Source organism: Oncorhynchus clarkii, chromosome 16 (assembly GCF_045791955.1).
Source record: "Oncorhynchus clarkii lewisi isolate Uvic-CL-2024 chromosome 16, UVic_Ocla_1.0, whole genome shotgun sequence".
Taxonomy (NCBI): domain Eukaryota; kingdom Metazoa; phylum Chordata; class Actinopteri; order Salmoniformes; family Salmonidae; genus Oncorhynchus; species Oncorhynchus clarkii.
In genome coordinates, this window is record NC_092162.1 from 8,492,767 (window position 1) to 8,636,945 (window position 144,179).

Below are 144,179 nucleotides of genomic sequence, written 5' to 3' on the forward strand. Positions count from 1 at the left end.
TCCTTCGTTGCCCGGGCGGTGTGTTTTGGATCATTGTCATGCTGAAAGACCCAGCCACGTTTCAACTTCAATGCCCTTGCTGATAGAAGGAGGTTTTCACTCAAAATCTCACGATATAAGGCCCCATTCATTCTTTCCTTTACACGGATCAGTCGTCCTGGTCCCTTAGCAGAAAAACAGCCCAAAAGCATGATGTTTCCACCCCCATGCTTCACAGTAGGTATGGTGTTCTTTGGATGCAACTCAGCCTTCTTTGTCCTCCAAACACGACGAGTTGAGTTTTTACCAAAAAGTTATATTTTTTATATTATATTTTTTACAAGTTATAAGTTTCATCTGACCATATGACATTCTCCCAATCTTCTTCTATATTATCCAAATGCTCTCTAGCAAACTTCAGATGGGCCTGGAAATGTACTGGCTTAAGCAGGGGGACACGCCTGGCACTGCAGGATTTGAGTCCCTGGCGGCGTAGTGTGTTACTGATGGTAGGCTTTGTTTCTTTGGTCCCAGCTCTCTGCAGGTCATTCACTAGATCCCTCCGTGTGGTTCTGGGATTTTTGCTCATCGTTCTTGTGATCATTTTGACCCCACGGGGTGAGATCTTGCGTGGAGCCCCAGATCGAGGGAGATTATCAGTGGTCTTGTATGTCTTCCATTTCCTAATAATTACTCCCACAGTTGATTTCTTCAAACCAAGCTGCTTACCTATTGCAGATTCAGTCTTCCCAGCCTGGTGCAGGCCTACAATTTTGTTTCTGTTGTCCTTTGACAGCTCTTTGGTCTTGGCCATAGTGGAGTTTGGAGTGTGACTGTTTGAGGTTGTGGACAGGTGTCTTTTATACTGATAACAAGTTCAAACAGTTGCCATTAATACAAGTAACGAGTGGAGGACAGAGGAGCCTCTTAAAGAAGAAGTTACAGGTCTGTGAAAGCCAGAAATCTTGCTTGTTTGTAGGTGACCAAATACTTATTTTCCACCATAATTTGCAAATAAATTCATTAAAAATCCTACAATGTGATTTTCTGATTTTTTTTTCTCATTTTGTCTGTCATAGTTGAAGTGTACCTATGATGAAAATTAGAGGCCTCTCTCATCTTTTTAAGTGGGAGAACTTGCACAATTGGTGGCTGACTAAATACTTTTTTGCCCCACTGTACATATGAATGTGAATGTACACATTTGTCATTGTATGTACAGTATATTAACACGTTTATCATCATGTAAAATGTACTGGAACAATGCTATGATATTATGCTGCATGTTCATTCCTTGATATAGTTTGATACCCAATATTATCCATTGATATCCTTTCATTTTTATTTATTTTTTTTATTTTACCTTTATTTAACCAGGCAAGTCAGTTAAGAACAAATTCTTATTTTCAATGACGGCCTGGGAACAGTGGGTTAACTGCCTGTTCAGGGGCAGAACGACAGATTTGTACCTTGTCAGCTCGGGGGTTTGAACTCGCAACCTTCCGGTTACTAGTCCAACGCTCTAGGCTACCCTGCCGCCCTCATTGACATTCGATATTATGTTGCTTGTTGATTAATTCATGTCCTTGTTTGTTTTTCCAGGGGTTAATGTAACGTGTGAAAATCAATCGGTTGTAGCAGGACAGAACCACAACCTGACATGTAGAGTGGAATACAGTGATGTAGGTCAGAATAATCTGGGATGTAAAACTACAAATTATTTCTGGAAACATAAATCAAAATCTCCAATACAAAATTGTGATTGTACAAAAGATTGTAACACTCCGATAACAACCAACACCTACTTTTGTGAGATCAAAAATGTTACCAACGCTGATGAAGGAAACTACACTTTTACCATTAACACAGACTGTGGCAACGGACATGGCACATTGACTGTTTCATGTAAGTTACATGTAGGTACAATGCTAATATACAGTGACCAGTGTTACACAGGTTACATGGGTTCATGTGATATGACCAGGAAAAGGTCCAGTAATTCAAATGAAATGTGATAATACAGTATTCATATACACTGAGTTAACAAAACATTAGGAACACCTGCTCTTTCCATGACATAGACTGACCAGGTGAATCCAGGTGAACGCTATGATCCCTTGTTGATGTCACTTGTTAAATCCACTTCAATCAGTGATGATGAAGGGGAGGAGACAGGTTAAAGAAGGATTTAATTTATTTAGCATTGAGATAAATGAGACATAGCTTGTGTATGTATACCATTCAGAGGGTGAACGGATAGACAAGATTTAACTGCATTTGAATGAGGTATGGTAGCAGGCGTCAGGAGCACCGGTTTGAGTGTGTCAAGAACTGCAACGCTGCTGGGTTTTTCACGCTCAAAAGTTTCCTGTGTGTATCAAGAATGGTCCACCACGCAAAGGACATCCAGCCAACTTGACACAACTGTGGGAAACCTTGGAGTCAAGATGGGCCATTATCCCTGACACCTTGTAGGATCCATGCCCCGATGAATTGAGGCAGTTTTCAGGGCAAAGGGGGGTGCAACTCAATATTCAGAAGGTGTTCCGAATGTGTTGTACACTCAGTGTATATTTTCCATATGGGGCTTGATACTGCAACATTTGTGAGTATTCAGAGTGCTAACCTCTCTTTATTTTCTCAGTGAGAAATGAAAAACAAGCGTTTCTGGGATCGTCAGGTCACCTATCGTCAGTATCATCACTGTTCTGGGTGTTCTACTGTTTCTCATCTTAAGACTTAATAGTTCCTTGAGAAACAATGGCAAAGCTACCAGAGAGGCCCTAAACCAGAAGCCTGCATAACTTTCAGTCTGGAGGAGCTGTGTGTGTTGGTTCTACTATCCTTGTGGGGACAGAAAAATCTCATTTACACAAGTAGTCAAACTCCTAAGTCAATAAATACTTTGTGGAAGCTCCTTTTGCATTGATTACAGCTGTGAGTCTGTCTGGGTACGTCTCTAAGTCAATACTTTGTAGAAGCTCCTTTTGCATTGATTACAGCTGTGAGTCTGTCTGGGTACGTCTCTAAGTCAATACTTTGTGGAAGCTCCTTTGGCATTGAATACAGCTGTGAGTCTGTCTGGGTACGTCTCTAAGAGATTCCCACATCTGGATTGTTCAACATTTCCTCATTATTCTTTTCAAAATTCTTCAAGCTCTACCAAATTGGCTGTTGATCATAGCTAGAGAACCATTTTCAGATCTTGCCATAGATTGACTGTCTTCTTGGCAACTCTAGTGTAGATTTGGCCATGGGTTATTGTCCAGTTGAAAGGTGAATTCATCTCCCAGCGTCTAGTGTATTGGATTTACATAAAAAATAACACTTTGTATTCAGGACAAAAACTGAATTACTTTGCCATGTTTTTTGCAGTACTACAATAGTGCCTTGTTTCAAACATGATGCTTGTTTTGGAATATTTTTATTCTGTACAGGCTTCATTTTCACTCTGTCAATTATTATTATTTATTTACCTTTATTTAACTAGACAGGTCAGTGATGAACAAATTCTTATTTACAATGACAGTCTACCGGGGAACACTGGGTTAACTGCCTTGTTCAGGTGCAGAACAACAGGTTTTTACCTTGTCAGCTCGGGGATTCGATCCAGGAACCTATTGGTTAATGGCACAACACTCTAACCACTAGGCTACCTGCCGCCACACCAAACTAGTCAACTAGTATTGTGGAGTAACTACAATGTGTTTGATCCATCCTCAGTGTTCTCCTATCACAGCCATTAAACTCTGTAACTGTTTTAAAGTCACCATTGGCCTCATGATGAAATTCGTGAGCGGCTTCCTTCCTGTCTGACAACTGAGTTAGGAAGGACACCTGTATCTTTGTAGTGACTGGATGTATGGATACACCACCCTAAGTCAAGTTAGTAACTCCACCAAACTCAAAGGACTATTCAATGTCTGCTTTTTGTTTTACCCATCTACCAATAGGTTCCCTTTACAAGGCATTTGGAAAACCTCCCTGGTCTTTGTGCTTGAATCTGTGTTTGAAATTCCCTGCTCGTCCGAGAGACCTTACAGATAATTGTATGTGTGGGGTACAGAGAGGAGGTAGTCATTAAAAAATCATGTTAAAACACTATTATTGCACACAGAGTGAGTCCATGCAATGTATTATGTGATTTGTTAAGCAAATGTTTACTCATGAACTTATTTAGACTTGTCATAACAAAGGGGTTGAACACTTTTTTACTCAAGACATTTAAGATTTTTATTTTTTTCATTATTTGTAAAACCTTTGAAAACCTAATTCCACTTTGACATTATGGGCTATTGTGTGTGGACCAGTGACCCAAACATCTCAGCTGAATCTATTTTCAATTCAGGCTTTAACACAACAAAGTGTGAACAAAGTCAAGGGGTGTGAATACTTTCTGAAGGCACTGTGTCATTTTATGTGTTGTATTATTCTGTAAAACTCACAAGCAGTGATTTACCACTAAGCTTGGTTTGTATAATTGATGTGATATTCTAAATGGGAATTTTGTTATGAATATCGTTATTAATTTATGTACAAATACACTTTTGGAAATAACCAGTCGTTATAATGTTACTTCTATCATATAGAGCTTGTTGTCTTGTATTTAATTATTATCTACACCAATCATGTATATTTCAGACATCACAGTACCTACCGTAGCTCGCAGGTTGACATTTATTTGGACTCATGTATGTGGAGGCAGCTCTGCAGAGTGGTCACTAGCTGGCACAACAACAAAGTCATAACACCTAACCTTAACTTTAACCCTAGATAGCATTATTCAGATCAACATTTTTACATCTACAGTGTTAAATGTAACACTGAAAGTGTATATGTGACCCATCAGAATAGCGTTATTAAACTAACACAGTTCAAAGTGTTGACAAACTAACACTCCTAGAGCGTTGGTTCCCTAACACCATGGGTTATTCAGACTTTAAAACTATTAGAGATGATGCTGCTACACTTTTTAGTTTTATTCCATAACACAGTATTTTGGTGTTGTTGTTTTGGTGTTGTTTTAACACTGTAAGACCAACTGCATTTTTAACTCAAATACTTAGTAAGTTCAATGAAAAGTAATTATTACTTAAACGGACTCCAAACTAAATGAGACGTCAAATCAACAACATTATGCATGCTCTACTGCATGTCCATTTTTGTGAATTGTTTCTAAAATCTGTGTTTTTGCCAGAACATCAAGTGATTTATTGATTAATCTTATGCTGCACAAAGATCAATAAAAAATGTCTAAACTAATCATTTAGTTTTTTTGCACCCTTACTGAAATGGTTATTCTAGTTGAAATGGATTAGGTAGTCTCCTCACATTGTTCTGAACCGTGGCAGTCATTATGAATGCAGGGGCAGCAGGGTAGCCTAGTGGTTAAGAGCGTTGGACTTCAAACCCCCGAGCTGATGAGGTACAAATCTGTTGTTCTGCCCACTGTTCCTAGGCCGTCATTGTAAATAAGAATTTGTTCTTAACTGACTTGCGTGAGATGAGTAATGTAGGGTATAAAGTGACTAGGGATACATTTATTACATCCAATTAATAATAAAGTGGCTAGAGATTTCTTGTCATGCTAGTTATCCTAACCTACAATGTAAACAAATAATCTGTTTCGAGACCATAAAAAATAAAAAATAAAATAATAATAATAATAAAAAAGGTTGCAACTAAACTAAACCTGCAAAAAAAAACCTTGCAAATTCTTGACATGTTTTCCAGAAATCCCTTTTGGAAGATTCCTGGAAACTCTACAAACAGTTTTCTTTTTTTTACTCAGGGAATTTTGCAACCCTATTTACAGGCCTGCCGTGGCCTGTAAATCATTACCAATAGTAATGTTAAGTTTCATACGCTCTGAGGCGTGCGTCAAAAATGCTAAGTATCCATCTTCGAAGCAGTTTGGCGATACGTGTTTCACTTTATCAGAAGCTTCGTTTGATCACATGCTTTTTCAAACTGTGTGTTACAAAATGCGATATCTCACATAAAACTGGGCTTCACTGAGTTCTATTAATGCATGAATACCATTTTATGACAATGTTTCGCACGCACGCACGCACGCACGCACGCACGCACACACACACACACACACACACACACACACACACACACACACACACACACACACACACACACACACACACACACACACACACACACACACACACACACACACACCACGTATCCTATTTAAACCTTTACAGTACAAATCCTTTATTTTAATCTCCTCATCTTTACAGTCAGGCCCAGTATATGGATTCATAGTGACAGAGAAAGGACAATGTGGAGGCAGCAACAGAACAGAAGCTATGGCCCTGAGGTCATTTCCTATCTGTGGGAACAAATCATCAGTGTCCTAACACTCCTGCATCTGTATTGGTTTAATAAGTAACACATTGTGGGAAAACTTGTGGGAAATCCCACACTGGACCAGAACATTCCAATATGCTGTAATTGTAGATCACAATTCTTGATGATTCCTTGATATTAGGAAACGCCCGTTGGTGCCAGTCATTGATCAGTCCATTGATACCAGCTATGGTCAGTTCCAGTTTTATGAGATTTATGGTCTCGAAACAGATTATTTCTTTACATTGTAGGTTAGGATAACTAACATGACAAGAAATCTCTAGCCACTTTATTATTAATTGGATGTAATAAATGTATCCCTAGTCACTTTAAACAATGACACTTAATATAATGTTAACATATCTGTTACGGATACAGGTATCCTGTGTCTGTGTGTATCCTGTGTGTGTTTCTTTTCTCTCCTTCTCCCCTCACAGGTGAAAATCATTACTCCCCAATCAGTCAACAATCAACCCATCAATCAGAAGACACACCTCCTCCTGTTTCCTACCCTATCACAGTTCCTTCCCCATGGTTTAAAAACCCCATCATTTGGTAGATTTCAGGAGAGCTCAATCTTTGTAATGCCATGTTGGTAGATAGCTGTTCTTGGTAGATTTCAGGAGAGCTCAATCTTTGTAATGCCATGTTGGTAGATAGCTGTTCTTGATAGATTTCAGGAGCTCAATCTTTGTAATGCCATGTTGGTAGATAGCTGTTCTTGATAGATTTCAGTAGCTCAATCTTTGTAAATGCCATGTTTGTAGATCTCGGTTCTTCACTCGCTCTCTGTGTATTAATTAACCTCTCTTTTGTTTGAGCACCTCCATAGCACTTTGTCATCACCTGTGAGTATTGTTTTGGGTATGGTGTTTGCTGGTGGGAAAAGGGGGAAACCAAGACAAGTCGCCCATGGGCATACACTACCCGTAGGTAAACTTTGTTAACACACACTAGTTAGAACTGGGTGGACCACCCACTGTATTTTTGGTTAGTTAGTTAGCTGTTGTTGAAATAGGCTAGTCTAGCTTAGGGGTGTTTTTGCATATTTGTTTCTTTCCTTGGGTCCAGCTCAGCCCCTTTTCCTGCTCCCCCCCATTACCGTGTGTTTTATAAATAAACCCTGAGTTTGACGGTATTATTTCAGTTGTCGTGGTTATTTCGTTCACTTATACTTTGTCACTATTATAATTTACATGAGTTATGTTACGGGTCTCACTACCATCCCCCCTAGACTGTTGGGCCAAAAGGGATTCGTAACAATATCCTACATTACTCATCTCACGTGTGTATATACTGTACTCTATACCATCTACTGCATCTTGCCTATGCTGCACAGCCATCACTCATCCATATACAGTGGGGAGAACAAGTATTTGATACACTGCCGATTTTGCTGGTTTTCCTACTTACAAAGCATGTAGAGGTCTGTCATTTTTATCGTAGGTACACTTCAACTGAGAGAGAGACGGAATCTAAAACAAAAATCCAGAAAATCACATTGTATGATTTTTAAGTGATTAATTTGCATTTTATTGCATGACATAAGTATTTGATACATCAGAAAAGCAGAACTTAATATTTGGTACAGAAACCTTTGTTTGTAATTACAGAGATCATGTTTCCTGTAGTTCTTGACCAGGTTTGCATACACTGCAGCAGGGATTTTGGCCCACTCCTCCATACAGACCTTCTCCAGATCCTTCAGGTTTCGGGGCTGTCGCTGGACAATACGGACTTTCAGCTCCCTCCAAAGATTTTCTATTGGGTTCAGGTCTGGAGACTGGCTAGGCCACTCCAGGACCTTGAGAAGCTTCTTACGGAGCCACTCCTTAGTTGCCCTGGCTGTGTTTTTCGGGTCGTTGTCATGCTGAAAGACCCAGCCACGACCCATCTTCAATGCTCTTACTGAGAGAAGGAGGTTGTTGGCCAAGATCTCGCGATACATGGCCCCATCTATCCTCCACTCAATACGGTGCAGTCGCCCTGTCCCCATTGCAGAAAAGGATCCCCAAAGAATGATGTTTCCACCTCCATGCTTCACGGTTGGATGGTGTTCTTGGGGTTGTACTCATCCTTCTTCTTCCTCCAAACACAGCGAGTGGAGTTTAGACGAAGGGTGCGTCACTTGAGTCGGTTGAGTCACTGATGTGATCTTCCTGTCTGGGTTGGCGCCCCCCCCCTTGGGTTGTGCCGTGGCGGAGATCTTCGTGGGTTATACTCGGCCTTGTTTCAGGATGTTAAGTTGGTGGTTGAAGATATCCCTCTAGTGGTGTGGGGGCTGTGCTTTGGCAAAGTGGGTGGGGTTATACCCTTCCTGTTTGGCCCTGTCTGGGGGTATCATCGGATGGGGCCACAGTGTCTCCTGACACCTCCTGTCTCAGCTTCCAGTATTTATGCTGCAGTAGTTTGTGTCGGGGGGCTAGGGTCAGTTTGTCATATCTGGAGTACTTCTCCTGTCTTATCTGCTGTTCTGTGTGAATTTAAGTATGCTCTCTCTAATTCTCTCTTTCTCTCTTTCTTTCTCTCTCTCGGAGGACCTGAGCCCTAGGACCATGCCTCAGGACTACCTGGCATGATGACTCCTTGCTGTCCCCAGTCCACCTGGCGGTGCTGCTGCTCCAGTTTCAACTGTTCTGCCTGTGATTATTATTATTATTATTATTATTATTAAAGCAAACTGACATTTACTCCTGAGGTGCTGACTTGTTGCACCCTTGACAACTACTGTGATTATTATTATTTGACCATGCTGGTCATTTATGAACATTTGAACGTCTTGGCCATGTTCTGTTATAATCTCCACCCGGCACAGCCAGAATAGGACTGGCAACCCCTCATAGCCTGGTTCCTCTCTAGGTTTCTTCCTAGGTTTCGGCCTTTCTAGGGAGTTTTTCCTAGCCACCGTGCTTCTACACCTGCATTGCTTGCTGATTGGCGGTTTAGGCTGGGTTTCTGTACAGCACTTTGAGATATCAGCTGATGTACTATATAAGGGCTATATAAATACATTTGATTTGATTTGATTTAGACCAAAAGCTCTATTTTTTTCTCATCAGACCACATGACCTTCTCCCATTCCTCCTCTGGATCATCCAGATGGTCATTGGCACTCCTCACTTAAAAGGCACATGACAGCCCGCTTGGAGTTTGCCAAAAGGCACCAGAAGGACTCTCAGACCATGAGAAACAAGATTCTCTGTTCTGATGAAACCAAGATTGAACTCCTTGGCCTGAACGCCAAGCATCACGTCTGGAGGAAACCTGGCACCATGCCTATGGTGAAGCATGGTGGTGGCAGCATCATGCTCTGGGGATGTTTTTCAGTAGCAGGGACTGGGAGAGTATGCAGGATTGAGGGAAAGATGAACGGAGCAAAGTACAGAGAGATCCTTGATGAAAACCTGCTCCAGAGCAGTCAGGACCTCAGACTGGAGAGAAGGTTCACCTTCCAACAGGACAACGACCCTACGCACACAGCCAAGACAACGCAGAAGTGGCTTTGGGTCAAGTCTCTAAATGTGGACTAGCCAGAGCCCGAACTTGAACCTGATTGAACATCTCTGGAGAGACCTAAAAATAGCTGTGCAACAACACTCCCCATCCAACCTGACAGAGCTTGAGATGACCTGCAGAGAAGAATGGGAGAAACTCCCTGAATACAGGTGTGCCAAGCTTGTTCATAAACCCAATTCAATTAACTACTCAGTCTGAAACCCAGAATTTGTAAGAAACTGGTTGAAATGAATCAGACGGAGGCCCAGCTACGATAGTCAGAAAGTTTATTTACGAGAGCGCTAGTTAGTTGTACAAAACCATTCATTTTATACAAGCTTCTTACGCACATACTTTCACACACAAACAGACTCCTTGCGCACATACTTACACACACAAACAGTAGGTGTCCCACGCACACACTGTCCCACTACCCAGTCGACAAAGATTAGGGGAGTCCGTGAGAATCACTCCCCGTCCTCCCTCAAGATAGGGAGACCCTGGGAAGTACTTTCAGTGGCCCCCAGCCAAGGTCGGCACCGGTCAGACAGTCTGTTTTTAAGATACTATAATAGACATACTGTTATATTGTTTTACCCTAATTCTGACTAACACTACACACATCATTAACAACAATTTGATGATTCTAATGTATTTCATTGGTGATTCTAATCAATTACACAGAATCATATAGTTTCAGGGTGGAATATTCTAATCATTCATTTAAACATATAATTTCCATCCACACACACCCAAGAAGATTTATGGCTGTAATTGCTGCCAAAGATGCTTCAACAAAGTACTGAGTAAAGGGTCTGAATACTTATGTAAATGTCATATTTCCATCTTTTATGTTTAATACATTTGCAAAAAAAATCTAAAATATGTTTTTGCTGTGTCATTATGGGATATTGTGTGTAGATTGATGAGGGAAAATATTATTTAATCAATTTTTAAATAAGGAAGAAACGTAACAAAATGGGTACTGTATATAGATTTGCTTTTAAAACCTCTCCTGGATTGGACCCCCCCTGCGGTATGGTGGAGGTAACTTGCGCTAATATGATTATTATTATTTTTTTAACTAGGCAAGTCAGTTAAGAACAAATTCTTATTTTCAATGACGGCCTAGAACAACAGATTTGAACCTTGTCAGCTCGGGGATTTGAACTCGCAACCTTTCGCTTACTAGTCCAACGCTCTAACCACTAGGCTACCCTGCCGCATGAAGTTAACGTCATACCCAAGAAGATGGGACGGCAGTGTAGCCTAGTAGTTAGAGCGTTGGCCTAGTAACCAGAAGGTTGCAAGATCGAATCCTCGAGCTGACATGGTACAAATCTGCCATTCTGCCCCTGAACAAGGAAGTGAACACACTGTTCCTTGGCTGTCATTGTACATTTATTCTTAATTAACTGACTTGCCTAGTGAAATAAAGGTAAAATAAAAATCTATTTAAAAAATAAATAATTCCCAGGACATAGACAGATCTGATATGGCCAGAAAGCTTAAATTACTGTTCATTTGACTGATACAATGTTTTGAACAGTAATGCAATGGTTCATTTGATCAGTCTAAAACTTTGCACATACACTGCTGCCATCTAGTGGTCAAAATCTAACTTATGCCTAAACTGCAATAATACATCGTTGCCTTTCTCTTGAATTTCAAAGATGTTGGGATACAACAAATGTATGTTTTTTTCTTTGTATTATATTTTACCAAATCTAATGTGCTATATTCCCCTGCATACATTTCACATGTCCACACACTTCAAAGTTTCCTTTTCAATGATATCAAGAATATCCTTGCTTCAAGTCCTGACCTACAGGAAGTTTGATTTGGACATGTCATTTTAGGCAAAAATTGCAGACTGTTCAGGGGAGCCCCTCCTCCAGACATCTGCAGATCCTCTGAGCTGGTGGAAGAACAAGGCCTCTGTCTACCCACGGCTTACTAAAGTCATGACAGAGAGACTCTGCAGTGGCCACATACGTTCCCACTGAGAGGGTCTTCTCGTAAATAGGGGCAAGTAATAACTGAAAGAAACCGCATCAGCCCCTTGAAAGTGAGGCAGCTTGCATTTCTGAATGGAAATCTCTCATAAAAGCAAATATTGTAATGTTTTTAAAATTGTATAACTGCCTTCATTTTGCTGTACCCCTGGAAGAGTAGCCTGGGCCTGGCCAGCAGCTAATAGGGATCCATAATATATACAAATACAAAACACAATCTGGGAACCATTCCTATCCTACATTTCCCCCAGACAACCCTCCAAAAAGTAGCCAAGGCAGGAAGACAAACAGTCAGTAGGCACCTAGCTCTGTCCCCATATCCTAGTGTTTTAACACTGTCCCTTCAAATAAAAACAATGAAAGGGCAACTCGCTCTGTCACAAGAGGGTGCTCCGGCACCACTGGTGAGTGAGCACAAACCAAACTATGGACTACTCACCACAAGAGCAGGGAACTGGTGCACATGCGTCAAATAAAGGTGACCTCCGCATGTCCCTCGGCTCTCCATCCCTGGAAGAGCCCCTTGATCTTCGTTCCTGGCACTCCCCTAGGGATTGTGGCAACAAGGAAAGTGATGACGACAGAAGCTGGGGCGCAGTTTCACGAGGAGAATGCAATAAACAGAGTTTGGACCCCACAAGTCTGCAATGCTCACATAAATTACCTTGAATTCCTGACTGTGTTTCAAACACACCAAGACAGTCGTGAATAGGACACGACAACACCTTTTCCCCCTCAGGAGACTGAAGTACGGCCCAGTACATCACTGGGGCCAAGATTCTTGCCATCCAGGACTAGGCGGTGTCAGAGGAAAGCCCAAAAAATTATCAAAGACTCCAGTCACCCAAGGCCTAGACTGTTTTCTCTGCTTCCGCACGGCAAGCGGTACCGGAGGGCCAAGTCTAGAACCAAGAGGCTCCCACAACAGCTTCTATCCCCCAAGCCTTAAGACGGCTGAACAATTAATCAAATGGTCACCAGACTATTTACATTGACACCCCCACCCATTTGTTTTTATACTGCTGTTACTCACTGTTTATGATCTATGCAGAGTCACTTTATCCCTACCTACATGTACAAATTTTCTCAGCTAACCTGTAAACCCGCACACTGACTCGGTACCGATACCCTCTGTATATAGACTCATTATTGTTATTTTATTGTGTTACTTTTTATTATTTTTTACTTTAGTTTATTTGGTAAATATTTTCTTAACTCTTTCTTGAACTGCATTGTTGGTTAAGGGCTTGTAAGTAATCATTTCAAGGTAAGGTCTTCAACCAGTTATATTCGGCTCATGTGACAAATTGTTTGATTTGATTTGATTTGCTTCCTTTGTAAATGGTGTCCGAGTGATGGAGAAGCCCCTGGCAATCCGTAAATAAATAAAAACTAGAAAATGGTGCTGTCTGGTTTGCTTAATATATGGAATTTGAAACTATTTATTATTTTACTTAAAAAATATATTTTAGCAATAAAATGTACTTTTGATACTTAAGTATATTTTAAACCAAATACTTTTAGACTTTTACTCAAGTAGAATTTTACTGGGTGACTTTCACTTTTATTTGAGTCATTTTCTATTAAGATATCATTACTTTTACTCAAGTATGACAATTGGGTACTTTATCCACCCCTGCTTTCTTCTACCTTCGGAAAATACCTAATATTTTGTGACAGCTGATGCATCCTCTCCTTCAGTGTCAAGTAAGCATGTAACTGCGTTGACAGTCATTGATCTGCAAGTCATTTTTCGTGCCGAACAATCCCAGGCAATATCAGTAGCCTAGTGATACTCTGTGCACAGTGCTGCGACGGATGCTGACCAACCAGAGGCAAGCCTATTCCTGATCCTGATCACCTTCAGCATTCAAAATGCTCGTACAAATGGCTTGCGCATAATTAGGCTTCATTAGTAGAGTGACAACCAATGTAACTTGCTATGTTATTGTTATCAAATCAGCTGTTGAAAATGCTGTTTTACCAGAATATAAGTAGCGTAAGCTACCGGTTCGGAGGCACAACTCTGGTTACCTGCTGATCAAGGCTTAGCCTACATTCAGTATAGTTTTTATTTTGATTGTTCAGGTTCACCATCAGCAGTAGTTTTGATAGTTCTGCTATAAAAAAAAATCGGAATACTTTTTAGATATACAGGGTAATGTCGATAATTTCATAACGAGGACATCAATCATTTTGTAAGTGGGTGATGGGGATTTCAGATCAAAGGTGAGGGGACAAAAAGCATAAATTGCTTCCACTATGATTCAGTTCAGGTGCCTACCGGGGTTGTGCTCAATTCAGAATTTTGGAATTTAATTCAATTTAACTCATGAGTTGAAATTCGAATTGAATTGGCCACACAGGATGTAGAATTTGAGTTTGAGTGACAGGAAGTTGAATTTAATAAAAATAAATTCCACTCAGTCACAGAATATGAGAGTTTCATTGAATCTATCAAGTCACACTTCCAGATAGATAATAACACATACCCTTTCTCTGGAAACAATGCTCATATACTCTTTTAACCTTAGTGCCTAGAATAGCCAATTACATTTCCACCAACCATTTCATTTGTTTGGCCTCTTTGTGAAAGCTTCAGGGTCAACTTGAGGGTTAAACAAATTCTGGGAAATGTAGCATATTGAACAAAATTGAAGTGATTAATGAAATATAATAACTTAGAATATTTGTACACAGGGTTAGTTTTCCCTGATCATTCATTTTAAGGGTTAGTCCTGAAAATCAATTGTTGCAAAAATATTCATGTACAAGATCTTTATGTACAAGATGTATATCTGTAGACTACACCTAATATAGAATAGTAGAAGCATTTGACTTTCATTGAATTTCACTGAATTCAATTCTATTTTCTTTTTTCAAATTTGAATTGCAAATCTGTATCCTGTTTACTACTTCAATACAAATAATTGAATAGGAATTTAGAAGGTCTTCTCAATTCAGTTCTGAATTTAGCACAACTCTGGTGCCTACATACACTATAGAAGTATCCGTCATTTATATATGTACACTCAGTTTACAAAACATTAAGAATACCTTTCTAATTTTGAGTTGCATCAACACCTGCAACCTCGTTTATGTTTTACCTTGAAGGACAATGTTACCCTCCAGTGGTATAAGTGCAGGACTATAGCAGAGAGAAAGACAGTCACCCTTACTCAAAACATCGCTTTCAAATAATCATTCAACTTTCAGAAAGGAGTAGACATGACTGTGTTTTACACATTTTATTCCCTTGTTAATTTAAAACAAATCAGCTGAATACTACCACGACAGATAGCAGGATCAACCAACTGCAAATGGGAATTGCAGATGCCCTGCTCAAGTCACAGCTGCAGTCTTTTCCCCTTGGATGAGGATTGGCTGGAAGGTGGGGTGTAGGTGTGGGTACATGTGGACACCTGAGCCAATCCACCGCAATGGATTTTGGAGTGACATTATCTTGGTCCAGTCCTCCTCTCTGCATGACCCAATAGAGGTTGTCCTTAAAGAAGTAAGCATCTCCTAGAAGGTAACATAATCAAACAATTGGTTTAAAATGCTTTGAAACGCAGGTGGGCTGTTTAATGATTGTGCATGACATTGCAAGCTAAGATGCAGACTTAGATAATTTATTTGGTTGGACTTTAAGCAGAGTTGAGGTCTAGAAAGTATTTTGCTCACTAGTTTCAACCAACTGAATAATAACTAACTATAGTTTTAGAGCTCAACGGTGGTTACATGTGAGCAAGGTGTCCAAGCAGAGACTTTCCCTGACACGTCACATGGCCCAGAAAATCAACTGGCCCTAGCTATGTAGAACAACACTGAACTATCACTTTCTCTACATTAACACTGCAGCCCACCTTCATCTCATCAAGGCTCAAGTCTTTTTCAAGGCCTCACCTTCTCCCCAGCTGATGATGTCATCGGGGTCCGCTGGCACCCCTCTCCAGAGGGCTGCGTCTTTGGGGTAGCCCCCCTCCGGCTTCCTCCCCTCCTCCTTTCGGCCCTCGTCGAACTTCCAGAACTCACCCATGCTGAATAAATAGGTCTTCCCGTTGTGGGCCCACACGAAGGCAGCCTCCACTCTTTCCACTTTTTCGCCGTCCTTGGTCCTCATCCCCCACTCTGCCAGAGGCCTGGGGTAGCCGGGGCGGGCCACATTGTCTTTGAACACCCAGTACTGAGCCCCTGCACAGGAGGAGGAAATCACCTTTGTTTTACATCACAACAACAATGACATTCATAAGGATATTAGCCACTGTAGCATAGTTCTTATGTTTTCAATTCTAACTAGGGACATGTTCATTAGGCACCAAACAGAAGAAAACTGACTGAAACAGGGAGGGAGTACCTCCAATAAGAAATGCTTATTTTAATTTTCCTTTGCAAAATGTTTCCGTTGCGTCCCATAATGAACATGACATAAGGCTACAACAGTGCTGTTGTCTTTCCCACCAATGAAGAAGACGATGATGCCATCGCTCTTCCTCTCGTAAACGGCATCGATCTTGTTGGTTTCAGGGGGGAGCCCCATCCAGAAGTTTCTAATCAGGGCTGGGTTGAGGGAGACAAGATTACCTGTCCTCTGCATCCTCCAGAAATGTGGACCTGACACAAACGACATAATAATTAAAGAGGCTGTGTGGAAAATGAAATTCTATTTGTTTACGTCAAATTTGGGCTTGAGTGTTGCCTGTATGGTTCATATACAGGTCGTTCTTGAATTGCGGTGGCATTTGGGCAAGGCAACAACAACAAAAAGGACTTCCAGATGCTGTATTTTATTTACATGTATTTGGGTACATTTCGCCATTCTAAATCAACTAATATGGCAGCTTAATGACTTACAATATTGTTTAACCATCATGATAACATTGTGCCACCAGAAAGAGTAGTAACAGCAATGATGGTCACACCAATGACACATTTTTGGTAATTCACGATTTTCTGAAAGCTTAAATCTATGGTCATTAATAACCCTTTTAAATGCATTTACTAAATTGATATGGTTAATCATTTCGATCACAATGTAATTTCCCATTTAAATTGAGTAAGACCAATTACACTCATGAAATAGACACACCAAAAATATCAATGGAATCCTCAAATGTATGACAAACTAAAAGGGTGTGATTAGCTAATCATTTTTCTAATATTGAAACCCTTCCCCCAATAACACTTTGACACGGGAGATAGAATGCTCAAGGTCCTTGTATATCTTTGTAATTGGTGATTTTCAAGACAGTAACGCCAATTACATGAAACTTGGAGACACATTTAATAAAAAAAGGTATTTTAATAGTCTTTTTTTTTATTGATCTAAACAACAAAAACAAATTGCTTTACTTTAAAGCATTCAAAATAATATGTATACAAAAAAATATATATGCATGTATATGTGTGTGTATACCTATATATATATATATATATATATATATATATATATTATATATATATATATGTATATATATATGCATATATATATATATATATATATATATGCATATATATATTTTTTTGTATACATATTATTTAAATGCTTTAAAGTAAAGCAATTTTTTTTTTTAAAGCTATTTGTATTTAATTTTTTATATATATAGTACCAGTAAAAAGTTTGGACACACCTAGCCATTCAAGGGTTTTTCATAATGTTTACTATTTTCAACATTGTAGAATAATAGTGAAGACATACTACATATGATTTCGTGTAGTAACCCAAAAAAGTGTTAAACAAATCAAAATATATTTTATATTTGATATTCTTCAGAGTAGCCACTGCCTTGATGACAGCTTTGCACACTCGTATCATTCTCTCAACCAGCTTCATGAGGTAGTCACCTGGAATGCATTGCAATTAACTAGTGTGCTTTATTAAACGTTCATTTGTGGAATGTCTTTCCATAATGCGTTTGAGCGAATAAGTTGTGTTGTGACAAGGTAGGGGTGCTTTACAGAAGATAGCCATATTTGGAAAAAAAAAGGCCATATTATGGCAAGAACAGCTCAAATAAGCAAAGAGAAACAACAGTCCATCATTACTTTAAGTCAGTCAATCTGGAAAATTTCAAGAACTTTAAAAGTTTCTTCAGGTGTAGTCCAAAAACAATCAAGCTCTATGATGAAATGGGTTCTCATGAGGAACGCCAAAGGAAAGGAAGACCCAGAGATACCTCTGCTGCAGAAGATACATTCATTACAGTTAACTGCATCTCAGGTTGCAGCCCAAATAAATGCTTCACAGGGTTCAAGTAACAGACACATCTCATCATCAACTCTTCAGAGGAGACTGTGTGAATCAGCTCTTCATGGTCAAATTGCTGCAGAGAATCCATTACTAAAGGACACCAATAAAGAGAGACTTGCTTGGGCCAAGAAACACGAGCAATGCACATTAGACCGGTGGAAATCTGATGAGTCCAAATTTGAGATTTTTGGTCCCAACCGCCGTGTCAAATGTATTGCCAATTGAGATATCATGTGACTAAACTGAATAAAAAGAAGAAGAAACTATGAAACAAATATACATTACAAAATGAATGATAATAAAAAGCTTTGGAGTATCTTAAATGAAATGTTGGGGAAAAGAGCTAACTCAGCTCCATCATTCATTGAATCAGATGGCTCATTCATTACAAAACTAACTGATATTGCCAACTACTTTAATGATTTTTTTCATTTGGGGTGGCAGGTAGTCTAGTGGTTAGAGCATTGGGCCAGTAACTAAAAGGCTGCTGGATTGAATCCCCAAGCTGACAAGTTCAAACCTGTCATTCTGCCCCTGAACAAGGCAGTTAACCCAGTGTTTCCTGGTAGGCTGTCATTTTAAATATGGATTTGTTCTTAATTAACTGACTTGCCTAGTTAAATAAAGGTTAAATAAAAATTGGCATGATTTGCAAACAGGCATGACATGCCAGTAACAAACATTGACACTACACATCCAAGTATATCTGACCAAATTATGAAAGACAGGCATTGTAATTTTGAATTTCATAAGTGAGTGTGGAAGAGGTGAAAAAATTATTGTTGTCTATCGACAATGACAAACCACGGGAGCCTGACAACCTGGATGGAAAATTACTGAGGATAATAGAGGACGATATTTCCACTCCTATTTGACATGTTTTCAGTTTAAGCCTACTAGAAAGATTGTTCCCCCAGGCTTGGAGGGAAGCAAAAGTCATTCCGCTACCTAAGAATAGTAAAGCCTCCTTTACTGGCTCAAATAGCCGACCGATCAGCCTGTTACCAACATTCAGTAAACCGTTGGAAATTATTTTTTTTACCAGATGCAATGCTTTTTCATAGTAAACAAATTGACAACAAACTTTCAGCACCCATATAGGGAAGGACATTCAACAATTTATAATAATACGATTGTAGGGGCTGTTTTGTTAGAATTCAGTGCTGCTTTTGACATTATCGATCATAGTCTGCTGCTGGAAAAACGTATGTGTTATGGCTTACAAGCCCTGCTATATTGTGGATAAAGTGTTACCTGTCTAACAGAACACAGAGGGTGTTCTTTAATGAAAGTGTTGGGGTTCGTTCCTTGTTCCATGTCAATCATAGGCTCATTGGTGAAATCAGCAATTAGACAATATCTTTACGTAAATCAATCAAACCTTTATTAATGCAATTGCAGACAGAAGTTGCCAACGGGAACATAGCACACATGTTTCTGAGTAAGTTCTGCAAAATAGCAAATGGTCCAGTTGTTTTATTATTCTTGCAGTCAACCTCTAGTGATGTCACTGCCTATGTCATTACCTTCTACTCATGAGACCAAGCACATGCATACACAGTTAAACAAACACTAGTTCCAGTGTTATCTAAAGGCTCAACAGTAATTGTCCACTCCCCATGTTGATTTATAGTGGTATGTCAGACTAGTCTATTATTTCTTTCACTCCCCTGCAGGGTTCTGTGTCTTATGAATCTCTTTTATCTTTGAGGCGCTTTCTCACAGACACCCTGTTTTGACTGCAATAACTCACACATATTAAAGCTGATAATGATTATATATTGTTAATCTGTAGTCTAGGACCCTATAAATGTAAGGGGGAGGGTTCTTATAACCCTTCCCCTTATAATTAATACAACATAAGCATAATCAATTATTATAATTCATCAAAAATGTGGTAATAGCCCCTATCATGACCCCAAGGTGAACCCATCAGAAGCCTCTCCAACATAATCCAAGTAGAATCAGGAATTCCTCAGGGCAGCTGTCTAGGCCCTTTACTTTTTTCAATCTTTACTAATGACATGGCTTTGAGTAAAGGCAGTGTCTATGTATGCGGATGACTCAACACTATACATGTCAGCTACTACAGCGACTGAAGTGACTGCAACACTTTACAAAGTGTTGCAGTTAGTTTCAGAGTGGATGGCAAAGAATAAATTAGTTGTAAATATTTCTACAACTAAAAGTATTTTATTTGGGACAAATCATTCACTAAACCCTAAGTCTCAAATAAATATTTTAATAAACGATGTGGAAATTGAAACAAGTTGAGGTGACTAAACTGCTTGCAGTAATCCTGGATTGTAAACTCTCATGGTCGAAAATTATTGATACAACAGTTGCTAAAATGGGGAGAAGTCTGTCCATAATAAATAATGTCCCCAAAGTAAACGGCTATTTTGTCAGGACAAGATGCTAGAATATGCATATAGGATAGAAAACACTCTAAAGTTTCTAAACTGTCAAAATATTGTCTGTGAGTATAACAGAACTGATATTGCAGGTGAAAGCCTGAGAAAAATCCAATCAAGAAGGGACTCTTATTTAGAAATCTCTGCGTTCCTATGCGTCCCTATTGAGCAGTGAATGAGATATCAACCAGATTCCTTTTTCCATGGCTTCCCTAATGTGTCTAGTGTCACAATACATAGTTTCAGGCGTTTATTTTGAAAAATGAGCCTGAACGTCAACATTGCGTCAGTGGTCAGCTGAAGTCTCTCAGAGTGTTTTGTGCGTAAAGGACAAATGCGGCCATTGTTTCTCTCTATCCTACTAAGAAGCCACCAGTCCCGGTTGATATATTATCGAATAGATATTTGAAAAACACCTTGAGGATTGATTATAAACAACGTTTGCCATGTTTCTGTCGATATTATGGAGCTAATTTGGAATATTTTTCGGCATTGTAGTGACCGCAATTTCCGGTCGATTTCTCAGCCAAACGTGAAGAAGAAACGGAAGTTTGCTATCTAACTGGGAGTCTCGTGAGTGAAAACATCCGAAGCTCATCAAAGGTAAACGATTTAATTTGATTGTTTTTCTGACTTTTGTCACCAGGTTGCCTGCTGCTAGCTAGTCATAATGCTATGCTAGGCTATCGATAAACTTACACAAATGCTTGTCTTGCTTTGGCTGTGAAGCATATTTTCAAAATCTGAGATGACAGGGTGATTAACAAAAGGCTAAGCTGTGTTTCAATACATTTCACTTGTGATTTCATGAATAGGAATATTTTCTAGTAATATTTATGTCCGTTGCGTTATGCTAATTAGTGTCAGTTGATGATTACGCTCCCGGACCCGGGATGGGTAGTATCATTAATTAAGTGAAAGTTAAATTACTGACTTAGAAAAATTATCTAAAAAGTACAAGCACTCAAAAAATATCTCAATTACAGTAACGAGAGTATTTGCAGTTTGTTACTTCCACCCCTGGTAACTATTTTTTCATTTTAAAGTGTTTATCATGGATGTAAAGGTGAGAGGTGCAAATGCCACCGCAAGAATGTCCCATACACATAAGATATAACATTTATCAATGTTTTAAATCATGAAACCACACAATCCTTAGTTTTTAGGCTAGTTATCATGGCCGTGGGTATGTGTGCCCCTTTATGTTCAAGTAAGTCATTTCCGGGCAATATTTCTGTCACTGTAGGGGATCCCTTTTAGCTGAAGAGCACTTCCGTTTAAAAACTCTTTACTGTTAAGAAAAACCCTCCCCTCTGAAGATTTATTTTGTGACGACGGTAACTCTGCAGACAAAATAGGCCGTTCGACAAAGCATTTATGTTTGTGTAATTGTGTAAACACATTGTCACTGCTGTTGTCACTGGTGTATTTCTCTTACCCTTAAAAAAGAAGACCTCTCCTCTGATATTTGCCACAGCATCAAAGCCGCCCTCACAACGACTTTGGAAAGAGCGGTCCGAACTGGTCATGGAAGAAAGGCAGAGAAGAGTAAAGACACTGGACTTCAGTGGCAACCTGACACTCAATACTGTGAGTGATTTGAGTGATTGATTAAGGACACAGTTACTGTATACCCTGAGTATACAAAACATGAAGAACAGCTGCTCTTTCCATGACATTGACTGACCAGGTGAATCCAGGTGAAGGCTAGGATCCCTTATTGATGCCACTTGTTAAATACACTTCTATCAGAGTTGATGAAGGGGAGGAGACAGGCTATTAATAACAAAGATTTTTTAAGCTTTGAGACAAATGAGACATGGATTGTGTATGTGCTCCATTTAGAGGGTGAATGGGCAAGACAAAAGATTGAAGTGCCTTTGAACGGGGTATGGTAGTAGGTGCCAGGTGCATCGGTTTGTGTCAAGCACTGCAACGCGGCTGGGTTTTTCATGCTCAACCTTTCTCTGTGTGTATCGGGACTGGACTACCACACAAAGGACCAATACAACTGTGGGAAGCATTGGAATCAACATGGGTCAGCATCCCTGTGGACTGCCCTGTGGACTGCCACCTTGTAGAGTCCATGCCCCAATGAACTGAAGCTGTTCTGAGGGCAAAGGGAATGACAACATCAGCTACACTTATGAAATATCTAATAACGATTTTCTTATCAGGTTAAATCTCAGCAGCTACAGTATAATTTATGTATCTAGCTAGGTAACATTTTGAATTTAAGATGGACGTGAAAAATGATGGACAAAAATGTTTGATGTCTGTCCTTCGTGTCTGTCACACATCTGCGTCTGAGAACCATGGAGAGACAATTAGCTTAATCCTGTTTGGACAGATAAGAAATATTGTACCCATTTCACACTACTCAGTCAAACCGAGCTGAGCCAAGCCAAGCTGTACTGGGATGGCCTGGTTAACATAGTTGCTGGAACCGACCATGTGAAAAGAGACCATTCCGGCCAGCACAGTACGGTTCCAGTCTGGTCTATAGTGTGAATCAGGCATAGACATGTCTGAGACCTGACTCTCTCTGGCTCCACTCACTGTTTTGTTGGCCTTGGAGGTGGAGGACTGGGCAGGCGAGGGTGACTGGGAGTTGAACCACTGCCACCAGGGTGCACTGTAGGCTTGCTCTCCTTCCTCCCTGGGGAGAGAGAAAGGGTGAATCGTACTCTTTTTTATTTTTTATTTTACCTTTATTTTACTAGGCAAGTCAGTTAAGAACAAATTCTTATTTTCAATGACGGCCTAGGAACAGTGGGTTAACTGCCTGTTCAGGGGCAGAACGACAGATTTTGTACCTTGTCAGCTCTGGGATTTGAACTTGCAACCTTTCGGTTACAAGTCCAATGCTCTAACCACTAGGCTACCCTGCCGCCCCGCCTCTCTCCTCGCCTCCTTCTCAAAACGAAATTGGCGGAAAAGGTCAAAAGGCAGGAACCTTGGATCTTCTCCAACGCGTTATGACTTAACCCTTTACACTCATATCAAATCAAATCAAATGTTATTTGTCACATGCGCCGAATACAACAGCTGTAGACCTTACAGTGAAATGCTTACTTACAAGCCCTTAACCAACAATGCTTTAAGTAGTTAAGAAAAAAGTAAAACATTGAAAATAAAAGTAACAAATAATTAAACAGCAGCAGTAAAATAACAAGCAGGACTATATACAGGGGGTACCGGTACAGAGTCAATGTGGACGCTATATTCAGGGGGTACCGGTACAGAGTCAATGTGGAGGCTATATACAGGGTGTTACGGTACAGAGTCAATGTGGAGGCTATATACAGGGGGTCCCGGTACAGAGTCAATGTAGAGGCTATATACAGGGGGTACCGGTACATAGTCAATGTGGAGGCTATATACAGGGGGTACCGGTACAGAGTCAATGTGGAGGCTATATACAGGGGGTACCGGTACATAGTCAATGTGGAGGCTATATACAGGGGGTACCGGTACATAGTCAATGTGGAGGCTATATACAGGGGGTACCGGTACATAGTCAATGTGGAGGCTATATACAGGGGGTACCGGTACATAGTCAATGTGGAGGCTATATACAGGGGGTACAGGTACAGAGTCAATGTGGAAGCTATATACAGGGGGTACCGGTACAGAGTCAATGTGGAGGCTATATACAGGGGGTACCGGGACAGAGTCAATGTGGACGCTATATTCAGGGGGTACCGGTACAGAGTCAATGTGGAGGCTATATACAGGGTGTACCGGGACAGAGTCAATGTAGAGGCTATATACAGGGTGTACCGGGACAGAGTCAATGTGGACGCTATATACAGGGGGTACCGGGACAGAGTCAATGTAGAGGCTATATACAGGGTGTACCGGGACAGAGTCAATGTGGACGCTATATTCAGGGGGTTCCGGTACAGAGTCAATGTGGACGCTATATTCAGGGGGTACCGGTACATAGTCAATGTGGAGGCTATATACAGGGGGTACCGGTACAGAGTCAATGTGGAGGCTATATACAGGGGGTACCGGTACAGAGTCAATGTGGAGGCTATATACAGGGGGTACCGGTACAGAGTCAATGTGGAGGCTATATACAGGGGGTACCGGTACAGAGTCAATGTGGAGGCTATATACAGGGGGTACCGGTACAGAGTCAATGTGGAGGCTATATACAGGGGGTACCGGTACAGAGTCAATGTGGAGGCTATATACAGGGGGTACCGGTACAGAGTCAATGTGGAGGCTATATACAGGGGGTACCGGTACAGAGTCAATGTGGAGGCTATATACAGGGGGTACCGGTACAGAGTCAATGTGGAGGCTATATACAGGGGGTACCGGTACAGAGTCAATGTGGAGGCTATATACAGGGGGTACCGGTACAGAGTCAATGTGGAGGCTATATTCAGGGGGTACCGGTACAGAGTCAATGTGGAGGCTATATACAGGGGGTACCGGTACAAAGTCAATGTGGAGGCTATATTCAGGGGGTACCGGTACATAGTCAATGTGGAGGCTATATACAGGGGGTACCGGTACAGAGTCAATGTGGACGCTATATTCAGGGTGTACCGGTACATAGTCAATGTGGAGGCTATATACAGGGTGTTACGGTACAGAGTCAATGTGGAGGCTATATACAGGGGGTACCGGTACAGAGTCAATGTGGAGGCTATATACAGGGGGTACCGGTACAGAGTCAATGTGGACGCTATATTCAGGGGGTACCGGTACAGAGTCAATGTGGAAGCTATATACAGGGGGCACTGGTACAGAGTCAATGTGGAGGCTATATACAGGGTGTTACGGTACAAAAAGAATGTGGAGGCTATATACAGGGGGTACCGGTACAGAATCAATGTGGAGGCTATATACAGGGTGTTACGGTACAGAGTCAATGTGGAGGCTATATACAGGGGGTACCGGTACAGAGTCAATGTGGAGGCTGTATACAGGGGGTACCGGGACAGAGTCAATGTGGAGGCTAAATACAGGGGGTACCGGTACATAGTCAATGTGGAGGCTATATACAGGGGGTACCGGTACATAGTCAATGTGGAGGCTATATACAGGGGGTACCGGTACATAGTCAATGTGGAGGCTATATACAGGGGGTACCGGTACATAGTCAATGTGGAGGCTATATACAGGGGGTACAGGTACAGAGTCAATGTGGAAGCTATATACAGGGGGTACCGGTACAGAGTCAATGTGGAGGCTATATACAGGGGGTACCGGGACAGAGTCAATGTGGAGGCTATATACAGGGGGTACCGGTACATAGTCAATGTGGAGGCTATATACAGGGGGTACAGGTACAGAGTCAATGTGGACGCTATATTCAGGGGGTACCGGTACAGAGTCAATGTGGAGGCTATATACAGGGTGTACCGGGACAGAGTCAATGTAGAGGCTATATACAGGGTGTACAGGGACAGAGTCAATGTGGACGCTATATACAGGGGGTACCGGGACAGAGTCAATGTAGAGGCTATATACAGGGTGTACCGGGACAGAGTCAATGTGGACGCTATATTCAGGGGGTTCCGGTACAGAGTCAATGTGGACGCTATATTCAGGGGGTACCGGTACATAGTCAATGTGGAGGCTATATACAGGGGGTACCGGTACAGAGTCAATGTGGAGGCTATATACAGGGGGTACCGGTACAGAGTCAATGTGGAGGCTATATACAGGGGGTACCGGTACAGAGTCAATGTGGAGGCTATATACAGGGGGTACCGGTACAGAGTCAATGTGGAGGCTATATACAGGGGGTACCGGTACAGAGTCAATGTGGAGGCTATATACAGGGGGTACCGGTACAGAGTCAATGTGGAGGCTATATACAGGGGGTACCGGTACAGAGTCAATGTGGAGGCTATATACAGGGGGTACCGGTACAGAGTCAATGTGGAGGCTATATACAGGGGGTACCGGTACAGAGTCAATGTGGAGGCTATATACAGGGGGTACCGGTACAGAGTCAATGTGGAGGCTATATACAGGGGGTACCGGTACAGAGTCAATGTGGAGGCTATATACAGGGGGTACCGGTACAGAGTCAATGTGGACGCTATATTCAGGGGGTACCGGTACAGAGTCAATGTGGAAGCTATATACAGGGGGCACTGGTACAGAGTCAATGTGGAGGCTATATACAGGGTGTTACGGTACAAAGTGAATGTGGAGGCTATATACAGGGGGTACCGGTACAGAATCAATGTGGAGGCTATATACAGGGTGTTACGGTACAGAGTCAATGTGGAGGCTATATACAGGGGGTACCGGTACAGAGTCAATGTGGAGGCTGTATACAGGGGGTACCGGGACAGAGTCAATGTGGAGGCTAAATACAGGGGGTACCGGGACAGAGTCAATGTGGAGGCTATATACAGGGGGTACCGGTACAGAGTCAATGTGGAGGCTATATACAGGGGGTACCGGGACAGAGTCAATGTGGAGGCTATATACAGGGGGTACTGGTACAGAGTCAATGTGCGGGGGCACCGGTTAGTTGAGGTAACTGAGGTAATATGTACATGTAGGTAGAGTTAAAGTGACTATGCATAGATTACAAACAGAGAGTAGCAGCAGCTTAAAAGATGGGTCTGGGTGGCCATTTGATTAGCTGTCCAGGAGTCTTATGGCTTGGGGGTAGAATCTGTTAAGAAGCCTTTTGGACCTAGACTTGGCGCTTCTGTACCGCTTGCCGTGCAGTAGCCGAGAGAACAGTCTATGACTAGGGTGGCTGGAGTCTTTGACAATTTGTAGGGCCTTCCTCTGACACCACCTGGTATAGAGGTCCTGGATGACAGGAAGCTTGGCCCAGTGATGTACTGGGCTATACCCACTAGCCTCTGTTTGGGCCTTGTGTTTGGAGGCTGTGCAGTTGCCATACCATTCAGTGATGCAAGCAGTCAGTATGCTCTCAATGGTGCAGCTGTAAAACCTTTTGAGGATCTGAGGACCCATGCCAAATCTCTTCAGTCTCCTGAGGGGGAAAAGGCTTTGTTGTGCCCTCTTCACGACTGTCTTGGTGTGTTTGAACCATGATAGTTTGTTGGTGATGTGGACACCAAGGAACTTGAAGCTCTCAACCTGTTCCACTGCAGCCCCATCGATGAGAATGGGGGCGTGCTCGGTCCTCCTTTTCCTGCAGTCCATAATCATCTCCTTTGTCTTGATCACATTGAGGGAGAGGTTGTTGTCCTGGCACCACACCATCAGGTCTCTGACCTTCTCCCTATAGGCTGTCTCATTGTTGTCGATGATCAGGCATACCACTGTTGTGTCATCGGCAAACTTGATGATGGTGTTGGAGTCGTGCCTGGTCATGCAGTCATGAGGGAACAGGGAGTACAGGAGAACTCTGACCTGGCACCCCTGAGGGGCTCCCATTTTGAGGATCAGCGTGGCGGTTGTTTTGTTACCTACCCTCACCACCTAGGGGAGGCCAGTCGGGATGTCCAGGATCCATTTTCAGAGGGAGCTGTTTAGTCCCAGGGTCCTTAGCTTAGTGATGAGTTTCGAGGGCACTATGGTGTTGAACACTGAGCTGCAGTCAGTGAATAGCATTCTCACATAGGTGTTCCTTTTGTCCAGGTGTGAAAGGGCAGTGTTGAGTGCAATAGAGATTGCATCATCTACGGATCTGTTGGGCTGGTATGCAAATTGGAGTGGGTCTAGGAATTCTGGGATAATGGTGTTGATTTGAGCCAACCTTTCAAAGAACTTCAGGGCTACAGACGTGAGTGCTACGGGTCAGTAGTCCTTTAGGCAGGTTACCTTGGTGTTCTTGGGTACAGGGACTATTGAGGTCTGCTTGAAACATGTTGGTATAACAGACTCAGTCAGGGACAGGTTGAAAATGTCAGTGAAGACACATACCCGTATATGGGTTGAAAATGGCAGATTTGGACACAGATAAATGGCTAAATTGGAACGCAGTGGGTGTACAGTAACATGATCTATATGACTTCAGAGCTCTGGCTCAAACGTTCCAAATATGCACTTCACATTTTCATATCATAAAACTCATGTCAAATGAAATAACATTTTATTTGTCACATGTGCCAAATACAACAGGTGTAGTAGACCTTACCGTGAAATGCTTACTTACAGTCAGGTGTTGCTTGTATGACATCAAAGCGGTGTTTCTTATAATACTCAACGTCTCATCTTTCAAACTGCATAGAGTCGTCTTAATTTACAGCATTTCCCTCAATGTCAACGTTTACGATCACTATGTTTGATGTACAGTTACAAGATAACATGGCATCATACTTTGGATTTTTCTGAACATAATGAGCCTATGTTTTGTCTATTTTGAAGAACATCTGTTGCGGCACACACACCTGAATGCACTCAGGACTCCTTTCTATGTGCACCAAAATTAGGATCTGTTTCCCTGAATTGCATTGTGAAATCCTAACACTGTAATATCGTATTTTATAACTAAAGCGAGTGCGTAAACAACAACAGTAGCGTAAGGGCAGGAAATAACCCCACCACTGTTAAGCCAGAAAGAGGAAGGAAAAGGGTTGAGGAAAGAGGGAGGTTTGGGTTATGCAAATAGAGGTGGCGTAAAAGACAAGGACAGATGTGGCACCAAGGGGAAAAACTAAGTGACATGACTGACCAAGAAACCTACATTGCATTTCCCATTTAGTTATGGTTAGCTTATGTTGGTTTATGGTTAGTGTTAAGGTTCTGGGGTTAGGGTTAGAGTTATGGGTTGGTGTGGCCTGGGTGGTCTAGCGGTTAGTGCCACTGCATACTCCACACACGTTCGTCGGATTCCGGCGTGGGTTTTGAATCCAGCCCACTGCCTTTGTGACACATTTTCTGTCTATCTTTCCCACAACTCTCAACATAATATAGAATCCTTAAAGAATCTATTTAAAAAAAACAGTCCATTAAATAAGACACCCTACCGTAGAGCTCTTGAATGGCCATCCTGTCATCCAGAGGAAGGTTGTAGGAGGAGATGTCTTTCACAGCTCCCTGGTAGTAGGGCCTCATAATGGAGGGATCCGAGGAGGAGTGGGACAGACCCAGGGCGTGGCCAAACTCATGCACCGCCACTGTGAAGAGGTCTGTGCTACTGCTGTCCCCTGAGAAACCAGCAGGTGCTGTGTTAATCAGTCGGTCAATAGCATCTCTCTCTCTGTCTGTATTTATTGTGGTAATTGAAGATCCATCCTTCCACCCATCCATCCATCCATGCATCCATCCATCCATCCACCCACCCATCCATCCATCCATCCACCCATCCATCCATCCATGCATCCATCCATCCATCCATCCATCCATCCATCCATCCATCCATCCATCCACCCACCCACCCACCCATCCACCCATCCATCCATCCATCCATCCATCCATCCATCCATCCACCCACCCATGCATCCATCCACCCATCCATCCATCCATCCATCCATCCATCCATCCATCCATCCATCCATCCATCCGACTATCTTTAAATACCTCCATAGCTCCAGTACTCATCGTCATCGAAGTGCGTGTCCCCGGCGACGTCATCCCTCCCCGGGAAGAAGGCGTGGGCAAGGGTGCCCCCTCTACCGTCGAAAGGGTACCCGTCGTCATGGAGCGAGCGGGTAAAAGACACTCGGATGTCCCCTCCGGGCCCCATATCTTCTCTGTCGCTCCCAGAGAGCTGTCGGAAGCTGAGGGGGGCCACGTCACTCCAGGCCTTGAAGGCCAGAGTCAGGATCGCCTCCACCGTGTCCGGGCGGAAGACAGAGGTCGAACGGGAGGGGTTTGGGTAACTGTGGACACTGGATACAGGAAGGACATCAGTAGTACAAACAAATAAATAAAACACACTATTATACTACTTACCAGGTATGGCACAGTACCTGGTGCAAAGGAACCAATGACACCCATTTGACACTCCAGGCAGGCTAAATCAAATGCTCAAAGCATTTGAAAGATGACAAATACTATTTGAACCCAGGTCTGCTCAGTACTACACTACACAGAAGAATACTCAAATGTGTGAAACTGTTTGTCCCAGCGACAAATTTTTCACACCTCCATGTCAGGTCGGTCCTATCCCAGCGAAGGCCTGACAGGGCGTATCTCTTCCTCCTCCTCTTCCTTTTCAACATGTCCTCTGATCCCACAATGTCAGGGAGAGAGCATCTAGGCGTCTGCATGAGATTGAGAGTGTCTTTATCTGAAAATACAGAGGCAAGACAGTCACACATGACACCCGGGGACTTAAAGCATCCAGGTATAATGCATTATAATACTGTTATAACGCATTGTAAGACTCATCGTGAGCATGTATGACCCATTTATAATGTTTTATAAGCATCTTATAATGATCCAAACAGTCAATTTGAGACGGTGGAACACTTTATGCGTAGAGACACAACATTTATGAGCCTTGTTATAAGACATTGTAAAATATCATACATGCTTACCTCTGCTTAAAAATTGTTAAAGTGTTACCAATGGTTTCAAGCATCTTAATGTTAATTGAAAACCCTTTTTTGTGTCTTCAAGGCCCCTCACAGAATATCACCGGTGTTTGTGCACACACAAGTTGCAATGAAAGACTTTACAGTTGGGTAAAGGGTTAAGTGACAAAGCTTTACTGTAAGTTGACAGTGGCTAACCCAGTCTGCCCGTTTCCTCGAGCCCTCCGAATCTCTGCATCTCGCGGATCGCCTGCTCGACCCCATCCTTCGTCTGCAGCTTGCTCGTGCGAGGATCAGGAGGAGGGAGGTACCCATACCGGCTCAACCAATCCTAACAGAGAGCAGATGAGGAGAAGCAGACTTTGATGTCAGTTGTTGTGATACTAAGGAGCATCCCAGCTGATGAAAGCCACCCCCTGCACACGGTGCTCCAGGGACAAACCACCTCAGGGACTTTTCCTTCCCAGTGTTATACACCTTTTTAACCAGAGACATTCCCGGTATCACCTAAAACAGACAATATGACTTGAGACAATATCTCAATCATAAACTGCACTTTGATATTTGAAGGACTTTTATATTTGATGTATTTTTTGTGTTTTTTTTAGTTCCTGTCTTAAATTCCTGTCATTTCATGTTTTTAAATGTGACTAATAAAAACACTTGAACCTTTGTCAAGGTCATGTGGTATGTGTTCATCCCCGAGATGTTCTAGTACCACACAATTACCATCAACATGGTGTTTCTCTCTTCAGGTCTTGCTGTAATTCAGTGAATCCTGAGTGAAACCAGACTGTGAATCCCTGATCACTGATCACGCTCAGGATAGCCAACTAGCTAGCTGATCGCTCACAAGATAGCCAACTAGCTAGCTGATCGCGCTCAGGATAGCCAACTAGCAAGCTGATTGCGCTCAGGATAGCCAACTAGCTAGCTGATTGCGCTCAGGATAGCCAAGTAGCTAGCTGATTGCGCTCAAGATAGCCAACTAGCTAGCTGATTGCGCTCAGGATAGCCAGCTAGCTAGCTGATTGCGCTCAGGATAGCCAAGTAGCTAGCTGATCGCGTTCAGGATAGCCAACTAGCTACCAGATCAAGCTCAGGATAGCCAACTAGCTAGGCCTAGCCCTGAAAGCTTACACACATAACTGATTCAACACATTAGACACAACGGCGGTGATACAATGGGTATTTTCATTGTTTTGTGTGGCTTTTATGTGATGAAGAATCTGTTCATTGTTTAACTATAAATATTTCATAACCTGGTGTCAGATAGAGGGTTAATGAGGTTTGCAGGGTTAATGCTAGCTCTGATCCAGGGCGTTACATTGCATGTTCCATTCCTCTAGCCCAGGTATTCCCAGGTACTACTGCGCAATGCCTTCGGGGGTACGCCAAATAAAAATGTGATTCACATTTTCTAAATAAATTATTTTTACTTTTACTTTTTTTTTCTCACATTTTCAAACAGTCCATTTATATTTTCCAACGGGCTATTGTTCGGCGGGGCAGAGCAGGTGAACCCAACAGGGATAAGATAACTAAGGTATTTACAGAGAAACTAAGGTTTATAAAATGACTGCCTCGCCTGGCTCACCATCTACTTTTTCGAAAGAATTCAGTGTGTCAAATCTGAAGGCCTGTTGTCCGGACCTCTGGCAGTCTCTATGGGGGTGCCACAGGGTTCAATTCTTGTGCCAACTCTCTTCTCTGTATACATCAATGATGTCGCTCTTGCTGTTGGTGAGTCTCTGATCCACCTCTATGCAGACGACACCATTCTGTATACTTCTGGCCCTTCTTTGGACACTGTGTTAACTAACCTCCAGACAAGCTTCAATGCCATACAACTCTCCTTCTGTAGCCTCCAACTGCTCTTAAATACAAGTAAAACTAAATGCATGCTCTTCAACCGATCGCTGCCTACACGCTGCCTACACACTATTCATTGACCTTGGCGATGTCATTTACAAAACAGTCTCCAACACCCTACTCAACAAATTGGATGCAGTCTATCACAGTGCCATTCGTTTGGTCACCAAAGCCCCATATACTACCCACCAATGCGAGCTGTACACTCTCATTGGCTGGCCCTCGCTTCATACTCTTCGCCAAACCCACTGAATCCAGGTCATCTACAAGACCCTGCTATGTAAAGTCCCGCCTTATCTCAACTTGCTGGTCACCGCTGGTCACCATAGCAGCGCCCACCCATGCGCTCCAGCAAGTGTATTTCACTGGTCACCCCAGGGCCAATTCCTCCTTTGGCCGCCTCTCCTTCCAGTTCTCTGCTGGCTCCTTGCTACCAGCTTGGCCAGGTAGCAAGGAGCCAGGAACTGAGGCTAAGGCTGGGGCAAGGGGAGTAGGAGCCAGGTAAGCAGGTCAGGAGCGGAATTTAAAGAAGCAGTATAATTGGGGTCCAGGGCAGGGAAACAGGACTGACGAGACGAGGGAGACAGGGACCAGAGTCAGAACGGACGGTACTGTAGCAGAGAGAAAAGCAGCGTCTACCTAGGGAAGACATGCACAACGGGATAACAAGATCAATGCAGGAACAAATGGCTTGAAATGCAGACTGACTGAGCAGAGGCTACGATCTGGCAGCGTGGAGGTGGCAGTGTTGATTATTTGTAGATGTCTTGATTATGGAACAGGTTGCAGATGGTGGGGATCTGCTCTGCCTCCAGCACACATGTCTCTACTCACACAATCACATACACCCACATAGAGACAGAGAGCGAGAGACCACTGGGGGAGTGGCGGCAGGTTTAGGGAGACACTGGATGAGGAGTTGGCGGCGTGGCAGAGGTAGATGTGACAGCTATACATTTGGGTGAGGATTTTTTTCTTGCTTGACTAGCCTCGTTTCACTGCCAAAAATAAAATTAAAGCATCTAGTGTTCAGCGAAATAACAACACAATGTCAAATACAGGTAGCCTAGTCAAACCATTATAATCCAATCACATTAACCGTTACTCTCTTGCGGGAATTCCACCTATGGAAACCTATGTAGCCAAACGTAGCTGCTGCTCATGTTGGTATCGGTACTGATGGCGCAAAACCCATGACAGGGAGACATAATGGAGTGGTAACGCACGTGCAAGCAGTTGCTCCTGACGCCACTTGGGTACACTGCAGCATCCACTGAGAGGCTCTTGCTGCCAAGGGAATGCCTGACAGCTTGAAAGACATTTTGGACACTACAGTGAACATGTTTAACTTTGCTAAAGCAAGGCCTCTGAACTCTCTTGCATTTTCTGCACTTTGCAATGATATGGGCAGCGACCATGTAATGCTTTTACAACATACAGAAGGGCTCTGGTTATCAAGGGGCAAAGTATTGACACGTTTTTTTTTTTAATTGAGAGACGAGCTTAAAGTTTTCTTCACTGACCATAATGTAAACTTGTCTGACCGTTTGCATGATGACAAGTTTCTCACACGACTGGCCTATCTGGGTGATGTTTTTTCTCGCCTGAATGATCTGAATCTAGGATTACAGGGACTCTCCGCAACTATATTCAATGTGCGGGACAAATTTGATCTCCTCTTTGTCTGCATTAACAAGGACAACACACAGGTCTTTCCATCATTGTATGATTGACAATGTCAAATGTGATATAGCGAAGCACCTGAGTCAGTTGGGTGCACAATTACGCAGGTAGTTTCCCAAAACGGATGACACAAACAACTGGATTCATTATCCCTTTCATGCCCTGTCTCCAGTCCACTTACCGATATCTGAACAAGAGAGCCTCATCGAAATTGCAACAAGAGGTTCTGTGAAAATTGAATTTAATCAGAAGCCACTGCCAGATTTCTGGATTGGGCTGCATTCAGAGTTTCCTGCCTTGGCACATCGTGCTGTTAAGACACTGATGCCCTTTGCAACCACGTACCTATGTGAGAGTGGATTCTCGGCCCACACTAGCATGAAAACTAAATACAGGCACAGACTGTTTGTAGAAAATGATTTAAGACTGAGACTCTCTCCAATACAACCCAACATTGCAGAGTTATGTGCATCCTTTCAAGCACAATTTTCGATTAACCAATAAGGTTTTATATGTAAGATGGCTAAATAAAGAGCAAAATTATTGATTATTATTATATTATTATTTGTGCCTTGGTCCTATCAGAGCTCTTTGTCACTTCCCACAAACCGGGTTGTGACAAAAACTCACACTCATTCTTATGTTTAATAAATGTATTGTATAGTGTGTGTGTGGCAAGCTTACAATGATGGCAAAAAAACAACATTTGAGAGTGCGCTGACCCCGTTGCTAGAGGACGCAGCTGGAGGTTGAATGTTTGAAGGGGTAGAGGACTACAACAAATTTGGGAAACACTGCTCTAATCTATGTGCACTAACTCGCTGGAGCAGAGTGAGTTAATGCAGAGGCCTACTGTGTATTGTTGCACTACAGCACTGAGGGAGTTAAATCTCAGGACTGTTCATCAGTCATATGAAATTTTGATTTGTCAACTGTCAAAAGAGGGTGTGCCCCATAGTGGTTTACCACACATTGTTCCGAAAGTCAATAACGTTTAACGGTTGGTTCCATTTTAGATTTCAAGCACCATGGGTGGTATTAATATATGTTTATTCCCCCCCCCAAAAAAAAAATGTAGGCTAAACATTTTCTAAATATCGTTGTGGCTACGTCTGAAATTCCAAACAATGATTTACATACATAGGCTATAAGCGAAACAAAAAAAAAGTCTATAAACAAAAATATACGAATGGTTTTGATGGAGCACATTTATTTTATACTAAGTAAAGCGGTTTTGACAAGGTAAAAAATGAAGACAACATAGAACAACTCACCAGTCCTCTGGCATACTGGTCAGGCATCGGTGTGGGCGAGGGATGTCCCGTTGAGATGAACAAGCTCACGGTAACGGCCATCCATATCAGTCCACACACAGTGCCAAACATTTTCCCGTGAATATCAACCCTGCATCACACATTTACCATTAGAAATCTGTCCAAACATTTCCAAACTTTTTTTCCAAATTTTCAGCACAGGTTGGCATCCTATAGAAACTTAAAACAACCATGCCTTTTCACTTTACTGTTATGTTGCTTCTGAAGATATTTTGTGAATCGCTGTACTATACCGTTTCTTTATCTCCTGCTGTGTTAGTTTCTTCTAAGGACTAGGCAGGGCAAAAAGGAATTGATCAATGTGGTTAGTGGTTCTCCACCCTCACTTCCTCTGTGTCATTGCACACACACACACACACACAATAAAACTGCCAAAAACATCTACGTTTGTTCAAAGTATTTCATACCACATTCTGTAGAAAGTCAGTTAAACATGCTTAAAGAATGTATTTGCATGAGATAAAGTTACAATATGATCAGTCGTTTTTGTTTTGGTATCATAATCATTAAGAACTAGATACTGTGTATCTAGACATCAGACAGAAATGCCAATGTTTTAGGATGTTTTAAAGATCTTGTATCTGTATCATCACAATCTGGCAAAAAAATGTGCCTTTTTGCATTGTTTTGAAGAGAAGCACTTGCATGTCTATTGCTGCTCAACAGGATTCTGAAGTGAGAGATTGCATCATAAGCGAAAGAAGCAATAAATCACATTTGCCTTTTCCGCATTGTGAAACTTTGATACTTACACCATTGTGATGTTGTCAATCGTACAATGGGAGAATGTTGTATCCCATAAGTAATGCTGCATGGATGATAATAGCTAGAAATGAGCAATTAGCTAACTCCAGTTCAACCTGAGAAGATGTTCACCATAAGGGAATACACTGTATTAGAATAACATCTATCTAATCAAAGTCACAGGTTCTCGAGGCCCATTTAGGGAAACAGTCTGAGACAGATATAACAAACAAGCAAAGTTGATTAAATAATTCAGGTTTGCTTGTTTAAAAACGGATGTACAATGAAACACACCGATACGATTACACAAATGTCTTTTCAGTTCTTAGTGACTTTCTGTATGGCTCTATCGCTCCCTATAGTAGGCCTACCCAGTGTTTCACAGAGACAAGTTCACAAAACCCATCAAAACCCACAAAAAACATCAATGCAGAAAGAATAGAAAGGACCTTTTTTTCTCTCACAGCATTACAAATAAACATATTCATTGAAATAGACATGCACAATATAAAAAACATCACCTTAAGGGAGTGCACGTTCAATAAACCTCTTGGACCTAAAAGCCAGCAAAGCCCCTCCAAACACATGACAACAACTGAAAACCAAAAGGGCATTATTGCAATTGTAACGGTTGTCGTCGGGAGAAAGAGAGGACCAAGGTGCAGCGTGGTAAGTATTCATTGTAATTTAATAAAGAATGAATACTGAAACAAAAACAATACACGACATAGAAACAGTCCTGAATGGTGCAACAAAACACAAAACAGAAAATAAACACCCACAAAACACAGGTGGAAAAAGGCTACCTAAGTATGATTCTCAATCAGATACAACTAACGACACCTGCCTCTGATTGAGAACCATACTAGGCCGAACACAGAAACAAACATAGACTGCCCACCCCAACTCACGCCCTGACCACACTAAAACAAAGACAAAACAAAGGAACTAAGGTCAGAACGTGACAGCAATGGTATAAATGTACAGTGCCTTGCGAAAGTATTCGGCCCCTTGAACTTTGCGACCTTTTGCCACATTTCAGGCTTCAAACATAAAGATATAAAACTGTATTTTTTTGTGAAGAATCAACAACAAGTGGGACACAATCATGAAGTGGAACGACATTTATTGGATATTTCAAACTTTTTTAACAAATCAAAAACTGAAAAATTGGGCGTGCAAAATTATTCAGCCCCCTTAAGTTAATACTTTGTAGCGCCACCTTTTGCTGCGATTACAGCTGTAAGTCGCTTGGGGTATGTCTCTATCAGTTTTGCACATCGAGAGACTGAAATGTTTTCCCATTCCTCCTTGCAAAACAGCTCGAGCTCAGTGAGGTTGGATGGAGAGCATTTGTGAACAGCAATTTTCAGTTCTTTCCACAGATTCTCGATTGGATTCAGGTCTGGACTTTGACTTGGCCATTCTAACACCTGGATATGTTTATTTTTGAACCATTTTTAGATTTTGCGTTATGTTTTGGATCATTGTCTTGTTGGAAGACAAATCTCCGTCCCAGTCTCAGGTCTTTTGCAGACTCCATCAGGTTTTCTTCCAGAATGGTCCTGTATTTGGCTCCATCCATCTTCCCATCAATTTTAACCATCTTCCCTGTCCCTGCTGAAGAAAAGCAGGCCCAAACCATGATGCTGCCACCACCATGTTTGACAGTGGGGATGGTGTGTTCAGCTGTGTTGCTTTTACGCCAAACGTAACGTTTTACATTGTTGCCAAAAAGTTACATTTTGGTTTCATCTGACCAGAGCACCTTCTTCCACATGTTTGGTGTGTCTCCCTGGTGGCTTGTGGCAAACTTTAAACAACACTTTTTATGGATATCTTTAAGAAATGACTTTCTTCTTGCCACTCTTCCATAAAGGCCAGATTTGTGCAATATACGACTAATTGTTGTCCTATGGACAGAGTCTCCCACCTCAGCTGTAGATCTCTGCAGTTCATCCAGAGTGATCATGGGCCTCTTGGCTGCATCTCTGATCAGTCTTCTCCTTGTATGAGCTGAAAGTTTAGAGGGACGGCCAGGTCTTGGTAGATTTGCAGTGGTCTGATACTCCTTCCATTTCAATATTATCGCTTGCACAGTGCTCCTTGGGATGTTTAAAGCTTGGGAAATCTTTTTGTATCCAAATCCGGCTTTAAACTTCTTCACAACAGTATCTCGGACCTGCCTGGTGTGTTCCTTGTTCTTCATGATGCTCTCTGCGCTTTTAACGGACCTCTGAGACTATCACAGTGCAGGTGCATTTATACGAAGACTTGATTACACACAGGTGGATTGTATTTATCATCATTAGTCATTTAGGTCAACATTGGATCATTCAGAGATCCTCATTGAACTTCTGGAGAGAGTTTGCTGCACTGAAAGTAAAGGGGCTGAATAATTTTGCACGCCCAATTTTTCAGTTTTTGATTTGTTAAAAAAGTTTGAAATATCCAATAAATGTCGTTCCACTTCATGATTGTGTCCCACTTGTTGTTGATTCTTCACAAAAAAATACAGTTTTATATCTTTATGTTTGAAGCCTGAAATGTGGCAAAAGGTCGCAAAGTTCAAGGGGGCCGAATACTTTCGCAAGGCACTGTATCTATTCTGCCCTGCCTTTCTAAGGTCTTTGAAAGCCAAGTTAACAAACAGATTACCAAACATTTCGAATCTCACCGTACCTTCTCCGCTATGCAATCTGGTTTCAGAGCTGGTCATGGGTGCACCTCAGCCACGCTCAAGGTCCTAAATGATATCATATCCGCCATCGATAAGAGACATTTCTGTGCAGCCGTATTCATTGACCTGGCTAAGGCTTTCGACTCTGTCAATCACAACAGTCTTATTGGCAGGCTCAACAGCCTTGGTTCATCAAATGATTGCCTCGCTTGGTTCACCAACTATTTCTCCGATAGAGTTCAGTATGTCAAATCGGAGGGCCTGTTGTCCGGACCTCTGGCTGTCTCTATGGGGGTAAATACCAGATGAGCTTCAATGCCATACAACTCTCCTTCCGTGGCCTCCAACTGCTCTTAAATACAAGTAAAACTAAATGCATGCTCTTCAACCGATCGCTGCGTGCACCTGCCCGCCCGCCCGTCAAGTATCACTACTCTGGACGGTTCTGACTTAGAATATGTGGACAACTACAAATACCTAGGTGTCTGGTTAGACTGTAAACTCTCCTTCCAGACTCACATTAAACATCTCCAATCCAAAATGAAATCTAGAATCGGCTTCTTATTTCTCAACAAAGCATCCTTCACTCATGCTGCCAAACATACCCTCGTAAAACTGACCATCCTACCGATCCTCGACTTCGGCGATGTCATTTACAAAATAGCCCCCAACACTCTACTCAACAAATTGGATGCAGTCTATCACAGTGCCATCCGTTTTGTCACCAAGTCCCATATACTGTACTGTACTGTACTGCTGTAACGATTTTCGTTGGTGGAAGAAGGAGTAGACCAAAGCGCAGCGTGGTACGTGTTCATGATGCCTTTAATAAACTGAACACTGAATACAAACGAACAAGAGAATAAAGGAAAACCGAAACAGTCCCGTATGAAAACACTGAAACGGAAAATAATCACCCACAAACAAAAGTGGGTAAGTATGGTTCTCAATCAGAGACAACGATTGACAGCTGCCTCTGATTGGGAACCATACCAGGCCTAAACATAGAAAACAACACCTAGACATACAACATAGAATACCCACCCACATCACACCCTGACCAAACAAAAAAAATAGAAACGTACAATCTACGCAATCTACGGTCAGGGCGTGACAACTGCGACCTGTATGCTCTCGTTGGCTGGCCCTCGCTTCATACTCGTCGCCAAATCCACTGGCTCCAGGTCATCTACAAATCTCTGCTAGTTAAAGCCCCACCTTATCTCAGCTCACTGGTCACCATAGCAGCACCCACCCGTAGCACGCTCTCCAGCAAGTATATCTCACTGGTCATCCCCCAAAGCCAATTCTTCCTTTGGCCGCCTCTCCTTCCAGTTCTCTGCTGCCAATGACTGGAACGAAGTGCAAAAAATCTCTGAAGCTGGAGACTCTTACTTCCCTCACTAGCTTTAAGCACCAGCTGTCAGAGCAACTCACATATCATTGCACCTGTACATAGCTCATTTGTAAATAGCCCATCCAATCTACCTCATCGCCATACTGTATTTATTTATTTATCTTGCTCCTTTGCACCCCAGTATCTCAACTTGCACATTCATCCTCTGCACATCCTACCATTCCAGTGTTTAATTGCTATATTGTAATGACTTTGCCACCATGGCTTTATATTGCCTTACCTCTCTTATCCTACCTCATTTGCACGTGCTGTATATAGATTTTCTTACTGTATTATTGATTGTACATTTGTTTATTCCATGTGTAACTCTGTGTTGTTGTATGTGTCGAATTGCTATGCTTTATCTTGGCCAGGTCGCAGTTGCAAATGAGAACTCGTTCTCAACTAGCCTACCTGGTTAAATAAAGGTGAAATAAAACAATTCTGACATGCTGCAGGTGGCCCGGGCCTAGAGACATACCTGGTCCCACCTGACACACACACAGGGCATAGGGACCAGAGGACTCGACAACCAAGAAGTGAAGAAGATCCACTGACCACACACACACAACTCTGGTCCAACCCCATTAGTTAAGCTGGACACAGGCCACCAACTTGTCTGTCCTCGGTACATACACACACACAATCAGTTTGTGCGTGGAAAACCAGTCAAATAATACCCATGATCCAAGTTGACTTAAAGGGTTTGAATACTTATGTAAATGTGATATGTCCGTTTCTTTTAATTAGGAAAAGATGTGGAACAATTTCAAAAACCTGTTTTCGCTTTGTAATTATGTGTAGATTGATGAGAGGGGAAAATGATTGAATCAAATTTTAGAATAAGGCTGTAACATCTGTAAAGTATAAGGCTGTAAAGTCAAGGGGTCTGAATACTTTCCGAATGCACCTTGTGTGTTTTGATTACGTTGTTTACTCCATAATTAGTTTATAGGCCTTGACACCGTAATATATATATAGGCTTAAGGCCAAAACAATCAGAAGACACAGTGGTAGAATAAATTCAACCACACATTTGTTTCATTATAAAACCGGAGAGCAACATCTGTCTGGTGAAATCCACAAAACGGATCGAACGTAACAGAGAGTTACATGATTTAAAGCATGGGCAAGCAAGGTTCTTCAAAATATTATTGAACTTTTTTTTGTTAAACCTTTATTTAATTAACAAATCAGTTTTGTTTATTTATTGCAGCTAAACCTTTTACTTAACCTTAACTTAATTATCCTAACCTGCCCTGTTAATTATCCCGTACAATCAAATTGTATTGGTCACATACATATGGTTAGCAGATGTCAGGCCTGTAATTAGGGTTGCAAAATTCCCAGATAAAAAAATGAATTCTGTTTGTAGGGGTTTCAGGAATCTTCCGAATGTGATTTCTGGAAAACTTGGAAAGTGTATCAAGATTTTGCAACCCTACTTCAAGTTAAAAAAAATATTTGCCACATGCATCGAATACAAGAGATGTGGACCTTACAGTGAAATGCTTACTTACATACCTGCAAGTCACATTATGCAGGCTTGCAAAGTGATGTGTTATTCCTATTGGAATCCAGCCAGAAATAGGATATACAACAGTTGGAAATTCTATTCACCTGCAACCTGCATTCATAATGACTGCCACGGTTCAGAACAGTGTGAGGAGACTACCTAATCCATTTCAACTAGAATAACCATTTTAGTAAGGGTGCAAAAAAACTAAATGATTAGTTTAGACATTTTTTATTGATCTTTGTGCAGCATAAGATTAATCAATAAATCACTTGATGTTCTGGCAAAAACACAGATTTTAAAAACAATTCACAAACATCAACATGCAGTAGAGCATGCATAATGTTGTTGATTTGACTTCTCATTTAGTTTGGAGTCCGTTTAAGTAATAATTACTTTTCATTAAACTTACTAAGTATTTGAGTTAAAAACAACACTCTCCCCAAAAGACTGTGTTATGGAATAAAACTAAAAAGTGTAGCAGCATCATCTCTAATAGTTTTAAAGTCTGAATAACCCATGGTGTTAGGGAACCAACGCTCTAGGAGTGTTAGTTTGTCAACACTTTGAACAGTGTTAGTTTAGTAACACTATTCTGATGGGTCACATATACACTTTCAGTGTTACATTTAACACTGTAGATGTAAAAATGTTGATCTGAATAATGCTATCTAGGGTTAAAGTTATGGTTAGGTTTTATGACTTTATGACAGCTAGTGACCACTCTGCAGAGCTGCCTCCACATACATGAGTCATCCAAATAAATGTCAACCTGCGAGCTACGGTAGGTACTGTGATGTCTGAAATATACATTATTGGTGTAGATAATAATTAAATACAAGACAACAAGCTCTATATGATAGAAGTAACATTATAACGACTGGTTATTTCCAAAAGTGTATTTGTACATAAATCAATAACGATATTCATAACAAAATTCCCATTTAGAATATTACATCAATTATACAAACCAAACTTAGTGGTAAATCACTGCTTGTGAGTTTTACAGAATAATACAACACATCACATGACACAGTGCCTTCAGAAAGTATTCACACCCCTTGACTTTGTCCACATTTTGTTGTGTTAAAGCCTGAATTGAAAATAGATTCAGCTGAGATGTTTGGGTCACTGGTCCACACACAATAGCCCATAATGTCAAAGTGGAATTATGTTTTTCAAAGGTTTTACAAATAATGAAAAAAATAAAAATCTTAAATGTCTTGAGTAAAAAAGTGTTCAACCCCTTTGTTATGACAAGTCTAAATAAGTTCATGAGTAAACATTTGCTTAACAAATCACATAATAAATTGCATGGACTCACTCTGTGTGCAATAATAGTGTTTTAACATGATTTTTTAATGACTACCTCCTCTCTGTACCCCACACATACAATTATCTGTAAGGTCTCTCGGACGAGCAGGGAATTTCAAACACAGATCCAAGGACAAAGACCAGGGAGGTTTTCCAAATGCCTTGTAAAGGGAACCTATTGGTAGATGGGTAAAACAAAAAGCAGACATTGAATATTCCTTTGAGCTTGGTGGAGTTACTAACTTGACTTTGGGTGGTGTATCAATACATCCTGTCACTACAAAGATACAGGTGTCCTTCCTAACTCAGTTGTCAGACAGGAAGGAAGCCGCTCATGAATTTCACCATGAGGCCAATGGTGACTTTAAAACAGTTACAGAGTTTAATGGCTGTGATAGGAGAACACTGAGGATGGATCAAACACATTGTAGTTACTCCACAACACTAACCTTGACTAGTTTGGTGGGGCGGCAGGTAGCCTAGTGGTTAGAGTGTTGTGCCATTAACCAATAGGTTCCTGGATTGAATCCCTGAACTGACAAGGTAAAAACCTGTTGTTCTGCACCTGAACAAGGCAGTTAACCCAGTGTTCCCCGGTAGACTGTCATTGTAAATAAGAATTTGTTCATAACTGACCTGTCTAGTTAAATAAAGGTAAATAAATAATAATAATTGACAGAGTGAAAATGAAGCCTGTACAGAATAAAAATATTCCAAAACAAGCATCATGTTTGAAACAAGGCACTATTGTAGTACTGCAAAAAACATGGCAAAGTAATTCAGTTTTTGTCCTGAATACAGTGTTATTTTTTAGGCAAATCCAATACACTAGACGCTGGGAGATGAATTCACCTTTCAACTGGACAATAACCCATGGCCAAATCTACACTAGAGTTGCCAAGAAGACAGTCAATCTATGGCAAGATCTGAAAATGGTTCTCTAGCTATGATCAACAGCCAATTTGGTAGAGCTTGAAGAATTTAGAAAAGAATAATGGGGAAATGTTGCACAATCCAGATGTGGAAATCTCTTAGAGACGTACCCAGACAGACTCACAGCTGTAATCAATGCCAAAAGAGCTTCTACAAAGTATTGACTTAGAGACGTACCCAGACAGATTCACAGCTGTAATCAATGCCAAAGCAGCTTCTACAAAGTATTCACTTAGAGACGTACACAGACAGATTCACAGCTGTAATCAATGCAAAAGAGCTTCCACAAAGTATTTATTGACTTAGGAGTTTGACTACTTGTGTAAATGAGATTTTTCTGTCCCCACAAGGATAGTAGAACCAACACACACAGCTCCTCCAGACTGAAAGTTATGCAGGCTTCTGGTTTAGGGCCTCTCTGGTAGCTTTGTCATTGTTTCTCAAGGAACTATTAAGTCTTAAGATGAGAAACAGTAGAACACCCAGAACAGTGATGATACTGACGATAGGTGACCTGACGATCCCAGAAACGCTAGTTTTTCATTTCTCACTGAGAAAATAAAGAGAGGTTAGCACTCAGAATACTCACAAATGTTGCAGTATCAAGCCCCATATGGAATATATACACTGAGTGTACAACACATTCGGAACACCTTCCGAATATTGAGTTGCACCCCCCTTTGCCCTGAAAACTGCCTCAATTCATCGGGGCATGGATCCTATAAGGTGTCGAAAGCATTCCACAGGGATAATGGCACATCTTGACTACAATGTTTCCCACAGTTGTGTCAAGTTGGCTGGATGTCCTTTGCGTGGTGGACCATTCTTGATACACACAGGAAACTTTTGAGCGTGAAAAACCCAGCAGCGTTGCAGTTCTTGACACACTCAAACCGGTGCTCCTGGCGCCTGCTACCATACCTCATTCAAATGCAGTTAAATCTTGTCTTGCCCGTTCACCCTCTGAATGGTACACATACACAAGCCATGTCTCATTTATCTCAATGCTAAATAAATTAAATCCTTCTTTAACCTGTCTCCTCCCCTTCATCATCACTGATTGAAGTGGATTTAACAAGTGACATCAACAAGGGATCATAGCGTTCACCTGGATTCACCTGGTCAGTCTATGTCATGGAAAGAGCAGGTGTTCCTAATGTTTTGTTAACTCAGTGTATATGAATACTGTATTATCACATTTCATTTGAATTACTGGACCTTTTCCTGGTCATATCACATGAACCCATTTACCCTGTGTAACACTGGTCACTGTATATTAGCATTGTACTCACATGTAACTTACATGAAACAGTCAATGTGCCATGTCCGTTGCCACAGTCTGTGTTCATGGTAAAAGTGTTGTTTCCTTCATCAGCTTTGGTAACATTTTTTATCTCACAAAAGTAGGTGTTGGTTGTTATCGGAGTGTTACAATCTTTTGTACAATCACAATTTCGTATTGGAGATTTTGATTTATGTTTCCAGAAATAATTTGTAGTTTTACATCCCAGATTATTCTGACCTACATCACTGTATTCCACTCTACATGTCAGGTTGTGGTTCTGTCCTGCTACAACCGATTGATTTTCACACGTGACATCAACCCCTGGAAAAACAAACAAGGACATGAATTAATGGACAAGCAACATAATATCGGATGTCAATGAATGAAAGGATATCAATGGATAATATTGGGTATCAAACTATATCAAGGAATGAACATGCAACAGAATATCATAGCATTGTTCCAGTACATTTTACATTATGATAAACGTGTTCATATACTGTACATACAAACGTGTACATTCACATTCATATGTACATTATCATTCAGTGGTGTCCTGAAATGATTAAGACCCTTCATAAAGATCAGCAATAATGACTGTACACTCTTAGAAGTAGAGCTGCCTGGAAGAACCTTTTGATTTGCCCCCCCCTGAAAAGGACTGGAAACTTTTGGTAATGTGAGGGGTTAAAATGTGAACCTTTTTATTAACATATTGTAGAGGTGACAGACTGTCAGATTAGAGGCATGGCTTATTGGAGGCGTGGCTTTTAGCTAGTTCTTTATGGCCACCCGTTAGCGTAAATGTCATTCTGGTTCATCATTTTCATAATATTGAGTGTTTATCGATATTAGAGCAGTGGTACTGGGTTACCTTCAGACAAGTGTTGTAAGTCTTGTGGGCATACTAGAGTAAACAATTATCATGTACAGTGCCTTCAGAAATGTTTAATATCCCTTGACTTATTTCACATTTTGTTGTTTTACTAATTTTATTAAATATATTTTTTTACACATAATACCTCACAATGAGAAAGTGAATGCATTTTATTAGACATTTCAGTAAATGTATTGAACATTATATACTGAAATATTGAATTTACGACAGTGTCCTAAACCGCAAATGTTAGCAGCCGTGTCTCAGATGTAGAGCACGTGGTCTAACAGGGACATAATCAAGAGTTATGCAGTTACTTCCCTTGCTGTTTACAGAAGTGTCAGCAGCAATACAGGACTCATTCCTTATGGTGGCTGGGATAGAAGCCATTTCGGTTTTGGAAAGTCTGTGTGAAATGCAGTGAAAACTAACAAGTAATGTAAGTATAGTTTGGATAGTCTGTGTGAAATGCAGTGAAAACTAACAAGTAATGTAAGTATAGTTTGGATAGTCTGTGTGAAATGCCAGGGAAGGGATTCTAAAAGGTAACAAGTTAAAGCTGTTAAGATCAAACTCAGAAAGAAAAAAATGGGGTTTTCAATTTCGTGGGACACTTTATTCCATCTCATTCTGAAGAGCCTTACAGAATTGACAAAGTCTACCACAGTGCCATCCGTTTTGTCACCAAAGCCCCATATACTACCTACATCTGCAACCTGTATGCTCTCGTTGGTTGGTCCTCGCTACATATTCATCGCCAAACACACTGGCTCCAGGTCATCTATAAGTCTTTGCTAGGCAAAGCTCCGCTTTATCTCAGCTCACTGGTCACCATAGCAACACCCACCCGTAGCACGTGCTCCAGCAGGTATATTTCACTGGTCATCCCCAAAGCCAACACCTCCTTTGGCCGCCTTTCTTTCTAGTTCTCTGCTGCCAATGACTGGAACAAATTGCAAAAATAATTGAAGTTGGAGACTTAATTAATAACTTAATTTTAGAATAAGGTTGGAAAGTAACAAAATGTGGAATGGGGTCTGAAAACTTTCCGACTGCACTGTAGCTGTAGAACCCCCCCCCCCCCCCTTGTTTAATGCACAAAAATGTAAGAGGGCAATTCTACCCAATGCAAACGCTGAGTGTTGGAGTGTGCCCCTGGCTAGCAGTAAAAAAATACATAATACAAAATTTTGTCGTCTAGATTGCTTAAATAAGGAATGTGAAATTATTTTAACTTTTACTTTTGATACTGAAGTATATCTTTTAATCAAGTAATATTTTACTGGGTGACATTCACTTTACTTCAGTCGTTTTCTATTGAAAGGTGTCTTTTCTAGTATGGTAATTGGGTACTTTTTCCACCACTGGAATTTATACACCTCTGTCAGCATCAATGAAGCTACAAAACTGTCTGTGTTCAATCTGAACATGACAATACAATGACATTTAATCGAATGTCTTTTTTTCTCTCAACATGGCAGGGTTCATAATTATTTACACCAATGAAGATTCTTATTAATAAAGTATTGAAAGGTTTAGTATTTGGTCCCATATTCCTAGCATGCAATTTGACTTTTCAAACTTGTTGGATGCATTTGTTGTTTGTTTTGGTTGTGTTTCAGTTATTTTCTGCTCAATAGAAATGAATGGTAAATAATGTATTGTGTCATTTTGGAGTCACTTTTATTATAAATAAGAACAGCATATGTTTCTAAACACTTCTACAATAATGTGTTTGCTACCACGATGATGAATACTCCTGATTGAATTGTGAATAATGATGAGAGGGTCAAAGATCTTACCCCCAAGACATGCTAACCCCTCACCAATACAATAACAGGGGAGGTTAGTATGTCTTGGGGCTATGATCTTTGAACCTATAACTTTCTCACTCATAACAACCATAATAATGTATAAAGTGTGCAGTTTACCTTGTTTTTCTGACTGGACATTAGAAGTGAGCAAACCGAGACTCAGAAACAGCAGAAGCATATTGCCATGTGTCCTAAAGCACAAAGAACAAAAACCACAAAACATGAATAGCTTATACATTAACCTACATTAACCTACATCAGATTGGACATAGACTGTATGCTTCAAGCAGTAGTTCTATGTCTTGAAGGACTGGAATTAACCACAGCCCTGATCTGTAGTTGTGGCAACTGTGGAGCTGTAGTGATATTTAATTAAGAACAGGTCAGGAGAAATTCTGGGTGAATCTGAATAGTTTTCAAGTCCCACTCAAGCAGTTTTTAAAATTACTTTTCCTCATGAAAGACCATATCCAAAGTATAAATACAGTAGTAGTAGTATACACACTTAAGCTTCAAAATAGACATTGAGAAAAATAGAGCTTTTTAGATTTATCTGCAAAAGTCAATGAGTTAAAAAATACTTTGGCGTTGTAAAATGGGTATGAGAGGTTCTGCTTTGCAACCTGGGGCTCCCCCCGCACCAAAACTTCTCCCCCCTGCATGCAATCTGCAAAGCCTGAGCTTTTCCACATTTATGCATTTTCCTCTCTCCACAGCCTTAGTAGGCCTACCAAAGAAACACCCAGAGTTCAGCTGAATTCACCATCTAACACAGACTGTCGTTAGCGCTGAGGAAAACAAAAGAACCTTCTGAGATTGAGACCCTGAGAGTAATCATGAGATGTCCGTCGAGGTGACGTGACCAGCAAATCCTCACTCACTCACTCACTCACTCACTCACTCACTCACTCCCTCACGCGTGTTTTAAGGGCAAGCAGGCAGGCAGGCAGGCGGTCAGGCAGGCAGGCACGCACACAATGATCTAAGTAGGTACGGATACTGTACTTACAAGCTTACAGCCTCTGATTGTTCTGCCGTCAAATAAAGTTGTATAGTGCTGTGTCCCAGAAAATAACTGGGGAAGAAGAGATTCGGTGAAGACAGTGGATACCCCCTTTCACAATCTCTACCCTACCTGAAGACTGTTGAGAAGGCATGCAACACATTCTCTCTCTCTCCATCTCTCTCTCTTTCTCTTCTCTCTCTCTGACATATCCCCGACAGTCCTAATATGGGAGCTGAGGGAGGACAAAGCTACAGTCATTTCACTTTCACCAAGGTTTTTTTCTTAGACAGGAAAGAACCCCAGACTAACTGGAGTTTCCAGACTACACTACTAAAATGCTATGTTTACATCACTTTACTTTTGTCAGAGCAGAGGTGTATGATTTGATGTGGATGATTTTCCATACATTTTCTCAATTCTAGGATCTAGATTCTATAGCATTCGAGAGAGAGAGATAATCCCCGTCTAATTTCAGAATGAATTCAAATCAGACTGATTTCAGTCTGAATTGTATTAATGCTCAACATGTGACAATGACACCATAGGTACACGTTGAAATAAAAAGCATTCTGCAATTGGTACCTCTGTTATTGGCCTTGTAAATTATTGAAATCTAACCAATATTTATTGAAGAGTATAACATATAGATGCCGCATGAGCTTAGTTCAACTGTCACATCAGAACCCCAAATGTAAGGTTGTTTTATTTGTTTGTTAACAAAGCAAACGTTAAAAAAACTCTTTATTGCCTCAAAACATGATTAAAACTATAATTGTTATATCATGAGTGGTCAGTCCTTGTATCCATAGTTGATCTAGCAATTGGAGAGTGGTTCAATTACTCCATCCCCATTCCTCAGCTGTTTACCAAATCAACCTTTGTTATTGTCCGAACTGCAGATTACCCCTTTTAAAAAACCTGACTTGGTCTTCCTCTGTTTGAACATGAACATAACACAACTTAAACGTGTTTTGTACCGCTTTGAAGAGCTAGCTACACTAAATAGCCTGAAACAGGAGTTGTTCCTGTACAGGTATAACTCATGGCCCTGATTATACATTCACCAGACAGTTTATTAGGTACACCCATCTAGTACCGGATCGGACACCCCTTTGTCTCCAGAACAGCCTGAAATCTTTGGGGCATGGATTCTTCAAGTCAAAAACGTTCCTCATGGATGTTGGTTCATGAAGGTAGGTGGGCTGTGAGCTACTGGTAGGTGGGCTGTGAGCTACTGGTAGGTGGACTGCGAGCTACTGGTAGGTGGACTGCGAGCTACTGGTAGGTGGGCTGTGAGGTACTGGTAGGTGGGCTGTGAGCTACTGGTAGGTGGACTGCGAGCTACTCGTAGGTGGACTGCGAGCTACTGGTAGGTGGACTGCGAGCTACTGGTAGTCCGCGATCGACCTGTTGCAGAGCTTTGCCCTAGACACTATGGTGCAGGAAAATCCCAGGAGGGCGGCCATTTCTGAGATACTGAATCCGGTGTGCCTGGAAACAGCGATCGTACCACGCTCAAAGTCGTTTAGGTCACTCATTTTGCCCATCCTAACGTTCAATCAAACAGTAACTGAAATCCTCGATGCCTGTCTGCCTGCTTTATATAGCAAAAGTGAACCATTTTTGTGAACAGGGTGTACCTAATAAACTGTCCGGTGAGTGGATCTCATATGGACATCATATAGCTAAGATAATTCCAGTGCTCATGACATGGATGAACTCGTGCATTGCAAATGGCCGCCACACTTCCAGCATTATTAGTGAGAAGAGCTACTAGCACTTTCAATCGCTTGATTGATCATTCAGCATGTTGGAATCACAGGAGACAAAACAACGTGTCCATTTGCCAGTTGAAACAAGTACAACTGGTTTTATTTCAACTGTTTGGATCACTTCTAAGAATGCTTTTAGTCCTACTTACAGGTTTCACATTCACTACATGTTAACAGGACACAGTTTGTTTGATAGTTGTCCTGCTTCATCCCCTTGGATCAGATACAATTGTTTTCCCAATGTCACAAATGTGTCTGTCACATCATGAATTCCCTCTGGAACAAAGCACAAATATTTGCTGTTTCCCCTCCATGGTGAAAGCAGTGGATCAGCCTCCACAGCACTCGAGAGCAGTACATCGGATGGAATAACAGCACCACCTTCTGGTCGAGTAAGGAAGTTCAGAATCAAGTCTTGGACATATGGGTGTTTTCCAGAGATGATTCTTTAGGCAGGGAGCAAAGGAACACAAACACAGCATCCAGGCCCTCTGCCCATCCACGCCTATACAATGGTACCTATGGAAACCACTGCAGTGGGTCCTTAGAAGACAGAGGGTCAGTGATTGATTGGGCTTTTGGATGTTGAGGTGTGTTTGGGTTTCTGTGTGTGTGTGTCTCACCACTGTATGTGTGTCTGTGTCTGGCTGGGGGTCTGCTGTGTGTACTGTGTGTGTAGGAGTGTGTTGGCGTGCGTTGAGTCCTGTCCCTCCAGCCAATCCTGGTAGAGTATGAGTAGGTCAGGGTTTGTGTCAGGCAGCCTGACTGTTAGACTGCTGTAGGCGTCCTCCATCTGCTGAACCAAGGCCTTATCCACGCGACCCCCTGTCTCTCCCTCCGCCTGCCCACGACCACTCACACAGCCTGGGGAGAGAGAGGGGGGAGAGAGAGGGGGGAGAACGGCGGTCAAACAAAGTATAAGATACAAAAATAAAGATTACACTAAATCCCTTTTCTAGTTTCTATATCCAGTTCAGTTCAACACAAACAGGTTGACAGCTGCCTCGTCACATTAACCCAAAACCAAACCAGGACCAGGAAGTAGATGTGACCTACCGCCGGGGCATGACAGCACCTCCACCAGTTGGTAGGGGATGTGTCCTGTCCTCATGCGGTGGACCAGAGTCTGGATGTTCCTGAAGCCGTAGACGGATGCAAACTGCAGCAGCACCTCCCCATCCCGCTCCAGACACACCTCCTGGAAGTCACGGTTCCTAGAGGAGGGAGGCAAGGGGGAGAGAGGAAGGGAGGCAGGGGGAGAGAGAGAGAGGGAGAGAGGAAGGGAGGCGGGGGGGGGGAGGAGAGGAAGGGAGGCGGGGGGAGAGAGGGAGGGAGGCGGGGGGAGAGAGGGAGGGAGGCGGGGGGAGAGAGGGAGGGAGGAGGGGGGAGAGAGGGAGGAGAGAGGGAGGGAGGAGGGGGGAGAGAGGGAGGGAGGAGAGAGGGAGAGGAAGGGAGGCGGGGGGAGAGGAAGGGAGGCGGGGGGAGAGGAAGGGAGGCGGGGGGAGATAGGGAGGGAGGAGAGAGGGAGAGAGGGGGTGCGGGAAAGGGTTGAGATGGAGGGAGGCAGGGAGGTCAGAGAGAGGGAGATGGGACACTTTTTTAAAAATTCACTCCCTCTTTTACAGCCTGCTTCCTTTACCCTCTTTTCTACTCCTCTCCGCTCTCATCCTTCCATCTCCTGAGTTCAAATACTATTTAGGGCATTTCAATTACTTTCAAAGACATTTGCATAACCTTTTTTGATAATACAAATTTTGAACGTTGTTAAAAGCAGAATTTTATAATATTACCATTGTCAACACACTCGTCGTCACTCCCGTTTAACGACTCTAAATCGCTTTGGCACAGTAGGCATCAAGTCACTTGCCGATAATGTTGCATATAACGCTGCAACTTTTTAAAAGAGCTGTCATTTTCATCTAACACTATCAAAGTTAACACTATAGATGCCTTCAATTCCCAATTTATAGGATTTTCACAATTTAGAGATATTTTAAACAACGTGATGTTATGTTCCAAATGGATAACTTGAAATAACATGAAGTAGGTCATTAAATAACCAAAAGAAAAACATGTTTATTTATTAGCCTGGTGGTTCTAAGTATTTAGGCATGTCATGTGAAAGAGTCTAGATTATTTATGGTTGATGAAATATCATTTTAGCAACTCAAAAGCAATTGCATGTGATGCAGGAATCACTGACTCACTGCAATGTTCTGTTACCAAGACACCTGCTGGTAACTCTTAACTGGTTAGGGCAGCTCATGAGGTCTCCTAAATATCTGTTGACTTGGAGTGACTCTTATGACTAAAGAGGCTTCATGCATAGCTGGTTTTTATTTGACCCAGAAGAGTAAAATGTCTCTATTCTCAGCGCTTGGGGACAATGTTCTCTTCTGAGATGCTTTGTGGATGCAGGCCCAGATCTGTTTTGCTGGTTTAAATAATGTATTTGAAAATACTTTGAATAGATGTAATTGATTCAAGCCACATTATCTAAAAAATAAAATAAAAAAACACACAGAAAATAAGTATTTAAATAAACAAAAGTCAAATCCACGCGTATTTGAACCCAGGTCAGCGCTCTTCCCTCTCCAACGGTCGCAGTTCAAGGTCTTCCATCTCTCCCCCCTCCTCACCTGAGAGTCTTGTATGTGATCTCGTCTACATCCAGACCAAACAGTTCCTTCGCTGCGTATTTGAAGACGTGTTCCAGGAAGCCCTCGGATCCTTTGCCCTCATGTCTCACCAAGGCTTGGCCCCCTGCCTCACTCAGCCTAACATGAAGATAAAGAGAAGAACGTTACACACTCGGAGTAGCTGAACCTAACAGACAGAAATACACTCACAGACACACATCACCACCTCACTGAGCAATGAGCCTGACATTGAGCACTGACAAACACTTCCTGGTTAAGAGCCCAGTGAACATTGAAACACTCACACGTGGTCTAGAGGGACAGAGTCCAGGTCTGCTACGGACACCTTCATCTGTTCCATCATGAGGAACACCTCCCCTGGAACACACACACATTCAGTCATTAAAACAACAGACAACTTATATGGAATGCAGTGTTTGATTTTTATCAGACATAAAATGGGACCCATCACGTCCCAAAAATTGACGACTCGAGTTTGCCGAAAAGCCCCTGGAAGCACCTGGATGATCATCAAGACTCTTGGAAGAATGTTCTGTGAACAAATGAGTCAAAAGTATAAAGGTTTTGAATGACATGGGTCCCGTTATGCCTGGCGAACACCAAACACTGCATTTCACAGTAAGAACCTCGTACCAACGGTGAAGCATGGTGGTGGTAGTGTGATGGTTTGGGGATGCTTTGCTGCCTCAGGACCTGGACAACTTGCCTTAATAGAAGGAACCATGAATTCTGCTCAGTATCAGAGTTCTACAGGAGAATGTCAGGCCATCCATCAGGGAGCTGAAGCTGAAGTGCAGCTGGGTCATGCAGCAAGACAATGATCCAAAACACACAATTAAGTCTACATGAAAATGGCTAAAAAGCAACAAATGTGAAGGTTTGGAATGGCCTAGTCAAAATCCAGGCCTAATCCCAATTGAGATGACAGGACTTGAAACGAGCAGCTCAGGCTTGAAAACCCACAAAATGTCGCTGAGTTACTGCAGCTCTGCATGGAAGAATGAGCTGAAAGACTGATCAACAGCTACAGGAAGCATTTGGTTGGATTCATTGCAGCTAAAGGTGGTACAACCATGTATTGAGTGTAAGGGGGCAATTACTTTCTCACACAGGGGCATTGGGTGTTGCATAACTTTGTGTATGAAGAAAGTATGCAATTGTTGTGTTATTTTTTCACTCAGGTTCCCTTTATCTAATATTAGGTTTTGGCTGAAGATCTGATAAAATTCAGTATCAAAAATATGCAAAAACAGAAAATCAGAAAGGGAGCAAATATTTTACAGCTAGAGAGGATAAATATAGAGGTATAGAGGATAAATATAGAGGTATAGAGGATAGATATAGAGGCAGAGAGGATAAATATAGAGGTAGAGAGGATAAATATAGAGGTAGAGAGGATGGATAGAGGTAGAGAGGATGGATAGAGGTAGAGAAGATAGATATAGAGGTAGAGAGGATAAATATAGAGGTAGAGAGGATAGATAGAGGTAGAGAGGATAAATATAGAGGTAGAGAGGATAAATATAGAGAGGATAAATATAGAGGTAAAAGAGGATAAATATAGAGGTAGAGAGGATAAATATAGAGGTAGAGAGGATATATATAGAGGTAGAGAGGATAAATATAGAGGTAGAGAGGATAGATATAGAGGTAGAGAGGATAGATATAGAGGTAGAGAGGATAGATATAGAGGTAGAGAGGATAGATATAGAGGTAGAGATGATAGATATAGAGGTAGAGAGGATAGATATAGAGGTAGAGAGGATAGATATAGATGTAGAGATGATAAATATAGAGGTGGAGAGGATAAATATAGAGGTAGAGAGGATAAATATAGAGGTAGAGGATAGATATAGAGGTAGAGAGGATAGATATAGAGGTAGAGAGGATAGATATAGAGAGGATAAATATAGAGGTAGAGAGGATAAATATAGAGGTAGAGAGGATAGATATATAGGTAGAGAGGATAAACATAGAGGTAGAGAGGATAAATATAGAGGTAGAGAGGATAGATATAGAGGTAGAGAGGATAAATATAGAGGTAGAGAGGATAAATATAGAGGTAGAGAGGATAAATATAGAGGTAGAGGATAGATATAGAGGTAGAGAGGATAGATATAGAGGTAGAGAGGATAGATATAGAGAGGATAAATATAGAGGTAGAGAGGATAAATATAGAGGTAGAGAGGATAAATATAGAGGTAGAGGATAGATATAGAGGTAGAGAGGATAGATATAGAGGTAGAGAGGATAGATATAGAGAGGATAAATATAGAGGTAGAGAGGATAAATATAGAGGTAGAGAGGATAGATATATAGGTAGAGAGGATAAACATAGAGGTAGAGAGGATAAATATAGAGGTAGAGAGGATAGATATAGAGGTAGAGAGGATAAATATAGAGGTAGAGGATAAATATAGAGGTAGAGGATAAATATAGAGGTAGAGAGGATAGATATAGAGGTAGAGAGGATAAATATAGAGGTAGAGGATAAATATAGAGGTAGAGGATAAATATAGAGGTAGAGAGGATAGATATTAGAGGAGAGGACAGATAGAGAGGTAGATAGGATAGATATTAGTAGAGAGGATAGATAGAGGTAGAGAGGATAGATATTAGTAGAGAGGATAGATAGAGGGGTAGAGAGGATGGAGCAGCAGTACCTGATGTGAGGACACAGTCCACGTCTCTGCTGTCCAGTAGACTGTTGTAGAACTCCTCTCGGACTGCCTCCAGTTTCTTATCGAAGCACGGGGCCACCACTATGTGGTACAGCTTGTCTGGGCTCAGCTTCTACAAGCACACAGAGAAAACACGGTTGACCTGTTGTGTGAGGTGATATAACACTTATAACACATGAGTAGTGTGGGCTCAATCAGTATTCACCTGTTGTGTGAGGTGATATAACACTGTTATAACACATGAGTAGTGTGGGCTCAATCAGTATTCATTCACCTGTTGTGCGAGGTGATATAACACTGTTATAATAGATGAGTAGTGTGGGCTCAATCAGTATTCACCTGTTGTGTGAGGTGATATAACACTGTTATAATAGATGAGTAGTGTGGGCTCAATCAGTATTCACCTGTTGTGTGAGGTGATATAACACTTATAACACATGAGTAGTGTGGGCTCAATCAGTATTCACCTGTTGTGTGAGGTGATATAACACTGTTATAACAGATGAGTAGTGTGGGCTCAATCAGTATTCACCTGTTGAAATGAGTTTCATTGAATCATATTGGATGGGTTGTTATAACAGATGAGTAGTGTGGGCTCAATCAGTATTCACCTGTTGTGTGAGGTGATATAACACTGTTATAACAGATGAGTAGTGTGGGCTCAATCAGTATTCACCTGTTGTGTGAGGTGATATAACACTGTTATAACAGATGAGTAGTGTGGGCTCAATCAGTATTCACCTGTTGTGTGAGGTGATATAACACTGTTATAACAGATGAGTAGTGTGGGCTCAATCAGTATTCACCTGTTGAAATGAGTTTCATTGAATCATATTGGATGGGTTGTTATAACAGATGAGTAGTATTGACCTTTTGTTTGGTAAAGTAGTCTTTAACCAGACAGCCCATAATCTGTTGAGGAGACCTGGCCGTACAGATGTGAGGAGTGACCAGACTACCCAGGACACGCTCAGCGTACCGGATCCACCCTGGAAGAAACAGAACACATGATAAAGCCTTCTGAAATTCCTTTGAGTCCTAAAGCTTATGTTTTTCTAAAGGGTTAATTAAGGTCAGAGAAAAATGTAGAGCAAGACTAAAACAGACGTGAAACTGAGGATGAGCGCAAGAGTGAGCGAATGAGAGAGCAGGAAAGGAAGAGCGACTCCCTTCCTGCAGGTCCTATCTCTAGGGAAGGGAGCGGTGTCAGGCTGACTGTCTCTCCCTCCTGTCCCCCTCCCTCCCTGCTCTGTCTCTCTCTCTCCCTCCATCCATCCATCCCTCACAGCTCCGTCTCTCCCTCACAGCTCTGTCTCTCTCTCTCCCTCCATCCATCCATCCCTCACAGCTCTGTCTCTCCCTTCCAGCTCTCGCTCTCCCTCCATCCCTCCCAGCTCGCTCCCCCCCTCCAAGCTCAATCTCTCTCTCTCGCTCCCTCCCTCCTCCCAGCCCAGTCTCTCTCGCTCCCTCCCTCCTCCCAGCCCAGTCTCTCTCGCTCCCTTCCTCCCAGCCCAATCTCTCTCTCGCTCCCTCCCTCCCCCTTCCAGCCCAAACTCTCTCCCGCTCCCTCCCTCCCTCCTAGCCCAGTTTCTCTCGCTCCCTCCCTCCCTCCGAGCCCAATCTACCTCTCTCGCTCCCTCCCCCCTCCCAGCCCCTCTCGCTCCCTCCCTCCCTACCAGCACAATCTCTCTCTCTCGCTCCCTCACCCCCCCCAGCCCAATCTCTCTCTCGCTCCCTCCCTCCCTCCTTCCCAGCCCAGTCTCCCTTGCTTCCTCCCTCCCAGCCAAATCTCTCTTGCTCCCTCCCTCCCTCCCTCCCTCCCTCCCTCCCTCCCTCCCAGCCCAATCTACCTCCCTCCCAGCCAAATCTCTCTCGCTCCCTACCAGCCCAATCTCTCCCTCCCTCCCTCCCTCTCAGCCCAATCTCCATCCTAGCCAAACCTCCCTCCCTCCCTCATATTAAATTTCCCATTACTCAACAACTAATGTATATGAAACGCTTCAGTCTGCTTTTAGACCCCATCATAGCACTGATACATTTACTTTTAATGGCGTCAGACCGAGGCTCTGTCCTCGTGCTCCTAGACCTTAGAGCTGTTTTTGACGTCATCGATCACCAGTCTTTTGGAGAGACTGGAAACCCTAATCGGTCGACACGGACAAGTTCTGGCCTGGTTTAGATCTTATCTGTCGGGAAAAATATCAGTTTGTCTCCTGTGGCTGGCTTACTAGTGCTCTTCCATGCCGTCCCTAGGAGTGGGTTGAGTCACTGACGTGATCTTCATGTCCGTTTTTTGCGCCCAATCGGGTTTGAGCGGTGGAGATCTTCGTGGGCTATACTCAGCCTTGTCTCAGCGTAGTAAGTGGGTGGTCTGTTGATATCCCTCTAGTGGTGTGGAGGCTGTGCTTTGGCAAAGTGGGTGGGGCTAAATCCTGCCTGGTTGTCCCTGTTCGGGCGTATCGTCGGACGGGGCCACAGTGTCGTCGTCTCCCCCCCACACCTGTCTCAGTCTCCAGTATCTATGCTGCAATAGTCTATGTGCCGGGGGGTTAGGGTCAGTCTGTAATATCTGGTGTACTTCTCCCATCTTATCTGGTGTCCTATGTGAATTTAAGAATGCTTCCTCTAATTCTCTCCTCCAGGAGGACCTGAGCCCTAGGACCATGCCTCAGGACTACCTGGCCTGATGACTCCTGGCTGTCCCCAACCCACCTGGTTATGCTGCTGCTCCAGTTTCAACTGTTCTGCCCGCGGCTATGGAACCCTGACCTGTTCACCGGACGTGCTACCTTGTCCCGGACCTGCTGTTTTGGACTCTCTCTCTACCGCACCTGCTGTTTCTAACTCTGAATGATCGGCTATGAAAAGCCAACTGACATTTACTCCTGACGTGCTGACCTGTTGCATCCTCTACAACCACAGTGATTATTATTTGACCCTGCTGGTCATCTATGAACGTTTGAACATCTTGAAGAACAATCTGGCCTGAAATGGCCATGTACTCTTACAATCTCCACCCTGCACAGCCAAAATAACACTGAACAAACTCTCATAGCCTGGTTCCTCTCTAGGTTTCTTCCTAGGTTCCTGGCCTTTCTAAGGTTTTTTTCCTAGCCACCGTGCTTCTACACCTGCATTGCTTGCAGTGTGGGGTTTGAGGCTGTGTTTCTGTACAGCACTTTGAGATATCAGCTGATGTAAGAAAGGGCTTTATAAATACATTTGATTTGATGAATTCGTAGCTTAAAGCTGCAATGTGTCCCTTTTTGAGTGAGCTGATCATTTCCACATAGACATGTGAGTTATAGGTCTGACATTCTCATTGAAAGCAAGTCTAAGAAGCGATAGATCTGTTCTATGCGCACTATTACTATGCTTCCTGTTATTAAGTTTCATTTTTGCATTTTTCTTTTAGTTTCAGGTTTTGTACACCAGCTTCAAACAGCTGAAAACACTTTGTTGTTATGGAAATTACATTTCACAGCGGTTTAGATGGTTCAATGACTTCCTACACTGTAAATATGTAAAGGTGTACATATTACCTGGACAGGAGGAGGTGAACATGGGTAGGGCCTGGTTGTCATGGTTCCTCTTGCGGTACCTCTGGACAAATTCTCTCTGGCTCTCCAGAATACTGAAGCCTGCAGCTAGAGTGGTATCAAACACATACTGCACCCCTACAGAGGGAGACAGGGGGGGGGGGAGACAAGGATTAATCTGGTAGATGCCTGTGAATGTACCGCACACATATACTTCACACACACACACACACACACGCTACGTTGTACTAAGTCAGACGCACACAGAATCTCTCTTACGACACACACACACACATTTGTTTTACTATACTTGTGAGGATTTTTGGGGACCAACAATTGATACCCATTCAAAATGCTATTTTCCCTAACCCCTAATGTCTAGTCCTAAAATGTGGGCTTTGGTAATAATGCCTAACTTGCGCTAGTGGGAATTTATCGCCCTCCCTCTGCCTTAACAGGTTCTCTTAGTCAATTATCTGACTTCCTATCAAACTACTCTAAATCTGAATTCTAAATCTGAATTCTAAATCTAAATCTGAATTCTAAATCTGAATTCTAAATCTAAATCTGAATTCTAAATCTGAATTCTAAATCTGAATTCTAAATCAAAATCTGAATTCTAAATCTAAATCTGAATTCTTTGTGATCTAAATCTGAATTCTAAATCTTAATCTGAATTCTAAGTCTAAATCTGAATTCTAAATCTGAATTCTAAATCTAAATCTGAATTCTAAATCTGAATTCTTTGTGATCTAAATCTGAATTGGTTGATGCCAGCTTCTGATAGATATCTGCATTGAGCTAAATCTGTCAGTCTAACTCAACCAACCCGTCCCAACTTTAAAAACACCCTGAAAAATACCCGTAGCTTAAAGCTGCTTTAAATATTATTTTGAGAAACGACCCTCATGAGTATACAGCCAATGGAATTTTTGCTAATGAGTTCAGTGACCACTTATCCGTTTCCTGCATAAGAGATGCAAAGCTAAATCTCACCCTCGCATTATTACAAAGAGACATTTCAATGAGCAACAATTCCTGTCTGAGAATTGGGGGGTGTCAGATATCTGACTCGGATCAGGCCCTAAATTGTTTAACTTCCTTGCTCAACTCTATTGCAGATAAGCACGCACCGTTCAAGACGGTGATAGAGGTACTTCCTGGTTCACACATGAAACTGCCAGAGGAACTTCAGAAGAAGCATTTAGCTTGGGCTCAGGCTGACTGATTCCACGTTTGACTGGCAGTCCTTCAGATGCTTGAGACATACTGAGGTCTATCCCTGGTTAGTAAAGCAACATTGGCATACTTCTTCAACTGTGTATCTGAGAATGGTGGGAATCCAGCTGCCTTCTAGAAGGTAGTCAAATCTCTGAAACAAAACTCCACGCCCTCATTAACCCAGCAGGTTATGACAGACTCTGGTCCCGTAACAGATAAGATGAACATTTGTGGTGCTTTTAATAACCACTCTGACTCTTCAGGCCACCTATTTGATGAAATATATTTGGAAAACTCTGATTCCAGTAGAGGGAGCCCTTTACTCACCTCGAGCTAGGTTGCAGAGAACGATACATTCCCAGATACACATTGCTCATTTGATGCCTATGATGTACTAAGTGCCTTATTGAAGATCGATGTAAAACATTCCACTGGGGCTGACTCACATGATGCCTTTTTGCTGTAGCTTTCTTCCCCAGTTATTGCATTAACACATCACACACACACACACACACACACACACACACACACACACAGTACCAGTCAAAAGTTGTCACACCTACTCATTCAATGGTTTTTCTTTATTTTCTACATTGTAGAATAATAGTGAAGACATCAACACTATGAAATAACACATACAGTATGGAGTGTTAAACAAATCAAAATATATTTAATATTTTAGATTCTTCAAAGTGGCCCCCCTTTGAACACTCTTGGCATTCTCTCAACCACCTTCATTAGGTTTTGGTTTTGTTGTTGTTTTTATTTCACCTTTATTTATCAATACTCTTTTAAAATGCATATTGATGAACTTTGTAATCGGCTAAAAAAATCAAGCTAGGCTTCCTCTATAGAAACAGGACATGTTTGTCCTCTATACAAATAGAAGACAAATTGTGCAAGCTACTTTTATGTCTGTTATAGATTATGGGGATATTATTTACATGCTATGGCATCAAAACTTAAAAATCGCTGGATGCTACTTATCATTGTTCACTTTATCACGGGTTTTAGCTACAGAACTCACCACTGTGTTTTATATCAAAATGTGGGTTGGACTTCGATGTCCGTGAGACGAGAACAACATGCTCTCGTGTTTGTCTATAAAACACTTCTGAATAAACTACCTTCTTATTTATCATCACTCATCAATATTATTATTCCTAAAACCAGGTCTCAAACATGGATTACACTTGAGGCCCATGCGATTTCCACAGAGCTGGGTATGGCTGCCTTTTCCTGTTACACTCCTTGCCTATGGAATAAGCCTGCAGACTAAACTTAAACTAGAGACTCTTGTCTCCTTGTCGCCCATTTTAAACATTTATTGGAGCATTTTTATTTTTGTATTGGTTGTAACTGTTTCTGGTAATGCAAGTTCTGCTGTTAGGGGAATAACGTGTTAGGGGAATAACCTGTTAGGGGAATAACCTGTTAGGGGAATAACCTGTTAGGGGAATAACCTGTTAGGGGAATAAACTGTGTGTAAATGTAATCTGTTGCTGTATGTTTTTGTGTTATCTGTGATGGTTTTGTTTGTCTTGTGTAGTTTCATTGTACCTAAACTGTATGTGTAAACATGTATACGCAGGGCCCAGCTGTAAAAGAGACCCTGGTCTCAGTCTGTGTTCCTTGTTGAAATAAAGGTGTAATAATAATTTAACTTGGTAAGTCAGTTAAGAACAAATTCTTATTTACAATGACGGCCTACACCGGCCAAACCCGGACGACGCTGGGCCAATTGTGCGCCGCCTTATGGGACTCCCAATCACGGCCGGTTGTGATACAGCCAGGATTCGAACCAGGGTGTCTGTAGTGACGCCTCTAGTACTGAGATGCAGTGCCTTAGGCCACTGCGCCACTCGGTAGCCACCTGGGATGCATTTAATTTAACAGGTGTGCCTTGTTAAAAGTTAATTTGTGGAATTTCTTTCCTTCTTAACGCATTTGAGCCAATCAGTTGTGTTGTAACAAGGTAGGATTGCTATACAGAAGATAGCCCTATTTGGTAAAATACCAAGTCAATATTATGGAAAGAACAGCTCAAATAAGCAAAGCGAAACGATAGTCCATCATTACTTTAAGACATGAAGGTCATTCAATCAGGATCATTTCAAAGTTTCTTCTAGTGCAGTAACAAAAACCATCAAGTGCTATGATGAAACTGGCTCTATGAGGACAGCCACAGGAAAGGAAGACCCAGTTGCAGCCCAAATAATTGCTTCACAGATTTCAAGTCACAGACATCTCAACATCTCACCGATCACATCTCAACGATTATGATTATTGGAGGACCAAAAAAAGCCGATACCGATTAAATCGGCAATTTTTTAAAATGTATTTGTAATAATGACAATTACAACAAAACAATGAAAAGTTAAAATAAGTTAATATAATACATCAATAAAATCAATTTAGCCTAAAATAAATAATGAAACATGTTCAATTTGGTTTAAATAATGCAAAAACAAAGTGTTGGAGAAGAAAGTAAAAGTGCAATATGTGCCATGTTAGAAAGCTAACGTTTAAGTTCCTCAGAACATGAGAACATATGAAAGCTGGTGGCTCCTTTTGACATGAGTCTTCAATATTCCCAGGTAAGAAGTTTTCGCTTGTAGTTATTATAGGACTTATAGGACTATTTCTCTCTATACCATTTGTATTTCATATACCTTTGACTATTGGATGCTCTTATAGGCACTTTAGTATTGCCAGTGTAACAGAATAGCTTCCGTCCCTCTCCTCGCCCCTACCTGGGCTCGAACCTGGGCTCCTCGCCCCTACCCGGGCTCGACAACAGCCACCCTCGAAGCAGCGAAACCAATGCAGAGCAAGGGGAACAACTACAAGTCTCAGAGCGAGTGACGTTTGAAATGCTATTAGCGCGCACCCTGCTAACTAGCTAGCCATTTCACATCGGTTACACCAGCCTAATCTCGGGAGTTGATAGGCTTGAATTCATAAACAGCTCAATGCTTGGTCACTACATGATTCCATATGTGTTATTTCATAGTTTTGATGTCTTCACTATTATTCTACAATGTAAAAAATAGTAAAAATAAAGAAAAACCCTTGAATGAGTAGGTGTGTCCAAACTTTTGACTGGTACTGTATACTTCCGTAACTGTTTTCAACTGGTACCGCGGGACTTGAGTCTTGTGACTCGTCTGAAGGTTCGAACGCTACAGACGATTTGATGAGAAGACCGGTTTTCAGGATGTCTCATCTTCTGACAAACACCGCTTGAGTGCAGTCATCTTTCACAGCGGAAGTGAAAGGATGAGGAAGTGCGACATGGGCGGATGAGGAAGTGCGACATGGGCGGATGAGGAAGTGCGACATGGGCGGATGAGGAAGTGCGAAATAGGCGGATGAGGAAGTGCGACATGGGCGGATGAGGAAGTGCGACATGGGCGGATGAGGAAGTGCGAAATAGGCGGATGAGGAAGTGCGACATGGGCGGATGAGGAAGTGCGAAATAGGCGGATGCGGTGGATTGAGACGCATCCAATGAAAATAATACATATCTCTAGTTTAAACTGACAGATTTTTAGTGGAGACGTTTGTATTACGCCAATTGGATTTCCGCGGGGGGCGCGGACATCGACTTTAGAGTTAAGGCCACCTTGAAATTAGACTTGCTGTTTTCCATTGGCCAGTTCAGATCAGGTATAAGGGAGGGGATGTGTGAGAGTTGTGTTTGTTTTGATGAATAATGTGGTATTCATTGCATTGGTATTATCTTACATGATGTGTATTAAATTGTCTATGTTCATGTTCACAAGGCTCCCTTGTAAATGACACGCTGGTGATCCACCCTATAAAAATAAAAAGTTAAATACAAAAAATAACAACCCCTAACCCTAACCCCTAATCCTAACCCAACCCCTAAACCTAACCCCTAATCCTAAACCTAACCCTAAAACTGTCAGCCTTCTCCTTGGATTACTATTCAGATGGGGACTTCTGGTCAGAATTATAGTAAAACGGACGGAAAGACACACACACACACACACACTCCAATGCAACTACAGGGTTTGTCTCTGGAAAAGCCAATTGAAATCTACCACAGAGACATAGATACACACTCCCTTACCGAGGCTCTTGAGGAAGCCACAGAGTTTGCGTGTGGCCTCAGGAATGTCCAGACCGAACTTGACAGCAAAGAAAGGCAGAGACTGGGAACACACTGACACCACCAGGACCTGGTGTTTGGTGACGTCACACTTCTGTAATAGTACATAGAAGGAGAGAGACATGTCACACTTCTCTAATAGTACATAGAGAGAGAGAGAGACACGTCACACTTCTGTAATAGTAGATAGAGGGAGGGAGAGACACGTCACACTTCTGTAATAGTACATAGAGAGAGAGAGAGACACGTCACACTTCTGTAATAGTAGATAGAGGGAGAGACACGTCACACTTCTGTAATAGTACATAGAGAGAGAGACACGTCACACTTCTGTAATAGTACACATAGAGAGAGAGACACGTCACACTTCTGTAATAGTACATAGAGAGAGACACGTCACACTTCTGTAATAGTACATAGAGAGAGAGACACGTGACACTTCTGTAATAGTACATAGAGAGAGAGACACGTCACACTTCTGTAATAGTACATAGAGAGAGAGACACGTCACACTTCTGTAATAGTACATAGAGAGAGAGACACGTCACACTTCTGTAATAGTACATAGAGAGAGAGAGAGATATGTCACACTTCTGTAATAGTACATAGAGAGAGAGACACGTCACACTTCTGTAATAGTACATAGAGAGAGAGAGAGAGACTCGTCACACTTCTGTAATAGTAGATGGAGGGAGAGAGACACGTCACACTTCTGTAATAGCAGAGAGAGAGAGAGAGACACGTCACACTTCTGTAATAGTAGATGGAGGGAGAGAGAGAGACACGTCACACTTCTGTAATAGTAGAGAGAGAGAGAGAGACACGTCACACTTCTGTAATAGTACATAGAGAGAGAGACACGTCACACTTCTGTAATAGTACATAGAGGGCGAGAGAGACACGTCACACTTCTGTAATAGTACATAGAGGGCGAGAGAGACACGTCACACTTCTGTAATAGTAGATAGAGGGAGAGAGAGACACGTCACACTTCTGTAATAGTAGATAGAGGGAGAGAGACACGTCACACTTCTGTAATAGTACATAGAGAGAGATAGAGAGAGGTCACACTTCATCCAGGAAGAGAGAGACACGTCACACTTCTGTAATAGTAGAGAGAGAGACACGTCACACTTCTGTAATAGTAGAGAGAGAGAGAGACACGTCACACTTCTGTAATAGTAGAGAGAGAGAGAGAGAGAGACACACGTCACACTTCTGTAATAGTAGAGAGAGAGAGAGACACGTCACACTTCTGTAATAGTAGATGGAGGGAGAGAGATACACGTCACACTTCTGTAATAGTACATAGAGAGAGATAGAGAGAGGTCACACTTCATCCAGGAAGAGAGAGACCATTTGCCTGACATCCACATTAAATGCCCCATACATTTCAGTGAAGTGAAACAAAGTTTAACCAAACAATCAGTAGGCAAGGCAGGCAAAAAGACCAGTATTAGCAACACACATCACGAGGTGATCTGGAAAGTACAGTAAAGATAACCAAACCATTCCTCTTTCCTCCCAGACAGCGTTAGCCCTTGTCTCTTTAGTTACATCACAAAGCTACTCAGATCTCCACAAGCGCTTGGCTTCCACTAGATAGCATAGCCACAATGCCATTCTCATTGAAAGCAAGTCTAAAAATCAGTAGATCTGTTCTATGCTTCCTGTTTCTATGCTTCCTGTTTCTTTTTTGCATCTTTTACTTTCGGTTTTCTACACCAGCTTAAACCAGATGAAAATAATATATTTTGGGGTTTAAAAAATATATTTCACAGCATTTTAGATGGTACAATAATTATGTACACATAAACTGAAATTAGGCGAAGAATTATAATTTTAGCAATCAGGAAATGGCAGAGTGATTTCCGCATATTGCACTTTTAAGGTTATATTATTAAAATTACATGTTATTAAGAGAAGAGAAATTGCTGAGGTTTATGACTTTTTGGCTGTGGTAACTAATGATAATCCAAGTGCTAATCATGTGAGGAGTCCAGGGTTGAATTCCTTAGGGACCATCTCAGCAACACATTTAGTCCAAAAAAAGAAGAGGGGAACAAAGTGGCTCTTATTGCATAAGTCCAGGTAGTTCAAAATTCAAAAGGCACTCGCACATCTAAGCAATCTAATTTGCAGGTTCACGGCAACAGTTGAACAAGATGAAGGAGAAAGGAAACCGCACACTGTTGTTGATAGTATCACTGATATTTAATAAGCTTTACGTATCGGCCTCACGGCCTTCGTCAGAGCTTTTGTGAATTTAAAAAGAATGTGCACCCTTATGTGGACCTCGCCCCTCCCACAGCTGTTCCACACATCGAAAGGGGTTGGAGGTGAAGGAAAAGCAAATATAACAACATGCATTTCATAAATATTACAAAAGTGTATAAATAAAACGTCTTAAACACGTCTGTAAAACCACAATGAGGACATGGCAAGTTTTCACTAATCATTGGGTACATTGTACGAAAAACAGAGTAATCTTAAATAGGCACATTATTCATGTTCAAATTCACAACATAACATACACAGGCATTTCATCATTAAGTCCTTTAGGAAATAATGTCTGGAGGGTGAAAATCCAAAAACATTCTCTTTTACTCAGAGTATTATTAATATCACCTCCCCTGTCTGATATCTTAACTTTCTCTACGCCACAAAATCTACCTATTTGGTAGCACATATTTGTTTTCCTTCACCTCCAACCCCTTTCGATGTGTGGAACGGCTGTGGGAGGGGCGAGGTCCACATAAGGGTGCTCATTTTTTTATCACAAAAGCTCTGACGAAGGCCATGAGGCCGATATGTAAGCTTATTAAATATCAGTGATACTATCAAGAGCAGTGTGCAGTTTCCTTTTTCCTTCATAAGTCCAGGTAGTCCCTCCCTGTTTCCGCAAGTTTTCTTCCGTTTGGTGCCTATTGAATATGACCCAGGTAGCCTGGTCAGTGATCCAGTAGTACCTTGTTCTGGCCCAGGACCCGGGCCACCTCCTCCAGGTTCTGTTGAGAGATCTTTAGGCTCTCCTCCTCTGACACACAGCCCTCACAGGACAGACAGGCACTCAGCAACACCTGCTGCTGGAGGGGAGGCGAGGAGGCGGGGACCTCTCTGTTGGCTACATCTGCCTCCGGAACGCCTGCACCACTCTGCTTCTTGTTGCACTGGAAATGATCAATCAATACATCAATCAAGGTTAGAATTGGCCACGATATAAAATGTTTGACTATCATATGCTAAAAGTAACACACTCAAACAACTGGGACAGATACTCAGCAACACCAGATATGATTGGAATGACAATTTCTGTTGCAGAGAGCCACTTCCACACTGCACAGTGAAACCACAAACATTACATGGGCTCTTACCTGTTTAGTGCAATTCTCACACTTCTCCTTGCGTCTTCTCATGTTCACTTCTGACATTTTTAAATGATATGGCTGTTGGATTTCACACAAACACAAGAGCAAGGTCAGTGAGCCATCCAACTCAACAGTAGACCTAATTCTGCATTATCCATCCAACTCAACAGTAGACCTAACCCTGCATTATCCATCCAACTCAACAGTAGACCTAACTCTGCATTATCCATCCAACTCAACAGTAGACCTAACTCTGCATTATCCATCCAACTCAACAGTAGACCTAATTCTGCATTATCCATCCAACTCAACAGTAGACCTAACCCTGCATTATCCATCCAACTCAACAGTAGACCTAACTCTGCATTATCCATCCAACTCAACAGTAGACCTTGAATCTTCACAACACCTCTACACATTCTCCTTGGACAACTGCCCACTACTAAGATCCAAACTAAATTGCTAGTGTTTGTTTTTGTGTGTGTGTGACTCAACTCCACCCAACTTCTACATTGTTAACCCTGTCCTAACCAATTAGGATAATTCTTCTTATCTCAACAGCAGCAGATTATAATGATTTTAAACTGCCTGTTGCGACATAACAGCGTCCTGTCATCACGAAATAGCACACATAATTGCACCAAATGTGTGAATAGGCAGGCGATAGAGCCTGATTCTTTTATATGCTATTACATAGGTACATTATGATAACTATGTTGATGAAGACCCAAAGCATCTGTGCTCTTGGTAGGTTACTAAACCAACAACAACAACAACAACAACAACAAATGAGTAGCTCGCGCCACATGTTTCATTTATTTATAAAGTATCTCTCGTGCTAGAAAAGGACGGAGAACCCTGGGCTACCGTATTCAATATTGGCTTACATATCATACAGTAACCATAGACACAAATAACATAACGATATATAATAATAATCTACTATTATAATTGTCTGATATATTATGCAATAAATGGTAAATAACGGTTGATGCATCTGTGAGAACATATCGGCCTATTATCAGGAACACATTTAAACAGCAATTGTGGCGGAAATTAGTATTCATATCCTGGTAATATGGTTAAAGGATCTATTATTATGCTTTCTGGTAAGTTTTAAATCCCTAACTAAACACTAATTGGAGGCAGGAGAAAAAAATATTCCTTTCTTATCATCAAATGTGTAATGTCTTGCTTGCCTAAAAGACAACCTTGCTCTCCAGAACCCGAGCGTCTATGAAGGCGACACAAGCTACATCTATGACGTCTATACCAGGGTCCATCGTCAGCCACGTATTAGTAAAATTGTATATTTCAATAAATAGGTGAATATTCTATCAGTGCACTCACCGGTTGGACGTTTTCTACTGTTCTGCTTTTAAACAAAATAGTTCAAAAAACATTTCAAGAAGAAAGGGGGAGTTAGAGCAGGGTTCTCGGTTGCAGGTGATCTCATAGAGCTTGCTCAGCAATATCTGGAGCGATTACGGTACAGCTGGAAGGCAACAACGGTCAACATGAGACTCGGCCACGGTTTCGGTCACAAGACCTGCTAATGTTGAAATGAGTCCGGGGTTCCAGACAAGTTTTCACGACGACTTGACTTCAGAATACGTGACTCCATTGTGTTCACCGGTCATTGAAGAGCGCATGCGTAAAACCTTCCCCGCCTCGACAGATATCGTCATTGCTTTTTGGTACACCAAAAATTCCAATGGGACGCTGCTTTGCAGCATTTGCGTTGCAGAAGCAGTTGTAGCGTGTTCTGTGTGTTGCACGTTGGATTTCCAACGTATGCATCAAATTGTATGCGTAGACTTGACATAAATAGTATATGATCAAATAAACCGAAAATAAAAGAGACGGTGCGTTTTTTTCTTCTACGTTTTTGTGTGATTTTTAAAATATCAGAGACACAAGATGTTAGAAATATTGGGCGGATTCGATTATGTTACTGTGAGACGGTCTATGGCGCGTGACGTCACGAGCAAAAGCGGCGAGGGAGGAGCGCCACAGTTTCAAACCCAGAGGTGCAATATTGCGAGACTTCCGAGAACGCTTGTGAAACAAACAAAACGCTTGGTTTTTAGCCTTTGACAAATCAATGAGAGAAAAAAAATATTCCTTAGTTAATTTTCTCAAAATCTAAAGGCACGACCTAGATTCGAGCCAATGTCTTAAATAGTTGAACATGTTATTACTCGGGTCTCGTGAAAGTAATACACTTACACGTTTTCATTTTTTTTGTCGAAAACAACATTTTATAAAAGAGTGCCTTTGAGTTGGAAGGCCTGCACATGCGCACTTTGGCCTGAGACGACTGTTAAACGTGTAGATGACCGACGCAAGAGTTCAGTTTACCAACGTCCCCTACAAGTGTGATTGGAGAAGCAGTTTTAGCCTATCTTCATACTGTACTGTCTTTGGGAGCGCCCGTCTCAAATGGAACAGTAATCTCCCCTGCTCAGTCATGTTGTCAACACGACAGCATGGTGCACTGTTCGGGAAGATACGTATATTTTCCATAAAATATATGTTAGAATTTTCAAACTAGTTTCACTGAGATGGCAGTCAAATAGTTTTTTTTATCATAAGCAATACATTTTGCACCAGAAAACACATAATCCTACTCATTACTCCACGTGATTAATTACGTACATTTTGTTATGGGTTTATTTCCCCTTCACTTTGAACGGGGCACCTGGCTCACGCCCGGGAGGCAGCTCAGCTCCAAAACGAATACAATCATCTTTCACCCGGTGCCAGACACGCCTACCCGGGCACCCGCGAAACACTAATCGAATCCCCTCATTGCAACAACGTTAAACTGCTCATGTCATCATCCAATCAGTGAAGACTTACCCCGGAAGGAAGCAACACCCCACCCACCGTGTGTTGTTGCTGTAAAATGAAATGAATTGAAACTTCTCTAAAAATTGTAAATGTAAATTTCACTATCATCAATCCGATTTGTTACATTGTTTCCCGTGCGTATCATTTTCGGGAATTTCGTTGAAGAGTGTAAGGTAAGACAACAATTAATAGGTATGGATACACATTATTTAATTCAAAGTATCATATAGGCGAGATTATGAGTGATCGTAAATAGTCTACCATACGGTTCTTTGATGCTCTGGGGTAGGATTGTCTTTTAGGGGCTTTGGCACAACAACAACAAAAAAACACACCCGCTGGAGATGTAGGTTTAATATTAATAATAAGGTATGGTTACGGATGAATGCAATGCCGGATGTTTGAACCGGGAAATAGTTAGAGATGAGGGAATGTGGAAGCAGATCTGAAGTACAAAAAGCCCTGCTCCTGACAGACATCCTCCCTTCTCCCTGTTTCCTTGAAGTAACCACTGACCTATCATAGATATTCAAGTGTAAGCAACGGTTCTTCTATATTACATAGCTTTTGCCTATCCTTCTTGTATACAACTGTAATGTCTGTCTGGCAGATGGGGTATATGCAGGTAGAGGAGCACAATTCCAACATGTTACATCTGAAAAGGTCACCTGGCATCCGCTCCTGGTCACTGCTTGTAGGTAGGTAGATAGTGTGTGTGTGTGTGTGTGTGTGTGTGTGTGTGTGTGTGTGTGTGTGTGTGTGTGTGTGTGTGTGTGTGTACATTCTGTGTAAATATTTATTTATTTATTTGTTTGAATGCAATGTATTGAAATAAAGTGACCCAGCATTTGGTCATTTTTCTGATACCAGGTATTGCGTCCATTGGCCTGGCTGCTGCGTACTACACTTCAGGTACAACCCAATTTACAGGCATCACCATACTACAGCTCAGGTATAACCCAATTTACAGGCATCACCATACTACAGCTCAGGTATAACCCAATTTACAGGCATCACCATACTACAGCTCAGGTATAACCCAATTTACAGGCATCACCATACTACAGCTCAGATATAACCCAATTTACAGGCATCACCATACTCCAGCTCAGATATAACCCAATTTACAGGCATCACCATACTACAGCTCAGATATAACCCAATTTACAGGCATCACCATACTACAGCTCAGGTATAACCCAATTTACAGGCATCACCATACTACAGCTCAGATATAACCCAATTTACAGGCATCACCATACTACAGCTCAGATATAACCCAATTTACAGGCATCACCATACTACAGATCAGATATAACCCAATTTACAGGCATCACCATACTACAGCTCAGATATAACCCAATTTACAGGCATCACCATACTACAGCTCAGATATAACCCAATTTACAGGCATCACAATACTACAGCTCAGATATAACCCAATTTACAGGCATCACCATACTACAGCTCAGATATAACCCAATTTACAGGCATCACCATACTACAGATCAGATATAACCCAATTTACAGGCATCACCATACTACAGCTCAGATATAACCCAATTTACAGGCATCACCATACTACAGCTCAGATATAACCCAATTTACAGGCATCACCATACTACAGCTCAGATATAACCCAATTTACAGGCATCACCATACTACAGCTCAGATATAACCCAATTTACAGGCATCACCATACTACAGCTCAGGTATAACCCAATTTACAGGCATCACCATACTACAGCTCAGATATAACCCAATTTACAGGCATCACCATACTACAGATCAGATATAACCCAATTTACAGGCATCACCATACTACAGCTCAGGTATAACCCAATTTACAGGCATCACCATACTACAGCTCAGGTATAACCCAATTTACATGCATCACCATACTACAGCTCAGGTATAACCCAATTTACAGGCATCACCATACTACAGCTCAGATATAACCCAATTTACAGGCATCACCATACTCCAGCTCAGATATAACCCAATTTACAGGCATCACCATACTACAGCTCAGATATAACCCAATTTACAGGCATCACCATACTACAGCTCAGGTATAACCCAATTTACAGGCATCACCATACTACAGCTCAGATATAACCCAATTTACAGGCATCACCATACTACAGCTCAGATATAACCCAATTTACAGGCATCACCATACTACAGATCAGATATAACCCAATTTACAGGCATCACCATACTACAGCTCAGATATAACCCAATTTACAGGCATCACCATACTACAGCTCAGATATAACCCAATTTACAGGCATCACAATACTACAGCTCAGATATAACCCAATTTACAGGCATCACCATACTACAGCTCAGATATAACCCAATTTACAGGCATCACCATACTACAGATCAGATATAACCCAATTTACAGGCATCACCATACTACAGCTCAGATATAACCCAATTTACAGGCATCACCATACTACAGCTCAGATATAACCCAATTTACAGGCATCACCATACTACAGCTCAGATATAACCCAATTTACAGGCATCACCATACTACAGCTCAGATATAACCCAATTTACAGGCATCACCATACTACAGCTCAGGTATAACCCAATTTACAGGCATCACCATACTACAGCTCAGATATAACCCAATTTACAGGCATCACCATACTACAGATCAGATATAACCCAATTTACAGGCATCACCATACTACAGATAAGATATAACCCAATTTACAGGCATCACCATACTACAGCTCAGGTATAACCCAATTTACAGGCATCACCATACTACAGCTCAGATATAACCCAATTTACAGGCATCACCATACTACAGCTCAGATATAACCCAATTTACAGGCATCACCATACTACAGCTCAGATATAACCCAATTTACAGGCATCACCATACTACAGATCAGATATAACCCAATTTACAGGCATCACCATACTACAGATAAGATATAACCCAATTTACAGGCATCACCATACTACAGCTCAGGTATAACCCAATTTACAGGCATCACCATACTACAGCTCAGATATAACCCAATTTACAGGCATCACCATACTACAGCTCAGATATAACCCAATTTACAGGCATCACCATACTACAGCTCAGATATAACACAATTTACAGTGTCAGCCTGTCACTGCTTTAGTTGAATACAGAAACAGTCTTTTACCTAGGCCAGTCATCATTGACACAATTAAGACAGATTTCCTGCCTGTCTCTCACCCCTCTGTTTTCTTGTCTTTCCAGACAGTGTCCTGTGGAAGCTGTTCTACGTGACGGGCTGTCTGTTCGTGGCCATGCAGAACATGGAGGAGTGGGAGGAGGCAGTGTTTGATAAAACCAAGAATGTGATAGAGCTGAAGACCTTCAGTCTCTACACTCTGATTCTCACCATGTGGAGGAGAGGCCAGGAGAAAGGTGAGGAACATCATCACGTAATGTGTCCTGTACTATCACTCTCCTTTAACAATATGTGTAGGATGATGGGATGAGTTTTCAGATCTGGTAAACCCAGAGGTCTTCAACCCTGGTCTTGGAGAGCAATAGGAATTTTGCTTCACAAACTCGCCCTCTCTCTTCCCGTCTCCCTCCCATCCCCCTTCCACTCTTCCCGTCTCCCTCCCAACCCCTCCTCCCATCTCCATCCCCTCCCCCTACTCCCATTTCTGTCCCATCCCCTCCTCCCATCTCCATCTCTTCCCCCTGCTTCCGCCTCCATCCCATCCCCTCCCCCCCCCTCCCATCTCCATCCCCTCCTCCCGTCCTGTCTCCGTCCCGTCTCTGTTCCATCCACTCCGGTCTCCCTCCCATTCCCTTCTGTCTCTCCCACTTCCTCCCGACTCCCTCCTGTCTACCTCCCATACCCTCCTGTCTCCCTCCTGCTTCTGTCTCTTCCCATCCCCTCCCCCTCCTCCCATCTTCCTCCCGTCTTCCTCCCATCCCCTCCTCCCATCTGTCACATCCCCTCCTCCCGTCTCCGTCCCCTCCTTCCCTCTCCTCCCGTCTCTGTCCCCTCCCCCTCCTCCTGTCTCCATCTCCATCTCTTCCCCCTCCTCCCGCCTCCGCCCCCTCCGCCTCCTCCTGTCTCCATCTCCATCTCTTCCCCCTCCTCCCGTCTCCATCCCCTCCCCCTCCTCCTGTCTCCATCTCTTCCCCCTCCTCCCGTCTCCATCCCCTCCTCCTCCTCCTGTCTCCATCTCCATCTCTTCCCCCTCCTCCCGTCTCCATCCCCTCCCCCTCCTCCCGTCTCTGTCCCCTCCTTCCCTCTCCTCCCGCCTCCGCCTCCTCCTTTCTCCATCTCCATCTCTTCCCCCTCCTCCCGTCTCCATCCCCTCCCCCTCCTCCTGTCTCCATCTCCATCTCTTCCCCCTCCTCCCGTCTCTATCCCCTCCCCCTCCTCCTGTCTCCATCTCTTCCCCCTCCTCCCGTTTCCGTCCCCTCCCCCCCTCCTGTCTCCGTGCCCTCCTCCCTTCTCCATCTCTTACCCCTCCTCCTGTCTCCGTCCCATCCCCTTCCGTCTCTCCCGCTTCCTCCCATCCCCTCCTGTCTCCCTACCGTCTTCCTCCCATTCCCTCTGCCACCTCCGTCCGATCCCCTCCGCCTCCTCCTGCCTCCGTCCCCTCCCCCTCCTTCCATCTCCATCCCATCCCCCTTCCTCCCGTCTTCATCTCTTCCCCTTCATCCCGTCTCCATCCCATCCCCTCCCCCTCTTCCCGTCTCCCTCCCATCCCCTCCTCCCGTTTCCTCCCAACCCCTCCCCCATCTCCTTCCGTCTCTTTCCATCCCCTCCTCCTGTCTCCTTCCATCCCCTCCCCATCCCCTCTGCCGCTGTCCCATCCCCTCCACTTCCTCCCGCCTCTTCCCATTCCCCTCCTCCCATCTCCCTCCTCCCATCTCCCTCCTCCCTTTTCCCTCCCTGCCTCTTCCCATCTCCTCCGCCTCCTCCCGCCACTGTCCCTTCCCCTGCCCTTCTCTCCCTCCCATCCCCTCATCCTGTCTCTATCTTTCAGTGGTGCTGGACATGAGGCACCTGCGTGCCGTGTGTGTTCAGGAGGAGAAGGTGCGCTACCTGGGAAAGGGTTACCTGCTGGTGCTGCGGCTGACAACCGGTTTCTCCTACCCCCTCACACAGAGCGCCACCATGGGGGGACGCAGGTACAACTGGGTTCTGGAGGGGGAAGTGATAGGGTCTTGTAATAGATCTAACATGGAAGATGCTGTGTTAAATGATCAGAACACAGGTTTCCCAGGATAGGAGAATATTGTAGAATATTCCAAGAAGGGTATGGAGCAGAAGTATAATCAGCCGCACTGTCTATTCTTGATCACAACTCGTTGTTTGATTATTTTATTTCTCCCTCTTTGTCAGTGATGTGGAGGCGGTGGCTTCGTTGCTCAAGCGTTTCCTGGGTCTGGAGGAGCTCCAGTGTCGCTGGGAGCAGGAGGAAGAGGAAGATGAGGAAGATGAGGAAGATGACCTGGACCCCAGCACTGACTCAGAAGAAGAGGGGGACTTTGAACCCTCAGTGCAGTAGTGATGAGGAGAGGAAGCCACTGTGGACTTGAAATGCACACAAACATATTTTACAGCATTTCGTAGTATTATCCCTGATACTGTAAATGGCCTGAAATACTCTCTTGAGTGGTCATTTTCCACAGAAGATTTAAACTAAATCATAGTTTGGTGTCTGGCCTGTTCTTAAAAAAAAACAATTATCATTACTGTATAGTATCTGCGTTACACACCTATCCTTATAGTTACAGTGCCTTTTTATTTCAATGTAATCAGTATTTGTGTGGAAAAACTCAAAACTTCCAACATGCCAACAGGATAGGCAACACATTGGTGTGTTTGAGACCACCCAAGAGCATGACTCTGCTCACTACAACCATCCATCTGAATGCATGTGACCGTAAACTATAATCAAGCATGAAGAATTTCCAGGGATCAGTTAAGAATATTTATGAATGTCAATACTTGCATGTTCATGTGTCTGTCAGCATTCATAGGTCTTATTGCTAGGGCCGAACAGAATCCGGGAAGGACGAAACATCTTGAAAACAAAACATCTTAATCTAATCTACCATGGTTTAATATTCATAGAGAACGCTACAGATTGTCTCAGGTAACATTCCTGTCCATAGACTGTAATGTGTTAGTAATAATGTGTATATTTGACAGGAATTCTGTATTACATTGCATATGGACGGTAATAACTACTGTGTCTGTTTATGAGAGGAAGGTGAGTGATGATGCCTTGTGTTGCTTGAAAGAAAGACGATGAATGAGAGATTTGTAAGTTTAAACATTTTTTTGTGTGTCCAGTTCCTGCTGGATGACTGCAGGTACTGATTTACCTTTTTTAAAAAAAAACTTTCATACATTTATTTGTGCATTTTTTTTGTAAAAAAAATCTAATTAAAGGGAATTAAATGAGCTTTTTGATAATCATGAAATAATTTGTGTTCTATAAATGATTCGCTGGTCAACCATGGAAGAAGCCTTTATCCGTTATCAAGTTTGCTACTAACACATTTGAAAGTTGATACTAGGACTAGCTATGAACTCACCACCCCCCCCCCCCCCCCCTTAGACTTAGATAAAGATTTGATCAAATTTGATGACCAATTTCTGCAGAAATCCAGGTAATTCCAAAGGGTTCACATACTTCTTATTGCCACTGTAACTGCTCTGCCATTCCTGTGCATTGGCTTCCCTCTAGTGGTGATTTGAACAAAGATGAACAGGCAGGCGGAAGTTTCTACTGGGATGTTGCAGCTGATGTAAGATACTCTTTTTTTCCACACAGGATGCACTCCTCATACAGACAACTCAGTGACCAGGGAGGAGGCCATGGCCCTCAGTTCAGAATCCCTCACCTCCTACCCCCCACCCCCCCACCCCTCTCTCTCTATCTCTCTGTCACGTATCTATCTACTCTTTTAGGTTGGCAGAGAGGGGGCTGGTTCAGATGGAGGGTGAGTATCTACTTTTAGTAAGAAATATTTGAACTGAAACAGGACCAGGGAAGAGCTAGGATGAAGACTGTTGCTCAGACTCCAGTTGTACCATTCCTCTGTCTCCACTAGAGGTCAGGGTGGTTCAACTATAGTTCTCTGAGCTCAATATCCAAAGTTCAGTTCCGATGGGCTGATGTAGTTACTGTGTAATCCTATCGTTCATGGCTACTTGGTTGACCCCTCTCCGTCCTTTCTCCCCTCCACCCTATGTAGACCTGTTGTTCATGGCCTGTTAAGATACTGTTGTGAGGGGAGTGGAAGCAGCAGGGCACATTTATTATTATTATTATTTTTTTTACTGATTAGTGAGAGAGAGCAGAGTATCCCTGGGTAGCTGACAGAACAACAATAACAAGTAAAGGACAGAGAGGTAGACTGAAATAAGTCCTAATAGTTTGTTTTCTCATTCTCTTTTTGGCCTCGCCAGGCTTCCGTCCTGGACCTGCACTCTGGGGCTCTGTCGATGGGGAAGCAGGTCTCAGGTCTCTACAGGTCTCTCGCTCTCTCCGTCCCCTAACTAACCTAGCTATTAATGATGTCTCTCGCTCTCTCCGTCCCCTAACTAACCTAGCTATTAATGATGTCTCTCGCTCTCTCCGTCCCCTAACTAACCTAGCTATTAATGATGTCTCTCGCTCTCTCCGTCCCCTAACTAACCTAGCTATTAATGATGTCTCTCGCTCTCTCCGTCCCCTAACTAACCTAACTATTAATGATGTCTCTCGATCTCTCCGTCCCCTAACTAACCTAACTATTAATGATGTCTCTCGCTCTCTCCGTCCCCTAACTAACCTAGCTATTAATGATGTCTCTCGCTCTCTCCGTCCCCTAACTAACCTAGCTATTAATGATGTCTCTCGCTCTCTCTGTCCCCTAACTAACCTAGCTATTAATGATGTCACTCGCTCCATCTGGCTTCCACAACATCTACAGGTCTCTCGCTCTCTCCGTACCCTAACTAACCTAGCTATTAATGATGTCTCTCGCTCTCTCCGTCCCCTAACTAACCTAACTATTAATGATGTCTCTCGCTCTCTCCGTCCCCTAACTAACCTAGCTATTAATGATGTCACTCGCTCCATCTGGCTTCCACAACATCTACAGGTCTCTCGCTCTCTCCGTCCCCTAACTAACCTAGCTATTAATGATGTCCCTTGCTCCATCTGGCTTCCACAACATCTACAGGTCTCTCGCTCTCTCCGTCCCCTAACTAACCTAACTATTAATGATGTCTCTCGCTCTCTCCGTCCCCTAACTAACCTAACTATTAATGATGTCACTCGCTCCATCTGGTTTCCACAACAGTGGCATCTCCTGCCTAGCAATCTGCCTGCTTCTTTATCCTGCTCTGTTTGGATAGCTTCTCTGTCATGGCCTCTTGGGTAATTGTGCACTGTGCTGTCTGTGTTACCGGATGGTAATAGATGCTAATATCCCTGTTCTGTTCTCTCTGGCTGGCTGGTGGTTGGTGGCGGCTGGTGACAGGCACTTTAGGGAGCAGATAATGGATGTATTCTCTGAAGAGGACGTCCGACTCAACAGGTTGGTGTGTTTGTATGTGTAGTTAGGTTTCCATTCAATTTGCAACAGATTTTAACGCAAATATTCTAAAATATGCATAAAACACAAAAAGCTCATTTTCCAACCAGATATGTGTTTCCATCAAATTGACTTGTTGCAGGTAAAAGTCTGTGGGTCTTGATGTAGTTCACATAAAATTACTTTTATGGTTAAATTGACAGAATATTACAAATAAAAAACAGTTCAATTGGTTTCCATCGCATTTCAATTGTTTGTGCGTGTCTGTGAATACAATTTACAGGCCCAGGTTACTGTTCAGCACATTTACAAGAAGCCCCTGTATAAATACAATTTACAGGCCCGGGTTACTGTTCAGCACATTTACAAGAAGCCCCTGTATAAATACAATTTACAGGCCCAGGTTACTGTTCAGCACATTTACAAGAAGCCCCTGTATAAATACAATTTACAGGCCCAGGTTACTGTTCAGCACATTTACAAGAAGCCCCTGTATAAATACAATTTACAGGCCCAGGTTACTGTTCAGCACATTTACAAGAAGCCCCTGTATAAATACAATTTACAGGCCCGGGTTACTGTTCAGCACATTTACAAGAAGCCCCTGTATAAATACAATTTACAGGCCCAGGTTACTGTTCAGCACATTTACAAGAAGCCCCTGTATAAATACAATTTACAGGCCCGGGTTACTGTTCAGCACATTTACAAGAAGCCCCTGTATAAATACAATTTACAGGCCCAGGTTACTGTTCAGCACATTTACAAGAAGCCCCTGTATAAATACAATTTACAGGCCCGGGTTACTGTTCAGCACATTTACAAGAAGCCCCTGTATAAATACAATTTACAGGCCCAGATTACTGTTCAGCACATTTACAAGAAGCCCCTGTATAAATACAATTTACAGGCCCAGGTTACTGTTCAGCACATTTACAAGAAGCCCCTGTATAAATGCAATTTTCTTTAATAGATAGACTGACTGTTTCATTGGTTGATTTTGATTTGGGGATTGGTTGACTACTTCCACCCTCCAGGGAGGTGCGTGGTCGTATCCAGGCAGTGGTAGCAACGACCTTTGACCTGGACCCACCTCTTCTGTACCTCACTGAGCCCACCTTCTTCTCACGCGTCAACAGCACTCTGGCCAAGACACAGCAAGACGAGCACTGGCACCTTCACATAGACAAGGTAAGAAAATATTATAGAAGGTAAGGTTTTATACATATTATATATATATATACACACACAGACACTTTTTTCTGCGTTATCCTGTGTCATGAATTACCTTTTAGTTTTGAAGTCAAGACGTATTCAAGCTTCATAGAAATCCCACAATGCAATGAGGGACCCCTTTTTCTATTTCACACAATAGCTGACACACTGGCTGTAGCAAGACTCTTCTAAACCAAAGACAACACTTCCTCCTAGCTGTGTTTAAATATCCCCTTTAATATTCATGAAACAGATTTGATATTCATGTAAATAAGCTGAAACTGTTTTGTACAGTAGTTCAGTATCAATGACTTTGTAAAACGTATGGAAGAAACACTAAAACATATTACATGTGAAGAGTAAAACTTCTCATTCGTTTAGTTTTTTTTGTGATTTTAAATATGGTCTTGACGGTAGGTTCATAGTTCACCTTAATACCTTCAGTATTTTCTGTGAGATGTTCTGTGAATGCGGCTTTGATTGCACCACGTGAATGAATCTCATTACTGTTTAGCCAGCAGGGCAATAGAATGAAGTGATCATTTCATACCAGATTCCTCCCATTCGCTATTCTTGTCTCGACTGTGGACCTCAGCAAAGCAAACTTTGTAATTCATTTGGTTATTCATTGATAGGACTGTTTGCGCTTTTTAACCACGTTGAACACTACAGAAAACGGCTCCCGAAGGAAATGTCTGAATGTTTCTTATCTGTTTGCTAACGTGTGTGTTTTACCATCTTTGAGCGTTGTTCATTTGCTAGTGCTCCATCATCAGTTTGTGTTTCTGGGAATCGTGCATTTGCTAGTGCTCCATCATCAGTTTGTGTTTCTGGGAATCTTTCATTTGCTAGTGCTCCATCATCAGTTTGTGTCTCTGGGAATCGTTCATTTGCTAGTGCTCCATCATCAGTTTGTGTGTGTGTCTCTGGGAATCGTTCATTTGTATTTTTCACCATTGTTTATTTTCTGGTGCCTCAATCATTTCTGGTCATATCCCATAGTCTTTCGCAATATTAATTTATGTCACCTTATCATCTCTCTCTCTCTCTCTCTCTCGGCTCCTCAACAGCTGGAGAAAAACAATGTCATCCTAAACCCCCCAGCACTCTCCCCCATCTGTCCCCTTCCCCCTCCGCCATCCTAGGTGTATTTGGCCCAACCTAATTTAAATGTAAATGGCTTTTGGCGTCTTTTTGGTTCCCTCCCCAATCGATCACACTGCTGAGGTGGATTCATACACCCCTGGCCTCTCTGCTGCAATGTGACTGTTCTCTCTACAGCCCCCAGCACTAATCTAATGTCTGACAGGAAGACGTGGGGAAACCAATGTATAACACTGTGATTCTTATTCAGAACTCTGTCCATGATCATCCAGAAGACACATGATTATTTCCTCAGCAAATCAACAGCAGACAAACCTATAGAATAATAGTTGACCTATTCAATTGGTCAGCTTGTCATCTTGAGGCGCTTTCTAATTGCGAGTGGCACAGGGAGATAAACAGCCATGCCCAGTCAATGCACAACGTCCTTAATGTAGTTGCGGGAAAAAACACACTTTTAAAGGCGGTCCCTGTCTCTCTCCGTCTGTCCCTGTCCCTCTCCCTCTGTCCGGGTCCCTGTCTCCCTCCCTCTGTCCCTGTCTCTCTCCTTCTGTCCCGTGTCTATGTCCCTGTCCCCGTCTCTCTCTCTGTCCCTGTCTCTCTCCCTCTGTCCCGGGTCTATGTCCCTGTCCCTGTCTCGCTCCCTCTGTCCCGGTCCCTGTCCCCATCTCTCTCCCTCTGTCCCAGTCCCCGTCTCTCTCTCTCCCTCTGTCTCTGTCCCTGTCTCTCTCTCTGTCCCAGTCCCCGTCTCTCTCTCTGTCCCAGTCCCCGTCTCTCCCTCTGTCCCGGTCCCTGTCCCCATCTCTCTCCCTCTGTCCCAGTCCCCGTCTCTCTCTCTCCCTCTGTCTCTGTCCCCGTCTCTCTCTCTGTCCCTGTCTCACTCTCCCTTTTCTCTCTATCCTGCTCTGGATTTATCCGCCTCTCCTAGTTGCTGAAACTCCTCTTGTCTCTTTCCTGGACTATGGATATTTATTTTCTTTCACATCTCATGGAATTGAGTTCTGTGTTTCATGTGACAAACCTTCAGAATACACGTAACCAAAGTATTTTTATTATGAAATAGAGCCGGGGTACTCAAGTACTATATGAGAAGGTCCGGTCACACACATTTCCTAGGTGCCAAATTTACTGCATTCTGAACATTATTTCATGTCTTATGTGTGTTTATATGATACCAGAGGTCAAAGCCCGACCTCAGTAAAAAAACAAACAATACAGTATATATTTATTATTATTATTATTATTTATTTGGGACCTGTGTTCCGTTTTGACCCCGTTCTGGGTTCGGATCAGACCCGCCAATTGAGTATCTATGACATCTAATGTATTCTCTGCTAAGGGGGAGGAAAAGAGAGGGTGAGCCCTGAAAGGTCTGGGAGAGGGACTGCTGTGTACCTTCTCTGACCCAAGTCCTTTATTATTCAAAGAGATAAAAGCCATGTATGACAGGGAGGCGGTGGATGGAAAACTAAAGAAAGAGAGGGTCAGAACGGTTTGCTGTGTGCCTTCTCTAACACCTTCAGAGTGACAGATGAGATGGAGCAGAACGTGAAACTGAACCGCTGGGATCTGGAGTGTCAGTGTGCCACTGCTTTATGAAGGGAGATACAAAGGAAGAAGGATAAAAGAGAGGGAGACGAGAGTCAAGCCATACATGATGTTACACCGGATCAGTCATTTTCCTCCCATGTAAATTCACCTCCACTTCGCCAGATACATAACCAGATTTATCCAAGTGGCACCGTGAGGTGAGGTGGAGGACTGACAGGCATTTTCCCTCCTGCCTTGACGAGAGGAAGTTGGCTAACCACATTACACCACAGCCAACTCTACAATCTCAGAGTGGGTGCCGTGGAAGAGACTCGTGTCGTTGTGTTGAACGACGATCACCCTTCCTTCTCTGTGGTCTGATGAGGCCCTGAACCCCTCACTGCTATAAACAAGGCTGTTTGAGAAAGAGAAGAAACCGTAGGGATCAAATGGACAGCAGCAGCAGGTTGAGAGAGGTAGGAGGAGGGAGGGAAGAGAGGGAGGGAAGTGAAGAAGAGTGTGAAAGGGTGAAGAGCGGGGGTAGAGAGCACGACAGAAACAGGTTGAGAGAGATTGAAGGGAGGATGGAGGAAAGAGGGAGAGGTAAATATTTTTAAGGGCAAGGAAGATGAGAAGAAAAGGACCATTAATTTAACACATAATTCAACCCAAACACTTAAATATATTTATGAAATTCAGAGATGTAAACTTTAAAATCAGATGACTAACTCACCCGGCAGTTTGTGGAGAAAGAAAACAAAATGGGGGATAATTAATGATGGCAGAGTGGGAGGAATAGATTCATTGTCTGAAGGATATCGATATGTTTCTGCTGATGAGAGCATGGGTGGCTGATGTTAGGGTGATAGGGTGATAGGCTGGTGTTAGGGTGATAGGCTGGTGATAGGCTGGTGTTAGGGTGATAGGCTGGTGATAGACTGGTGTTAGGGTGATAGGCTGGTGATAAACTGGTGTTAGGGTGATAGGCTGATGTTAGGGTGATAGGCTGGTGTTAGGGTGATAGACTGGTGATAGACTGGTGTTAGGGTGATAGGCTGGTGATAGACTGGTGTTAGGGTGATAGGCTGGTGTTAGGGTGATAGGCTGGTGTTAGGGTGATAGACTGGTGATAGACTGGTGTTAGGGTGATAGACTGGTGTTACGGTGATAGGCTGGTGATAGACTGGTGTTAGGGTGATAGACTGGTGTTAGGGTGATAGACTGGTGTTAGGCTGATAGGCTGGTGATAGGGTGATAGGCTGGTGTTAGGGTGATATACTGGTGTTAGGGTGATAGGCTGGTGATAGACTGGTTTTAGGGTGATAGACTGGTGTTAGGGTGATAGGCTGGTGATAGGCTGGTGTTAGGGTGATAGACTGGTGTTAGGGTGATAGACTGGCGATAGGCTGGTGTTAGGGTGATAGGCTGGTGTTAGGGTGATAGGCTGGTGTTAGGGTGATAGACTGGTGTTAGGGTGATAGACTGGTGTTAGGGTGATAGGCTGGTGTTAGGGTGATAGACTGGTGTTAGGGTGATAGGCTGGTGTTAGGGTGATAGGCTGGTGTTAGGGTGATAGACTGGTGTTAGGGTGATAGACTGGCGATAGGCTGCTGTTCGGGTGATAGACTGGTGTTAGGTTTATAGGCTGGTGTTAGGGTGATAGACTGGTGTTAGGGTGATAGACTGGTGTTAGGGTGATAGGCTGGTGTTAGGGTGATAGACTGGTGTTAGGGTGATAGACTGGTGTTAGGGTGATAGACTGGTGTTTGTGTGATAGACTGGTGTTAGGGTGATAGGCTGCTGTTAGGGTGATAGACTGCTGTCAATGTGATAGGCTGCTGTTGTGGTGATAGGCTGGTGTTAGGGTGATAGACTGGTGTTAGGGTGATAGACTGGTGTTAGGGTGATAGGCTGGTGTTAGGGTGGTAGACTGGTGGTAGGTTGATAGACTGGTGATAGGGTGATAAACTGGCGATAGGCTGCTGTTATGTTTATAGACTGGTGTTAGTGTGATAGCCTGGTGTTAGGTTGATAGACTGGTGTTAGGGTGATAGACTGGTGTTAGGGTGATAGGCTGCTGTTAGGGTGATAGACTGGTGTTAGGGTGATAGGCTGCTGTTAGGGTGAATGACTGGTGTTAGGGTGATATGCTGGTGTTAGGGTGATACACTGGTGTTAGGGTGATAGACTGGTGTTAGGGTGATAGACTGGTGTGAGGGTGAAAGACTAGCAATAGGCTACTGTTAGGGTGATAGACTGGTGTTAGGGTGATAGACTGGTGTTAGGGAGATAGGCTGGTGTTAGGGTGATAGACTGGTGTTAGGGTGATCGACTGGTGTGAGGTTGAAAGACTGGCGATAGGCTGCTGTTAGGGTGATAGACTGTTGTTAGGGTGACAGACTGGTGTTAGGGTGATAGACTGGTGTTAGGGAGATAGGCTGGTGTTAGGGTGATAGGCTGGTGTTAGGGTGATAGACTGGTGTTAGGGTGATAGACTGGTGTTAGGGTGATAGGCTGGTGTTAGGGTGATAGGCTGGTGTTAGGGTGATAAGGCTGGTGTTAGGGTGATAATGCTGGTGTTAGGGTGATAGGCTGGTGTTAGGGTGATAGACAGTTGTTAGGGTGATAGGCTGGTGTTAGGGTGATAGGCTGGTGTTAGGGTGATAGGCTGGTGTTAGGGTGATAGGCTGGTGTTAGGGTGATAGGCTGGTGTTAGGGTGATAGGCTGGTGTTAGGGTGATAGACTGGTGTTAGGGTGATAAGGCTTGTGTTAGGGTGATAGGCTGGTGTTAGGGTGTTAGGCTGGTGTTAGGGTGATAAGGCTGGTGTTAGGGTGATTGGGTGGTGTTAGGGTGATATACTGGTGTTAGGGTGATAGGCTGGTGTTAGGGTGATAGACTGGTGTTAGGGTGATAGACAGGTGTTAGGGTGATAGGCTGGTGTTAGGGTGATAGGCTGGTGTTAGTGTGATAGACTGGTGTTAGGGTGGTAGACTGGTGTTAGGGTGATAGGCTGGTGTTAGGGTGGTAGACTGGTGTTAGGGTGATAGACGGGTGTTAGGGTGATAGACGGGTGTTAGGGTGATAGAGGTGTTTGTGTGATAGACTGGTGTTAGGGTGATAGACTGGTGTTTGTGTGATAGGCTGGTGTTAGAGTGATAGACAGGTGTTTGTGTGATAGGTTAAGCAGCATCTATTGTCTACCTGGTTAGATGAGTCATACACCTTCCTGTCAATAGTCTGAAGTAGCTCTGTCTTCCTCCTTCCCTTGTCTCCTTTTCTTCATTCACACTGCTTGCTCCCATGTGGTCTGTTCATATGAAGAGACCACAGATACTTTTGAGATGCACCTTTGTACTTTATCTGGTAGACAGAACACTTATCACAAAATTGGGCTGCCTGTGAAAACACAGTCATTGAACATGAAGGATCATGTTCAATGACTGTGTTTTCACAGGCAGCCCAATTTTGATCGTTTGCCCAATTTTGGGTCTTTTTGACCAATCAGATCAGATATTCTCTGTCTCTCTCTGTCTCTCTGTCTCTGTCTTTCTCTCTGTATCTGTCTGTCTCTCTGTCTCGGTCTGTCTCTGTCTGTCTCTCTCTGTCTGTCTCTCTCTGTCTCTGTCTGTCTCTCTGTATCTGTCTCTGTCAGTCTCTCTGTCTCAGTCTCTCTGTCTCCGTCTCTCTGTATCTGTCCGTCTCTCTGTCTTGGTCTGTCTCTCTGTATCTGCCTGTCTCTCTGTATCTGTCTGTCTCTCTGTCTCTGTCTGTCTCTCTGTATGTGTCTGTCTCTCTGTCTCTGTCTCTGTCTGTCTCTCTGTCTCTGTCTGTCGCTGTCTGTCTCTCTGTCTCTGTCTGTCTCTCTGTATCTGTCTGTCTCTCTGTCTCTGTCTCTGTCTGTCTCTGTCTGTCTCTGTCTGGGACTGTCTCTCGCTGTCTGTCTCTCTGTCTCTGTCTGGGTCTGTCTCTCTGTCTCTGTCTCTGTCTGGGTCTGTCTCTCTGTCTCTGTCTGGGTCTCTGTCTCTGTCTCTGTCTCTGTCTGGGTCTCTGTCTCTGTCTCTCTGTCTCTGTCTCTGTCTGTGTCTCTGTCTCTGTCTGGGTCTCTGTCTCTCTGTCTCTGTCTGGGTCTGTCTCTCTGTCTCTGTCTGTGTCTCTGTCTCTGTCTGTGTCTCTGTCTCTGTCTCTGTCTCTGTCTCTGTCTGGGTCTCTGTCTCTGTCTGTGTCTCTCTGTCTCTGTCTCTCTGTCTCTGTCTGGGTCTCTGTCGCTGTCTGGGTCTCTGTCTGGGTCTCGGTCTCTGTCTCTGTTAGCTGTCACCTTACTGTTTCTGTCTCTGTCTCTGTCTCTGTCTGGGTCTCTGTCTCTGTTAGCTGTCACCTTACTGTTTCTGTCTCTGTCTCTGTCTGGGTCTCTGTCTCTGTTAGCTGTCACCTTACTGTTTCTGTCTCTGTCTCTGTCTGGGTCTCTGTCTCTGTTAGCTGTCACCTTACTGTTTCTGTCTCTGTCTCTGTCTGGGTCTCTGTCTCTGTTAGCTGTCACCTTACTGTTTCTGTCTCTGTCGCTGTCTGTCTCTCTGTCTCTGTCTGGGACTGTCTCTCGCTGTCTGTCTCTCTGTCTCTGTCTGGGTCTGTCTCTCTGTCTCTGTCTCTGTCTGGGTCTGTCTCTCTGTCTCTGTCTGGGTCTGTCTCTCTGTCTCTGTCTGTGTCTGTGTCTCTGTCTGGGTCTGTCTCTCTGTCTCTGTCTGGGTCTGTCTCTCTGTCTCTGTCTGGGTCTGTCTCTCTGTCTCTGTCTGGGTCTGTCTCTCTGTCTCTGTCTGTGTCTCTGTCTCTGTCTCTGTCTGGGTCTCTGTCTCTGTCTGTGTCTCTGTCTCTGTCTGGGTCTCTGTCTCTCTGTCTCTGTCTGGGTCTGTCTCTCTGTCTCTGTCTCTGTCTGTCTCTCTGTCTCTGTCTCTGTCTGGGTCTCTGTCTCTGTCTGTGTCTGTGTCTCTCTGTCTCTGTCTCTCTGTCTCTGTCTGGGTCTCTGTCTCTGTCTGGGTCTCTGTCTCTGTCTGGGTCTCTGTCTCTGTTAGCTGTCACCTTACTGTTTCTGTCTCTGTCTCTGTCTGGGTCTCTGTCTCTGTTAGCTGTCACCTTACTGTTTCTGTCTCTGTCTCTGTCTGGGTATCTGTCTCTGTTAGCTGTCACCTTACTGTTTCTGTCTCTGTCTCTGTCTCTGTCTGGGTCTCTGTCTCTGTTAGCTGTCACCTTACTGTTTCTGTCTCTGTCTGGGTCTCTGTCTCTGTTAGCTGTCACCTTACTGTTTCTGTCTCTGTCTCTGTCTCTGTCTGGGTCTCTGTCTCTGTTAGCTGTCACCTTACTGTTTCTGTCTCTGTCTCTGTCTCTGTCTCTCTCTGTCTCTGTCTCTGTCTGGGTCTGTCTCTCTGTCTCTGTCTGGGTATGTCTCTCTGTCTGTGTCTGTGTCTCTGTCTGGGTCTCTGTCTCTCTGTCTCTGTCTCTGTTTCTGTCTGGGTCTCTGTCTCTGTCTCTGTCTGGGTCTCTGTCTCTGTTAGCTGTCACCTTACTGTTTCTGTCTCTGTCTCTGTCTCTCTCTGTTTCTGTTAGCTGTCACCTTACTGTTTCTGTCTCTGCCTCTGTCTCTGTCTGGGTCTCTGTTTCTGTTAGCTGTCACCTTACTGTTTCTGTCTCTGTCTCTGTCTCTCTCTGTTTCTGTTAGCTGTCACCTTACTGTTTCTGTCTCTGTCTCTGTCTCTGTCTCTCTCTGTTTCTGTTAGCTGTCACCTTACTGTTTCTGTCCTTTTTCTCATTGTGTTGTTATTCAGAGCGTAAATTCTATTACCTAACGCCTGGCACTGATTTCCCCTGCCGTCCTCTGCTAGACAGCTAGGGGTATTTCTATAGAACACACACCACACACACAACCTTCCTCCCAGGAAATGCTCTTTTAAACAACCAGAAAACAATTTCAGCTTTATGTTAAAAATTTAATGACACTCACTTTTCTACAAAAACACAAAGTTCTGCCCTAGAATGACACTGGCATGGTTATGTAAACAGCTCAGCACAGTCTGTAGCAGAAACATAGAGTGGATCAACTTTTTTAAGGAGCTTTTAAATCATTTTACTTTCTCCTGCGTCTAGGCCTAATTCTTGTTAGCTGACCCAGCCAATCAGCTCTGTTGGCCAACCAGCTCATGTCACTACGTCTATGTTCAGACATTTCAAGAACATCTGTGTTTTCTGTTTCTTGTAAAGTGCTGGCTTGGGAGCTCACTACTATTTATTTATTGAACCTCTATTTAACTTCTGCACCAGTCCTCATCTCTCCATACTACTAGATTGTTACCTCCTCTCTGCCACTTCCTGTCACCTCATCTAGTTCCCCATCTCATCTTCTTGGCTCTTTTGTTTATCTCCAATGTATCTTTCTCTTATCTCTCTGTTTCTATACCATATTTTACCTACAGGCCATCTCTCCTTGTCCTCTCATCCCGTTTCTCTCGATTTCTCACTTCCCTTATAATCCACTATTTCTTCCATCCTTCTTTCCTTTCTCCCTCTGGTCTAACTCTCCCTCTGGTCTAACTCTCCCTCTGGTCTAACTCTCCCCCTGGTCTAACTCTCCCTCTGGTCTAACTCTCCCCCTGGTCTAACTCTCCCTCTGGTCTAACTCTCTCTCTGGTCTAACTCTCCCCCTGGTCTAACTCTCCCCCTGGTCTAACTCTCCCTCTGGTCTAACTCTCCCTCTGGTCTAACCAACTGCTCTCCCTCTGGTCTAACTCTCCCTCTGGTCTAACTCTCCCTCTGGTCTAACTCTCCCTCTGGTCTAACTCTCCCCCTGGTCTAACTCTCCCCCTGGTCTAACTCTCCCCCTGGTCTAACTCTCCCTCTGGTCTAACTCTCCCTCTGGTCTAACTCTCCCCCTGGTCTAACTCTCCCCCTGGTCTAACTCTCCCCCTGGTCTAACTCTCCCTCTGGTCTAACTCTCCCTCTGGTCTAACCAACTGCTCTCCCTCTGGTCTAACTCTCCCTCTGGTCTAACCAACTGCTCTCCCTCTGGTCTAACTCTCCCTCTGGTCTAACTCTCCCTCTGGTCTAACTCTCCCCCTGGTCTAACTCTCCCCCTGGTCTAACTCTCCCTCTGGTCTAACTCTCCCTCTGGTCTAACCAACTGCTCTCCAAGGATGGTCACCAGCCTATATCTCTCTTCTATCCCTCATTCCTACCCCCCCCTTCCTCTCTTCCGCTCCAGGGTCAGAGAGGCATCAACCCATCTCTCTTCCATTCCTTGTTCTCTTCTCTTCCTCCTCCTCCAGGGTGAGTATCATTTTCTTTGGGGTCAGAGAACCTTCACCACGTAGAGCAGGTCTCGTTGGGGAACGCTCTACGCCATCACTGTCTGCTTCATCTGTGACCCCGCCCACGCCATCGCAGGCCCCGCTATGCCCATCACCTCTGTGTGACAGTGTCACCTGTAGAACTGGAGGACTCCTACAACAGAGGGAGAGGAGGGCGGGAGGGGAGAGAGGTGAGGAGGGAGGTGAGGAGGGAGGTGAGGAGGGAGCGAGGGGAGAGAGGTGAGGAGGGAGGGAGGGAGGGGAGAGAGGTGAGGAGGGAGGGAGGGAGGGAGGGAGGGGAGAGAGGTGAGGAGGGAGGGAGGGAGGGAGGGAGGGAGGGAGGGAGGGAGGGAGGGAGGGAGGGAGGGAGGGAGGGAGGAGAGGGAGGGAGAGGTAGGGAGGGAGGGAGGGAGGGAGGGAGGGAGGGGTCAGATTTTTCGAGATAATTAGGGAACATCTGAAATATTTTTCTGATAATTCGGGAACACCTGAAATACTATATATAGTGTCTAATTAAAACAGAAATGTATGTGTTTTACTTTTCTATGTGGTGCTGATCACATCACTGACGGTAGAGGCGAGGAGAAGGACAAAGGAGAAGACATTATGAAAATGATTCAAATACACACGGGTCAGTTTTCCATACTCCAGTTCCACCCTCCTCCATCATGGGCTACAAAACCAAAACTGTCTCTGGATCAGTCTTTACGTGCCTGTTTTATCAGTGGCAAAGGAAACAAGGTTGTACTGCTACTCCATCACATTCCACTTACTATACAGCATGTTCTTCAGTCTAAATAAAGTTATTTAAAAGTAAATAGGTTTTATGCAATGTTGTATCCTTTTTTGTTGTTCTGTGTCATGTTTCCATCCCATTGGCATTTCTGTATTGATTGTGCTGCAGAATGGGTCGTCTCCATCCCATTGGTATTTCTGTATTGATTGTGCTGCAGAACGGGTCGTCTCCATCCCATTGGTATTTCTGTATTGATTGTGCTGCAGAACGGGTCGTCTCCATCCCATTGGTATTTCTGTATTGATTGTGCTGCAGAATGGGTCGTCTCCATCCCATTGGTATTTCTGTATTGATTGTGCTGCAGAATGGGTCGTCTCCATCCCATTGGCATTTCTGTATTGATTGTGCTGCAGAACGGGTCGTCTCCATCCCATTGGTATTTCTGTATTGATTGTGCTGCAGAATGGGTCGTCTCCATCCCATTGGTATTTCTGTATTGATTGTGCTGCAGAATGGGTCGTCTCCATCCCATTGGCATTTCTGTATTGATTATGCTGCAGAATGGGTCGTCTCCATCCCATTGGTATTTCTGTATTGATTGTGCTGCAGAACGGGTCGTCTCCATCCCATTGGTATTTCTGTATTGATTGTGCTGCAGAATGGGTCGTCTCCATCCCATTGGTATTTCTGTATTGATCGTGCTGCAGAATGGGTCGTCTCCATCCCATTGGTATTTCTGTATTGATTATGTTGCAGAATGGGTCGTCTCCATCCCATTGGTATTTCTGTATTGATTGTGCTGCAGAATGGGTCGTCTCCATCCCATTGGCATTTCTGTATTGATTATGCTGCAGAATGGGTCGTCTCCATCCCATTGGTATTTCTGTATTGATTATGTTGCAGAATGGGTCAAATGCCCGTGTCCTCTATTTCTATCTCATTGTTTCTCTTGTCTCTCTGTGTTCGTGCACCAATGGTTTTCTACGCTTGTGGCTATTCCTATGATCTGCGGCGCCACAAGATACCGAATGGCTCAAAGCAAAAACAGGCTTTAGAGAAATGGGTTTTGGAGAGGTGGACTGGTGGTAATCCTCATGTGAAAGTATCAATCTGTTGAAGCACTTTCATGCCATTCACTAACTCAGGGAATAGGACCAGTGATCATGTGTTTTCTTCTGAGAAGAAACCCCACAGTTGAAAAGCAATTTGTCTATTTTATATGTCAAGCTTATCATTGTTCAAATGGGATATATCTGTGAAAGGAGAAGATTCTCTGTGTGTGTGTTTTTTGTTGATGGAAGAAATAAAATATTTGGAAGTAACCTGTTTTTGGAATTGGGCTTATGACTCACCCTTAGCTTTCTGAAACACATTAAGCTCTTTAAAGAAGCCGAGCCTTTTCCCATTTTACGCCCAGACGCTCAGGACAAGACACAGAGTTTCCAATCTCAAGCTAGGGACATGGTTCAAGCATCTGTTTATGAAGCCTTCTCCCCTTAACGAATCAGCATCCCTTCTTTATTCTCCACCCCTCCAATCCACTTACTCCCAAACAATTTGAGATCAAATCTTACCAGGGAAAGATGAAAGAGTGTGTCAGATAGTGACACGGAGGAGTCATGAATATGCACACAGATCTGTTCCATTAGAGGGAGAAGTAACGCTCATTCAGGGGCCTTCTAAATGCAGGCCAGTTGGCATAATTCAAAAAGCAGAAATTCCTGCACATTTCCCAAAGATTCACTTTTATAGTCCAAATATCAACATATTGATAATCAACTGGCTTTCATCACAGAAGGACAATTGAGTTGGTTAAATTTCATGGTTGTGTCATGTGGGTCCCTACCACTCCCACAACCATGGAATCTAACCAACTCAAATGTCATTCTGTGACAAGTCAGTTGATAATCAATACATAGAACACTGTACATTCTAAACAGGCTGCATCCTTATATTAGAAAGTGTATCTTCTTTATCTTGTACCTTTGTGCACTAATTATCAGAAAAATGCATCCACCATATTACTTTCACCTGTGCTGTTATTTCAGTGCAGATTAAGGAAAGGACAAAAGCATAGGTACCTCATGTACTCTATTGAGGTGTAGGCCTGGAACCATTTACTCTATTGAGGTGTAGACCTGGGACCATGGACTCTATTGAGGTGTAGGCCTGGGACCATTTACTCTATTGAGGTGTAGGCCTGGTACCATTTACTCTATTGAGGTGTAGGCCTGGGACCATTTACTCTATTGAGGTGTAGGCCTGGGACCATTTGCTCTATTGAGGTGTAGGCTTGGTACCATTTACTCTATTGAGGTGTAGGCCTGGGACCATTTACTCTGTTGAGGTGTAGGCCTGGGACCATTTGCTCTATTGAGGTGTAGGCCTGGTACCATTTACTCTATTGAGGTGTAGGCCTGGGACCATTTACTCTATTGAGGTGTAGGCCTGGTACCATTTACTCTATTGAGGTGTAGGCCTGGGACCATTTACTCTATTGAGGTGTAGGCCTGGTACCATTTACTCTATTGAGGTGTAGGCCTGGTACCATTTACTCTATTGAGGTGTAGGCCTGGGACCATTTACTCTATTGAGGTGTAGGCCTGGGACCATTTACTTTATTGAGGTGTAGGCCTGGTACCATTTACTCTATTGAGGTGTAGGCCTGGGACCATTTGCTCTGTTGAGGTGTAGGCCTGGTACCATTTACTCTATTGAGGTGTAGACGGCTCCAGCCAGTACCCCGAGCCCAATCTCCCCAGTGAAGGTACCACCAACTTCCTGTGGCCCAGGGAGCGCTATCTGTCTGGTTGCGTAGCAGAAGGCTGGCACACAAGACCAGTAAAGCTTTGTTGGCACGGTTTAAATCCCATTATGTCTTAACTTGATCGTTAAATCCTCAGTCAGCTCCCCATCTGTCAGTTTATTTCATCCTCAATCAGAGCCGTCTGTCCGTCCGTCCGTCCGTCCGTCCGTCTTGGACAACAGATGCATATTAATAATCCAGTTTGTTGTCTTGTCAGGAAGCCATGTTGAAAACATCAATACAGGGATGATTGAAAAGAACTGCACATTTCAGTATTTGTTATACACATTGTGAAAGTTTGAAGTTGTTGAGTGTCTCACTGAGACGTTAGAACCTACAAATCTCTCCCTTATGCTCTGTTTAGGGGATAGAAGTGTACTTTTCATTAGTGCATGACAGTAGGCGTGTAACCCATCCCCACAGGCACTTCATATGGGGCCTGTTAGAGCCAGCTATCCTCTCTGAGGAGAGACGGATGAGAGGAGTGGGAGGGAGGATGGAGGAGTGTGAAATTAGGAGAGACCGGAAGAAAGAAACAACAGGATGGAAAAAGATGTTAAGTAAACTGTGAAAGAAACCGTGGAAAGTGTAGAGTTAGACATGAGGCGGTGAAGTGCTGTGCATAACAATTGTGGTTCACACTAGGGGATGTGTTTTGTGTAAGTCTGTTGAATTGATCTTTCGGGTAACAAAACCAGTTTGAGGACACCATAGAGATAAAAACATCTACCACGTTGTCACACAGAAAACCTGTGGGATTCAGTCGTTAACATCCAATGCAGTCTCGTTTGAAGAGTGTTTTTGAAAATACTTTGTTCAATGTGTCCCTACACAGGGACTTTGAGCAATACCAAGATAACATAAGGTTTAATTAATAAACACAACATTGAAATTCTGACTGTTCAGACTGGACACTGAAGGCCACCATCACCACCCTGCTAGAGCAGCTGTCCACATTGCTGTGTTTTCAAAAGATTTCATCATGAATCTCTTTTCATCATCATTTCTCCATAATAAAATATCAACTTCATTTAGATTTAGCTCCATCCGTGGCTGAAAACGTTCCATGAAAACGTTCTTGCGGTTACTTGACCCTAAAGTGGAAGATAAACATAAAGTGCATTCGGAAACTATTTACACCCCTTGACTTTTTCCACATTTTGTTACGTTACAGCCTTATTCTAAAATGGATTTCCCTCATCAATTTACAAATACATCACAATACCCCATAATGACATCATAATACCCCATAATGACATCACAATACCCCATAATGACAAAGCGACAAACAGGTTATTAGAAATGTTTGCAAATTCACAAATAAAAAAAATCAGTAATACCTTATTTACATAAGTATTCAGACCCTTTGCTATGAGACTCTAAACTGAGCTCAGGTGCATCCTGTTTACATTGAGCATTGAGATCTTTCTACAACTTGATTGAAGGCGACCTGTGGTAAATTTAATTGATTGGACATGATTTGGAAAGGCACACACCTGTCTATATAAGGTCTCACAGTTGACCGTGCATATTAGAGAAAAAACAAGCAATGAGGTTTGAAGGAATTGTCTGTAGATCTCTGAGACAGGATTGTGTCGAGGCACAGATCTGGGGAAGGATATCAAAACAATTATACAGCTCTGAAGGTCCCTAAGAACACAGTGGCCTTCATCATTCTTACATGGAAGAAGTTTGGAACCACCTGGACTCTTCCTAGAGCTGTCCACCCGGCCAAACAGAAATCGGGGGAGAAGGGCCTTGGTCAAGGAGAAGACCAAGAACCCGATGGTCTTCCTGACAGAGCTTCAGAGTTCCTTTGTGGAGATGGAAGAACCTTCCAGAAGGACAACCATCTCTTCAACACCACCAATCAGGCCTTTATGATAGAGTGGCCAGACGGAAGCCACTCCTCAGTAAAAGGCACATGACAGCCCGCTTGGAGTTTGCCAAAAAGCACCAGAAGGACTCTCAGACCATAATGAAACCAAGATTGAACTCTTTGACCTGAATGCCAAGAGTCACATCTGGAGGAAACCTGGCACCATCAATACAGTGACGCACGGTGGTGGCAGCATCATACTGTGGGGATGTTTTTCAGTGGCAGGGACTGGGAGACTAGTCAGGATAGAGGGAAAGATGAACGGAGTACAGAGAGATCCTTGAAAACCTGCTCCAGAGCGCTCAGGACCTCAAACTGGGGCGGAGGTTCACCTTTCTTTAGGACAACGACCCTAAGCACACAGCCAAGATAACGCAGGAGTGGCTTCGGGACAGGTCTCTGAATGTCCTTGAGTGGCCCAGCCAGAGTCCGGACGTGAACCCAATCGAACAGCTCTGGAGAGACCTGAAAATAGCTGTGCAGCGGAGCTACCCATCCAACCTGACAGAGCTTGAGAAGATCTGCAGAGACGAATCGGAGAAACTCCCCAAATACAGGGGTGCCAAGCTGACCAAAAAACAGTTTTTTCTTTGTCATTATGGGGTATTGATGAGCAAAAAAACAATTTAATACATTTTAGAGTAAGACTGTAATGTAACAACATGGAAAAAGTCAAGGGGTCTGAGCACTTTCCGAATGCACAGTAAGTCCAGTTTAATTTCTTTAAAGGGGAATGTAAACACTTTAGGAAATAGACCTCGCGTTCTAAATCCTAGTGTTTCCATTCCCCTTTAATGTCATTAAAAGAAACCTCCAACTGTAAAACCTCCAACTGTCTCTCATTCCTGGTTCGAGTATGTAACGGGCTGGACCCAGCGTCTTCTGGAGCGCTATGAGTAACACAAGCCTTCATTGGCTAAAGCGCAGCCCAGTGTTTACAATTGAAGCAGATGCGTTGCGTTATAATTTCCTATTCGTCCTGCTCCGCCATAACAAACAGAGATGGCGGATAGGCAGCCACTCGGCTCTGCTCCGCCATAACAAACAGAGATGGCGGATAGGCAGCCACTCGGCTCTGCTCCGCCATAACAAACAGAGATGGCGGATAGGCAGCCACTCGGCTCTGCTCCGCCATAACATACAGAGATGGCGGATAGGCAGCCACTCGGCTCTGCTCCGCCATAACAAACAGAGATGGCGGATAGGCAGCCACTCGGCTCTGCTCCGCCATAACAAACAGAGATAGGCAGCCACTCGGCTCTGGCCATAACATACGGATAGGCAGCCACTCGGCTCTGCTCCGCCATAACAAACAGAGATGGCGGATAGGCAGCCACTCGGCTCTGCTCCGCCATAACAAACAGAGATGGCGGATAGGCAGCCACTCGGCTCTGCTCCACTCCGCTCCAAATACCATCCTATTCCCTATCTAAAGCACAACTTTTTTTCTCCATTCCTCTATTGGCCCTAATCAAAAGTAGTAAATAGGGAAAATACACCTCGCAATCTGAGAGTATGACATCGGAGAAACATTCAACAAGGCTCCGGTGGTGTCTGCTGGCCTAGTATATTAGTCTCTGTGACTAATTTGGATCATTATTATTGATGAGCGTGCCCCAGGCGGCTCTGTGAGGTAAAGTGGCACAGTGACCGCTGCCTCTCTCTCTGACCGCCTGACTCAGCGATCTGACAAGCTAATCCATGTTTAATGAAAGGACATCAGGAGTGTCTGCCACTGTAAATGACCACTAGTAGTGGGGGGGGGGGGTTCAGGTCTTGACATATGGTGCTTTCTAACGCAGCTGCTTCAGATGTCATATGACGTTATTTCCATATGATTAGTATGCATTAAATCAGTTTAGGTTTTGATTCTGGGAGTCATAAGTTATGAGCTGTGACTTCCCTCAGCCGTGAGGACATATGCAAATGAGAGAGTCTTCTGAAGTGTCAGGGAGAGCATGAGAGCCAGAGATAAGGGGGGAGTGGGTACTTAAAAGAGAGAGAGAAAGTGTTCCTGTGTGTGCATGCGTGTGTGAAAGGAAGTGTATGTTTTATTTCAGGGGGGGGCGTTATCAAGAAGGGGCTTAGGTGGTGTGTGTGTGTGTGGAAGGGGGTGTGGCAATGGGTGAAGTCAGCACATGGACACAAACATTTTAGAGGCCCCCATCTTGGCGGTGTAGAGAAACATAAGCATTTTTAAGCCATTTCTTCATGGTTTGAGACATTTTCAATTCTCCCTGACTGTCTATTTTGGTGATTGTTAGTTCTCAAAATGTATATTATTGGAAAAGATATAGGTCCATTATATTTTCTAGATACTTTTATATCTGATTTTGGTCATTTAAATTTACACTGAAGCGTTTTCCCATCCCGAAAATGTATCATAAACAGAAAAGTATGTTTTTACATTTTTTTATTTACTGTTTGGACAGTAAAAAATCTTAGGTGTCACAGCTAAGGTTTTCAGTGGCAGAAAAGTCCCTGTGGGTGAGCAGTGAGTTTGAGGAGGTAGAGATGTGAAGGCAGATGGTGGTGTGAAGTGACACTGATACGGTTCCTGATGAAGCAGATTGGACTGAACAAGATTCTGTGCTGTACATAAAGCATGAGGTATGATTTATCCATCGTAGCTGCCACGAGCACAGCACAACCAGAACAGAATCCCTGTCCTGATAAATAGTTTAAAATGTAAAATACATAACTATTGGATGAAACAAAGATATTGATCCAGTCAGATCAATTCTGGAGCACACCCTGATAGGATGATCGTCCATTGATGATCAATAAAACACTGATATATGATCAGGAGAAGGAGAATTGTGATGATGTGTAGAAAACAAACCAAAATAAACACGTAGATTTCAGCACTTTGGCCAGCAGTCATACTACGAAGTTCTGACCTTCAGCACCATGGCCAGCGGTCATACTGGTGATCCGAAGTTCTGACCGTCAGCACCAAGGCCAGTGTTCATACAGTACGGGTGTTCCAAAGTTCCGACCTTCAGCACCATGGCCATCGGTCATACCGGAGAGCCGCAGTTCTGACCTTCAGCACCAAGGCCAGTGTTCCAAAGTTCCGACCTTCAGCATCATGGCCATCGGTCATACCGGAGAGCCGCAGTTCTGACCTTCAGCACCAAGGCCAGTGTTCATACAGTACGGGTGTTCCAAAGTTCCGACCTTCAGCACCATGGCCAGCGGTCATACTGGTGTTCCGAAGTTCTGACCGTCAGCACCAAGGCCAGTGTTCATACAGTACGGGTGTTCCAAAGTTCCGACCTTCAGCATCATGGCCATCGGTCATACCGGAGAGCCGCAGTTCTGACCTTCAGCACCATGGCCATCGGCTTTACCGGAGAGCCGCAGTTATGACCTTCAGCACTTTGGCCAGCAGTCATACTACGAAGTTCTGACCTTCAGCACCATGGCCAGCGGTCATACTGATGTTCCGAAGTTCTGACCGTCAGCACCAAGGCCAGTGTTCATACAGTACGGGTGTTCCAAAGTTCCGACCTTCAGCACCATGGCCATCGGTCATACCGGAGAGCCGCAGTTCTGACCTTCAGCACCAAGGCCAGTGTTCCAAAGTTCTGACCTTCAGCACCATGGCCAGCGGTCATACGAGAGAGCCGAAGTTCTGATTTTCAGCACCATGACCAGCGGTCACACCATTTTTTCCCCCGATGTTCCAACCTTCAGCACCACATGACAGTAGACAGCGACCAGTCAGGTATTACTGAAGCCACTCTGCACTCTGAGGATAAAGACTGGACGGTCTACACAGTTTCTTCACCTTAGTGCAAATGAAGGAGATGAGGGCAGGAAAGAGAGGAAAGCCCATAGGTTGTTATTAATAAACGTACCAATAAGGTGCAGAACGATACCCCCAGCGTGGCTAAAACCCGCATGCCCTTATTATTGGTTGTAATATGATCCCCTCTTATGGAGCAGAATTACTTATTTACGATTTATTACATGCCAAATAATTGCTCACATTTAGCTCTATATCAAAGCTATGCAACAAGTAAGTGCATGCTTTTTATGATCAGTAAACATCATGCTATTTCAGATAGGCTATGGTCAGTAAACATCATGCTATTTCAGATAGGCTATGGTCAGTAAACATCATGCTATTTCAGATAGGCTATGTAGAATGTCAGATATAGTACACTTTATTTTTATTTTACATCACTCAAATGGCCAATATTGAGAGATGGAGAGGTGTACTCCAGCCGTGACTTCTGCTGTAATGCATTGGAGCAGGCTCTGGGCTTGCCTCATAGCTGGGAATGACACGTTTGAATATGAAGCTATGTTCCACTACTGAGTTGCCCCCTGTTCTTCTCAGCCAGACAGACAGACAGCAACGATCCAGGGCAGAAAGAGGAAGTGCTTTTACTCCTGTGTGACTCAGTCTACTGATCAACAGGTAAATGCCAACATAATGGGAACATTTGAGTAAATGAGGGATAGAAAGTCATATTGAAAGCAGGTGCTTCTACACAGGTGTGATTCCTGAGTTTATTAAGCAATTATCATCCCATCATGCCTGTTCATCAGGTCATGTATAGAAATGCTGGGAAGGCCATTATTTTGGCTACCAATTGCTATGCCCCTATCCACAGGGCACGAGTGGTCTCTGAATGGTTTAATGAGCATGATTTAAATCATATGTCATGGCTGTCAGTCACCAGATCTCAACCCAATTGAATACTTATGGGAGATTCTGGGGCGGCACCTGAGAAAGCGTTTTCCATCACCATCAACAATACACCACATTTCTCGTGGAAGTATGGTGTCTCATCCCTCCAATAGAGTTCCAGACACTTGTAGAATCTATGCCAAGGTGCATTGAAGCTGTTCTGGCTCGTGGTGGCCCAATGCCTTATTAAAACACTATGTTGGTGTTTATTTTGGCAGTTACCTCTATATTTACACTTCACCTGTCTGTTGAGTCTGCTGAGCTGTATCTTCCACCTCCCCGGTGTGTCTTCCTCCCTGGTGGTATTCAATGAAAGTACTTATTAGAGTCTACCTGCCTCACTGTCTCCACGGATACTACACGTTGAAAGACAACAGGAGTAAGTCAGGGAGAACAAAGCACAAGAAATTCAGAGTAAAAAAAAAATGTAAAACCGCACTCTCTCTGCCCTGAGTTGACACGGCTCTGATTGACCTGTCCACTGTCCAGTCATATCTAACTTGAGGGATAGAAAGAAAGAAATGGAAGGGAGGTGAGGTGAGGAAAGGAGGAAGGAATTAGAGAATGAAGGGAGGGAGGGAGGAAGGAAGCAAGCAAGGAAGGAAAATACAACAGAAATTGTTTTTGGCTGCAATTTTTTTTCCCCACAGGAGACAATATCGGTCCATACAGTACTATTAAAGGCCCAGTGCACTACTTTTGTGAAAAAAATATTTATTTCCACAAATAAATATTTATTTGTTAATATATATTTAGTTATTGTTATTTTTCAGGGGGTGCTGTAGCACCCCTACTTCCCGCTGCTATGCATAAGGTGTATTACTTGACAAAGATCCAACTAGGATCAAAATGTTGTATTGTTTGTGTGTCTGATAAAATCACCATACTAGAGTTGCTGACATTCCTTTTTTTCTAGCATAACACAGCAACCATAATATATCCAGCCATACCACAATGTAAAGCTTAGCAAATTACTTGTGTGCTCTTGACAGGTGCGTAAAAGGGTTGATATTCGTTCGTAAAGGGACGATAATAGATAGACTGGTTACCTGTTGCGGTTAAAAAAAACACTCTCTCTTTGTAACGCTCACTGTCCCCTCACAGTCCCCATCACCAGGATCTCCGAGTTAAACTCAAACTGATTTGAGGAGGATGCCGACTTCCCGCAGGAATACAAGCTGGGAGTACGCTGCTTAAAGGACGACGTGTAGCGGTAGAAGCTCTTGTGTCTGTTCTTCAGGTATTCCCTATAGTTCTTAGTGAGGAGGGTGTAGAGGAAAGGGTTAATGCAGCTGTTGGTGTAGGTTAGACAGGCCACCAGGTAGTTAATACAGGTGCGCGTGTTAGAGGCTAGGCTTAACGGTTTGTTGTGGTACAACGGGAACAATTGCCATATCCAGAACGGAAGGAAACACGCCCAGAACACCAGAACTATAGTGAAAATCATTACCAAGACTTTCTGCTTCGGGGATCGCATGTTCCTTTTGTTGACGACTGAGTTCTTCTGGGACTCTAAATAAGTGCCGGCTAACTTTGTATACAGATAGCCGATAATCAACCCAGGCGCCACGATGCTCGTGCCAAACAAAACGGTCAGGTAGATCTTATACGCCCGGGGTGCCCAGGTTGGCGCGCACATCCTCTTCACTGCTCCGTCGGGCGCGCTCTTGGTGGTCTCCGTGACCATGACCGTCATGGGTAAGGTGAGGACCAGGGAGAGAAGCCAGACCCCCCAGGCCAGGGCTTTGCGGTAGCTCTTGGAGCGCCAGACCGTGTCCAGGGGCTTGGTGACGGCCAGGTATCGCTCCGTGCACATCACAGTGAGGGTAAAGATGCTCGCGTGCATGGTGAGCAGGTCCAGGCTGAGGAGAATGCGGCAGCCCACATCTCCGAAGTACCAGTCTTTGAGGAAGTAGGTGCACACAACGAACGGGATGGTGGAGAGATACAGGAGGTCCGCTAGCGCTAGATTAATGATGGAGATGTACATAGAGGTGGCGAAGCGGATAGAATGACACATCACTACCAGAGTGTACACATTCCCCGTCACGCCGACTATGTAGACGACCGACAACAAGGTCCCGAAAGTGGAGGTGATAACCAGCTCATCCACAATGCTCCCCGAGCCGCTGTTTGGAGCGGGCAGACTGACGTTCTGGTTAACAGTACTGTTGTGGTTCATCGCGCCGCGTAGAGCCTCTCCGATGTCGTTCCGTTGTTGTAACAGTATTGTGTTTATGGTGGAGAAGTTGTAAAAGACGCAGCAGTTTAATTTGCTAGTGAAGCGCACCGGTGCAGGTTGTGTGTTAACGTTGGCGATATCGGTCTGCGCTCGCTGCCTCTGCTCCTCTCGGCTTCTCCTGACGTCAGTCATCGAACTCTTCCCCAGTCACACTCTCGTGGGTCTTGCATTAAATATAATAACATAACACAATACATAGTACCCTATATAGTAGCCTACACTGTATTTAATTCATTGAGTTCATCCATGAGAGGTGACAAAATAAATCACATATAATTTTCGAAACAAGAAGCTGCATTTCATGCATGATTTTTAGCAGGCAAGGTAAACTCTTTAACGAAGATTAATTGAGTGTCGACATTCTACCACAGGAGGTTGGTGGCACCTTAATTGGGGAGGACGGGCTCGTGGTAATGGCTGGAGCGGAGTCAGTGGAATGGTATCAAATACATCAAACACATGGAAACATGCCATTCCATTCGCTCCGTTCCAGCCATTATTATGAGCCGTCCTGCCTTCAGCAGCTGCCACTTTCTACAGATTCATTACAGTTAATTGTAAAATGTTTACAACGCCCATTTCAAGGACAGAGCGCAAGACACTTTACTTACATACATTCGGGGTTATTAACACAACAGTGACTTGTCTCCATCGCTAAGGGACTGTACATTATTTATAAGGAGGGATACCCGGAGAAAATCATTTTGTAAGCATTACTTTTCAACGTAGTCAAGGTTGTTGGTTCGCAGACCACTGTGTGAATCTATCATCTTATTTGTGGTCTTGGAATTGTTTCGCCTTTTCTAAACGCATTTCATGCAGTTCTACTGACACATGATGCAGACAAGCAGAATATTGTTTAGTACCACAACAGAGCATGACAGTGAATGAGCGCATGCAGCTGCACCTGAAACGTTTTGATGTCTACACAGGCTATTGTTAAGAAGACGACATTCTGTTTCGAACAATACTAAAGTTGTCTTTCAACTGTAAAATGTGAGCGCAGCAGAGCCGGTTACGACTGAAGTATCTGATCGCCAATAGATTAGAGTTGGCGATTAAAGTTGAAAACAAACAAATATTCACACAACATGCGCATATCACCAGGTATTATTTCTTCATGTGGGAAACAATCATTTTCAAATGTATTCTATTTTATTCCATGATATTGTTGTCACAAAATGGATTTGTGTTGCCTGTGATTAGGGCGTGGGACTATAAGAACATCTGCTAGGCTACATTAACAAACTACTGTAGGCATGCATACTGATGATCCTCAAAACGTAGACTGGTCAAACTCGTCTTTCTAAAAGTGAATTCAAAGGCACTGTGTAACCCAATAAGGCATTTTTCATTTCATTATTATTTAATTATAAATAATAGTTTTTTAAATGTTATTTTATGCCACTGAAATGCTGAGTGCTCCTGCCAGCCTGCAGTGTGCTACAAATGCTTCACAATTCATTTATCAAATTGCAGGCTATAGCCTTGGCTTAATAATAATATAGCCTAAATCATACATTTTCATTCCTTCGTATGCTACCTGGCTTGCACATGACTGACTTAAGAGTTAGTATGTTTAACAGCCTGTTGAAATGTCAATCGTCAATTGCTAGCAACCACAGGAGGCTGGTTAGGGGAGGACGTCTCATAATAATGTCTGGAAAGGAGTGAATGGAAAGGTATCAAACACATGGGAAACATGTTTGATGTGCTTGATACCATTCCATTGACTCCATTCCAGCCATTACTATGAGCCTGTCCTCCCCGAATAAGGTGCCACTGGCCGCCTGTGATAGTGACAGAATCACACATTATCCCACTTCCCAGGAAAAGTACATGTTCTGTCTCCTTGGCTATAGACAGTTGTAGGGCAGCCTCTGATTGTCAAAGAGACAAACTTAAGATATCCCATATGCGTTGGAGTCACGTCTTTCCCCTGCATTTAATAGTTTGTTTCTAGCATAAAGCATTGTGGACTAAAGTGTCGCTATAGATCACTTTATATAATCAAGTCAAATCAAATCAAATGTATTTATATCGCCCTTCGTACATCAGCTGATATCTCAAAGTGCTGTACAGAAACCCAGCCTAAAACCACAAACAGCAAGCAATGCAGGTGTAGAAGCATGGTGGCTAGGAAAAACTCCTTAGAAAGGCCAAAACCTAGGAAGAAACCTAGAGAGGAACCAGGCTATGTGGGGTGGCCAATCCTCTTCTGGCCACTCCTCAAGTCCATTTAATAAGTAAAAAACAATCTGATGTTAACAAAGGATAGGTGTATGCTTTTAACAACAATGGCCTCACATAGCCCCTCAATTCGAGTGCACGGTGACCGAAGGAATAGACTGACCAAACCTATGGAGAGTAGACTATACTTAGTCTGTCTAACAAGTAGACCTAGCTCTTATTTCTGGAATAGGAAGAAATAGGCTGACCAAATCTATGGAGAGTAGACTATATTTAGTCTGTCTAACAAGTAGACCTAGCTCTTATTTCTGGAATAGGAAGAAATAGGCCCCGACACAAAGCCCTCTTGTTGTTATTAGCCTAAAGTCAATTTAAAATGAAGACAGTTTAAATGAATTAGGCCTTCTCGAATTAGCCTACTTTCAGGCCCAGTCCTTTTCCGCTGATGCCGCTGCGTAGTAATGTATCTTATATACATTTCTTGAATATGGCTAACTGTGAGGTCAATGACTTCATTACGGGTGACAAAATACATTGTTTTTATTCAAATGAATTAGAGCAGTAGCAAGCTTACCTCCGGTCCTTCTTGTCCTCTTCATGCTCTACCTCTCAAGCTGAACAGAACATCAGTAGGCCTAGTCCATTCGCACAGATATGACATTTTTTGACCAACACATTTTTTCTTCTTCAGAACAAGCCTTTGCTTTGCCTCCTGAAGTGCAGTCATTGGTCAGGCAGCACCAAAGGGTTTACATCAGCTAGAGCTGGGCAGGCCGGTGCTGATGATTGGGATAGCCTGTCCACTGCAGTGTGTAATGCAGTGGAGGCTGGGTTTTATACACCATCCCGGCAGAGCAAAAAAACTCTGGGAAGGAAGTACATTTTGTTAGAAATTGAACTTTGCCCTGTGCCTTCTCAGAGCGTAATTTGATTGAGACCACACTAGGCACACTTGGTATTGTGCGCAGAGCAGAGAATCAGGGATGAGTGGTAAATATCAAGATATAATAAGCAACTAATTCTCTAACACTAAGAAATATGACAATTAGTCGATTACAAATGACATGAGCCTCCCCCTTGACTAAATAAAAAAATACTAAACCATCCCCGTGACTCAAATTGAAATGGCATGACCCTCCCCCATTTTCCTCCTGGCAATCAATTGTATAAATTTCGACTGCTCTCTAATTTGATCTCCAAGGTGCCCTTTTAATGTACAGTGAATTGGGAAAGTATTAAGACCCCTTGACTTTTTTTCACATTTTTATTTAACAGACTTATTGTAAAATTGAATAAATAGTTGTTTTTTTCCTATCATCAATCTTCACACTACCCCATAATGACACAGACTACATAAGTATTCAGACCCTTTACTCATTACTTTGTTGAAGCAACTTTAGCAGCGAATACAGCCTTGAGTCTTCTTGGGTATGATGCTACAAGCTTGGCACACCTGTATTTGAGGAGTTTCTCCCATTCGTCTCTGCAGATGCTCTCAAGCTCTGTCTGGTTGGATGGGGAGCATCGCTGCACAGCTATTTTCAGGTCTCTCCAGAGATGTTCAATCAAGTTCAAGTCCGGGCTCTGGCTGGGCCACTCAAGGACATTCAAAGACTCGTCCTGAAGCCACTCCTGCGTTATCTTGGCTGTGTGCTTAGGGTTGTTGTCCTGTTGGAAGGTGAACCTTCGCCCCAGTCTGAGGTCCTGAGCGCTCTGGAACAGGTTTTCATCAAGGATCTCTCTGTACTTTGCTCCATTCATCTTTCCCTTGATCCTGACTAGTCTCCCAGTCCCTGCCGCTGAAAAACATCCCCATAGCATGATGCTGCCACCACCATGCTTCACCGTAGGGATGGTGCCAGGTTTTCTCCAGACGTGACGCTTGTCCTTCATGCCAAAGAGTTCAATCTGGTTTCATCAGACTATGTCAAGGGGTCCGAATACTTTCCGAATGCACTGTAAAGCAGGCTGAGAAATGTAGTAATATAAACTCATGAAATCTTTCTCACCTGTACATTTATGGTAGGCTAATAATGCTGCACAGGCCATATAATAACATACCATTAACTTGATTAAATGCGAAAATATGATGTCGAGGAAATAGTTTACCTGAGCAGTAATCTACCAATTTATGGAGAAAGTGTGTGCACTTTGGTCTTCTGTATTCCAGTCGCGAAATATAGATTTTGACAAGCGGTTATTATTTCATTTCCAATTAGTTCGCTCTTTTAAAAGCTCCTTCAGGAAAGGGCAGACAGGTCAGGTGTCTGTACGGGTAATTTTCCTGATCAGAGGGGGTCATGCTGTTTCCGGATGGAGAGCGCAACAACAGGTGATGTGTCCCTGAAGAAAACAACAGTAAGCACGAATAAAACGGACCCGTTCTCCCGCCTCACTGCGCCACTGTCAGACACAACCACACTACATCATCAGTCTTCAAGGCCAACCTATTGTTCTCTGCTCTCTCTCTCTCTGTGTGTGTGTGTGTGTGTGTGTGTGTGTGTTATGTGTGTGTTACCATTATGTAAACCTGTGATATACCCAAATGTATTTATTTCAATAGTGAAAATATAGCTTTCAAATTGGCTCTATAGTCCACCATTTTGGACTTGAGATCAAATGTTTCATGTGAGGTGACAGTACAGAACAAAATGTCACCTTTTTATTTCAGGGTATTTTCATATCTGTTTTACCGTTTAGACATTAAAGCACTTTGTGGATCTAGTCCCCCCCATTTAAAGGTATCATAAGTATTGGGACAAATGAACGTATGTGTAAATGAACGCATGTGTATTAAAGTAGTCAAAAGTTTAGTATTTGGTCCCATATTCCTAGTAAACAATGACAAAATCAAGCTTGTGATTCTACATACTTGTTGGATGCATTTGCTGTTTGCTTTGGTTCTGTTTCAGAATATTCTGTGCCCGATAGAAATGAATGGTAAATAATGCATGGTGTAATTTTGGAATACATTTTATTGAACACTTCTACATTAATGTGGATGCTACCATGGTTACGGATAGTCATGAATTGTGAATAACAATGAAGGAGAAAGTTAAAGAGGCATAAATATCATACCCTAAGACATGCTGACCTCTCACAATTTCCAATAACAGGGGAGGTTAGCATTTTATATCATACCCCCAAGACATGCTAACCTCTCACCATTACAATAACAGGGGAGGTTAGCATGTCTTGGGGGTATGATATAAAATGCTAACCTCCCCTGTTATTGTAATGGTGAGAGGTTAGCATGTCTTGGGGCTATGATATAAAATGCTAACCTCCCCTGTTATTGTAATGGTGAGAGGTTAGCATGTCTTGGGGGTATGATATAAAATGCTAACCTCCCCTGTTATTGGAAATTGTGAGAGGTCAGCATGTCTTAGGGTATGATATTTATGCCTCTTTAACTTTCTCACCATTCCAATAACATGGGAGGTTAGCATTTTATATCATACCCCCAAGACATGCTAACCTCTCACCATTCCAATAACAGAGGAGGTTAGCATTTTTGGGGACATGATATTCATACCTCTGTAACTTTCTCACTTTATTACACGTATAACTGAATTGGTCCAAATACTTATGACACTCACACACAAAAATGTTAATTTAAAACCAACCCAATTTAGGTTATTTGGTAAATATTGGCCAGAACACACACTGGGTTATTTTGACCCAGCCAGCTGGGTTATGTAAATAACCCAATAAGTCCATAGATACAGAACAAAAAGACTGGAGGACTGGGTCGTGTCTCTGGCAACCGAACCGATAGAACAAACAACCAGCCAGCTTGGGTAGCAACCCTAGATTTGTGTCGGGACTATATCTTCTAGAAGGATGAAATAGTATGAATAAATTAATAAAAAATGTTGCTAACCCGTTGTTTTAAAGTGATAATGCCTTCGAAGTCGGTGTTTGGAGGATATATTGGCACACTTCTGTAAGCCTCATTGATGCCACAAAAATGTGTATGTTTGAACTTAACATGTGATAAATATACAAAAGAGCAGATGAACAGGAATGACATTTACTCTCATGGGTCGCTAGAAATAGCTATCTGAAAGCCACGTTCCTACTAAACTACAACTCCAGTCTACTAATCTGACACACTGGGTCATATCTCAATAACATGCAGGACCAAAAAGAAAGGACCAGTTTCCAATCCCAGCACCCATCATCAATAACCCAGCACCCATCATCAATAACCCAGCACCATTCATCAATAACCCAGCACCCATCATCAATAACCCAGCACCCATCATCAATAACAGAGCAGTTTTGAAAGAAAACACCTAACTAACTGACCCAATGCCTGCAGCCCAGCAGTTGGGTCAACAAAACAACCCAGCATTTTTTTGAGTTAACCGTCAAATAGGGTGACTAGAGAGATAACGGTAAATATGTATAAAATACTCTGAAATATAAGGTGTACACTGGCTGTTGTACAGGGACAGTGAGGAGCAGTGAGGAGCAGTGAGGAGCAGTGAGGAGCAGTGAGCTGTACTCTGTTCTGTGGCAGAGGATTCTTTACCCTCCTCTGTGTTCTCATCCAGGTCCCTCAAGTGAGCACGCACGTCATCTCCCCCTACACATATCTACCTCCCTGTCCCCTTCCCCCTCTACATATCTACCTCCATCACTCCAGTATCCCTGTCATCTTCCCCCTACACATATCTACCTCCATCACTCCAGCATCCCTGTCATCTCCCCCTACACATATCTACCTCCCTGTCCCCTTACCCCTATACATATCTACCTCCATCACTCCAGCATCCCTGTCATCTCCCCCTACACATATCTACCTCCATCACTCCAGCATCCCTGTCATCTCCCCCTACACATATCTACCTCCCTGTCCCCTTACCCCTATACATATCTACCTCCATCACTCCAGCATCCCTGTCACCTTCCCCCTACACATATCTACCTCCCTGTCCCCTTACCCCTATACATATCTACCTCCATCACTCCAGCACACACACACACACACACACACACACACACACACACACACACACACACACACACACACACACACACACACACAATCATCATATATGCTGCTGCTACTCTTTTTTATCATATATCCTGATGCCTAGTCATCTCCCCCTACACATATCTACCTCCCTGTCCCCTTACCCCTATACATATCTACCTCCATCACTCCAGTATCCCTGTCCCCTCCAGTACCCCTATACATATCTACCTCCATCACTCCAGTATCCATGTCCCCTTCCCCCTATACATATCTACCTCCATCACTCCAGTATCCCTGTCCCCCCCCCCTACACATATCTACCTCCATCACTCCAGTATCCCTGTCATCTCCCCCTATACATATCTACCTCCATCACTCCAGTATCCATGTCCCCTTCCCCCTATACATATCTACCTCCATCACTCCAGTATCCATGTCCCCTTCCCCCTATACATATCTACCTCCATCACTCCAGTATCCCTGTCATCTCCCCCTACACATATCTACCTCCATCACTCCATCCCTGTCATCTCCCCCTACACATATCTACCTCCATCACTATCTCCCTCCATACTCCAGTATCCCTGTCATCTCCCCCTATACATATCTACCTCCATCACTCCATCCCTGTCATCTCCCCCTACACATATCTACCTCCATCACTGTCATCTCCCCCTACACATATCTACCTCCATCACTCCAGTATCCCTGTCATCTCCCCCTACACATATCTACCTCCATCACTCCAGTATCCCTGTCATCTCCCCCTACACATATCTACCTCCATCACTCCAGTATCCCTGTCATCTCCCCCTCTACATATCTACCTCCATCACTCCAGCATCCCTGTCACCTTCCCCCTATACATATCTACCTCCATCACTCCAGTATCCATGTCCCCTTCCCCCTACACATATCTACCTCCATCACTCCAGTATCTCTGTCACCTTCCCCCTACACATATCTACCTCCATCACTCCAGCATCCCTGTCACCCTCCCCCTACACATATCTACCTCCATCACTCCAGTATCCATGTCCCCTTCCCCCTACACATATCTACCTCCATCACTCCAGCATCCCTGTCACCTTCCCCCTATACATATCTACCTCCATCACTCCAGTATCCCTGTCACCTTCCCCCTACACATATCTACCTCCATCACTCCAGCATCCCTGTCACCTTCCCCCTATACATATCTACCTCCATCACTCCAGTATCCCTGTCATCTTCCCCCTATACATATCTACCTCCATCACTCCAGTATCCCTGTCACCTTCCCCCTACACATATCTACCTCCATCACTCCAGTCACCTTCCCCCTATACATATCTACCTCCATCACTCCATCCCTGTCATCTTCCCCCTACACATATCTACCTCCATCACTCCAGCATCCCTGTCACCTTCCCCCTATACATATCTACCTCCATCACTCCAGTATCCCTGTCACCTTCCCCCTATACATATCTACCTCCATCACTCCAGTATCTCTGTCCCCTTCCCCCTCTACATATCTACCTCCATCACTCCAGTATCTCTGTCCCCTTCCCCCTCTACATATCTACCTCCATCACTCCAGTATCCCTGTCACCTTCCCCCTATACATATCTACCTCCATCACTCCAGTATCCCTGTCACCTTCCCCCTATACATATCTACCTCCATCACTCCAGTATCTCTGTCCCCTTCCCCCTCTACATATCTACCTCCATCACTCCAGTATCTCTGTCCCCTTCCCCCTATACATATCTACCTCCATCACTCCAGTATCTCTGTCCCCTTCCCCCTATACATATCTACCTCCATCACTCCAGTATCCCTGTCCCCTAACATACATATCTACCTCCATCACTCTAGTATCCCTGTCTCCTTACCCCTCTACATATCTACCTCCATCACTCCAGTATCCCCTTCCCCTAACATACATATCTACCTCCATCACTCTAGTATCCCTGTCTCCTTACCCCTATACATATCTACCTCCATCACTCCAGTATCCCTGCACATTGTAACTATGGTACTGGAACTGACCGTGTATATCGCTCATTATGTGTTCTTCTTGTCCCTTATTTTTATTTCTTGTGTGTTTAACTTCTACCTTATGTTATTTTTAATATTGCATTGTTATTGATTACCGCATGGATCTGGCGAGAAAAAGGCATTTCACTGTCCTTTTGTACATCACATTAAAACTTGATTCATGATTCGTCGGTTGTATGTCAATACCATACTGGGTATTTTGTAATCAAACATTATAACAATGACAAAAATAGTACAACATGCGAAAGACACAAGAAAGCACATAGATAGCCAGGACAACAATATGTTGATTGCTGTAGATCCGTGATTTGTCTGTTGTCATGGAAATAACAGTGAATTAGCAGGGACACAATGGGACCAATACCATACACTAACATACAAAAGCTCATCGCAGGTTGCCCCCAATATCTAACAGGTACTGTACACATATACACTGAGTATACAACATATTAAGGGGGGGTGCAACTCAATTTTAGGAAGGTGTTCCTAACGTTTGGTTTACTCAGTCTATATTCTACATTAGAACATGTACACATTGTAAATATGACAATAGAATACAGTATTTCAGAACGTGACCCACCGCTTTCTTGTCACTATCAGACTGGGACAGTTTGAGGTTCACCATCTCCCTTTATCTTGCAAGCGTAACCAATGGCATGACGCCTTGTTGATATGTGCAAATTCAACCAACCAATAGCAATACAGGATTCATTCATCTAGACGTCGGTGTCAGACAGAGTTAGTGTCACCTGAGTGCTTGTGTTCTTTGACGTTATTGGCTAAAAGGCTTGAAGTGAATACTCAGGTTGGTGCATAGTTTGTCAGGTACGTGATACTCTAGGCTCGGCTCTAATTTATGTGTCCTCTGTCACATGGAGCTGCATGGCAATTGGTGCAGGAACAAAGCACAATGCCCAAGGACTAGTCAGCTCTTCCCCCTCTGAGGGGCCAACACGTATCTTTGTTACAGTATCCAGAGGACTGACTGCTGAATGAGTGATGGAATAATGCTATAGAGTTAATGTTTGATGTCTATCTGAGGGATAACTCTGGTGCTGTCCATATGGAAGTATTATCTCTGTGGTACCTTGTATCTGTACAGGGTGACCTCTGAATGACTCTATAATGTAAAGAGTTTTTAATTTTGTGTGTGAATCCATTCATGGTACAATGTTCATTAAATACCTGCCTTTGATATAGACAATTCTCAGACCAGTTCTTGCCAGTCGACATCAACTCATTGCCTAATGCTTGTTTATATACTATGTTCAAATGATCTTTATGGAGTCAGATAAAGGTTTTAATAGGCAAATTACTCAGCCTTATTACAAGTTGAATGTGAGGTATTTGTAATATCATATACATACTGTATATTGCACATATCAAATATTACTGTCCACTACAATATCTTGCCTCCACTCTGAAGTCGTGATGGATATGAAGCCTGTGAATGTGGATGTCTTGGCGATGGGATTTACATCTAACTAATACATTTGTTTTCACATTTTCACTCTATGCTTTTCCTAAGGTCATAAGCTATTTTTCCAAAAGTACACAGCCACCATTAATATGCAATATGGGAATTTACTAGGCGACCTTAATGATCTTCATAATACAGGTAATTAATTGGACAAAAGGACAGGGAGGGAGGGGGAGGGGAGTGGATGGAGGGAAGGAGGGATGGAGGGATGGAGGGAAGGGGGAGAGAGGGACGGTGGGGGAGAGAAGGAGGGAGAGGGAGGGATGAAGGGAGAGAGAGATGGAGGGAGGGATGAAGGGAGAGAGAGAGAGAGAGGGAGGAATGGAGGGAGAGGGGGAGGGAGGAGAGAGTAAGGGATAGAGAGAGAGAGAGAGAGAGAGAGAGAGAGAGAGAGAGAGGGAGGGAGGGGAGTGGATGGAGGGAAGGGGGAGAGAGGGACGGTGGGGGAGAGAATGAGGGAGAGGGAGGGATGAAGGGAGAGAGAGAGACGGAGGGATGGAGGGAGGAGAGAGGGAGGGATGGATGGATTGAGGGAGAGAAGGAGGGGAGGGAGGAATGGATGGAGCGGGAGAGGGAGGGAGGGAGGGTGATAGAATCAGCTTAATGGAACTAATATGTCAGATTTACGGATAGCACACTCAGAGTAAATGTACCTTCTGTGTGTGTGTGTGTGTGTGTGTGTGTGTGTGTGTGTGTGTGTGTGTGTGTGTGTGTGTGTGTGTGTGTGTGTGTGTGTGTGTGTGTGTGTGTGTGTGGGTAGATAGTGTAGATCATTAGCAGTAACCAGAGAGCATGCTGGTTCAGACAGTTTGAGGTACACAGCATGGCTGCCTTCCAGGTTTTATAATCTGAAAATCAAGTGGTTGTCCTGTACTGAAGGGCATGTCCCTCATATTCTCTCACCTCTGAGGCTTTCTGGAAGTTTCTCGCCTGCTTCTAAAAATAAAAACGGTATTATTCTTTAAGGCAACATGTGGAAACCTGGTGTGGGTATGTCACCCTAATGAAATAAATCAACGCAAGTACATGACATGCCTGCTGCTCCTTTATGATTCAAACTGGTTCCTGAAAACCATCACAACCTCCTTTTCTTGAAGTAGGCTGTGGGCGTCTGAACAATGGAGGGTGTCCTCTTGTTCTGCCTAGTGGGCTCAGTTGAACAGGACCTTTATTCTGTCTGCAGAGAGGAATTGAATTATAAATTAATTGAGAGAGAAAGAGAGAGAATGAAAGAAAGAGATAATGGAAGAGAGAAACAGAGAGAGAGAGAGAAACAGAGAGAGAGAGAGAAAACAGAGACAGAGAGATAGACAGAGACAGAGTCAGAGAGAGAGAGAGAGAGATCCTGGAACCCGAGGAAGCTGCTCTAGAATTGGTCAACATGGAACTGTATGCCATCGTCACCACAACATCACAGCCACCACAAGAAAGAAAGAAAGAAAGAACGTCTTTGTGAGGCGTGTTCTGTGAGGCGTGTTCTGTGAGGCGTGTTCTGTGAGGATTGTTCTGTGAGGTGTGTTCTGTGAGGAGTGTTCTGTGAGGAGTGTTCTGTGAGGAGTGTTCTGTGAGGAGTGTTCTGTGAAGCGTGTTCTGTGAGGCGTGTTCTGTGAGGAGTGTTCTGTGAGGAGTGTTCTGTGAGGCGTGTTCTGTGAGGCGTGTTCTGTGAAGTGTGTTCTGTGAGGAGTGTTCTGTGAGGCGTGTTCTGTGAGGCGTGTTCTGTGAGGCGTGTTCTGTGAGGCGTGTTCTGTGAAGTGTGTTCTGTGAGGAGTGTTCTGTGAGGTGTGTTCTGTGAGGAGTGTTCTGTGAGGAGTGTTCTGTGAGGATTGTTCTGTGAGGTGTGTTCTGTGAGGAGTGTTCTGTGAGGAGTGTTCTGTGAGGAGTGTTCTGTGAGGCGTGTTCTGTGAGGCGTGTTCTGTGAGGAGTGTTCTGTGAGGAGTGTTCTGTGAGGAGTGTTCTGTGAGGAGTGTTCTGTGAGGCGTGTTCTGTGAGGCGTGTTCTGTGAGGCGTGTTCTGTGAGGCGTGTTCTGTGAAGTGTGTTCTGTGAGGAGTGTTCTGTGAGGCGTGTTCTGTGAGGCGTGTTCTGTGAGGCGTGTTCTGTGAGGCGTGTTCTGTGAAGTGTGTTCTGTGAGGAGTGTTCTGTGAGAGGTGTGAGAGCTGTGATAGACAGAATAATACATTATATATACAAAAGTATGGGACACCCCTTCAAATTAGTGGATTTGGCTATTTCCATCACAACTGTTGCTGACAGGTGTATACAATTGAGCACACAGCCATGCAATCTCCATAGCATTGGCAGTAGAATGGCCTTACCTTACCTTCATAGGATGCCACCATTCCAACAAGTCAGTTTGTCAAATTCTGCTCTGCTAGAGCTGCTCCGGTCAACTGTAAGTGCTGTTATTGTGAAGTGGAAACGTGTAGGAGCAGCCGCGATGTGGTTATGAGCCACACAGGCTCATAAAACGGGGCCGCCGAGTGCTGAAGCGTGTAGAAATCGTCTGTACTCGGTTTGCAACACTCAATACCGAGTAACCAAACTGCCGCTGGAAGCAACGTCGGCACAATAACTGTTCATCAGGAGTGTAATGAAATGGGTTTTCCATGGCCGAACAGCTGGTGTGGTGTAAAGCTCATCGCCATTGAACTCTGGAGCAGTGGAAACGCGTTTTTTGAAATGATTAATCACACTTCACCACCTGCCCCAATGCATAGTGCCAACTGTAGAGTTAGGTGGAGGAGGAAATGGGGCTGTTTTTAATGGTTCGGGCTAGGCCCCTTTCGTTTCAGTGAAGGGACATCTTAACACTATAGGATAAAATGACATTCTAGATTATTCCGTGCTTCCAACATTGTGGCAACAGTTTGGGGAAGCTATAAAAATAAATGAAAAGAGTCACACTCTCTATATATATATTATCTCCTTTTTCTAGGGAGTTTGGGGAAGGCCCTTTCCTGTTTCAGAATGACAATTCCCACGTGCACAAAGCAAGGTCCATACAGAAATGGTTTGTCGAGATCGGTGTGGAAGAACTTGACTGGCCTGCAAAGAAACCCTGAATTCAACCCCATAGAACATATTTAGGATGATTTGGAACACCGACTGCGAGCCAGGCCTAATCACCCAACATCAGTGCCCGACCACACTAACACTCTTGTGGCTGAATGGAAGCAAGTCCCCGCAGCAACGTTCCAACATCTAGTGGAGAGTGGAGGAAGAGTGGAGGCTGTTATAGCAGCAAAGGGGGGGACCAACATATTAATGCACATGATTTTGGAATGAGATGTTAGACCAGCAGGTGTCCACATACTTTTGGTCATGCAGTGTAGATGAGCGTAATGTCCTCTGTCTGGAGAAGTTGCTGCTGCTTTCATAGGCCACTTCATACTGGCAGTCACTCCTCAGAGACACTCTCCCTACCTTCTCATCAATTTCTTTAACCAGGTAGGCTAGTTGAGAACAAGTTCTCATTTACAACTGGGACCTGGACAAGATAAAGGGTGTGCAGGGTGAATACGTGGTCTGTCGCACTGTAATTTGGCAAAAAGAGAGTTTGACAGTTGCTCAGTACGTTGTTTTCACTAATGAAATGTACAAGTCTGCAGGTAATTATAATATAAGTTAAACCAATCTCTCTCTCTCTCTTCTTCTTTCTTTTTCTCGCTCCTCATCTACTGTTTGTCCTCTCATAGAGAACACTACAGTGGGAAGCCAACCTTGGGGGACCAGGGGACCAGGAAAAAGAACAGCATACGAGATTATAAAGGTTTATGGGTGTTTCATTTATTTTCCACACTTGGCCTTTGGGAAAATCCAATAAAGGGGAAGGGGGATACCTAGTCAGTTGTACAACTGAATGCATTCAACTGAAATATGTCTTCCGCATTTAACCCAACCCTTCTGGATCAGAGAGCTGTCATAATCGACACCCGCGTCTTCTGCGCCCGGGGAATACAGTATGTCTCAGTGAAAGATTTTTCTTTCCTATCCGGACAGTGTATTGATTTGTTTTGACTCAGTCTAGTGGGGAGTTAGGAGAGAAGCAGATTATTTGGAATTGGATCAATAAGCTATATGAGATCAGATCACATGGTGCTGTTGATACTTACTTCACAGCTGTGTGACCCAGATCTCTCTCTCTCTCTCTCTCTCTCTCTCTCTCTCTCTTTCTCTCTCTCTCTCTCTCTCTCTCTCTCTCTCTCTCTCTCTCTCTCTCTCTCTCTCTCTCTCTCTCTCTCTCTCTCTCTCTCTCTCTCTCTCTCTCTCTCTCTCTCTCTCTCTCTCTCTCTCTCTCTCTCTCTCTCTCTCTCTCTCTCTCTCTCTCTCTCTCTCTCTCTCTCTCTCTCTCTCTCTCTCTCTCTCTCTCTCTCTCTCTCTCTCTCTCTCTCTCTCTCTCTCTCTCTCTCTCTCTCTCTGTTCTCTTCACCCCACATTCACACCCTGACGCTCTCCACTTTTCATCCCTTTCTCTTTTTGTACAGATTCAGTAGAGCGTAGTGTTTTATCAATTAATATATTAAGAGATACTCTACGTCTCCTGCATAATGAACAGCTACAGGGGTGAAATGATGTACAACTCATTTCTAAATGATAAGATTTAATCAGTAACAGAAGGTGTTATATTCGCCTGGATGATTGAGGTGACAAATCATCTATTTCCTGTGGACAATTAGACATGGATTCATGAAGAAGTGTCTCCAACGTGTTCAGACTTCTCTCCACAACAGCCTCCTGAGTCAATAACAACAACTGCAGCAAAAATACATTATCTCACAGAACACAACCTCCCACATCATGTAAACACGTTGCTTCAGGGCACCTAATCAATGGGAGACTGTTTTCTCCTCCTCTACTCTAGCTATTATCTGCCGCTGCTGGCTTTAAAATGTTAAGACTGGAAAACAAGCAGGGCCTATAATAGGAGCTCTACAAACTGTGGAACTATTTTGCATAATCACTCCACTATGTGCTGGTCTGAATGGGTGATGAGTAGTTCTGCAGTGTCATGAAATAACTAACTAGCATTTAATGACTGAATTTTTAGCTTAGAAAGGAGGATAGGGGGGGACTGAGCAATACTCTTATTAAGCCAGGGGTCGAAACCTCTACGGGCAGGCTTCAAAGTCCAATACATTGTGAAGCGGGGAACACAATGTTCTATACTTAGATGTGGAAATTGAGTGAAGGTGGTTGCTTACTAATAATTATACATGGGACTTACATTACGTAATGCTAGTCACTTAACAGCGGGTGAGCAGTGGTTGCTAAACACAGCGGGTGAGCTATTTGTTTAACTGGCTCGCAGGTTGTTGTGCCTTCATCCTTCTCTAGTGTACTGTGTGTGTGAATTTGCCCTGCAGTGGGTTGATTCCTTTTGTACTCTGTGAAGTTCAGTATACAAGTAATTGACTTTCCTTTATCTATTTATTCAACCCTCAATGATTTCCATGATCTCTTCTTCTTCGTGTTCCTCATTGTCCATCGTCACGTTTGACTTTTACACGCCTCCCTCCCTCCCTCCCTCCCTCCCTCCCTCCCTCCCTCCCTCCCTCCCTCCCTCTCTCCCCCTCCCTCCCTGCCTGCCTGCCTGCCTGCCTGCCTGCCTGTCTGTCGAGTCATGCATGGTCCTATCTCTTTAGTGATCCACTTCCTGGTCAGCAGGTGTGTTAGGTAATCACTTTAACAGTGCCACATTAGGGGGAACAGTCTGTTCACAGGGACACATAAATCACATTAACGCCACCGCTAATACTCTTCTCCCCACAGAGAGTCTGGAGTTTACATATGTATTAACAGTATACCGCAGGATGGAGATGCCCCCATGGACTGATCCAAGGTCAGTTTGGTGTTTACCCCTTTTCAATTGACATTTTTTCCCTGCCTCTGGTGAATTGGTGGATCACGAAAAAAAGTGATTGTGTCATTGTGTGAAAGAAAAGAAAACAGTTTGGGAAAATAATAAATCAACTTTCAATGCGGTCACACGGTTGATGGAATCACACTACTTTACCCCCCCTGCCATGAAACATGCCTTACCACCGAAAGATACCACCAGGATTACTCACTCTCCTCATTTTCTCTTTCATATCCTGTCCCTATTCCATATCTGCATGATTAAACTAAGTACTCCTTTGATGATCGTGTCTTTAACATTCTCTTAATATGTGATTAGTCATTCATCATTAGCGCTGTCTATTTCTGTCAGCGTCCTAAAAGGCACCCTATTCCCTTCACTGTAACGGAAAACCGTAATATATACAGTCATTTTTAGGTTTAATTAACAGTATGTAACGATTGTCTTCCTCTTCTGATGAGGAATAAGAAGGATCGGACCAAAATGCAGCGTGGTACGTGTCCATGATAACTTGAATAACTTTAATAACTTGAATAACTTTAATAACTCAGAACACGAGAAAATACCAAAAGAACAAAGTGCAGGAAAGAAATGAAAATCGAAACAGTCTGGTACAAACACAGAAACAGAAAACATAGAACAACACATAGAATGCCCACCCCAACTCACGCCCTGACCAAACTCAAAATAGAGACATAAAAAAGGAACTAAGGTCAGGACGTGACACTCCATCATCATCATCATCATCAATACTCCATCATACTGTCAATTATGATGCATTGTGGGAAAATGTGGCTGTATTTTGACTGTTACTGTAATTCCACCCCACAAAATACAGTACAACAACGTATGTTGAAGTGCCAAAAACCTTTTGACCACAAGTGGGTGCATGGTATTGTTGTTTTTGGCTCATTAATATATTTTGAGGCGTGCCTTGTATGAGGCTATATTGGAGAATACTGTACCAATTGATCTCCTGTATGGTAAAAGTGTCCCATCACTAAAACATGGAGACAGATCAGAGTGGCAGGAAGTATTTTCCCATGTCCTTTTGTTCTGTTATGCCCTGTAGTTGCTACCAGTTTCAAAGCCTTTGTTACAGCCTTTAGTTAAAGTGATACAAAACACCACATATTCATTAATATGCTGTAAGGTACAGTGCCCTTTGAAAATATTCAGACCTCTTGACTTTTTCCACATTTTGTTACGTTACAGCCTTATTCTAAAATTGATTAAATTGTTTTTTTTTCCATCAATCTACACACAATACCCCATAATGACAAAGCAAAAAGTAGTTTTTAGAAATGTTTGCTAATTTATTAAAATCACATTTACATAAGTATTCAGACCCTTTACTCAGTACTTTGTTGAAACACCTTTGGCAGCGATGACAGCCACGAGTCTTCATGAGTATGACGCTACAAGCTTGGCACACCTGTATTTGGGGAGTTTCTCCCATCCTTCTCTGCAGATCCTCTCAAGCTCTGTCAGGTTGGATGGGGAGCATTGCTGCACAGCAATTTCAGGTCTCCTGAGAGATGTTCGATCGGGTTCAAGTTTGGGCTCTGGCTGGGCCACCCAAGGACATTCAGAGATTTGTCCCGAAGCCACTCCTGCGTTGTCTTGGCTGTGTGCTTAAGGTCATTATCCTTTTGGAAGGTGAACTGTCACCCCAGTCTGAGGTCCTGAGCGCTCTGGGGCAGGTTTTCATCAAGGATCTCTCTCTACTTTGCTTAGTTCATTTTTGCCTCGATCCTGACTTGTCTCGCAGTCCCTGCCACTGAAAATGCCACCAACATGTTTCACCGTAGGAATGGTGCCAGGTTTCCTCCAGACATGATGCGGCCACCACCATGCTTCACCGTAGGGATGGTGCCAGGTTTCCTCCAGACATGATGCGGCCACCACCATGCTTCACCGTAGGGATGGTGCCAGGTTTCCTCCAGATGTGACGCTTGGGATCCAGGCCAAAGAGTTCAATATTGGTTTCATCAGACCAGAGAATCTTGATTCTCATGGTCTGAGAGTCTTTAGGTGCATTTTGGAAAACTCCAAGAGGCCGGTCATGTGCCTTTTAATGAGGAGGGGCTTCCGTCTGGCCACTCTACCATGAAGGCCTAATTGGTGGAGTACTGCAGAGATGGTTGTCCTTCTGAAAGGATCTCCCATATCCACATAGGAACTCTGGAGCTCTGTCGGAGTGACCATCGGGTTCTTGGTCACCTCCAGCTCTAGGAAGATTCTTGGCGGTTCCAAACTTCTTCCATTTAAGAATGATGGAGGCCACTGTGATCTTAGGGACCTGCAATGCTGCAGAAATGTTTTGGAACCCTTCCCCAGATCTGTTCCTTGACACAATCCTGTCTCAAAGCTCTACGGACAATTCCTTTAACTTCACGGCTTGGTTTTTGCTCTCACATGCACTGTCAACTGTGGGACCTTATATAGACAGGTATGAGCCTTTCCAAATCATTTCCAATTAATTGAATTAACCACAGGTGGACTCCAATCAAGTTGTAGAAACATTTCAAGGATGGATCAATGGAAACAGGATGCAACTGAGCTCAATTTCGATTCTCATAGCAAAGGGTCTGAATACTTATGTAAATAAGCTATATTCGGTTGTAATAAAGTTGCACACATTTCTAAAAGCCTGTTTTCACTTTGTCATTGTGGGGTATTTTCTGTAGATTGCTGAGGAAAATGTTTTATTTGATCAATTTTAGAATAAGCCTGTAATGTAACAAAATGCAGAAAAAGTCAAGGGGTCTGAATACTTTCCGAAGGCACTTTATAAACACTTTACCTAGCACCCAACCTCCTTGCACCAATCCCTTAATTACAGTAAAGCTAAATGCCTTTCATGCCTGTTTCGAGACAAGCAACACTGAACTATGCATGAGAGCACCATCTGTTCCGGCTCTGTGATCTCGCTCTCAGTAGCCGATGTGCATAAGACCATTAAATAGGATAACATGATGAGCTACCCCCAGGTGGTGAGAGTAGGCAGCAACACATCCTCCACGGTGACCCTCAACATGGGGGCACTTCAGGGGTGTGTTGTTAGTACCCTCATGTACTCCCTGTTCACCCATGACTGTGGCTGTGCATGACTCCAACACCATCATCAAGTTTGTAGATGACACAATGGTGGTAGGACTGATCAACGACAATGATGAGACAGCCTATAGGGAAGAAGCCAGAGACCTGGCAGTGTGGTGCCAGGACAACAACCTCTCCCACAATGTCAGAAAGACAAAGGAGCTGATCGTGGACTACAGGAAACGGAAGAGTTAGCACGCCCCCATCGCCATTGATGGGGTTGTAGTGGTGTGGGTGGAGAGCTTCAAGTTCCTTGGTGTCCACCTCACTAAGGAATTAACATAGTCCACACACACCCACACAGTTGTAAAGAGGGCACGACAGTGCATCTTCCCTCTCAGGAGGCTGAAGAGATTTGGCATGGGCCCTCAGATCCTCAAAAAGTTCTATAGCTGCACCATCGAGAGCATCTTGACTGGGTGCATCGCCACTTAGTATGGCAACTGCAAAGCATCTGACCACTACAGAGGATAGTGTGTACAGCTCAATACATAACTTGGGCCAAGCTCCCTGCCATCCAGGGCTTTTATATCAGGCGGTGTCAGAGGAAGGCCCAAACAATGTTCAATGACTCCAGCCAAGCCATAGAATGTTCTCTCTGCTACCGCAGAACCAACAGGACCCTAAAGAGCTTCTACACCTAAGCCATAAGACTGCTTAACAAGACTGCTTAACAAGACTGCTAAATAGCTAATCACATGACTACCTGCATTGACCCATTTTTACACTAACTCTCTTGCACTGATTCTATGTACACACAGTACATTACCCACAAACACCCAAATACTTACACTGATATCCCAACGAACACACACACACACACACACACACACACACACACACACACACACACACACACACACACACACACACACACACACACACACACACACACACACACACACACACACACACACACACACAGCGTGCACACACATGCATACTGACGCCACCACACACACACACACACACAGACAAACACACTCACACGTACATTCACACTCATCACATATGCTGCTGCTACTGTCTATTATCCATCCTGTTGCCTAGTTACTTTACCCCTACTACCTCAATTGCTTCATACCCCTGCACATCAACTCGCTACTGTTACACCCTGTATATAGACACATTACTTTTACTCGTTATTGTTATTCACTATTCACTGTGTATTTATTCTTCATGTCACTATTTAAATTTGTTTTATTACATTTGTTTAATCTTAACTTTGCATTTCCGTTAGTCTACACCTGTTGTTTTACAAAGCATGTGACAAGTAAACATTTAATTTGATTTTGATTTGATGTTGAAAATTCTTTCAAATACAAACCTCACACTTCAATGAATTTCCTTCATCCATTCATTCATTCATTTCAATTACAGTAGCATGCACCTTCTGTTACAGTATAATATAGTCAATTTCCCTGTATTGTACTGTGTCATTACATAGTACTTGTTTTATGCCGTATTTATGTTACAGTAGGCGTACTGTAATTTAAAATACAGACTGTTACCTGCCTGTAAGTTACTGTCAAATTCACAGCAAGACCTTTACAGTGTATGTGGAGTGAACTACATTATTCCAGTAGTAAACGGTCACAAACCTGCCAGTAGATTTGGTGGACGGCTGAACAAAAAAAGTACCGGATATTGTCTCAAACTTTTTTTGTACTTCCAATACTGAGGCGTCGTTCCTCAGATTACATTACTGCTGAGTAGGCCTTGTTTTCAAAGGACTATGTGAAATCAAATCAATATAGGAAGATGAAAACTAGAACTCTGTGTAGAGCACAGGGGTCTGTCTTGTTGAGACCACAACTCTAGACGGGGGATATTCTTATCCAGGCCTTGATGAAGTCTGAAGTGCTGCTGGTTTGTTCATCCTTCCCCTCGAAACAGAGACTGATTCACACCAAGGACACAGGGGAGTGGACTCTCTCGCCAAACAATGACTTTGATCAATCATTTTTTGTGTGTCTGTGGCTCATGTCTGCATCCTCTGATCATGTCATGATACCAAAATATTGTTTGAAGAAGAAAATCAAGCAACATTTTTCTATTCAACTTCAATTTTCCTCCAAGATTGGCATTATGTTTTTTTTTCTCTTATCCTACACTATCCATATATTGGATTCTAGTCGCTCTGCTGTTCCCTCTGAGAGCTGTGTAGACTGCCAGTGGGTGGGGGTGGGGGGGGGGGGGGGGGGGGAGATGACAATGTGAGAAGCTACCATATAAAACAGTGACAGCTTACTCTGGCATTCCCTTTTGGTTGTCAATTTATTAGTGACTAGCAATCTGGATTTTTTTTTCCCCACCGTAGTTTGCAAAACGTGTGCCGGGTCCATTCACAATCTCACTTCATTAAAAGGTTTGTCTAGAGATAGAAAATGTAATATGGTGAGCGCTGCAGGTTGTGTTTAGCGTTTTATGAACATGCCCTTGACATTCTCTTCGTATTAGTTGTATGTGAAGACTTTGTTGGCAAGTTACGGCATCTCGGCAAGGTACGGCCAAACAACCCTGTCAAGCACTTACTTGTAGAATAATTCTGTCTCTTTGGTGAAGTAAAAGTTTGTTACAATAGCAAAATGAAATGTCAGTTCCGTTTAATTACAGTCTAGGCAATAAGAAGTGGTTCTTCCCTGTAGTTACAATGACAAGACGGGAGACCGATGCAACATAACTCCTATCTTTTCACCACACCCACTCACTCTAACAAGCCGTACCATATTAGAGAGGCAGAGCTACGACTCGCCTTATTGATCCGCTGGGCTGGTGATAAATGAAGAGGTGAACACGGACGATTAAGTGATCTGAAAGGGTTTAAAGGGTGTGTTGATAAATAGAGTCATTAGAGAAAAGAACATTCATCAGAGGTGGCAGAGGGGAGGAGCTGGATAAACATGTACCTAGCGGTCAAATCCTTGTTGCTCTACTCTTATTGAAAGATTTTACACCGAACAGAAAAATATAAACTCAACATGTAAAGTGTTGGTCCCATGTTTCATGAGCTGAAATAAAAGATTCCAGAAATGTTCCATACGCACAACAAGCTTGTTTCTCTCAAAATTTGTGCACAATTTTTTTTGCATCCCTGTTAGTGAGCATTTTATCCTTTGTCAAGATAATCTATCCACCTGACAGGTGTGGCATATCAAGAAGCTGATTAAACAGCGTGATCATTACACAGGTACACCTTGTGCTGGGGACAAAATTCCACAGTTGTCGTCACACAACAATGCCAAAGATGTCTCAAGTTTTGAGGGAGCGTGTAATTGGCATGCTGACTACAGGAATGTGCACCAGAGCTTTTGCCAGAGAATTTTATGATAATACCATACGCCGCCTCCAACGTTGTTTTGGAAAATTTGGCAGTACTTTCAACCGGCCTCACAACCACAAACCATGTGTAACCACGCCAGCCCAGGACCTCCACATCCGGCTTCTTCACCTGCGGGATCGCCAGAGGGGGGAGGAGGGGTACGGAGGAGTATTTCTGTTTGTCATAAAGCCCTTTTGTGGGCATTCTGATTGGCTGGGACTGGCTCCCCAGTGGGTCGACTTTCAAGTGGGTTGGCCTATGCCCTCCCAGGACCACACAGGCTATGCCCCTGCCGTCATAAAGTACATAGATTGGGCCTAATTTATTTACTTAAATTGACTGATTTCATTATATGAATTGTAACTCAGCAAAATCTTTGAAATTGCTGCATGTCGGGTTTATACTTTTTGTTCAGTATATTAGAAGTAAATAAAGAGAAGAGCAGAAAAGTATTTTTTCTACATAATTCTACCCCCTTCCCCTCAGACTGTGCTCCTTTCTTGACACCCCACAAAGTAACTGTAGTAACAGCATCATTACTGAAAGATTAAACTATTTCTTAAAGACATACCGTACCATTTTTTCACACGTAGAAGAGGGCACCACACTGCATAATCTCTGTTGCCTACAGTTATGTCAAACGACTCCTTTTGCTTTGGAGGTTGCGTTGCCATTTCTTACAAAACTATGCAGACAAAATACCAGATGGTTGGAATTAGTATCAGGGATGCAGAAATATTTCCAATCCCATCATTTATTTAATAATAAGCAGCATTAGTGATTAAAGAATATTCCCATACTCTAAAAAATGCTGGGTTGTTTGGTTGACCCAACTGCTGGTTTGCAGGTGTTGGGTCACTTAGTTGGGTTGTTTTCTTTTAAAATGGCTGGATTATTGAGATGTGATCCAGCGGGTCAGATTAGAAGACTGGAGTCGGAGTCTAGTAGGGACGTGGCGTTCAGATAGTTGTTTTTAGCTACCCATTAGAGTAAATGTCTTTCCTGTTAATCTGTTCTGTTGTATAGTTCTTACATGTTACGGTTGACATTTTCATACCGCCAATGAAGTTTTAAAAGTGTATGTAAATCACATTGCCCAGATACAGTAAGGTGGTATACATTACCATATGTATTAAATCATCTTCATATTATATAGGCATGTGTAAAATGCCCAAAATGTAAAGAACATTTGAATTTGCATCATGTGAACTTAACATGAGGAACAGGAATGACATTTACTCTCACGGGTGGCCAATAAGAGCTAGCTGAAAGACATTCCCCTAATAAACCACGAGTCCTGAAGATAACCTAAGGATTACATAAAAAAATACCCAATTGATGACTAAATCAACCCATGTTTGAGTAATCCCAACCACTCAACGTGCTGGGTTATTCACGCAACCCATCCGGCTGGGTCAGAATAACCCAACGTGTTCTGTACACCATTTAAGCAGCCCTGGGTTACCAAATAATCCAAATTGGGTTGTTTATAGATGATCATGTTTTAGGGTGCAGTCCCATCATGTGACTCAGAGGACAGTCGTGCTGACGGTAATGATAGGGTAGTTACAAGGTGGGGTTAAGTGCTGTCTTAGTAAAGAGATTGCCTAATAGCCGTATAACAGGGGGATAAGGGCGGTTAAACATGATCAAAGCAGGGTCACTATGTAGGGGGCAGGGATTAACATGACTGGGCCCTACGGAGGGGGGAGTGAGTGAGCACTATACAGTATATAAATACAAAGGGTCAGAGAGTGATTATGAGCTAAACTGGCTAGAATGGAGGGATAATAAGTCGTTTTTTAAAGATGTTCAATGGGCTCACGCTCTGAGACACAGGCTGGATCAACAGTGGGTTTCCTCACCATGTGAGGTTAAATGTGGAGTCAGTTTCTTTGTCTATATGTAATTGACTTTGTGTAACTAAATGAAACTAAACTGACATTTTTAAATTCATTTTAAATTCACTTTTTTTAGTCCATTAGTTGGTTCATCCATCTATTCACACATTTTCTAAAGACACTTCTGATCATACATTCTATAAACAATCGCATTTGGCAACACAATTTCCACCCTAAGCTGTCTAAACCTGACTGGCTCCCTGGAGAGAAACCTTACCATCTTACTCTACTGTGTGTGTGCCTGTGTGTGTGACTGTGTGTGTGTGTGTGTACACCACACACACACACACACACACACACACACACACACACACACACACACACACACACACACACACACACACACACACACACACACACACACACACACACACACACACACACACACACACACACACACACACACGCACACACACACACACACACAAACAAAAGCCCAGGGGAAAGCATATGAATCTATTTAAACACGGTTGTTTTCATGAATTCAAATTTTGGGTATTTTGTTGGGCATGAATTACGTTTCTAAAAGCTTAGTACATAAATGAAGCTTCATGAATGTTAAACGACATGCAAATGGGACGGATAGAGGCTCTTCTTTCTTCCTTTGTCTTTGCTGACAGGGGTGGGAGACAATGTTCATTTCTCTAGTTTTCATGCATTAATTAATTCATGCATGCATTCATTCCCACGGTATTTTGTTAAACGTTGGCGAAATATTTGTGACTTCTAATTAACCTTCCAAATCTATTATGAAATGGTCGTGAAGGCTGATAAGAGAAGAGATTTTATTCTTGAAAGAATTTGTGACTGGATTTTTGATTTTGAAAAAAGAGAGAGAGAGAGAGAGAGCGAGAGAGCGAGTGAGTTACCCTAGAGTACACAAATAATTACACATACCTCGGCCTAAACATCAGCACCACAGGTAACTTCCACAAGGCTGCAAATGATCTAAGAGACAAGGCAAGAAGGCCCTTCTATGACATCAAAATGAACATCAAATTCAATATACAAATTAGGATCTGGCTAAAACTAGTTGAATCAGTTATAGAACATATTGCCCTCTATAGCCCTCTGTGAGCTCAACAACCAAGAATGAACAAAATGGGACAAACACCCAATGTAGACTCTGCATGCAGAATTCTGCAAAAAATATCCTCAGAGTACAACGCACAACCCCCAAATTGTGCATGCAGAGCAGAATTAGGACTATAACCAAGAATGACCAAAATCCAGAAAAGAGCCGTTAAATTCCACATCCACCTAAAGGAAAGCGATAGCCAAACCTTTCATCACAAAGCCCTAACCTACAGAGAGATGAACCTAGAAAGAGTCCCCTCAGCCAGCTGGTCCTGGGGCTCTGTTCACAAACACAAACAGACCCCACAGAGCCTCACGACAGCAACACAATTAAACCCAACCAAATTATGAAGAAAACAAAACAAAACTACTTGCTAAGAAAATCCTTGACTATGTACAGTGAGCATAACCTTGCTTTTGAGAGAGGTCGCCATAGGCAGACCTCAAGAGAAGACAGGATATGTGGCCAACAACATGAGGTGGAAACCGGGCTGCACTTGCTAACCTCCTGCCAAATGTATGACCATATAAGAGACACATATTTCCCTCAGATTACAAAAACCCACAAAGATTTCGAAAACAAATCACATTTTTCACAAACTCCTGTATCTGGTAAGGTGAAATACCGCAGTGTGCAAACCCAGCAGCAAAATGTGTGACTTACCGACTGTAACGGCAGATCTCCTCTTCGTCTGAAGAGGAGTAAGGATCGGACCAAGATGCAGCGTGGTAAGTGTCCATCATGTTTTTAATAAAGACAAATGAACACTCGAACAAAAACAATAAACGATAACGTGAAATCTCCAAAAAACAAAACAGTACCGTGTGGCGACGGAAACAAACACCCACAAACCTACAGTGAAACCCAGGCTACCTAAGTATGATTCTCAATCAGAGACAACTAACGACACCAGCCTCTGATTGAGAACCATACTAGGCCGAAACAGAAACCAAACATAGAAAAACAAACATAGACTGCCCACCCCAACTCACGCCCTGACCATAATAAATAAAGACAAAACAAAGGAAATAAAGGTCAGAACGTGACAGTACCCCCCCCCCCCCCCCCCCAAAGGTGCGGACTCCGGCCGCAAAACCTGAACCTATAGGGGAGGGTCTGGGTGGGCGTCTGTCTACGGTGGCGGCTCTGGCGCGGGACGTGGACCCCACTCCACCACAGTTTTTGTCCGCCTCCTCAACCGCCCCCGTGGCCTCTTATGAGCGGCGACCCTTGCCGCCGACCTCCGACTGGGGACCCTAGCCATGGGTCCCAAATGGATGGGAGATTCCGGCAGCGCCTGACGGATGGGAGACTCCGGCAGCGCCGGACAGGAGGGAGAATCCGGCCGCGCCGGACAGGCGGGAGACTCCGGCAGCTCCTGGCTGACTGACGGCTCTGGCAGCTCCTGGCTGGCTAACGGCTCTGGCAGCTCCTGGCTGACTGACGGCTCTGGCAGCTCCTGGCTGACTGACGGCTCTGGCAGCTCCTGGCTGGCTGGCGGCTCTGGCAGCTCCGGGTAGGCTGGCGGCTCTGGCAGCTCCTGGCTGACTGACGGCTCTGGAGTGAAGGGCAGGCTGGCGGCTCTGGCGGCTCCTGGCTGACTGACGGCTCTGGTGGCTCCTGGCTGGCTGGCGGCTCTGGCGGCACCTGGCTTGCTGAAGGATCTGGCGGCTCCTGGCTGGCTGAAGGCTCTGGCGGCTCCTGGCTGGCTAACGGCTCTGGCAGCTCCTGGCTGACTGACGGCTCTGGCAGCTCCTGGCTGACTGACGGCTCTGGCAGCTCCTGGCTGACTGACGGCTCTGGAGTGAAGGGCAGGCTGGCGGCTCTGGCGGCTCCTGGCTGACTGACGTTTCTGGTGGCTCCTGGCTGGCTGGCGGCTCTGGCGGCACCTGGCTTGCTGAAGGATCTGGCGGCTCCTGGCTGGCTGAAGGCTCTGGCGGCTCCTGGCTGGCTGAAGGCTCTGGCGGCTCCTGGCTGGCTGACGGCTCTGGAGGCTCCTGGCTGGCTGACGGCTCTGGAGGCTCCTGGTTGACTGGCAGCTCTGGCGGCTCAGGACAGACTGGCGGCTCTGGCGGCTCAGGACAGACTGGCGGCTCTGGCGGCTTAGGACAGACTGGCGGCTCTGGCGGCTCAGGACAGACTGGTGGCTCTGGCGGCTCAGGACAGACGGGAGACTCTGGCGGCTCAGGACAGGAGGAAGGCTCTAGCGGCTCAGGACAGACGGGAGACTCTAGCAGCTCAGGACAGGAGGAAGTCTTTGGCAGCGCTGGACATGCGGGAGCACCTGTAGGCAGAAGACGGAGAGACAGCCTGGTGCGGGGGGGCTGCCACCGGAGGGCTGGTGCGTGGAGGTGGCACTGGATAGACCGGACCGTGCAGGTGCACTGGAGCTCTTGAGGACCGAGCCTGCCCAACCTTACCTGGTTGAATGCTCCCGGTAGCCAGGCCAGTGCGGCGAGGTGGATTAGACCACACTGGGCTGTGCTGGCGAACCGGGGACACCATGCGTAAGGCTGGTGCCATGTACGCTTTTCCGAGGAAACGCACTGGAGAACAGATGTGTAGAGCCGGCTTCTTGGCACCTGGCTCGATGCCCACTCTAGCCCAGCCAATACGAGGAGCTGGAATGTACCTCACCGGGCTATGCACACGCACTGGGAAAACTGTGCGCTCCACCGCATAACTGCCCGGTCCCTCTCGCTCTCCGGTAAGCACGGGAAGTTGGCGCAGGTCTCCTTCCTGGCTTCGCCACACTTCCGGTGTGCCCCCCCCCAAGACATTTTTGGGGCCGCCTCTTGGGCTTCCAGCCGCTCTGCCGTGCTAGCTCTTCATAATGCCGCCTCTCTGCTTTCGCTGCCTCCAGCTCTGCTTTGGGGCGGCGATATTCCCCTGGCTGTTCCCAGGGTCCTTTATCGTCCAGAATCTCCTCCCAAGTCCAGTTCTCCAGGTATCGCTGCCTCTCCTGCTGCTGCTGCTGCTGCCTGTTACCACGCTGCTTGGTCCTTGGTTGGTGGGTGTTTCTGTAACGGCAGATCTCCTCTTCGTCTGAAGAGGAGTAAGGATCGGACCAAGATGCAGCGTGGTAAGTGTCCATCATGTTTTTAATAAAGACAAATGAACACACGAACAACAACAATAAACGATAACGTGAAATCTACAAAAACCGAAACAGTACCGTGTGGCGACAAACACTCACACGGAAACAAACACCCACAAACCAACAGTGAAACCCAGGCTACCTAAGTATGATTCTCAATCAGAGACAACTAACGACACCTGCCTCTGATTGAGAACCATACTAGGCCGAAACAGAAACCAAACATAGAAAAACAAACATAGACTGCCCACCCCAACTCACGCCCTGACCATACTAAATAAAGACAAAACAAAGGAAATAAAGGTCAGAACGTGACACCGACACAGGAAAAGGTCAACCAGTGGGTCAGAAACACCAATGTAAATATATGTAAGTGTATCTGCCTATTTATTTCCCCCTCGTCATTCATACCTTGTACTATTTGCACATTGTCACAACCTTATGTAACATTTGAAATGTTATATTACATTTTAAACGTTTTTATTATCTTGAATGGCTTGTTGTTGTTGTGTTTGTTTTGTTTATTTCGGTTTTGTTGGTTGTTGTTGTGTTTGTTTTGTTTATTTCAGTTTTGATGGTTGTTGTTTGTGTTTGAGTTTCACTTAACTTTGGCAATGTGAACATATGTTTCCCATGCCAATAAAGCCCTTTGAAATGAATTGAGAGAGAGAGATGATGAGAAGATGTGATATGGGATGATGGACAAGGAGGAAAACAAAGAAGAATATAAAGAAGAAGAAGAAGAATACGAAGAAGAATATAAACACTAAAAAGCTGCCTGACTGATTGAAGGCTGTGTTCCCAAGAAGACAGTTATGGGTGGACCAAAAGAGTATGAAAAACTGCACGCTGAAAAGGACGTAAAGTGTGTCCCATCATGTCATTTAGGGTGCTGGTGATGTAAGTGTGGTGCGTGAAGTATGCATCAGTGTGTATATACAGTTCAAGTTTGTGTGTGTGTGTGTGTGTGTGTCTGTGCGTGCGTGCGTGTTTGTAAGTGAGCGTGGCAGTCTTGCTTCTGATTGCTTTGGATAACTGCAAAAGAGTTTGACTAAATAGCATAAAAAAATGACATGATTGAAGTACAAACAAAATAGTTGTAATGTCACCAGTCAAAGTGATAATGGAAAGACTATGCATTAGATTGCACATAAAAGTGTTCAAAGCTCCAGTTCTCGTGGGCTGATTTCTGTCCTGTGAGTGTCTGTACTTTCAATCGTGTACTATGTGTAAATGTGTATATACAGTGCCTTGCGAAAGTATTCGGCCCCCTTGAACTTTGCGACCTTTTGCCACATTTCAGGCTTCAAACATAAAGATATAAAACTGTATTTTTTTGTGAAGAATCAACAACAAGTGGGACACAATCATAAAGTGGAACGACATTTATTGGATATTTCAAACGTTTTTAACAAATCAAAAACTGAAAAATTGGGCGTGCAAAATTATTCAGCCCCTTTACTTTCAGTGCAGCAAACTCTCTCCAGAAGTTCAGTGAGGATCTCTCAATGATCCAATGTTGACCTAAATGACTAATGATGATAAATACAATCCACCTGTGTGTAATCAAGTCTCCATATAAATGCACCTGCACTGTGATAGTCTCAGAGGTCCGTTAAAAGCGCAGAGAGCATCATGAAGAACAAGGAACACACCAGGCAGGTCCGAGATACTGTTGTGAAGAAGTTTAAAGCCGGATTTGGATACAAAAAGATTTCCCAAGCTTTAAACATCCCAAGGAGCACTGTGCAAGCGATAATATTGAAATGGAAGGAGTATCAGACCACTGCAAATCTACCAAGGCTTAGCCGTCCCTCTAAACTTTCAGCTCATACAAGGAGAAGACTGATCAGAGATGCAGCCAAGAGGCCCATGATCACTCTGGATGAACTGCAGAGATCTACAGCTGAGGTGGGAGACTCTGTCCATAGGACAACAATCAGTCGTATATTGCACAAATCTGGCCTTTATGGAAGAGTGGCAAGAAGAAAGCCATTTCTTAAAGATATCCATAAAAAGTGTCGTTTAAAGTTTGCCACAAGCCATCTGGGAGACACACCAAACATGTGGAAGAAGGTGCACTGGTCAGATGAAACCAAAATGGAACTTTTTGGCAACAATGCAAAACGTTATGTTTGGCGTAAAAGCAACACAGCTGAACACACCATCCCCACTGTCAAACATGGTGGTGGCAGCATCATGGTTTGGGCCTGCTTTTCTTCAGCAGGGACAGGGAAGATGGTTAAAATTGATGGGAAGATGGATGGAGCCAAATACAGGACCATTCTGGAAGAAAACCTGATGGAGTCTGCAAAAGACCTGAGACTGGGACGGAGATTTGTCTTCCAACAAGACAATGATCCAAAACATAAAGCAAAATCTACAATGGAATGGTTCAAAAATAAACATATCCAGGTGTTAGAATGGCCAAGTCAAAGTCCAGACCTGAATCCATTCGAGAATCTGTGGAAATTACTGAAAACTGCTGTTCACAAATGCTCTCCATCCAACCTCACTGAGCTCGAGCTGTTTTGCAAGGAGGAATGGGAAAAAATGTCAGTCTCTCGATGTGCAAAACTTATAGAGACATACCCCAAGCGACTTACAGCTGTAATCGCAGCAAAAGGTGGTGCTACAAAGTATTAACTTAAGGGGGCTGAATAATTTTGCACGCCCAATTTTTCAGTTTTTGACTTGTTAAAAAAGAAATATGAAATATCCAATAAATGTCGTTCCACTTCATGATTGTGTCCCACTTGTTGTTGATTCTTCACAAAAAAATACAGTTTTATATCTTTATGTTTGAAGCCTGAAATGTGGCAAAAGGTCGCAAAGTTCAATGGGGCCGAATACTTTCGCAAGGCACTGTACGTGTGTGTGTGTGTGTGTGTGTGTGTGTGTGTGTGTGTGTGTGTGTGTGTGTGTGTGTGTGTGTGTGTGTGTGTGTGCGTGCGTGTGTGTATATGTGTGTTTTGAGTATGAGTGTTACTGTGACAGAAGTGTTTGCTGCTCTAAGAGAAGTGTGTGTGTGTGTGTGCGTGCGTGCGCATGCGTGTGCGTGCGTGCGTGTGCGTGCGTGCGTGTGTGCGTGCGTGTGTGTGTGTGTGTGTGTGTGTGTGAAGGTCTGAGTAATTTTCCTGAAAAGGCAATTCATTTTCTCTCTTCTCAACCTCTGTCTCTCTCTCTCTCTCTGTTCGGGGACAAAGTGGGCCTTTTACCAGTTAAATGAACCCTTGTGTGGTGTTCATGTTTTTGTTATTCACCCAATGTTCACGGGTCTGTTGGACCCACAACATTATTGGGTTTTTAAAACAATGCAGCCATAACAATTCACGTAGAAATACTTAGATGTTGACTTAAATGATTCATGTTTGCTAGATGATCTAGAGACTCAGAGAGAGAGAGAGACAGGACACCCAGAGACTCAGAGAGACAGACAGCAGATCTAGAGACTCAGAGAGAGAGACAGGACATCCAGATACTCAGAGAGACAGACAGCAGATCTAGAGACTCAGAGAGAGAGACAGGACACCCAGAGACTCAGAGAGACAGACAGCAGATCTAGAGACACAGAGAGAGAGACAGGACATCCAGATACTCAGAGACAGACAGCAGATCTAGAGACTCAGAGAGAGAGACAGGACACCCAGAGACTCAGAGAGACAGACAGCAGATCTAGAGACTCAGAGAGACAGACAGCAGATCTAGAGACTCAGAGAGAGAGAGAGAGAGACAGGACACCCAGAGACTCAGAGAGAGAGAGAGACAGGACACCCAGAGACTCAGAGAGACAGACAGCAGATCTAGAGACTCAGAGAGAGAGAGAGACAGGACACCAAAAGACTCAGAGACAGACAGCAGATCTAGAGACTCAGAGAGAGAGACAGGACATCCAGATACTCAGAGAAACAGACAGCAGATCTAGAGACTCAGAGAGAGAGAGAGACAGGACATCCAGATACTCAGAGAGACAGACAGGAGAAGATATTTGGTTCTATCAACTCAAATGAAATCAAATTGTATTGGTCACATACACATGTTTTGCAGATGTTAATGCGAGTGTAGTCGAAATGCTTGTGCTTCTAGTTCCGACCATGCAGTGTTATCTAACAAGTAACCTAACAATTACACAACAACTACCTTACAGTATACACACAAGTGTAAAGGAATGAAAAATAATATGTACATGTAAATATATGGATGGCCGTGCGGAATAGGCAAGATGCAGTACATGGTATACAGTACAGTATATACATATGAGATGAGTAATGTAGGGTATGTTCCTGTGACATCGGGTGGTGTAGGTGTCCTGGAGGGCAGGTAGTTTGACCTCACTACCCTCTGGAGAGCCTTACAGTTGTGAGCGGAGGCAGTTGCTGTACCAGGCGGTGATACAGCCCGACAGGATGCTCTCAATTGTGCATCTGTATAAGTTTGTGAGTGTTTTCGGTGACAAGCCAAATTTCTTCATCCTGCTGAGGTTGAAGAGGTGCTGTTGCACCTTCTTCACCACTCTATCTGTATGGGTGGACCATTTCAGTTCGTCCGTGATGTGTACGCCGAGGAACTTAAAACGTTCCACTACTGTCCTGTCGATGTGGATAGGGGGGTGCTCGAATCTGCTGTTTCCTGAAGTCCATGATCATCTCCTTTGTTTAGTTGACGTTGAGTGTGAGGTTATTTTCCTGACACCACACTCCGAGGGCCCTCACCTCCTCCATGTAGGTCGTCTTGTCGTTGCTGGTAATCAAGCCTACCACTGTAGTGTCGTCTGCAAACTTGATGATTGAGTTGGAGGTGTGCATGGCCACGCAGTCATCAGTGAACAGGGAGTACAGGAGAGGGCTGAGAACGCACCCTTGTGGGGCCCCAGTGTTGAGGATCAGCGGGGTGGAGATGTTGTTGCCTACTCTCACCACCTGGGGGCGGCCCGTCAGAAAGTCCAGGACCCAGTTCCACAGGTCGGGGTCAAGACCCAGGGTCTCGAGCTTAATGATAACTTTGGAGGGTACTATGGTGTTAAATGCTGAGCTGTATTCGATGAACAGCATTCTTACGTAGGTATTCCTCTTGGGTTAGGGCAGATGGGTTAGGGCAGTGTGCAGTGTGATTGTGATTGCGTCGTCTGTGGACCTATTGGGGCGGTAAGCAAATTGGATGTTTCTAGGGTGTCAGGTAGGGTGGAGGTGATATGTAGGGTGGAGCCGTTGAATTGCGACTCCACTTTGTCTCTATACTGACGCTTAGCTTGTTTGATTGCCTTGCTGAGGGAATAACTACACTGTTTCTATTCGGTCATGTTTCCGGTCGCCTTGCCATGATTAAAAGCAGTGGTTCGCGCTTTCAGTTTAGCGTGAATGCTGCCACCAATCCATGGTTTCTGGTTGGGGAAGGTTTAAATAGTTACCATGGGTGCAACATCACTGATGCACTTGGTAATAAACTCGCTCACCGAATCAGTGTATACATCAATGTTGTTGTCTGAGGCTATCCGGAACATATCCTAGTCCACTTGATCGAAGCAATCTTGAAGCGTGGAATCAGATTGGTTGGACCAGCATTGAACAGACCTGAGCACGGGCGTTTCCTGTTTTAGTTTCTGTCTATAGGTTGGGAGCAACAAAATGGAGTCGTGATTTGCCGAAAGGTGTCGTGGAAGTTAGAGTAGTGCCGTGGAAGTTAGAGTGGCAATGATCCAGAATGCTGTCAGCCCGGGTCGTGCATTCGATATGCTGATAACATTTAGGGAGCCTTGTTTTCAGATTAGCTTAGTTAAAATCCCCAGCTACAATACATGCAGCCTCAGGGTATATGGTTTCCAATTTACTTTGAGTCCAATGAAGGGGGGGGGGGGGGTATACACGTCTGTGTTTATAATCGAAGAGAATTCCGTTGGTAGATAATGCGGTTGGCATTTGATTGTAAGGAATTCTAGGTCAGATGAATAAAAGGACTTGAGAGCCTGTATGTTGTTATGATCACACCACAACTCGTTAATCATAAGGCATACACACCCGCCCTTCTTCTTACCAGAGAGATGTTTGTTTCTGTCGGCGAGATGCTTGAAGAAACCGGGTTGCTGTACCGACTCTGATAACATATCCCGAGTGAGCCATGTTTCCGTGAAACAGACATTTTTTTCCAATCTCTACATTGTTGTCAAGAGACTATACATTGGCGAGTAGTATACTCGGGAGCGGTGAGCGATGTGCCCGTCTGCAGAGCCTGACCAGAAGACCGCTCTGTCTACCCCTTTTGCGGCGCCGTTGTTTGGGGTCGCCTACTGGGATCCGATTGTCCTGGGTGGTGGTCGGAACAGAGGATCCGCTTCGGGAAAGTCGTATTCCTGGACGTAATGTTGGTAAGTTGTGTTGGCTGACACTCGTAGTCTGTGTGTGTGCGTTTTTGGCAGTGTGAAGTGTTTAGTATTCTATCCCAGAGTTGAAGGTGATGAAAACAGGAACTTATTGGACTAGAGTTATGGCAGTAGAGCAGATGCATGAAGGACAGAATGTCTCTGCTAAAGTCAAGGAATATGACTATAATCAATCATTCTCTCTGCTTTCAGTTTTCACATTCACTTTGCTCAGAGTGCATTGGGATGTGTGTGTGTGTGCCTGGATGCATAACACGCACACACACACACACACACACACGCACACGCACACGCACACACACACGCACACACACACACACACACACACACACACACACACACCCCCCCCCCCCCCCAAACCAGTCAAGAGAGATGACAGGTGTCTTGGTGGAATTCTACTCTTTCCCAAACACCATGGGAAGCTTGTTTTTACCATGAAGACAGACCTTATGCCCTCCATGTCAATATAAATTATCTTTAACCCCTAAATCCTTCCTCTTTGTTCCTCCAGACATTATCAGGGTAGTATCTGAGTAGTGGCAGGGCAATATCAGGCCAATTTTAAGGCAATATCAGGGAGGTGGCAGGGAAATACCAGGAAAATAACAGGGAAGTGGCAGGGCAATATTAGGTTAATATCAGGGCAGTATCAGGGTAGGGCCAGGACAATATCTGCGCAATATGCCGGCCAAATCAGGGTAGTGGCAGGGCAATATCAGGCCAATATCAGCGCAATACCAGGGTAGTGGCAGGGCAATACCAGGGCAATAAAAAGGTAGTGCCAGGGAGATATTAGGGCAAAATCAGGGTAGTGGCACGACAATGTCAGGGTAGTGGCAGGGCAATATCAGGGCAATAAAAAGGTAGTGCCAGGGAGATATTAGGGCAAAATCAGGGTAGTGGCACGACAATGTCAGGGTAGTGGCAGGGCAATATCAGGGCAATAAAAAGGTAGTGCCAGGGAGATATTAGGGCAAAATCAGGGTAGTGGCACGACAATGTCAGGGTAGTGGCAGGGCAATACCAGGGCAATAAAAAGGTAGTGCCAGGGAGATATTAGGGCAAAATCAGGGTAGTGGCACGACAATGTCAGGGTAGTGGCAGGGCAATATCAGGACAATATCAGGGTAGTGGTAGGGCAATATCAGGGTAGTAGTAGGAAAATATCTGGGCAGTATCAGGGCAGTGGCAGTGCAATATACGGGCAATACTATTAGGGTAGTATCAGGGTAGTTGAAGGGCAATGTCAGGGCAATATCAGGGTAATTGTAGGGCAATATCGGGGAAATATCAGGCCAATGTCAGGTTAGTGGCAGGGCAATATCAGTATCAACATCAGGAAATGTCTAGGCAATATCAAGACAATATCAGGGTAGTGGCAGGGCAATATCAGGGTAGTGCCATGGCAATATGAGGGTAGTGGCAGGGCAATATCAGGGTAGTGTCAGGGTAGTGGCAGGTTAGTGGCAGGGCAATATCAGGTTAGTGGCAGGGCAATGTCAGGGTTGTGGCAGGGCAATATCAGGGTAGTATCAAGGTAGTGGCAGGTTAGTGGCAGGGCAGTTTAAGGGGCTCAAGCAGCTGTCTCTGATGGTTGTAATATATATACAGTATTTTTTGCCTACTGAGTAACTTTGATGACCCCTCGCTTGGCAATGATGAGCTTGATAAATGTTGCTTGTCAGTTGGGCAAAGCCCATAAGGGGAGAGATTCATTCTGATTAACAAGAGTAAAGTAATGTTTGATTTTAGACTCATGTGTTTTGTATTCTAAGAAATAGTATTATTTTTTTTTGCTTCTCCTATCTCATTCCCTGGTCTCAATGTCCTTCATTTGTTTCCAGATTACATCCCATTTCCAGCTGTCGTGCGGCTCAGGACAGCAATGTTGATGTCTAATTGTCTTAGCAGCACAGCGACCTGCAGGTAGGGCTCACACGGTTCAGTGCTTGTAGAGAAAGCAGGGAAGAAACCCCCCAAAAAACAGGCTGTGGAAACACAAACCGACATCGACAATGAGAGCTGGACAGGACTTGAGTCTATGCTCATCTGTCAATGCTACACAGGAGGTGTTTTTTCTCTCCCTCCCTTCAACCCCTCTGCTCCTGGTGTAATATCTTTGGCTGAAGGGCAATGACAGGACTTGTGATGGGTAAGGGAGTGTGGCTGGCTAGGGTCACCGGTAGGATAGCGGGGATGGACGCAGGTCGATGGGATGAGAGAGAGACGAGGAACGGACAGAGAGAGGGTTGCAGGGTCAGAGAGAGGAGATGACTCAAGATCTCAAGAGAGGAGCTGTGGAGTAAGGAAGGGGGAGTTAGAGGCATAGAGGTGAGGAAGAGAGGGTGTGAAGAATAGCTGAAGGAGAAGCATTATGAGGGCTTTATGGCGTAATGCATTGCTGCAATTTTACAATACAATTTGACAGTAAAGTACTGTATTACCTGTTTTGCTGTAAATTTACAGCACCATACTGTGGATTAAAGTGCATTGTGGGAAAATTTTGTGGACAGTGAAAGAAGCTCTGACTCATTAACGTATTTTGAGACAAGCCTTGTAAGAAGCTATATTTGTTGCACCCATTATTGAGAATGCTGTACCCACAGAATACAATGCAATAACATTAAATATATATATATATATTTGTCTTGTAAATCTACAGCAACTTAATGGCTACTGTGCTGCCAGTAATTTACTGTAATTCAGGACCACCCCACAGAATACAGTACCATACTTTATTTTTGGAATCTAAAAACCTTTTCCTCTAAATGTGCAGTCATTTACTGCCTACTAAGGCCGCCAGTAATGCATTGTAATTCCATACCACCCTGACAGAATATAGTAACACGCTGTAATTTTGGAGAGCCAAAAACCTTTTTGGGGCTGCATGTTATTGTTGTAGCTCATTAACACATTTTGAGGTGTGCCTCGTAAGAGGCTATACTTGTTGCATCCATTAGCGAGAGTGCTGTACCAATTTAAGTGATATGTGGCAGTGGTTCCCTAACAAATACATGCCGATAGGGAGCAGATCAGAGTGGATGCAAGTCTCAAACCTTTAATGGTTGTGTTTTTAGTAGGGACGGGAAACTTTCTGAAGGCTTCGGGGCTTTCACCAAATTGTGCTGAAAAACGGTTAATTACTCAGAGCTTCGTTATTAGTTCACAATGCCAATGTGACATTTGCTGTTCAGCAATACATAGCAGCATGTGATGATCAGATACAGTATGTGTTTTTTTTCTCCATTGTTTTCAGAACTCCGTGGTGCAGCGCTACGTCGTTGGCTTTAGTAACCTATTATCAGTTGGAATACCAGGTTCACATCATGCGTCCTGTTTTTGCCTTCAAGTTGACTGAATCTTTTATTTAGCCATTATTTAGGATGCTTAAGACAGAAGTTTATACTATACTAAATAAAACAAATGATTTGAACAACAGTACAGAAAGTGTGGTTTCACATAAAACTATTTTCAAAATATGTATTATTAACAAGTACAAAATCCTAACTATATTTGTAAGTACGGTGTCCAGTAGAGATTGGTGTTTGAAAATAGCTTTGCATTGAAAAAAGCACAGGAAACCAAGGAAAAATCAGTGCAATCTAGCATTTTTGCAACAAACGGTTTGAAAAAGTACATGATCAAACAAAGTTTCATTTATGATGTACTTCTGATAAAGTGATACACACATCAGCACACTGCTTCAAAGTTAGCAGCTTTAGCAATTTTGACGCATGCCTTTGAGCTTCAGTCCAATGTAACCAGTGCTTAGCCATGTCCTTTTGGTCTCTTTCGCACTGTAATGACAGACAGTTTAGAAGCCTTTGTATAGGCCTTTACAAGTGCAAGTGATATTAAACACCAAATATGAATTGGTATGCTGTAACATACAATGTATAATCACATATTCAAGAGGAGAAGAGAGGGATGAATGAGCCAATTGTAAACTGGGGATTATTAGGAGACCGTGATGGTTTGAGGGCCAGATTGGGAATTTAGCCAGGACACCGGGGTTAACACCCCTACTCTTACGATAAGTGCCATGGGATCTTTAATGACTTCATAGAGTCCGGACACCCATTTAACGTCCCATCCGAAAAACGGCACCCTACACCTGGCAGTGTCCCCTATCACTGCCCTGGGGCATTGGGATATTTCTTTCTTTTTAGACCAGAGGAAAGAGTGCCTCCTACTGGCCGTCCAAACGCCACTTCCAGCAGCATCTGGTCTCCCATCCAGGAATAGGGTTAGATCAGAATGAATATTAATGAATGAATATTAAACAGTTTTCTTTTGATCTGTTTTGCCCTGTAATCACGGCCAGCATGGAAGTCTTTGTTTAGGCCTCTAGATGTACAAGGGATATGAAACACTTAGCATTTATCAAAACTGCTTAGCAGCCAACCTGCTTGCACCTGTACCATGTAATTACAGTAAAGAAATCAACAATATTACAGTGTTATTTCTTACAGTATACTGTATTACAGTACTGTACTATGTCATTGCTCTGCATTTACTGCACCTTACTGGAAGTGTTGTCCTCCAGTAGCCTCAGCAGTAAACTTTGAAATGGTATTATTGATCAGATTTGGCCCTGTTTTGGGGCGGAGGTCATTCCAATTTTTCCCAGACATCTGCTTTGCAAGTGTTTATTTTTCAAATTTACATTTTGGTAATTTAGCAGAAGCTCTTGTCCAGAACGACTTACAGGCAGTGTATTAGTGAGAGAAAAAAATTAAATATGTATATATATGCAGTGAATTCAGACCCCTTGACTTTTTCCACATTTGTTACATTACAGCCTTATTCTAAAATGGATTAAATAAATGAATAACTCCTCAGCAATCTACACACAATATTCCATAATGACAAAGCGGAAATAGGTTTTAGACATTTTTGCAGCTTTATTAAAATTAAAATACCTTATTTACATAAGTATTCACTCTTTGCTATGAGCCTCAAAATGGAGCTCAGGTGCATCCAGTTTCCATCGATCATCC

General features: G+C 43.5%; 5 protein-coding genes and 1 long non-coding RNA gene across 6 annotated transcripts in view; 3 read left to right on the top strand and 3 right to left on the bottom strand.

Moving 5' to 3' along the window:
* LOC139367434 (uncharacterized) overlaps positions 1–5,241 on the top strand; it is an 8,187-nt gene extending 2,946 nt beyond the window's left edge. The window contains exons 3-4 of the long non-coding RNA XR_011626869.1: positions 1,582–1,884; positions 2,624–5,241. This is a non-coding gene — a long non-coding RNA (uncharacterized lncRNA). The remainder of the gene's footprint in view (positions 1–1,581; positions 1,885–2,623) is intronic.
* Positions 5,242–14,742: 9,501 nt separating this feature from the next.
* LOC139367435 (matrix metalloproteinase-25-like) lies at positions 14,743–36,147 on the bottom strand. Its single transcript, XM_071105639.1, has 11 exons — positions 36,078–36,147; positions 35,785–35,914; positions 31,154–31,286; positions 30,564–30,708; positions 29,997–30,307; positions 29,444–29,623; positions 23,076–23,175; positions 21,955–22,037; positions 16,314–16,466; positions 15,759–16,046; positions 14,743–15,377 (listed from the first exon to the last, which is right to left on the bottom strand). Exons 2-11 carry the CDS (start codon positions 35,893–35,895, stop codon positions 15,127–15,129), a joined length of 1,755 nt encoding a protein of 584 aa, XP_070961740.1. The 5' UTR covers positions 35,896–35,914; positions 36,078–36,147; the 3' UTR covers positions 14,743–15,126.
* A 15,100-nt stretch (positions 36,148–51,247) lies between these two features.
* Positions 51,248–70,768, bottom strand: LOC139367922 (nuclear prelamin A recognition factor-like). The gene is made up of 11 exons (XM_071106313.1): positions 70,136–70,768; positions 68,792–68,863; positions 68,387–68,587; positions 65,379–65,511; positions 60,065–60,199; positions 57,393–57,511; positions 56,505–56,634; positions 54,126–54,198; positions 53,821–53,958; positions 52,238–52,395; positions 51,248–52,045 (listed from the first exon to the last, which is right to left on the bottom strand). The coding sequence occupies exons 2-11, from the start codon at positions 68,846–68,848 to the stop codon at positions 51,801–51,803; spliced, it is 1,389 nt and encodes a 462-aa protein (XP_070962414.1). The 5' UTR covers positions 68,849–68,863; positions 70,136–70,768; the 3' UTR covers positions 51,248–51,800.
* Positions 70,769–71,634: 866 nt separating this feature from the next.
* Positions 71,635–78,101, top strand: LOC139367436 (cytochrome b-245 chaperone 1). The gene is made up of 6 exons (XM_071105640.1): positions 71,635–71,811; positions 72,249–72,336; positions 72,509–72,550; positions 74,892–75,062; positions 76,655–76,799; positions 77,014–78,101. Exons 2-6 carry the CDS (start codon positions 72,249–72,251, stop codon positions 77,177–77,179), a joined length of 612 nt encoding a protein of 203 aa, XP_070961741.1. The 5' UTR covers positions 71,635–71,811; the 3' UTR covers positions 77,180–78,101.
* A 24,495-nt stretch (positions 78,102–102,596) lies between these two features.
* LOC139367437 (urotensin-2 receptor-like) lies at positions 102,597–103,691 on the bottom strand. Its single transcript, XM_071105641.1, has one exon. The coding sequence runs from the start codon at positions 103,689–103,691 to the stop codon at positions 102,597–102,599; it is 1,095 nt and encodes a 364-aa protein (XP_070961742.1).
* A 27,319-nt stretch (positions 103,692–131,010) lies between these two features.
* On the top strand, positions 131,011–131,549 carry LOC139367836 (sericin-1-like). Its single transcript, XM_071106175.1, has 2 exons — positions 131,011–131,125; positions 131,275–131,549. Exons 1-2 carry the CDS (start codon positions 131,011–131,013, stop codon positions 131,547–131,549), a joined length of 390 nt encoding a protein of 129 aa, XP_070962276.1.
* Positions 131,550–144,179: the final 12,630 nt, after the last annotated feature.

What these genes read in the sequence shown, in the direction of transcription:
- LOC139367922 (XM_071106313.1), bottom strand. Translation starts at nt 68,848, where the DNA reads ATGTCAGAAGTGAACATGAGAAGACGCAAGGAGAAGTGTGAGAATTGC. An exon ending in GGGTCCTGGGCCAGAACAAG is followed by an intron (nt 65,512 to 68,386) that starts GTACTACTGGAT and finishes GTACTATTACAG; the next exon opens with AAGTGTGACGTCACCAAACA. An exon ending in TGGCTTCCTCAAGAGCCTCG is followed by an intron (nt 60,200 to 65,378) that starts GTAAGGGAGTGT and finishes CTCCCTCTGTAG; the next exon opens with GGGTGCAGTATGTGTTTGAT.
- LOC139367836 (XM_071106175.1), top strand. Translation starts at nt 131,011, where the DNA reads ATGGGAGACTCCGGCAGCGCCGGACAGGAGGGAGAATCCGGCCGCGCC. An exon ending in CAGCTCCTGGCTGGCTAACG is followed by an intron (nt 131,126 to 131,274) that starts GCTCTGGCAGCT and finishes TCTGGAGTGAAG; the next exon opens with GGCAGGCTGGCGGCTCTGGC.
- LOC139367437 (XM_071105641.1), bottom strand. Translation starts at nt 103,691, where the DNA reads ATGAACCACAACAGTACTGTTAACCAGAACGTCAGTCTGCCCGCTCCA.
- LOC139367436 (XM_071105640.1), top strand. Translation starts at nt 72,249, where the DNA reads ATGGGGTATATGCAGGTAGAGGAGCACAATTCCAACATGTTACATCTG. An exon ending in CTCCTGGTCACTGCTTGTAG is followed by an intron (nt 72,337 to 72,508) that starts GTAGGTAGATAG and finishes TTCTGATACCAG; the next exon opens with GTATTGCGTCCATTGGCCTG. An exon ending in GCCACCATGGGGGGACGCAG is followed by an intron (nt 76,800 to 77,013) that starts GTACAACTGGGT and finishes CCTCTTTGTCAG; the next exon opens with TGATGTGGAGGCGGTGGCTT.
- LOC139367435 (XM_071105639.1), bottom strand. Translation starts at nt 35,895, where the DNA reads ATGTTTGGCACTGTGTGTGGACTGATATGGATGGCCGTTACCGTGAGC. An exon ending in GGCCATTCAAGAGCTCTACG is followed by an intron (nt 23,176 to 29,443) that starts GTAGGGTGTCTT and finishes CTCTCTCCCCAG; the next exon opens with GGAGGAAGGAGAGCAAGCCT. An exon ending in CCTCCAAGGCCAACAAAACA is followed by an intron (nt 22,038 to 23,075) that starts GTGAGTGGAGCC and finishes TTCCATGACCAG; the next exon opens with TTCGGACCGCTCTTTCCAAA.